Raw genomic sequence first — 144,179 nt, forward strand, 5'->3', positions numbered from 1 at the left:
TAACATAACCTACCTAACCTAACCTAACCTAACCTAACCTACCTAACCTAACCTAACCTAACCTAACCTAACCTAACCTAACCTAACCTAACTAACCTAACCTAACCTAACATAACCTAACCTAACCTAACCTAACCTAACCTAACCTAACATAACCTAACCTAACCTAACCTAACCTAACATAACCTAACATAACCTAACCTAACCTAACATTAACCTAACATAACCTAACCTAACCTAACATAACCTAACCTAACATACCTAACATAACCTAACATAACCTAACATAACCTAACATAACCTAACATAACCTAACCTAACCTAACATAACCTAACCTAACCTAACATAACCTAACCTACCTAACCTAACATAACCTAACATAACCTAACCTAACCTAACATAACCTAACATAACCTAACATAACCTAACATAACCTAACATAACCTAACATAACCTAACATAACCTAACATAACCTAACATAACCTAACATAACCTAACATAACCTAACATAACCTAACATAACCTAACGGTTAGCAGTTGTTCGGTAAGTTTACAAAGTTATAAATGCTGTCTTGTTCCATACAGTTTGTAGGCGTTAGCCTCCTTGCTGACTACACTGTATATTGGTCGTTCATATCTCAGCAGGTATTTGCTCCAGGTCTGTCTTGACTGTTTTACTATCACTGTTGTTCTATGTACTAATACACTTTTACTTTTGGAATTTTTTGATTCAAGGATTTAGAGGATAAAGGAGCTTGGACTCTCAGTGGTGATGTAGATTCACTTTATACATTTATAGAGGCAGTTTCATTATACTGCCTCTTGTGGCTAGATATTTTTCAATCAACAGAGACATTTAAAATTCTGGATCCTCCTCCTCAATTCTGATGCTGCAGGGTTACTGCCCGCCTAAGTTATCAAGATTCAGGAAGTGTTCATAGTGAATTAATGTTGTAGGTACCGAGCAACGACTTTGTGCTTGGACTAAGTCCCAACTCCTCAATCCTGATGCTGCAAGGTACTGAACCCCTAAGCCGTGTGGATTTGGAAACTTTTGCTACTAAATTGATATTTTTTTACTACCTAAAAACACAAAAGTAAAAGTAAGAGCCACCGTATGTTCTGTTGTCTGTACAGATGCGAGATTGTTGACACTCGGTACGATGAAACGTGAAGTGAATGTTACGATGAAACGTGAAGTGAATGTTACGATGAAACGTGAAGTGAATGTTACGATGAAACGTGAAGAGAATGTAAATAAAACAGCTGAAGTATACACAGAGTTGTATTCGCTTCATTCGCAACTTCAATGTCTTCTCAAACTTACAACAATAGCTCAATAAATAGTAATCAACTCATTAATTGCTCAAACCGCCGCGCTCCGGCGCTGTGCGGTCAGTCAGTCAGTCGCTGCGTCGTGCGGTCAGTCAGTCGGTCGCCGCAGTCGCTACTGTACACATACAAAAATAGATTCCTTAACGACGACATGTAACCTACGGAGACAGGTGTGTAAATGCATACTTTAAAGTCATGATATGAAACTATAGTCGGAGCACCATGTTTTAATTTATACGGAGCGATGCGACCGACGACGCGACAGTCGCGTCGTGCCGCATCGCGCCGCGCCGGCCGCCGCTCGAGCGTCCCTAGCTACGTTATATACAATACAATAGGTACATATTTACAGAGTTCATTTCGCTCGGCGGCGGCGCGGCGCGACACTAACTATCTACGCGAATGTACAATTTACACGACAGCGCACTTCACAGAGAGTCGCGTCCGGCGTCACAGTCAGGGACGCGCTAGGGGCGCTAGGGGCCGCGCGCGCGGCGGCGGGGCGGCGCGGCGGCCGCGCGCCGGCGTCACACGGCGGAGTGGCGCGGCGGCGGCGCGGGCGCGTCCTCCGCCTCCGAGTCCTCGATCTCGCACAGGTTGGCTGACGCGTCGCTGCCGGAGCCGTCGTCCAGCAGCGAGTGCCGCTCCTCTGCAACAGACCGCCGACATGTCGACTCTTATTCCTATACACTCGATCGCATCGACTGATCGTAATTTTTAAAGTAAAACTTACCTGTTTTCTCTTGATTTAGTCTTATTTAGTAAATTAGTAAGTAGCTAGTGATTGGCGGTTCTGACGCAGTAGAATGAGACAAAGCATACAAAACGTCTATGGGTACGAGGGAGATAGCGCTCTACAAGAGTGCTCGAAAAAAATCTCTAAGACCGGTATAAGAAGACCTCTGTAATGCAGGGCTTGATGTGGAGAATGTAAGTTCTAAAAATAAGTTCAAGTACATATTTAATATGACAAGTACATATTAAACACAAAGTAAGCAAATGTAATTTAAATGCCGGAGGCGGGCGCCAGAGGCGGGCAGCCCTACCGCATGTTTACGTGCCGCGCTGCTGTACAGTGTACGGCCGAGTTACAATACTGTATAGATAACATTACAGAGGTCTTCCTATTATATAATTTTTTTCGAGCACTTTTTTAGAGTGCGATCTCCCTTGTACTCGAGGACGTTTTGTATCTTTTGTCTCACCCAATTGCGCCAGAACCTCCAATTACTATCTACTTTAGTAGTATCTATTTATTTGTTTAGTAATCTTCATTGTACACACATACTGGAAAACTTCAAGCAACCGAAGAAACTGTACGAAAGGCTCACCGAGCATCGTGATGAGGCTGTGCGCGTCGGCATCGCGCGGCGCGCGCGCCCGCAGCGGCGCGTCGTCGGCGTCCGCCGAGTACTCGGCCGCGTGCAGCAGGTACGACGACACTGCGGGGAAACAGCCGCGCGTTAGTTCACCGCACGACGCCGCCGCACGGCGCACGGCGGGCGACTCACCGTCGGTCGCCGAGTCGGTGTCGAGCGGCGCCGGGGCGCGCGGCGAGCGGTGCGGCGAGCGGCGCGGCGAGCGCGGCGACGGCGGCGAGGAGGAGTCGGGGCGCTCGGAGCCCGCCACCTCGCTGATGCCGGGCAGCGCGCCGCCGCCGCCGCACCAGTCCGAGCAGTCCCAGTGGTAGCCGCCCAGCAGGTGCGGCTCGCCCACGGCGGGCGGGGCCGCGCGCCGAGCCGCGCCGGGCGACGGCCCGCGGGCGCGCGTGTTGCAGCCCTTCAGATCTGCGACGAGATGGATGGATTCATAGATCTAGCCAAAGCTTTTGACACCATTTCACATTAATTACTGCTAACAACATTAGAGAGGTACGGATTCTCTGGAAATGCACTAAACTGGTTCAGTAGTTATCTTAAAAATCGGAAACAATTTGTACGAGTTGAAATAAAGTTAGCGCTGAAAACAATTCAGAAATAATATTTGGTGTCCCTCAGGGGAGCGTATTAGGCCCTATCTTGTTCAATATCTATCTTAATGACGTTTGTTCACTATTGACAGACAATCAGACAGACAAGCACAGGTGTAGACATGCTGACTAAAAAAGTCCGAAGCTTGAGCTATATATACAATAATTTAAGAAACATTATGAGTGTTAACCTACTGTTAAGAGTTTACTGCTCTTTAACTCAGTCGTTAATATTGTATGGCATTATAGCCTGGGGCTCATGTGGATCAACTTTACTAGACAAACTAAATAAGGCTCAAAAACTTAATCTCAAAATTATCTTAAAAAAGAATCGACGATTTCCTACGGAAGAATTATTTAAGCTAAGCAAAGTACTAACCCCAAAAAAATATTCATTTGGCAAATAACAATGTATATGGCAAAATATATAGACAAGTTCACAATCGAGCAAACTCCCAGTCAGCAGGCAAAGGCAACTAAGATGTTCAGTTCCGCGACGAACGTCTGGATTCTCGAGTAGACATTTTACAGCTGCGGCACCAAAACTATTCAATAACCTTCCGCTGGAGGTATCTAATCTGGTTTTATGTGCCCAGCGCCCATCCTTAAAGAAAAAACTTAAATTCTATATAAAGAAATTTCTCCTAGAAACCTCTTTTGAAAATTTTAAACGTCTTTATGACAAGATCTGTTGAAACGAATGCTTTAACTTATTAAAATTTATCCTATCTATTTAAATTATATATCTAAACTCCGTATGCATTAACACTGTTACACCAAATACATATAATATAGTTTAAGTAATGTATGAATATATAATAGTATAGTATAAATATAATATAGTATAATATAATATTATAGTATGAATGAGGTCGATGAACTTTGTCAGCAGTTTGCAGCCCAAATAGACCGTAGTCTGTGCTAGACAGACTACGGTCTATTTGGGCTGCAAACTGCCAACACCAGTCTCGGCTTTATATCTAGTGCTTTGGCCTAAAAGTGTGGTGTAAATTGTTCACTTGTCGTTTTGTCTAAATAAATAAATAAATAAAAAATAAAATGAATGGCACGTCCGACTCCGCTCGAGCGCGCACAGCTGCAACAGCTGCAGAGCCAGCGGCGTCGCTCACCGTTGTAGATCTTGTGGTCGGCGAAGGTGTGCAGGTGCATCTGCTCGGACCACGGCTTGCGGTCGGGCTCCAGGTTGAGGTTGCGCAGGTAGTCGGGCGGCAGGCCCTCCAGCTCGTCGCCGGCCGAGCCGTAGGAGCGCAGCGTGTCGATGTTGTTGAGCGGCGGCGGCTCGGCGCACGAGGCGGGCCGGCCGCGCCGCACGGCCTCCAGGTTCGACAGCTTGGCGGGCGGCAGCTTCTCCAGCGCGCTGTTGAGCGGCGCGGGCGGCGCGCGCGGGCGCCGGGCGCGCCGCAGCGCCGCGGGCAGCAGCGCCAGCAGCAGCAGCAGCAGCAGCGCGCCCGCCGCCGCGCCCAGCGGCCAGCGCGCGCGCAGCGCCCAGGCCCACAGCTCGCGCAGCGCGCGGCCGCCGCCGGGCGCGTCGCCCGCCAGCACGGCGTCGGAGTGCAGCGGGTTGCCGCAGTGCATGCCGGTGCGGCCGGGCGGGCACAGGCAGCGGAAGGAGCCGGGCTCGTTGAGGCACGTGGCGCCGTTGAGGCACGGCTCGCCCGCGCACTCGTCCACGTCGTACTGGCAGCGCGGCCCGTAGTACCCGCGGCAGCGGCACGACGGGCCCCAGTCGCCCTCCTCGCACGCGCCGCCGTGCGCGCACACCCCCGGCGCGCACCAGCGCCCGCGCTCGCAGCGCGCGCCCGCCAGCCCCGCGCCGCACGCGCAGCGGAACGCGCCCGCGCCCGCCGCCGCGCAGAAGCCGCCGTGCAGGCAGGGCTGCGACGCGCACGGGTCGCCGTCCAGCTCGCAGCGCGCGCCGAGGTAGCGCGCGTGGCACGCGCACTCGAAGGCGTCGGCGGCGCGGTCGGGGCGCGCGCGACACGTGCCGCCGTGCTCGCAGGGCTGCGCGGCGCAGGGCCCGGGCGCGGCGAGCGGCGCGCACTCGGCCGCCACGCGCACGCGCACGCGGCGCACGAGCTGCGCGCGGCCGTCGGGCGACGTGCCGCCCTCGTCCAGCGGCAGGCGCGCGCCGCCCAGCGTCACGTCGGCGATGCAGCCGTCGAAGCCGAGCGTCACCTGCGGCGGAGGGAGAGCACACCTCATCACATCGAGCGATCTTTATTTTCCATCGAGAGAAGTTTACGAAAATACGTTTCCATATTTTTTTTGGATTCGACTGCTCCCGATGCTGCCGGGTCCCTGCCCGCCTGACTCCTGAGCCATGTATACTCGGAAAGTGTTGATCGTGACTTAATCTATATATATCAAATTCAAAGTCCTGACTGACTGACTGACTGATATATATGTCAACGCACAGTCTAATTAGTAATTTGGAGGGCATATTCTTTGTAAAGAAAAATATGATAATAGATCCTCATTCACTCTCCTTGCAGCAGTACAAAAAAATGCTGCATCAGTATATTGATGCAGCATTATAAACTCGTATGCTTCTTCGTAATTTTTCTTATTTTTCTTGTTTTATGTAATACTAGCTTATGCTCGCGACTTCGTCCGCGTGGACCACAAAATTTCAAAACCCTATTTCACCCCCTTAGGAGTTGAATTTTCAAAAATCCTTTCTTAGCAGATGCCTACATCATAATAGCTATCTGCATGCCAAATTTCAGCCCGATCCGTCCAGTAGTTTGAGCTGTGCGTTGATAGATCAGTCAGTCAGTCAGTCAGTCACTCAGTCAGTCAGTCAGTCAGTCAGTCACCTTTTCCTTTTATATATATAGATTTAGTATTTAATATTTAGTACTATTGTAAATTGCAGTGTTTTTTATTTTTTATTTTTTCATATTTGTATTTTTAGCTTTAAGTTAACTGGTAATCCCGCACTTGCAAACATTTAAAATGCATGCCGGTTTGCCAGTAATTGGGTGTACACTCTAAATTTTTTCTCTGTGAATTGTAATTGTTATTTTATTATATGTGTACTATCTGTTGGCAAACCAATAAAATAAAAATAAAAAAATAAAATAAATAAAGAGTACGGTAGTTTAAATGTTAAAATAAAGAGTAGGTATCCACTAAGAAATATTTTTTCTAAATTCCACCCCTAAGTGGGTTAAATGGGGGATGGAAGTTTGTATGAAAGTCCGTCATTTTTCAAGTTATGTGCATGAAAATTGGTATTTGGGTTCTCGGTCACAAATGAAGAAATACGTATTTCAGGATTTTTGGAAAATTTGCCCATAAGGGTGGTAAAATAGGGGAGGAAAGTTTGTATGGAGCTGAGTGGTGCGAGGCCGTCAGTAGACGGTGAGTAGATAGATAGCGCGCGTTACCTGCTCCGGCGCGAGCGCGTGCGCGTGGCGCTGCAGCGCGGCGCCCACCAGGAAGCGGTCGGCGCGCGCGTCCAGCACGGCGGCCGGCGGCGGCGCCTGCGTCTGCGCCGCGCGCCGGTCCACGGCCAGCCGCACGGCCGCGCCGCGCCGCTCCAGCCGCACGTCGTGCCACTCGCCGTCCGCCGCCGCGCCGCCCGCGCGCACCCGCGCCTCGCCCGCGCCCAGCTCCAGCCGGAACTGCACGTGGCCGTCCTCCAGCTCCAGCACGGCGTAGTCCACGCGGCCCGCCGCCGCCAGCAGCGTGCCGCGCGGCGCGCGCGTGCGGAACCGCAGCGCCACCAGCAGCTCGTCGTCCAGCAGCCGCGCGCCCTCCACCACGCCGCGCTCCAGCCGGTACGCCAGGTAGCCGTCGCCCGCCAGCTGCGCCACGCGCGGCGCGCAGTCCGCCTCGCAGCGCGCCGCCGCGTCCGGCGCCGCCAGCTCGCAGCGCGCGCCCGACCACCCGGGCGCGCACGCGCACTCGCCGCGCAGCCGGTGCGCCGGCGCCACCAGCGCGAACACCTCGGTGGCCACAGCGCGCGCCGCGTCCGCGCGCAGCTCCACGCGCTCCGAGCACGTGCCGTGCACGCAGCCGCCGCACGCGGCGCGCACCAGCTCCTCCACCACGAGGCGCGTGCGCTCCTCCAGGCGCTCGAGGTGCGCGTGCAGGCGGCGGCGCAGCGCGTCGGCGGCCAGGAAGCCGTCGCCGTCGCGCACCGCAAACGCGACGTCCAGGTCCTGCGCCACCTGACGGCGCGCGCGCGCGTCGCCGTCGCCGTCGCCGGACGGCTGCACGCTGACGAGCACGACGTCGGCCGGGCCGCAGTCGGTGGCCTCGCGCACGGCGCGCACGAAGCCCTTGCGGTGGCTCAGCACGAAGTCGGCGTCGCCGACCTGGCGGAAGCGCACCACGACGGTCTGCGCGAGCATTTCGTCGGAGACGAGCACGACGGCGACGCGCACGACGGTGAAGCCGACGAACTTGCCGTCGCCGACCGTCACGTTGAGGCGGTAGGCGCCGACGTCGAGGCGCGGCGCGGCGCGCAGCGTGCCGTCGGCCGCGTCGATCTCGAACAGGTCGCTGGCGGCGTAGGGCGCGCCGTCGACGGGCGCCAGCGCGTACGCGAGGCGGTCGTACGCGTCGCGGTCGGACGCGTGCACGCGGCCCAGCACGCCGCCCGGGAACTCGTCGCGGTAGGAGTTGACCACCACCTCGAGCGGCGTGGCCACGGGCGGGAACTGCGACTCCTCCACGACGCGCACGTGCACCCAGGCGTCGGAGAACAGCGGCGGCGTGCCGTTGTCGAACACGCGCACCTGCAGCGCGTAGCGCTCCTTGAGGCGGTGGTTGAAGCGCGTCGCGGAGCGCAGGTAGCCGTCCTGCTCCAGCCGGAAGGCGCCCATCTCGTTGCCGGCTTGGAAGTCGAAGGTGTAGGGCGCGGCGTTGGGCGGCGCGTCGGCGTCGTTCACCACGAACTGCAGCACGGGGTGGCCGAGCGGCTTGTCCTCCTGCACCACCGCCGAGTAGTTCGCGCGCTCGAAGCGCGGCGCGTTGTCGTTGGCGTCGAGCACCTGCACGTCGAGCGCGACCGTCGCCTCGAGCGCGGGCACGCCGCGGTCGCGCGCGCGCACCTCCAGCGCGTAGGCGGGCACGGCCTCGCGGTCGAGCGGTGCCGCGAGCGACACGTAGCCGGTGTCGGCGTCGATGGCGAAGCGGCCGTCGGGGTCGCCGCGCGCGATGGAGTAGGCGACGCGGCCGTTGGCGTCGGCGTCCGCGTCGTCGGCGATGAGCTGCACGACGCGCGTGCCGGGCGCGGCGTCCTCACGCACGCGCGCGTCGTAGCGCGGCTGCGCGAAAGCGGGCGCGTTGTCGTTGCTGTCGGTGACGGAGATGTTGACGGCTGCGTGGTCGCTGAGCGGCGGCGAGCCCCCGTCCACGGCCTGCACGGTGAGCAGGTAGGCGCGGCGCCGCTCGTAGTCCAGCGGGCGCGCCACGCGCAGCACGCCGCTGGCGCGGTCCACGGCAAAGTCGTCGCGGTCGTCGCCGCCCACCAGCGCGTAGTACACGTCGGCGTTGACGCCCGCGTCGCGGCTGGTGGCGCGCACGCGCAGCAGCTCGGCGCCGGGCGCGGCCAGCTCGGGCACGCTGGCGCGGTAGCTGCGCAGCTCGAACTCGGGCGGGTTGTCGTTGACGTCGGCCACGGTGAGGCGCACGGTGGCGCTGGCGCTGCGCGGCGGGCGGCCGGCGTCGACGGCGCGCAGCACGAGGCGGTGCTCGGCCTGCGTCTCGCGGTCCAGCGCGGCGCGCAGCGTGACGATGCCGGTGTCGGGCGCCAGCGCGAAGGCGCCGCTCTCCTCTGCGAAGGAGTAGCGCACGGAGCCGTTGTCGCCCAGGTCGGCGTCGGTGGCGTGCACCTTGGCGACGAGCGTGCCCAGCTCGGCGTCCTCGGGCAGCGTGACGCTGTAGAGTGCGGCGGAGAAGCGCGGCGCGTTGTCGTTGACGTCGTCGAGCCGCACGTCCAGCTCGGAGCTGCAGGCCCAGTCGGCGCGCTCGCGGTCCTGCGCGTGCGCCGTGAGCCGGTAGGCGGGCGTGCGCTCGCGGTCCAGCTCCGCCGCCACCGTCAGCACGCCCGTCTCCTGCGGGAGGTGTTGGAGTATAGCGACATGTCACACGCCGTCGACCGGCTTCGTGTCATGCGAGGTACCTTGTCGATGGCGAAGTGGTCGGCGTGGTCGCCCGTGAGGAAGAAGCGCAGGCGCGCGTTGTGCGGCTCGTCCGCGTCGCGCGTCAGCAGCGCCAGCAGGCGCGCGCCGCGCGGCGCGTCCTCGCGCAGCCGCACGCGGTAGCGGTGCCGCACGCAGTACGGCGGGTTGTCTGCGCGAACAGAACGTGGCACTGATGATGCTCACACCTCACAACAAACTCGACAACTAACAACAGGCTGGGAACTCTCAGTCCAGGGCTTATTCCACCTTCCTAAACCCTACGTCCTCAATGGTATAGCTACCGACAAACTCGCCAACTTTGCCGTTCAATGATACTTTGCCCAAAAAGCAATTTATAAGCAAATTCGCTTTGTAATTTGTTTTGATAAATTAACATTTAAACCAAAATTTGTTCAATTATGATGGCGGGCAAAGTACCTAATTCGGACTTTCAGCCAACATTGCCCACATCATGTAGTGTACAGGTGAATATAATTTTGTTTGTAGTGTACAGGACACAGGTGAATATAATTTTGTTTGTAGTGTACAGGACACAGGTGAATATAATTTTGTTTGTAGTGTACAGGACACAGGTGAATATAATTTTGTTTGTAGTGTACAGGACACAGGTGAATATAATTTTGTTTGTAGTGTACAGGACACAGGTGAATATAATTTTGTTTGTAGTGTACAGGACACAGGTGAATATAATTTTGTTTGTAGTGTACAGGACACAGGTGAATATAATTTTGTTTGTAGTGTACAGGACACAGGTGAATATAATTTTGTTTGTAGTGTACAGGACACAGGTGAATATAATTTTGTTTGTAGTGTACAGGACACAGGTGAATATAATTTTGTTTGTAGTGTACAGGACACAGGTGAATATAATTTTGTTTGTAGTGTACAGGACACAGGTGAATATAATTTTGTTTGTAGTGTACAGGACACAGGTGAATATAATTTTGTTTGTAGTGTACAGGACACAGGTGAATATAATTTTGTTTGTAGTGTACAGGACACAGGTGAATATAATTTTGTTTGTAGTGTACAGGACACAGGTGAATATAATTTTGTTTGTAGTGTACAGGACACAAGTGAATATAATTTAGATTGTAGTGTCGGGTAGTAGTCGGTGGTACCGTTGACGTCCTGCACGGTGACGTGCACGGCGGTGTAGGCCGTGAACTTGCCGTCCGTGGCCGCCACCGACAGCGAGTAGGCGGGCTCGGCCTCGCGGTCCAGCGCGCGCGCCACGTGCAGCTCGCCCGACGCGCGCACGGCGAAGCGCGCGCGCGGGTCGCCCGCCGCCACGAAGAACGACAGCGGCGCGCCCGCCGCGTCCGCGTCCGCCACGCCCAGCCGCACCAGCACCGTGCCCGCCGCCGCGTCCTCGCGCACGGCCGCCGCGTACGTGTCCTGCGCGAAGCGCGGCGGGCAGTCGTTGTAGTCCACGAGCCGCACCACGAGCGAGCCGCGCGCCGAGCGGCTCTGCGCGCCCGCGTCGCGCGCCTGCAGCGCCAGGCGGAACTCGGCGCGCGCCTCGCGGTCCAGCGCCGCCGTCGTGGTCACCCAGCCGCTGTGCGCGTCCACCGCGAACGGCGCCGCCTCCGCGCCCGCCAGCGAGAAGCGCACCTCGCCGTTGGAGCCCGCGTCGGGGTCGTCCGCCATCACTGCAACACGAGCACGGTCAGTGGCGTCACGCGCACGCCGCGACGGACGCGAGGGGGGAGGGGGGGACACTCACGTTGCACGACGCTGGAGTGCGGCGGCGTATTCTCGGCGAGCTGCACGACGTAGGGCTGCGAGTGAAAGGCGGGCGCGTGCTCGTTGACGTCCAGCACGTGCAGCCGCGTCACCACCATGGTGGCCAGCGCCGGCGCGGCGGCGTCCTCCGCGATGATGCCGATGACGTGGAGGGGCGCGGTCTCGCGGTCGAGCGGCGCGGCCAGCAGCAGGCGGCCGGCGGCGTCCAGTGCGAACAGGTCGCGCGGCTCGGCAGCGGGCGCCAGGCGCAGCGCGGGCAGGCGCGGCGCGTCGGGCGCGGGCCGCAGCTCGGCGATGAGCGTGCCGGGCGCCGCGTCCTCGGGCAGGAACAGGTCGGGCGGCGGCGGCGCGACGCGCGGCGCGCGCTCGCCGGGCGCCAGCACGCGCACGGCCACGCCCGCCTCGCCCGCCAGCCCGCCGCCGTCCGTGGCGCGCACCCACACCTGCACGGTGCGCCCCGCTGCACGCACGCGCACCACAATGTTATATAGCTACTAAATTACTAAGAAATAGATGTGAAATTATTATAAACATGGACTATAAATTGGCAATGCCTCTATTAGTTGTCCCCTCGCAGAGTACGATTTTGTAGAAGCCAGGAAAAGGTGTCACGTTTCAATAGATCCGCAGGGCATTTAGGCCCTATTTTGTTTCTAGTCTTTGTAAACGATTTGTGTGACCATGTAAAGTCATCCAATTATTCACTATTTGCAGACGACTTAAAGATTTTTAAAGCTATTGAATCTACATCAGACTCTCTAGCTCTTCAAAATGACCTAAATTCTATCTCAGATTGGTCTGCTAAAAACAAACTGCCACTTAATATTAAGAAATGTCTACATAAAATTTACCAAAAAACGTATGCCACTTCAGACTTCATATACACTTAATGGCCTTTTGCTGGATGAAGTTAATGAGATCAGAGACCTAGGCATTATTATTGATAAAAAACTATCCTTCAACACGCACATAGACGGAATAGTCAGTAAATGCTATAAACTATTAGGTTTTATCTGGCGCAACTGCAAATCTTTTACATCGTGTTTGGCCCTTAAAGTGTTCAAAAACGATTCCTTTTTCTGTTAACGGTACATCAGAATAAAAAAGCAGAATTAACATCTTACAGGCAAAAACTGAGTTATTTTAAAATAATGTCACTTGAAAACCGACGCTGGGTATCCGATCAGGTACTTCTGTTCAAAATTTTAAATTATGAAATTGACTGCCCAAACATTTAAAATGCATGCCGGTTTGCCAGTAATTGGGTGTACACTCTAAATTTTTTCTCTGTGAATTGTAATTGTTATTTTATAATATGTGTACTATCTGTTGGCAAACCAATAAAATAAAAAATAAAAAATAATTACTGATATAATTATAACAGATCACTATCTGAGAGTGAATTTCCAAGGATGTGGAAAAAGGCTAAGGTGGTCCCGGTTTTTAAAAGCGGGGACAGAAAGGACATAACTAAATATCGACCTATATGTATTTTATCGGTGTTTTCAAAAGTATTTGAATCATTAATCTGTCCGGTACATGGTATATGAAATCAACAATAATAGAGAACCAACATGGGTTCATTAAGAAAAGATCAACTACGTCTAATTTAGCACTTTTCGTTGATGATGTAACAATCATCGACTCCCATACTAATGATCTCCCATACTAATAAAGCAATAGGAAAATTTGTTGAAAGGAGTACTAAAATATTAGTTTAAAGTTTATAAAATCAGTTTAGTAGATTATAATAATGCTGTACTAACACATAAAAACATAAAATAACTATTTTAGAAGATTAAATTTACAAAACGTTATAAACACTCGTATAACGAGGAAAACTGCAGTTGGGAAGGTAGCACATGGGAACGACCCAGCGGTCGATGCCTAAATGCCAAATGAATTGTCGCGGGTGTTGACGGACCACCGGCACGGCGGTGCTTGCATACATTTAGTACTAAGTGCAAGGAAACGTGCACAGAGGGAAAACGTTCTTATCTGTAGGGCTACGCATGTGTCTGAAACTAGAATTGAATTGACTAGAGACACAGATAGGTCTGTTGATCTCTATGTAAAACTAATATTGCTTGGAGTTCTGCACTCTTCTGATGGCTTTTATAAATACAAATACATAAACCAACTTTAGCGTTTGAAGACACTCATGCGAGAGAGGGTCGGAGCGGTCTGGTGTTTGTACATCCTGCCTAAAGGAAATCCTAGCGCCTCAGTGCTCTGAGAATCTTTGCTAAAGTGATTTCGAACGTGAAATATTTTATCGCTTACATGTATAATACAAATACATCTACAAACTAAAATTGTGTTGGGATAGTTATATATCCTTCTGAATGGCAATAATATATTAATACAAATGCATACACGACAAACTCGAAGGATTGGGGTCTGGCCTGCGAATATAGCTCGTTTCGGCGATACCGTAGTGCTGCCGCTCATCCTTGCGATCTTCTAAAGATCAACTGTGGGAATGCACCACGATAAAAATGCAACTCATGTTCATATTCATGATCATTATCATTATCGTAATCGTTTATTCTCGATCGAACATAAGCGGGACGCACCGCTTTAAATAGTATGCTTGCATACGTTGCGCTATACAAAAAATGATGACGTGTTGTGGGGGGGGAACTACTGTTCGTTGGTATTTCATGAGATAAATTGCTCTCTCAATAACTTGAGAAACCAAGAACAAACGATGGGATACTAAGGGAAGGTAGAAGTTCACCGTTGATGGCGTGGCGGAGCGATCAACCATCATTTATCTTTTAATCTTTTCACCCATAAGGTAAATGATGCCAATACACAAAGCTCTTCTCCTGCTTCACCGGAGAACAGCTTGCACACGTCTAAGAGATTCGGGTTTTAACTAATGTGTTCATCTCGTTGATTACGGCATGATTCTATCTTGTTGTTCATACAAACTAAAGGAAGAATTATTTATTTAGATTCATGCTTAATAAGACTCAATACGTGAACCAACGAATTATTGATTAGACAAATCCAATACACGAACGCACGTTTCAAAATAATATGTTAGTTTTCAATGTGCGAACACATACTTTCAAAGCCCGAACGCGGTAGACAGTTGAATTTCAATACGCGAACAACCGGATGATTGATTAGACAAATCCAATACACGAACGCACGTTTCAAAATAATGTGTTAGTTTTCAATATGTGAACACCCACTTCTTTTGCTCAAACCCCGTAAAGTCATTTGTCTGATGAACTCATTACTTCTGATACTCTAAAAGTTCTTGGTTTATTATGGGCACAACACTGCCAAAAGATCCTACTGCTAGATGATGCACGTGCCACTTTAAAAATAAATTAGGAGTAACATTTATAGGTAGTTCTGTATGTGAGGTAGGGCAGGGATTTCTTAGGTAGGACCGCAGGTTAGTTACAATGACTTATCAAAAGCCCTCGACCAATCTAAACAAATAGATTGTGTTTATACTGATTTAGCCAAAGCATTTGATGTAGTCGATCAAATGCTTTGGCTAAATCAGTGTGCCGCCGTGCTCGCCCGCGTCGCGGTCGCGCGCCGCCAGCGTCACGTAACGGTGTGTACTCACCGAAGGCGGAGGCGTTCCTGGCGAAGGACAGCGCGCCGGTGAGCGCGTCCACGGCGAGCAGGCCGGCCGCGTCCGTGCGCAGCTCGCCCTCGTACACGCTGTAGCGCAGGCGCGCGTGCTCGCCCGCGTCGCGGTCGCGCGCCGCCAGCGTCAGGAAGGGCAGGTGCGGCGCTCGGTCGGCGCGCGCGGCCGCGCGGTACTCGCGCAGCGGGAACACGGGCGCGTGGTCGTTGACGTCACCCACGCGCACGCGCACCGTGGCGTGTGCCAGGCGCCCGCCGCCGTCACTCGCCGTCACCGGCACGGCCCACTCGGCGCGCCGCTCGCGGTCCAGCGCCACGCGCGCGCTCACCGCGCCGCTGAGCGCGTCCACGGCGAACAGCTCGCGCAGGCGCGCCGACGGGATCGAGTAGCTGACGGCGCCGTACTCGCCCGCGTCCGGGTCGACGGCCTTCACGGTGGTGAGCGGCAGCGGCGGCGGCTGGTTCTCCAGCGCGCGCGCCTCGTACACGAGGTGCGCGAAGCGCGGCGCGTGGCGGTTGGCGGGCGCCAGCGACAGCTTGACGCGCGCGAAGGCGGCGTGCGCGCCGTCCGACACGGACACGTTGAGCGAGCGCGGCGCGGCGCCGGCCAGCCAGCGCGCGTCCAGCAGCGTCAGCACGCCGGTGTGCGCGTGCACGGCCAGCGCGCGGCGCTCGCCCGCCGCGCCCTGCAGCGCGTAGCGCAGGCGCGGCGCGTCGCGCTCGTCGGCGTCCCACGCCGCCACGCGCGCCAGCGCCACGCCGCGCGCCGCCTCCTCCGACACCAGCGCCGCCACCACGGCGCGCTCCATGCGCGGCGCGCAGTCGTTGACGTCCTCCACTGCAACAAGGCGCGCGTCAGTACATGCGGGGCGGGGGCGGGGGCGGCGGAGGCGCCACTCACCGGTGACGAAGAGGTGCGCGGTGGTGAGCAGGCGCGGGCGGCCTGCGTCGCTGGCGGTGAGCAGCAGGTGGTGCGCGGCGCGCGCCTCGCGGTCCAGCGGCGCCGCCACGCGCACGGCGCCCGAGCGCGCGTCCACGGCGAAGGCCGCCGCCGCCTGCGCGTCGCCCCACGCCGACAGCGAGTAGCTCACTTCGCCGTTAGCACCTGGTGACAAGTGAACGAACACTTCTGAGTGTGTAGTGTTCTATGCAGCTCATCTTATGCAGCTCACTCTGGAGTGCCCCAGGGATCTATTCTCGGTTCGGTTCTTTTTAACATATTTATCAATGACATAATAAACTTCGCATTCAAAAGCGCTTCCTGTTCCATGCGAGTTCTGGCGATAACTTATGCAATAGGAGTCCTGGCTACTTTGCCAGATTGCGACACTACAAGTTACTTACTCTATCGGATCGTACAAAACTATTGGACCTATGTTTTTTACATAGACTTCTGAATGAGGCCCTAGACGCATCTGATTTACTTTATAAAATTTCTGTTACAATACCTAAACCATATAGTTGTGTAAAAAATTATATGCCTTTTAACTTGTTGACCTTGTATAACAGTATAGTGTTGACCTTGTATAACAGTATAGTGTTGACCTTGTTGCTGGAACGAGCTGCAGGTCAAATCCACGCTCTTTTATCATTTAGATAATCTTCAATTGTGTAATATGCTTTTTTCAGGAGCATATTTTTAATAGATTTTTTAAACTTGTGCAAAGGTAAGTCCAAAATAGTTTGCGGGATTTTATTATAAAAGGTAATACCAATACCCACAAATGACTTTTGGACTTTCCTGAGGCGGAAGGCAGGAGCTGCAAGTTTGTCTCTGTTTCTAATTAGCCTATTGTGTAGATCACCAATTTTCTTGTAACTAAGAATATTTTGTCTTACAAAAATTATGTTATTATAAATATATTGAGAGGCTACAGTAAGGATATCTATTTCCTTAAATTTCTCTCGAAGGGAATCGCGTGGTCTCAAGTTATAAAATGCGCGTATTGCCCTTTTTTGTAATACAAAAATTCTCCCAATATCTGCCGCTTTACCCCATATTAAGATTCCATAAGACATAATACTATGGAAGTAAGCAAAATGTACTATCTTTGCGGTTTCCACGTCAGTTAACTGCCGAATCTTTCTAACAGCGTAAGCGGCAGAGCTTAATTTGCTAGCAAGAGTTGATATATTGGTGCCCCATTGAAGCTTCGCATCTAAGGTTATCCCCAAAAATGTTGTAGTCTCTTCTATTTTCAATGTATCGTTATTTATCATTAAATTAATGTTACTTGTGTTCTTGGTATTGGGCAGTGCGAATTCAACACACTTAGTTTTTTTTGCATTTAAAAGTAAATTTATTATTTACGGTAAACCAGTGAGTTACCTGAGATATGGCACTACTTACAAAATTGTCTTTATTTCTATCAACTTTAAAAATCAAAGACGTATCATCAGCAAATAGTACAATATCGCAAGTATTTTGGACAAAATATGGTAAATCGTTTATGTATACCAAGAACATGAAAGGACCTAGAATAGAGCCTTGAGGAACACCCATTAGTGAGGCTGATCCGGATGACTTTACATCGTTAACACACACTGTTTGAATACGATTACCAAGATAAGACGCAATGAGACCAAGCGCAGTGTCTTTGATTCCGTAGTGGCTCAATTTAACCAAGAGAGTCTCGTGCTCAACGCAATCAAATGCCTTGGATAAGTCACAAAAAATACCAATGGCATTCTGTGAGCCTTCCCATGCACTGAATATATGCTTTAACAGCATTGCGGCCGCGTCGGTTGTTGATCGACCTTTAGTGAAACCATACTGCTCAGAATGGAGTAGCTTATTTAGATTAAAATGCCGAAGCAGTTGGTTGAGCATGATTTTCTCAAATATCTTGCTCAGTGTTGGCAAAATTGAAATTGGCCTGCAATTATTTGGGTCACTTCTGCAACCAGATTTAAAAAGAGGTATCAATTTACTACTACTACTACTACATTTCATGAGGTCTGGAAAGGATCCTGAATCCACAGATTCATTAAAAATTATGGCTAGATATGGCGCAATAATATCGATAATATTGCTGATTATTTTTACTGATAACCCCCATAGATCTCCTGTTTTTTTGCTTTGTAAAGATTTGAACACTTTAATGTCATGTGGAGTAACGTATTCAAACCTAAACAAGACACCGCACTCAGCAACATTGGCCCTGAGTAGACCATAGGCTTTTGTTGGCGAGGAACTAAGGGAACTAGTAGTGGTGACTGGAATATTCCGGAAAAAATTCTCAAATGTATTTGAGAATATAGTTTTTCTCCTTCTATCTAGTTTCTCATCGCAAGCTGTGGCGATCACTAAGTGGGTTTACGTAACAGCATATATTATGTATCTATTTCTTGTTGTGTAGGTAGTTGTAAGTTTTCTTTGTGTAACCTGTTGATTGTCCTTTCAAATAAAAAAAATTAAAATTAAAATGATTTAAGATGCCAGCATGTTACACGTGCGCTGCTCCCCGCTGCGGGGTCACGAGTGGCACCAGACCTCACGTGCGAGGAACCCTCGTGAGTGACGTACCGCTGTCGGCGTCGACGGCGTGCACGCTCAGCACGAGGTCGCCCACGGCGGCCGCCTCGGACACGACGGCGCGGTACTCGTCGCTGGCGAACTCGGGCGCGCAGTCGTTGGCGTCCAGCACGCGCAGCGTCACGGCCAGGTCGGCGAAGGCGCCCGTCACGCCGTCCGTGGCGCGCACCGTCAGCGCGTGCTCGCGCGCCGCCTCGTAGTCCAGCGCCGCGCGCGCCACCAGCGTGCCTGCGGGAGACTCGGGTGAGGTGAAGATGCGCACCGAGATGTACAAACAGCACCCCTTGTTATTGCACGAGGTGAAGTGATGTGCACTGCAATGTACGATGACGATGTGCGCGGCGTCACAGTAAGTACAACGACTAAATATGGCATGCATTTACATGATTGAAGCTGGATGTTCTGCGAGGTGTGGGAGGGAGAGGGTCACGGAGGGAGGAGGTGATACTCACACGGTCCGCTCCCTCTGTCGGGCGCTGCGGGACAAACACAACACGTTAGTGAGCGGAGCAGGCGACCTCTCCGGCACGGTACTAGGCGGTAGGTGCGCCCGGACTTTATGGCACCACTATCAATTTTAAGTTTTACTGAATAAGACGTATGGCCATAAGCCTTGTTTTTTGAATAAAAATCAGTTAGTTTCAAAGTCGGTATTAGTTACTACGCCAGACCACCGACCGGGAACAATATTCAGTCTCAGGCAATTTTCGCTTATCCACAGATATTAGTATGTTGATATTACGCCGAGAGGGCAATCGCACAGATACATACCCACATACACTACTACAGCGTTACGCTGAGGTAGTGTACCCACATACACTACTACAGCATTACGCTGAGGTAGTGTACCCACATACACTACTACAGCATTACGCTGAGGTAGTGTACCCACATACACTACTACAGCATTACGCTGAGGTAGTGTACCCACATACACTACTACAGCATTACGCTGAGGTAGTGTACCCACATACACTACTACAGCATTACGCTGAGGTAGTGTACCCACATACACTACTACAGCATTACGCTGAGGTAGTGTACCCACATACACTACTACAGCATTACGCTGAGGTAGTGTACCCACATACACTACTACAGCATTACGCTGAGGTAGTGTACCCACATACACTACTACAGCATTGCGCTGAGGTAGTGTACCCACATACACTACTACAGCATTACGCTGAGGTAGTGTACCCACATACACTACTACAGCATTACGCTGAGGTAGTGTACCCACATACACTACTACAGCATTACGCTGAGGTAGTGTACCCACATACACTACTACAGCATTACGCTGAGGTAATTCCCTTTTTTGGGACAGTTATGCGCCACAGACACGCATTCGGGTTTATGTCAGACATTTATTTTATTTTATTTTAGATTAATTTTACTGTAACTCCATGCAATTCGGCTGCGAAACTTGCCGCCTCTATACACGTACGATAGATAGTGTACGTCATACACCATCTAAGGAGCTAAGTAAGGGCGGTGGTTTTCTCGGTTGAGATGCATGGAAAGCCGTACGTACCTATTAGTTAAGTATTTGTAATCTTTTTTTTTGTCTTCATGCTTTGTTTTTTGCGCTATGGTCCCAAATAAAAGGTTATTTATTTATTTATGGTAGTTAATATCGAGTTGGACGAAGTGACGCTCGGCGACTCACCGGTGTCGAAGTGTATCTCGAAGAGGTCGGCGGCGCCCTCGTGCAGCGTGTAGATGAGCTGGCGCGCGAGCGGCGAGCGCGCCTGCAGCGGCGCGCCCAGCGGCTCGCCGGGCGCCGCGTCCTCGCGCGCGCGCAGCTCCACGTGCGCCGCGGGCCAGGCGGGCGCCGCGCCGCCGCCCCACACGCGCACCGCCACCTCGGCCGTGGCGCCGCACGCCGGCGTGCCGCCGTCGAAGGCGGCCACCACCAGCGTGTACAGCGCGGTGTGCGCGTCCAGCGTCCGCTTCAGCGTCACCTGCCCCGAGCGCCGGTCCACGCGGAACAGCTCGCCGTGGCCGCGCTTCATCTCGTAGCGCACCTCGCCGTTGTCGTGCGCGTCCAGGTCGACGGCGCGCACGCGCAGCACGGCGGTGCCGGGCGCCGCGCCCGCCGCCACGGCCGCCGCGTAGGGCCGCTCCACGAACACGGGGCAGTTGTCGTTGACGTCCGTGACCGCCACGTGCAGGCGCGCGTGCGCCACGCGCTCGGCCGCGCGCGCCTGCAGCAGCAGCGTGTACGCGTCGCGCTGCTCGCGGTCCAGCGCGCGCCCCGTGCTGCGCACCGCGCCCGACGTCGCGCCCACCTGCGCGCACGCCCCACGACACAATACAAACACTAGCTAACTTTACATATCTACATACTAATTGTGAAATGACAACTCTCGTAACTGCTGTTTATTTAAAGCTGCTTAAATAACTTAAGCGGCTCTATAATTCCAACGTTTACTTACTTTTTTGCACCGGTCTTTATTTTGTGCTTTATATCTAAATATATTTAAAAAAAATGACTGACTGACTGACTATAATAAGCGTAATGGCCTTTTGTATCTTCCTTCTGTCTGTGTTTTTTATTCTTTAATGTAATCCTTCTTGTGGTTGTGCAAATAAAGTGTATTTATTATTATTATTATTATAATAGGATAGTCGTTAGTATTAACATTGTAAATTGAAAAATTTAAAAGAGCAACCGCCGAGTTTCTTGCTGGTTCTTCTCGGTAGGAACGGCATTCCGAACCAGTGGTAAATGAAAACTACCTGACTATTCATAAGTACTTGTAAAAAGTTTACATGAATAAAAAAACATTCTATTCTATTCTATTCTACTCGTTAATTTGTTATGTTCGTGGCCCCGCCGGTCCAGTTAGTTGATTGCCTCAGCTTGCTGGATCTCATTTTTAGGGTTCCATACCTCAAAAGGAAAAACGGAACCCTTACAGCAGGGTTTCTTAAACTTTTGGCAGCCACGGACCACTGTCAGAATTTTAAAATTTCATGGACCCCTGTCAAACCTGTTTCAGGAAAAAAAACCGTGAATTTTAAAAATCAGTTATATTGGTAGTTTCCTCTATTTACTATAACAGACGCATTCGCGCCGCAGATGATAACTCGCCTTGGCTTAGTGAGAAGGCTGCTGGTGTTTGGCCTCACTGAGCACGCCTGCGATGTGCAATCGATTGCGATTTTTTGTTGTTATAGAAACTAGACCCGAAAACCCTGCTTCAGAAAGACATGTGGTGGCAAATGGTATGAGAACAGACATAGTCCGCTTTACAAGAAGAGGGTCCACTTAACGAACACCAGAATTCGAAAAGACATTTTACTTGAAATTCTGCGCTGCACTGTTCCGAGAAGCGTCGCAACGTGGTCGCTCAGTGCGCAGTGCGCAGTGCGCAGTGCGCAGTGCGCAGTGCTGCGAGCTGCGAGGCAGCGCACTTTACCACACAAGCTGCTGCGGACCCCGAGTACACGTGATACGGACCCCTAAGGGGTCCATGGACCACACTTTAAGAAACCCTGCCTTATAGGATCACTTTGTTGTCTGTCTGTCTGTCAAGAAACCTACAGGGTAGTTACTTCCCGTTGACCTAGAATCATGAAATTTGGCAGGTATGTGAGACTTTTAGCTGGCTTTAGGGGAAAAATCTAAAAACCGTGAATTTGTGGTTACATCACACAAAAAAAATCGTGGTCATAAACAAAGCCTTTCCGAGCTAGTGTAGTAGTGATACCTCAAAACCTTCGACGGGATTCAGGATGCGGAACTCGACGTGCTCGTTGAGCGCGGCGCCCAGCACGGCCAGCACGGCCACCACGGCCGGCTTGGTGGAGTTCTCCACCACGGAGCCGTAGTAGTCCGCCTTCTGGAACGCGAGCCCCGCGTTGTCGGGCTCGCGCACGCGCACCTCCACGCGCGCCGTGCTCGCGAACGCGCCGTCCGACACGCGCACGCGCAGGCGGTGCGCGCCCGCCGCCGGCGCGGGGTCGGCCACGCGCAGCTCGCCCGCCGCCGACAGCGCGAAGGCGCCGCGCGCGTCGCCGTCGATGATGTCGAACTGGAGCGGCTGGCGGCCGGCGGGGTCGTCGGCGTCGGCGGCGCTCAGCGCCAGCACGAGCACGCCGGGCGCCGTGGGCAGCAGCACGGTGGCGCGGTACGCGGGCTGCGAGAAGGCGGGCGCGCAGTCGTTGACGTTGGCGACGTCCACGGCGACGCGCGCGGAGCTGACGGCGGCCAGGCGCGGCTCGCCCGCGTCCGCCACCGTGACGGTGAACTCGTGGCGCGGCTGCAGCTCGTGGTCGAGCGGCGCGGCGAGCCGCAGCGCGCCGGTGGTGGGGTCGAGGCGGAACAGCGCGCGCGCGGCGGGCTCCACGATGTCGAAGGCGCGCTGCCGGTTGGCGGGCGAGTCGCCGTCCGCCGTGGCCAGCACCAGCGGCTCGCCCGGCGCGCCCGCCGCGTCGCGCACCAGCGCGCCCGCGCCGGCGGCCTGCGCACCACACTGCACTTACATACCTACTCGTGTACGACAATGACAACAGCAGCGACGTTCACTTGCTCTTGTTCGGTTGTTTTTATTTATTTATTTATTTTTATTTAGACAAAACGAAAAGTGAACAATTTACACCACACTTTTAGACCAAAGCACTAATTAAAAAGCTGAGACTGGTGTTGGCAGTTTGCAGCCCAAATAGACCGTAGTCTGTGATATATAATTTAAATAGATAGAATAAATTTTAACAAGTTAAAGCATTCGTTTCAACAGATCTTGTCATAAAGACGTTTAAAATTTTCAAAAGAGGTTTCTAGGAGAAATTTCTTTATATAGAATTTATGTTTTTTCTTTAAGGATGGGCGCTGGGCACATAAAACCAGATTAGATACCTCCAGCGGAAGGTTATTGAATAGTTTTGGTGCCGCAGCTGTAAAATGTCTACTCGAGAATCCAGACGTTCGTCGCGGAACTGAACATCTTAGTTGCCTTTGCCTGGTGACTGGGAGTTTGCTCGATTGTGAACTTGTCTATATATTTTGCCATATACATTGTTATTTGCCAAATGAATATTTTTCTTGGGGTTAGTACCTACTTTACTTAGCTTAAATAATTATTCCGTAGGAAATCGTCGATTCTTTTTTAAGATAATTTTGAGATTAAGTTTTTGAGCCTGATTTAGTTTGTCTCGTAAAGTTGATCCACATGAGCCCCATGCTGTAATGCCATATAATATTAACGACTGAGTTAAAGAGCAGCATTTGCATGAGCAAATAAATAAATAAATAAACACAACCGTTTAGAGGATCCAGAAGCCCCCACTCGACGGTGCCCCTGTCGTCATCAGTCAGTCAGGACCTATTGCCATTTGGAGGCCCGGGGCCCGGGGGCCAGGGCCCGGGGCCCGGGTCCAGGTTCTGGGGTGACATAGCAGGGCAAAACAATTTTATTTAACCTGTTGTGGTTAAATAAAACTCGTGGTAACGATTGATCAGAAGGTAAGAATTGGAATGGATTTATTGGAAATAGCTTAGCCTAATATATACAAAAGTGGATCTTAAGATTACCTACGCTAACGAGTACTTATTGCTATTACTTATATCTAAACCAATGCAGGCGTCGCCGTGTGTAATGGATATGCGCGCATGCGCATTACGTCATTACATTATTTCTTGGGCCGCCCCCGCCGCGCGGCGCCGCAGCTCTCGCGCCGGCTTCAGTCACTCCTAGCCGCTGTGGCGTGCGGACGTCGTCGCGTGCTCAGAGCCGGCCGAACACGTCACCGACGATCATGCGGAGCGATTTCGTTTGCAGCAGCCTGTGCTTCTGGAGTCTTCGTGCTAGCGTGCTTTGGATGTCATATTGTATCCATCAACAGTGTTCGTGATCATCACTGTGCATGTAACCATCAACGCTTCTAGTCATCACTATTATCTCCGAAATACGCTAGCCATCTCGTCCGGTTGGAGGTAAGAAATCGTTGCTTATTTTCATAAAGTGTTCATGCCTTCCATGTTGTTTCATTTCTTCCACCGCTCTTGTCCATTAAATAAAGTATTTTCCTTATCCATGTGTTGTTTGTTGATTTTCTTGTTCCCCGGTAAACCCGAGGTAAAATTGCGGGTAAGGTAAGGTTGTTGGTGGTATTCGACGTGTGCGTAATCCCAGCAAAATAATGTTGAATTTCAGGATTTGAGTTGGATAGATTTTTAGTGCGTAACGTCGTGTAATTGTGCGTGAAAGTTTTAAATTTGTGCGTCCAACCAATAAGTAGATATTCGAAAAAAACGCGTTTTGCTAGGAATACGTCATCCCAGCTACACATTTTTTTCCCAATGGACGTACGAGAAAAAAAATAGGTCCATGAATTAGTGCGTTTTAAGGGGTAAATGTGCGTGCTAAAATTAAATTTGTGCGTCATAACACTTCGAAGATATTCAGTTTTTTGCTGGGATGACGTTTAACCATTTCTTATATCTCTTAAACGGTTAAACGTATAGACGTGATTTTTTTTACACATATTGCTATGAATTTGTGCGTAATGTTTGTAAAAACAGAATTTAAAAAAAAATTACCGTTCAGTTTTTATAATTAAAAAATAAAATAACGTTATTAGGTCCTAGTACTTTAAATATGACCTCTAACGATAAACTTATACCGTTGATTTGTCCCTTATAACGGCTCACAGTATCTTATCAAGTTTCATTGGAGTATTTTAAGTATTTATTGAATTATGAAGAAAATTACTACGACAGGACTACGATATTTTTCGACATTTAATTGGTCGAGTATTTTATGAGTTGGCTAATTAAAATTTCTACCAATAATTAGTGCGTCAGCTCATTTATCCATCTGCAAAAATATAGCCCAATACACAGATAAATTATAGAGATATAATCAAAAAACCTATAAGATGCGCAATACAATGATAAACGGACAAAGTTTGAATAGCCACAAAAAAGCGACCGTGTCATATATCGTGCTAACCTTCCAAAATTGATAGTATTGTGCCATTTCTTTTCTGGTACATGTGCGCACAAAATTATTAAGCTTTTTATTAATCATACTAAAATTATAAATGCGAGCATTATTATAAAATATGTTTGTTTGTTGGTTTGTCCTTCCATCACACCGCAACAGAGTTACAGATTGACGTGATTTTTGCATAAGTGACCCGTTACATTTATTCCGAAATATTAGAGTTCCCACGGGATTTTAACAAACAAAAGCAAACAGTCCTATTGTCTGGTCACAAGCCATAATTAAACAATATAGTTTTCTGGAAACTGTTAAACTAAGCCACCCGTTCGTCTTCAAAACACGGCAATAAAACTGAATTTTAAAACTAATAGGTACCAAAGGTTCCGACCACAGCCATCTTTACTTACAAGCCATGCTATTAAGTTTGGCAACGTCGCAATTAGGATCCGCCGTGAATCTGTGGCATAAACCGATAGAGCTACAAGTGTACTAGTGGACAGCTTTCTATAGGCTGTATCTAGTTATATTTAAAACACTATGCACCTACTTACATTACAAATACATAAAATCATTAGTTTTTGAAATTACGTATTGACCACATACAGCCCACTTACTTAATGTAAGGCAGTACCTAGTAGGTATGTCTTTCGTAAGAATGTAGGAACTTAAAACTTGTTTGAAACTTTGAAGATCTACCTACTATTTCACTAAAATAAAACATAAATGAGGGTTAATAGATATTTTATTTCCTGTCCTTTGTGATAGTCCTTTTCTTGGGCTTGCTCATGTAGTTCTTGACGACGCTCGCTGTTTATACAGCTGTTCCCTTTTAGAGGGATCCATCCTAGATGTTTTTTCGCACGTAACTTAGGTAACGCAAATTCTTAGGTAGGTTAGGGAAAATATGGGGCACTGCACCAGCTACTAGTTGATTCAACGTGATTTATCTCTATTTCTAGATTTTTTTACTATTTTGTTACTGTTGATTATTTTTATTGTTATGTTAATATGACAAATTATGTTAATACAATAATTTTAGATTACCTACTTAATTTACAATCGGTATTCAGTCAGAATATTGATCAACTAAAACTTAGAAAATAAAAAATATATTGAACTGTTCTGTTGTTTTAATTTTCACTAACTATTATGTACGTACATGTACTTAAGTGCTAAAAAAGTAATGGTACAATACTATCAATTTTGGAAGGTTAGCACGATATATGACACGGTCGCTTTTTTGTGGCTATTCAAACTTTGTCGGTTTATCATTGTATTACGCATCTTATAGGTTTTTGATTATATCTCTATAATTTATCTGTGTATTGGGCTATATTTTTGCAGATGGATAAATGAGCTGACGCACTAATTATTGGTAGAAATTTTTATTAGCCAACTCATAAAAAACTCGACCAATTAAATGTCTAAAAATATCGTGTCCTGTCGTAGTAATTTTCTTCATAATTCAATAAATACTTAAAATACTCCAATGAAACTTGATAAGATACTGTGGGCCGTTATAAGGGACAAATCAACGGTATAAGTTTATCTTTAGAGGTCATATTTAAAGTACTAGGACCTAATAACGTGATTTTATTTTTTAATTATAAAAACTGAACGGTAATTTTTTTTTAAATTCTGTTTTTACAAACATTACGCACAAATTCATAGCAACATGTGTAAAAAAAATCACATCTATACGTTTAACCGTTTAAGAGATATAAGAAATGGTTAAACGTCATCCCAGCAAAAAACTGAATATCTTCGAAGTGTTATGACGCACAAATTTGATTTTAGCACGCACATTTACCTCTTAAAACGCACTAATTCATGGACCTATTTTTTTTCTCGTACGTCCATTGGGAAAAAAATGTGTAGCTGGGATGACGTATTCCTGGCAGAACGCGTTTTTTTTCGAATATCTACTTATTGGTTGGACGCACAAATTTAAAACTTTCACGCACAATTACACGACGTTACGCACTAAAAATCTATCCAACTCAAATCCAGAAATTCGACATTATTTTGCTGGGATTACGCACACGTATTCGACGGCAACGGGATATTGCAGGAACGGCGAGCGTAGGTATTCCGTAAGTATGTAATATAATATGGTAGGTACTCCCATAGTACCCCCTTTCAAGCGAAGCGTACTACTCGTTTCACGACTCGACCGCTTCGTGTGACGTAGGGGCTAGGTGCAGGCGCTGGCGCTGGTACCGGCGAGTTTGTTTCCATTGCAGACTCCGGTTGCAAACTCGTCGATACTGATGTTTTCTTTTCCGCACTTGCAGTGCTTGCGCCTGTGTCTTCCTCGTTGAGCATGTAAGCGGGCTTGAGTCTGTCCAATGATACCACGGTTGTTCGAAGTGGTAGCTGGATCTGGTAGTACTTGTCGTGGCGCTTCAAAACTTGATAGGGTCCGTCGTATGGCGGTGTTAATGGCGGTCGTACGGTGTCGTTTCGTACGAAAACGTGCGTGCACGTAGCTAGGTCTTTGTAGATGAATGTTGATCGGGTCGCTGGCGAGCGTTCTGTCGGTGTTAGCGATGCCATTGTTTCTGTGAGACGTCGCACGTAGTCTGCGTCTTCTTGACTAGCCATTGGTATCCAGTAGTATGCCATTTTGAGGTCGAGTTTTGAAAATATCCTCTTCTCATGCAGTGGGTACGTGAAGTCTTGAATGCGTGGGATTGGGTAACGATCTGGCTGAGTTACTGCATTCAAGCGTCTGTAGTCGCCGCACACGCGTAGTCCGCCGTCTTTCTTCTTGACTACGTGCAAGGGACTCGCCCATGGGCTCTTCGAAAGTCTGCATATGCCCAACTCCACCATGCGTTCAAATTCAGCTTTTGCAGCGTTGTATTTGTCGGGCGGCAGAGGGCGGGCGCGAGCAAAAAGTGGAGGCCCCGTCGTCTCAATGTGGTGAACTACGTCGTGCTTGGCTGGCTGCTTCAGTGACATTGGGCGTAGGACGTCTGGATATTGCTTCAAGATCTCGTGGTAGTCTTGGTCGGTGCTCACGATGCGGATGGATTCGGCGGATGTTGAAACTTCGATTGCGTCGACAGCGAGCTTCGTTACGTCATCGATCAACTTTTTCTTATGCAGGTCCACGAGAAGTTTGAAATGTCGAAGAAAGTCTGCGCCCAGGATGGATGTCTTCACGTCAGCGATGATAAATGTCCACGTGAAGGTTCGTCGTAATCCCAGGTTGAGCGTGATGGTCTTTTCGGATTTCCTCGTACATTGGTGACACCGACGTGATCAAGAATGGTCGCACACCTCAACAACCGACGAAATCAAGAATGGTCGCACACTACAACAGCCGACGTCATCGAAGATAAACCGCACACCGCCGCACTCCGCACTGGCGCATACGTGATCAAGGGTGATCGCATACATCGCAACACCTTTGGATCACACACCGCAAGCCCGACGTCTCCTCCAAACTCCAAGTCTACAAGCAGCAACAGCAAGCACATCGAGGCCTGTAAGACGGATGTAGCCACAGCTTCGGGGCACAATGGCCCTGCACTCCATCACCAGCTACAAGCGTCCTGGTCTACCGCTTCTCTGGTTGGTTAGCAGCCATTGCCCTTCCTTCACACGCCTTCACGCTACAACGCCACCTCTCTTCACTGCTTCACACTACGCGTTCGTCTCGGAGGGGAGTGATGTGGCGGTTACCACAATAGAAACTAGATGGCGCTGTTCAATCGATGACGTAGTCCCGAACAAATGTACCGCCGATAGCAATCGCACTAACGGAGTTTTCTGCAATCTGGACTATATATAGAAGTTTCAAGACATAACCGTCGGCCCAGCTGGCGCTACCGAGCACAACCAACCGCTCGGTGGGAGATCTCCCCTTTGGTACGGTCGAGCCTGCACACCGCTCCCGTACAAACCTAACCGCCATCTGTCATCGATCAGACATTAGCCATGTGCGGCTGCTGGAATCTGGCTGCGATCTCTCAGTTTAGGGTGTGTCCGTTAAGCGAAAAACTCGTTTAAAACATTATTAAATGGTTTAAAAGATATCTCCAACTCGACGAAAAGCTTTCGAAATACTAAAGCGTACTAAATATTAATATTACATAAAACAAGGAAAATAAGAAAAATTACGAAGAAGCATACGAGTTTATAATGCTGCATCAGTATATTGAATTGATGCAGCAAATAACTAACCTCCGATATGCGGCCGCGATACTCTCGTTGCAGCAGAACGGGCGGGAACTCGTTGCGGTCCAGCACGTGCACCGCCACGCGCGCGCTGGCGCTGCCGCCGCCCTGCACAGAGGTGGAGCTCGTGTGAGGCCGCGTCAACAGCTCCCATTAGCGACTACCTCTCTATTTATGTACAAACGTTACCATGTCGAAGGCGGTGACGGTGAGGTTGTACAGCTCCTTGGTCTCGTAGTCGACGGGCGCGGCCAGGCTCAGCACGCCGGCCGCGGGGCTGAGGCGGAAGGCGCCCTCCGCGCCGCGCAGCGAGTACCACACCGACGTCGCGCTGCGCGCCTCCAGCGTGGCCAGCACGGTGCCCGGCGCCGCGTCCTCCGCCACCTCGCACGTCACGTCCGCGTCCACGAAGCGCGGCGGCGCGTCGTCGGGCTCCACCACCAGCACGTGCAGCGGCAGCGTGGCGCCGCGCTCGGCGGGCGGCGGCCCGGCGGCGCGCACGTGCAGCGCGTAGTCGCGCGGGCCGGCGACGGGCAGCGCGCGCATCAGGCGCACGTCGCCCAGCTCGTCCACGGCGAACAGCCCCGCCGCGTCGCCGCCCGCCAGCGAGTACAGCACGCGCGCCGCGTCGCCCACGTCGCGGTCGAAGGCGCGCAGCGGCGCCACCAGCGTGCCCGGCGCCGCGCCGCGTGCCAGCCGCGCCTCCCACAGCCGCCGCGGCCACTCCGGCGCGTGCTCGTCCACGTCGTGCACGCGCACCGTCACGCGCGCGAACGCCACTGACGCGCGCGGCGCCTGGTCGCGCGCCCACACCGTCAGCTCGTGCACGGCAGCCGCCTCCCTGTCGAGCGGGCGCGCCAGCTCCAGCACGCCGGTGAGCTCGTCGAGACGGAACAGCTGCAGGTCGCGCGGCGCGCGCGCGGCGTGCAGGCCGAACAGCAGGCGCGCGCCCGCGCCCGCCGTCGCCTCCAGCGTGACGAGCGCGGCGCCCGCGCGCGCGCTCTCCGACACCTCCACGACGTACTCGGCGCGCGAGAACAGCACGCCGTCCTCGTGCGCGTCGTTGACGACGGTGACGTCCACCAGCGCGTGCGTGGCGCTGCGCCCGTCGCTCACCGACACGTTGAGCGCGTAGTGCGCGCGCCGCTCCCACAGCAGGCGCCGCGCCAGCACCACGCTGCCGTCCTCGCGCCCCACCGAGAACTGGTGCTCCGGGTCGCCGTCTGCCCATTCGTATCGTTAATCGGTGACATTGAAAACAACCAGTACAGTAGTACAATAGAAAACCTTTCAGCTTTATAAAACGGCGCGCTCACCGACGATGTCGTAGTACAGCGCGTCGCCCTCGGGGTCGCTGGCCTGCAGCAGCGCCAGCAGGAAGCCCGGCGCGTCCAGCTCGGCGGCCTGCAGCGGCGCCACGGCGCGCACCGCGGGCGCCGCGCCGCCGCCGCTCGCCACCACGCGCACGCGCACGCGCGCCACGCTGCAGCGCGCCGGCCGGCCGCCGTCGCACGCGCGCACCGTGAGGTCGTAGGTGCGCGCCGGCGCGAGCGGCAGGCGCGGCGCGGCGTACACGCGGCCGGAGCGCGCGTGCACGCGCAGCACGCCGCGCGCGACGCCTCGCGCCCGCCCGCTGTACTCGACGGTGCCGTTCTCTCCCGCGTCACTGTCCAGCGCCGCCACCGTGGCGATGTAGGTGCCCGCGGGCGCGGCGTCGTCCCACACGTCCCAGGCGGCGCGGCCCGAGCCCTCGTCCTCGTCCTCCGCCTCCGTCTCCGCCTCCGCCTCCGCCTCCGCCTCCGCCTCCGCCTCCGAGCTACTCTCCTGGCCCTCGACAGAAGCCGCCTCGTCATCCTATCGTACAAATATTTTATTAGATATTTATTTTTATTTAAATAAGAATAAGTTTGGAATAGAATAGGATTTCAATGGAGTGCGTGGATTTTTGTGAACGGAGTTCAATCATGTAGTCGTGGTTTGGTGCAATAGTAAATGGTACAATATTAATTCACCATCAACAGTTCCTAAAAACCCATAGATTAGGAGTGCAGCACCCTGCAGCATCAGTATTGAAGAGTTGGAACTTGAAGTTCAATAATGGTATATATGTTTGGCATCTACAATATTATTTCACAATCAACAGTGGCTTAGGAATGCAACACCCTGCATCATCAGGGTTGAAGAGTTGGGATCTGGAGTTGAATCATGAAGTCGTTGCTTGGTAGGTACGTAAGCCAGAGATAGTTTATTCTAAGCGTAACTTTTATACCAATTCAACATCGACTATTCTTTGAAAAGAGCAACCGCCGAGTTTCTTGCTGGTTCTCCTTGGTAGGAAAGGCATTCCGAACCAGTGGTAGCTGTATCGGACTATTCGGAAGTACTTGTAAAAGTTTATTCGAATAAAAAAGATTTTTATTTTATTTTATTTTTATTACCCTCGCATCTACAAGCCTCATAACCCAATTGCCATCTCGACCTGTCGCGTACTATATCTAGTTGTTGCTTGATAGTGTACCTACCTATTAATTCTAATTTTGACTACCTCCCTGGCACAGTGGTAAGCGTTGTAGCACGGTAATGTTGTAGTCTTATCAATGGGAGGTCCAGGTTCGATTCCCGGCAGTGTCAGTTACGAATTTTATAATTTCTAAATTTACTCTGGTCTGGTCTGGTCTGGCTTCGGCCGTGGCTAATTACCACCCCACTGGCGAAGTCGTACCGCTATGCGATTTAGCGTTCTGGTACGATGCCGTGATCATAGACCGTATTCATCTATGCCTAGATAAGTTCGATAAATCGCACACGCCAGCTTAAGCTGAGCTGTACGTTCAAAGATTCCTGTACATTCCGGGTTTCAAGTTAAATGTACCTAATATTGAGGATTGTAATGTCTGTAATTCCTAAACTACAAAAATAAAAATATATAATGTTATTTTATTCTTGAGTGGATTCGGGGAATGAAACCAAGACTTAATTGCGTTTCTATACAACTACAGAAACAACATTTAAAGCCTTTATTTACGGTTTTATTTTATTTTTATTTTATTTTATTGGTTTGCCAACAGATAGTACACATATTATAAAATAACAATTACAGTTCACAGAGAAAAAATTTAGAGTGTACACCCAATTACTGGCAAACCGGCATGCATTTTAAAAGTTTGCAAGTGCGGGATTACCAGTTAACTTAAGCTAAAAATACAATATGAAAAATAAAAAATAAAAACACTGCATTTTACAATAGTACTAAATATTAAATACTAAATATTACGTAAAACAAGAAAAATAAGAAAAATTACGAAGAAGCATACGAGTTTATAATGCTGCATCAATATACTGATGCAGCATTTTTTTGTACTGCTGCAAGGAGAGTGAATGAGGATCTATTATCATATTTTTCGCAGTTTTAAAAAGATTATTATGTTCGCGACATATTCTAATCAATACATTGTTTTCTCCTAAGTTTGTTCTGCATCCCCTTATAATATAAGGCTTGTACGTAGAAAATCGCGAATTTTTACGAGGCACAGAAAAAATTATTTTGCGTAAAATGTTTGGGCAGTCAATTTCATAGTTTAAAATTTTGAACAGAAGTACCTGATCGGATTTTAACAATTAATCTTTCTAATTATAAACACAAAATATCCGTTTACTTCAAAACACCGACAAAACTTCAGATTCAATTGACATAACTGTCAGTAGTGACATTTGACAAGCTAAGTCCACAAACTTCAGGATATGTCTTTTATGCACCAAAGACAAAGTAATAAATTAAAGAAAAGCACTGAATAGGTGTCCATGGGTAAAGTGGTTTTCTTTACATCTCCACCCCCGTCAGAGTAACAATTGCATGTGATAACGTATGTAATTGTTCAGTTATTACCAAACACTGGAGACAGTTTTGTAATGTGGTAAAGATTTGATTCAGCTTTCTTGCGTCCGGTATCAACTTCATAGATTGAATTTGAAATTTTCTTCAGAATAGTGTATGGCCCAATCCTCAATTCATCCATTTTCTTCCTATTTAGCCGATTTCCGTTTTCCACATAAACTCTGTCTCCCACATCCAATTCATATTCTTCTCTATGACGGTCGAATATTTTTTTATTATAATTGTGAGATTTTATTGTGTTCTCCAAAGCTAGTTGTCTATCTCTTTTCAGATCTTCTTTTGTACATCTTGATTTTAATTCAAGTGGTAGAATGTTTACATTTTCGCCTTCTAAGAGGTATTTTGGAGCAAATTTTGTAACTGTATGTTCTGTTTCGTTATATTTTTCTACACATTTTTGTGCAATAGTAGTCCATGCTATTTTTTTGTCACTTTCATTTATTTTGCATCTTAATCTGAAGTTTTGTCGGTGTTTTGAAGTAAACGGATATTTTGTGTTTATAATTAGAAAGATTAATTGTTAAAACCGTAAATAAAGGCTTTAAATGTTGTTTTATAATGTTATTTTATTCTTGAGTGGATTCGGGGAATGAAACCAAGACTTAATTGCGTTTCTATACAACTACAGAAACAACATTAAAAGCCTTTATTTACGGTTTTAACAATTAATCTTTCTAATTATAAACACAAAATATCCGTTTACTTCAAAACACCGACAAAACTTCAGATTCAATTGACATAACTGTCAGTAGTGACATTTGACAAGCTAAGTCCACAGACTTCAGGATATGTCTTTTATGCACCAAAGACAAAGTAATAAATTAAAGAAAAGCACTGAATAGGTGTCCATGGGTAAAGTGGTTTTCTTTACAAATATAAAAAAACCGACTTCCAAAAAAACTACAAAGTAAAAAATAACTTTTGTTTTTACACGTGCATATAATATGTCGAAGACGGGCGAGCTTCACGCTTTGATTTCTAGTTTATTTTATTATGCTCGCCCGACTTCATACATTCATACACGTGTAGACTGTAGAAACATTTATTTTTATATTGTATTTTTATTTTATTTTAAGCTTGTTAGTGTGAGTAGTTATTGCTTGGTACCTAAAATATCAATTCACCAGCAGCATCAGGATTGAAGAGTTGAGACTTGGAATTCAATAACATAGTCTATGCTTGGCATTTACAATATTATTTCACCAGGAACACGGTAAAAGTGATTCGAGTTTCAATACGTGAATACATTCCTTCAAAGCCCGAACACGGTAAAAGTGATTCGAGTTTCAATACGTGAATACATTCCTTCAAAGCCCGAACACGGTAAAAGTGATTCGAGTTTCAATACGTGAATACATTCCTTCAAAGCCCGAACACGGTAAAAGTGATTTGAGTTTCAATACGTGAATACATTCCTTCAAAGCCCGAACACGGTAAAAGTGATTCGAGTTTCAATACGTGAATACCCACTTCCTTTGCGCAAACCCCGTAAAGTCATTTTGCCTGATGAACTCATTACTTCTGATACTCTAAAAGTAAGAGCTTCATTATGGACACCACATTGCCAAGGGATACTTCTGCTAGATGATGCACGCGCCACTTTAAGAAATAAATTAGGAAGCGTATTTTAGGTAGTTCGTTAAGTGAGGTAGGGCAGGGCTTTCTTAGGTAGGACCTCAGGTTAGTTACAACCTGCACGTCAGCGGCGGGCACGCGCACGTCGTAGAAGCGCTGCGTGAAGGCGGGCGCGTGGTCGTTGAGATCGAGCAGCGCGACGCGCACGCGCGCCACGCCGGTCAGCGCGCCGTCGGACACCGCCACCTCCAGCGCGTGCGCGGCCGCTGCCTCGCGGTCCAGCGCGCGCCCGGTCGTGCGCACCTCACCTGCGGACAGCGCGCTCACGTCAGAACAACACCACGTCATATGTACCATGGTTAAATCAAAAACTCTTTATATTATGCAGTTTCGATTTCAATTTGAACATTATTTTGCAAGGATGGCACTGCTGTAAACTAAATGTTGTATTGTAGCTTAGCTCGAAATCTCTCGATGTAGTAGGTACTTATTTATTTATTTTGTTTATTTGAAAGTAATCAACAGCGTAATTACATAATTATTATTTAAATCTATATCTAGTTTTAACAGAAGGCCACTGTTTAGTGCAACTGCACTCAACCAGCCGGCGGCGGCGGGAGGCGCGGGGTGCCCGCGCGACATCTGTCTTCGCGTCGGAACAAGAAGCCATTCACGGTGCAACGGGCGAACACGTCATACAGTTTATAATAAAGCTAATTACAAATATACCAGTGCCTCTAATACAGTCTTTTTCATAAACACACTACAAAATACAAAACACAAGTACAAAATTTAGTACCTGTGTCCTCGTCGATGGAGAAGAGTCCGTCCGGGTTGCCGGCCACGATGGAGTAGCGCAGGCGCGCGGGCGCGGGCGCGGCGTCCGCGTCCACGGCGCGCACGCGGGCCACGAGCGTGCCGGCCGCGCAGTGCTCGGGCACGGCCGCCGCGTACTCGGCGTGCTCCGGCCACGGCGCCATGTCGTTCACGTCCTCCACCTCGATGTACACCTGCGCAAGCACACGGCGATCAGCCGCCATTCATAAATATGTCGTTTGCAATATTTCAGTGCCCATTTATGCACAAGAAACTGTCCGAAAGTAAAAATGTACGATGCATTTGATTTACTACTGAGAGATACTCATTCAGTGGACAGCAGAAGGAAGGGCGCAGTACCTGGACGCAGGCGTGGCGCGGCACCAGGCCGTGGTCCTGCGCGCACAGCGTGAGCCAGTAGTGCGGTGCGGCCTCGCGGTCCAGCGGCGCGGCGGTGCGCACGACGCCCGCGTCGTCCACGGAGAAGTGCGCCAGGCCGGAGCCGCCCAGCGCGTAGTAGGCGAGGCGCGAATCGCGGCCGGGCGGGTCGTCGTCCGTGGCGCGCGCCGTCAGCACGCTGGTGCCGGGCGGCGCGTCCTCGGGCACGCTGGCCGCCAGCGCCACGCGCTCGGCGAACGCGGGCGAGTGCGCGTTCTCGTCCACGTCCGCCACCTCCACGACGAGCGTGGCCTCGGCCCACAGCGCCGGCCGCCCGCCGTCCGCGGCGCGCACCGTCACGCCGTACACCTGCGAGCCGAGCCCCGATATATTCCACATTGCTTTACGTGTCACTCTCCACACAAAGTAAGGTATAACTGAAAGTGACCTGTCTCTCCTCGTAGTCGAGCCGCCTGGCGGTGCGCAGCGTGCCCGACGTGGCGTCGACGGTGAACGCCGCGTCCTCCGCCGGCTGGTCGGGCAGCGAGTAGGTCACGACGCCGCCCGCGCCCAGGTCGGGGTCGAAGGCCTCGAGCACCGCCACCAGCGTGCCCGCGGGCACGTCTTCGCGCACGCGCGCGCTGTAAGCGGGCAGCGCGAAGCGCGGCGCGTTGTCGTTGACGTCGTCCACGGCCACGCGCACCAGCGCCTCGGCGCGCAGGCCGCCGCCGTCCGTGGCGCGCACCGTCAGCTCGTACAGCGCGCGCCGCTCGCGGTCCAGCGGCGCGCACACGGCCACGACGCCGCTGTCGCGCTCGACACAGAACTCGCCGGCGCCGGCGCCGCTGAGGCTGTACGCGACGCGGCCGAACTCGCCGCCGTCGCGGTCCGTGGCGTTCGCGTAGAAGATCGCCGTGCCGTTGAGCGCGTTCTCCGTCACGCGGAGGCTGGCGAGCGTGGTGGCGAACCGCGGCGCGTTGTCGTTGACGTCGAGCACGGTGACGGGCAGCAGGCGCGCCGCCGAGCGCTGCGGCCGCCCCAGGTCGTACACCGTCACGTTGAGGTAGTACTCGGCCTCGCGCTCGCGGTCCAGGTAGCCGATCACCTGGAGCTCGCCCGTGTCGGGGTCGATGCGGAAGGCGGAGTCGGCGTCGCCGCCCGCGATGGCGTACACCAGCAGGCCGTTGTAGCCGAGGTCGCGGTCGCGCGCGCGCAGCCGCACCAGCGACGTGCCCAGCGCCACGGACTCGTTCACCTTCACCTCGACCGGGAAGTCGACGAACTCGGGGCAGTGCAGGTTCTCGCCGTAGCGGGAGGGCGCGGGCGGGAAGTCCTCGGCGAAGTCGACGGGCGCGTTGCTGCGCTCAGCCGCCGCCAGCAGCTCCGTGAGGCGGCGCGCCACGCCGGTGTCGCGGCACTCCAGCGAGGCGGCGTCGCCCGCGCCGGTCACCAGGTGCAGAGTCAGAGTGGCCGCGTCCGCGAAATGCGTGCCGTCGGTCGCGGTGACGTTCAGCACGCGATTGTCGGCTCGCACGTCGGCCAGGTCGCACGCCAGCACGAGCACGCCGGTGCTGGCGTCGAGCGCGAAGCAGTTGTCCTCGTTGCCGCCGGCGACGCGGTACGACACCACGTCGCCCGAGTCGAAGTCGATGGCCGAGAGGGTCACGATCTCGGCGCCGACGGCGAGCCGGCGCGGCAGGTAGCCGACGCAGTCGACGCGCTCGAACTGCGGCCGGTTGTCGTTGACGTCCTCCAGCCGCACGGTGAGCCGCATCTCGGCCTGGCGGCGGTACGGCAGGCCCCAGTCGCTGGCGCGGACCTGCAGCACGTACTCGCGGCGCATGCTCTCGTAGTCCAGCAGGCGCGTGGTGCGCACGGCGCCGGAGAAGTGGTCCACGTCGAAGGGCACGGGCTGCAGGTTGGCGATGCTGTAGGAGAGGTACGCGTTCTCGCCCGAGTCGGCGTCGCGCGCCGCCACGCGCGCCACCACGGCGCCCGGCGCGCCGTTCTCCGCCAGCGTCACCTCGACCTGCTCGCGCTCGAACGCGGGGTCGTTGTCGTTGGCGTCCACGACCTCTATCTTCACTTTGGCGGACGACTGCTGGCGCACGCCGGCGGCGCCCTGGTCGATGGCGGACACGGTGAGCGTGTAGAGCGCCTTGCGCTCGGCGTCCAGCGCCACCGCCGTGTACAGCACGCCCGTGTCGGCGTTGACGCGGAACTCGCCGCCCTCGTTGCCGCCCACGATCTCGATGTAGACGCGCGCGGTGCGGCCCTCGTCGCGGTCGCTCACCTTCAGCCGCAGCACGGGCGTGTCTGGCGGCGCCGTCTCGCACACGCGGGCCTCGTACACCTGGCGACTGAACACCGGCGCGGCGTCGTCGGCGGCCGTCAGCGCCACCGGCAGCGCGAGGTAAGCGGCGCGCGGCGGCGTGCCGGCGTCGGTGGCGCGCAGCGTGAGGTTGTAGCCGCGCGGCGCGCTCGCGCGGTCAAGCAGCGCGTGCGCGACCACGTCGTACTCGCCGGCCTGCGCAGACTTGCGCACGCGGAAGTGGCCGTGGGGGTCGCCGTCGACGATCTCGAGGCTGGCGATGCGGCCGTGCTCGCCCGCGTCGCGGTCTGTCACCTCGACGATCGCGAACACTGCGGCCGTGGAGTTCTCCAGCAGCTCGGGCAGGTGGCGCACTCGCAGTTCCGGGGCGTGCAAGTTGACCGGCACGACGCGCACGAGCAGCGTGGCACGCGCCGCCGGCGCGTCGTCGCCGCGCGCCAACAGCGACGCGCGGTCGCGCGCCAGCACCGCGAGCGAGTGCGCGGCGGCGTCGGCGGCGCGCAGCTCGCGCGTGAGCGTCACCACGCCGCTGGTGGGGTGCACGGCGAAGCGGTCGGTGCGCTCGGCGAGGCTGTAGTAGATCTCGCCGTTGAGGCCCAGGTCGGCGTCGTCGGCGGACACGCGCGCCACGCTGGAGTGCAGCGGCGCATCCTCGGGCACCGCCGCCTCGTACTCGGTGGGGTAGAACAGCGGGCTGAGGTCGTTCTCGTCGGTGACCTCCACCAGCACCACGGTGTCGGCCTCCAGCTGGCGGCCGTCGGCGAGCTGCGCCGCGGCGCGCACGTCGAGGCGGAAGCGGTCGCGGCGCTCGCGGTTGAGCACGTCGGCGTGGCCGGCGCGCGTGCGCAGCGCGAGGAAGCAGAAGTCGCCCACGGCGCGCTCCTCCGCCTTGAAGAACTTGTCCTTGTCGCCGTGGCGGACGCGGAACCGCACGCGCACGCCGGGCGCGGGCAGGCGCACGCCGAGCGGCGCGGCGCCGGGCGGCTGCGCGGCGAACGTGCGCGGTGCGCTGTTCTCGGGCACGCTCACGTTGTAGAGCGCGTGCTCGAAGCGCAGCGCGGGGGGCCCGGGGCCGGCGCCGCGCGCGCCGCACAGCGCCGCCAGCAGCAGCAGCAGCGCGCGCGCGCCCCGCATGTCGCCGCTCGTGTTCTGCAACAGCAGCGCGCAGGTATCAGCATCGCACTGGCAGTCTCGAAACTCAGTTTTATTACGAGTAAGTTGAACGTGCGGAATCTACCTTTTATAAAATAATAAAAAATAAAGTTTTTAGAAACTTTAGATTTTGTATACAGGGTTACAGGAAAATAGGACACGATTCCGGTACGGGGTTTTAGTAAAAGACATTAGCTATCAAACGACCCCTAAAGTGCTTATGCAAAAATGTATCGTTTTCGAGTTATTCATTTTTTTTTTTTTTAATTATATAAAAAAAAAGGACAATGTATTTCATCAGATTTTTTTTATTTCTTGCTAGTTGTCAGCAACACTGACTAAATTACTAGTTATTTTTAGCTAATTTTAAAGAATTGGTTTGAATTCAAAGCAATGATCAAGATTATCAATTTATTTATTGAAGTTAGTTTAATGAATTGGACATTGTTTGGCTCATCCGATGTCACGCGATTTGTGGCGGGGCAGCCATTTTGAATCAATTTGTATAAATACGGGTGTTTGGCCCTTTTAAAACTCTATCTTCTCTTCCGCCCCAGATGGCGATCCAATCCTCCCGACGAATGGCGGCGAAGTTCGTCAAATTATCAAAGAATTTCACGCCAAAAAAGCCCCAGGCCCCGACTCTATTAATAACAAAACACTAAAGTTACTCCCCGATGTATTAATCAACCTCCTGGTTGTCATTTTCAACACCCTCATGGCGGGATGCTCCTTCCCCGACAGGTGGAAAGAAGCTACCGTTATAGGCATCCCCAAGCCAGGGAAACCTAGAAACCTCCCTACTAGCTACCGCCCCATTAGTTTGCTCAACACCCTTGGCAAGGTGTATGAGAAAGTCATCCTTAACCGACTTAGGTCCGTCGTAGAGGAGAAAAACCTCCTCAACGACGAGCAATTTGGCTTTCGAACCAGACACTCATGTGTTCATCAAGTGCACCGCCTCACGGAGCACATCCTTCTCGGTTTCAACCGATTCAAAACGAGAGGCATCCCAACGGGAGCCCTCTTCTTCGATGTAGCCAAAGCCTTCGACAAGGTGTGGCACGCCGGCTTGATCTACAAGCTTTACCATCTTGGCGTGCCCGAAAGACTCGTACGTTTACTACGAGAATTTCTCACCAATCGAACTTTTCGCTACCGCCTGGATGGGACCCTATCCTCCCCAAGACCTCTCCGAGCAGGAGTCCCTCAGGGCTCCCTGCTCTCGCCACTTTTGTACGCGCTGTACACCAGCGACATTCCCAGATCCCCTCATGTTCATATAGCCCAGTTCGCGGATGACACCGCTCTATACAGCTCCGACTTAAACTACCGGAACGTTAAAGCTCGACTCCAAAAGGCAGTCAGTAGCCTAGGCCACTGGTTCCGCCTTTGGAGGATAGAGGTTAACCCGGAAAAAAGCGCAGCAGTGCTCTTTCAAAAGTCCAAAAGGAAATCACAATACAAACTTCGACAGACTGAAATAAGTAGTGTATAATTGGGCATTCTAGATCACTAAAGCATGTTTCGTTTCACTTCGTTTCACTTCGTTCCACTTCGTTCACAAAACATGCTTTAGTGATCTAGCAATGCCCAATTATAGCTTTTGCATTTCGTTCATTCGAAACATGATTTAGTGATTTTCAGTTCGGTTGCTATCTGGTTTTGTCTTGAGTCGATTTCGATCTGTTTCAGAAAGTGAATAAACATATTCATAAACAATATTTGTATGTTCACGTTACGATCGAAGCGACTCGCGTACGCCAGCAAGCAGTTTGAGCGCTAGGCGACGCGGCGCTCGTGAATCCATTAATCGAATCCACGATACGTGAATACATTATCATTGGCAGAAAGCGAGCTCTCCATCAACAAATAAAGTGTTATGTTATGCACGCTTTTATCACAACTTACGATGAGGAAAACATCGTGAGGAAACCCGCATGCTTGGATGATTATTATCTGACATGTGTTTACCCACCAACCACACTGAGCCAGCGCGGTGGATTCAGGCTTAAGTAGGGATTTGAAATATTGGTTTTATTATAGTCATGTACTTTTGACCTTTGTTACTTTTAATTGGTTTTGATGGATCATAGTCTCGACGATGTACATTCGTTGTCAAAAGGATTGCTTTATAGTTTGTTATATCTTCTTTATCGATCAAAGATAGGTTAGGGTTTCTACTAAGTAACAATTCATTAAGACCAGGAGTCTTTTTATATTCTTTTTCAGCAATTACAAAAGAATTACTATTAATTTTAATCGGAGTAAGACCTATGAAAGGTTTTCCATTTACAGATCGTACACCGAATGGAATATCCCCGAAATTTTCTGACGATAGGGACCAACTAGATGTTTCACTCGATTTAAATGACGCATCACTATTTTCATCATCTGACTCTTGAGGATTACTAGAATCGCTTGGATCCAATAACGTGGTATCCTGTTTCAGATCTAACTGGCTCCATTCACGGCTTTCAGGTTCTTTAGAAACATCAAAATTTTCAAAATCAATATTTTTATTATTTTTATCGGCGATACGATCAAGTGAAGTAGTAATAGGTTTAAATACTGATTGAAGAACCATATCATTATCAGTTTTTGAATCTTTCAATAATTTTAATTTCCTTTTTACAGCTTCGGATGCTTCAATAATCTGCTGCTTTATATGACGGTCCATTATAAAAATAATAGGAGTGTTATATATGTATACGTTTAAATCAATGACGTGGTTTGAAGGAAACGTCTATATTTAAATAAATTAACATGATTAATCGAACACAATGAATGTATCAAATGATTTTCTATAACCTCCTTCATTCTTAGTACAATCTTTGTTAATTACTAGATAATTATATGGATTATTCCATACTTTTGAACACATTTCTCGAAATAATGACCAGGACATATCAGTGTTGACATGTTCGTCATAAACATGTTTCAAATTAATGTCATCCTATTTGAATAAAACTATGAGATTAGCGTTGTCTCTCACAAGCTGTTTAGGAATTTTTGTATATGTTTGATTTAAATAAAAACAGTCAACAAACTTGTGTCTACCCATAGCAAAGTAATCTCTGATGTTGTTTTGTTTTTCAGATGCTACGTCATCAAAAATTATGACTGAATTAGGTTTAGCGCTTTGAGGACTAAGGACATCATTATTGGCGTGGTATTTAAAGTAAGACACTCCCGGTACTCTTTTCAAAATATTTTCTAAAAGCGTATATTTAGGTTGATACAAGGTTTTTGAATAAACATAAACGTTTCTAAATCGTAATCCATTTTCGTGTAGGAGAAGACCGATGACTAAATTGGTTTTACCACAGTTCGATGGACCACATATAAGACACCGTATTGTATTGGGAAGTAGTTTACCATGACGGAATGTAGTATTTTCGCTAACAGTACAAATGTTATTAAAATTAAGTGATTGAGGCTGCTTTTCAAATCTCATTTTTGTGTGATAGCTTTAACAAACTCGAATAAAGTAACAGTTTCTCAACGTCACCATAGTTTATATTGAAAATTGCAAACCATCTTAGTTAATGATTTACCTTTATGAAATCTTAGTTGCGCAATCACTAAATCATGTTTCGAATGAACGAAATGCAAAAGCTATAATTGGGCATTGCTAGATCACTAAAGCATGTTTCGTGAACGAAGTGGAACGAAGTGAAACGAAGTGAAACGAAACATGCTTTAGTGATCTAGAATGCCCAATTATACACTACTGAAATAACTCTTTACGACCGCCCCATTCCCTGGCAAACTAATACCAAGTACTTGGGTGTAACCTTTGATGACAAGATGAGCTTCGCCGCGCACATTCGTAGAGTCCGCAAGAACGCAGCGTATGTGCTCTCCCGTCTTTACCCCATGATTTGCGCAAAGAGCAAAATGTCACTTCGACACAAAGTCACGCTATACAAAACGTGCATCCGCCCAATAATGTCTTATGCCTGTGTTGCATTTGCACACCTGCCGCCCTCCTCTCTCAAACCTCTCCAAGTCCTACAGAATAAGTTTATGCGTACGGCCACTGGCTCCCCGTGGTACATGCGCAACGTGGACCTCCACAGAGACCTCCAACTCCCGACAATAGCTCATTACTTTAAACAGCTTTCCAAAAATTATTTTGAGAAAGCCATTAGACACCCCAACCCCCTAATAGTTGAGGCAGCGACTTACACCCCTGACCGAAACGACCCCCCAGATAAAAGACGCCCTAAGCACGTCCTTAACGACCCCGACGATCAAATCATGACCGACAATGCACCCTATCTCGTAGGGCTACACAATTCAACCTCATCACAGCGTCTTCGCCGGCGAAGACGAGGTCCCCGATTTCTAACGTCACCCGGACGTGGGCTCACGCCACGGCCTCGGGGGCGTACGGACTAACCAACAAAACCGACAACTCCACCCATCCCAACGTCATCCTAAGCCGTGGTCCGAGCCTCACAGGAGGCGCCCTTAGGAGGACGTTGCCCCCCGACCTCTCGAATTATTTCTTCGAGCCCTAGGGCTCACCCCCAGGCGGAGCTTCGCGCTCGCCAACCCCCCCGGTGACGCTGTAGCGGCCAGTAGGGCCTACGCAGCATAGTCAATCCGAAACAACAAAAAAAAACCTTTTAAAAGCCAGTCTCGCTCTGACTCGAGACTCGACGACTATTAAATACTTTTTGTGTTTAGGTCGTTATTTCAATCAAGTGGTTGAAATAGCATTTATTTCCCGATCAAGTTAATATTTCAGTTAGGTTAGCTTAAAGACTAAAACTCTCGATAAGCCTCTACGCGTTGTGATCCATATCCACGCGCAAGTTTAATATGAGGACATTTTAACCAAACTCATCTAATAATACCGAATAATTCGCCTGCTTTTCTGACTGACTCTTTCATAGTACATATTCTTGTTAATAATAAACAGTTATAAAACAAGAAAAATCTTCAAGCATTTTAAAATTACAGCCCAAAAACTGTAAAAGTTTTCGATTTTTAAATTTAATTCTTTAAATAAATTGCATATTTTCTGTAAAAATTACTATGACACTTATTCTGCGGATTATTTTAAAAACATCTACGTTTTGTTAGCTATCCATTGGTACAAAAAAATTACAGAAAAAATCATAAAATCAAGAAAAAATTACACAACAAAGAGACCAGGTAGAAAATTCTAACAAATGCTATTGCCAAAGAATTAAATCAGAATCAATGTAAAAACGAGTTTAATGCAAAATCGTTGAAGATTCTTTTTCAATGACGTCAAAAGGTACTTTAAAATCAGTCAGTGCGAGTCGGCCTCGTACACGAAAGGTTCCGTACCATCGTACAAGAAATAACACTTTTGTAATTTTTTGTATTTGTTGTCATAGCGGCAATGAAAATACACATTCCTCATTCCATACCTCAAAAGGAAAAACGGAGCCCTTGTCTTATCTTAACCCTTATATATAGGATCACTTTGTTGTCTGTCTATCTGTCTGTCTGTCTGCCCGTCTGTCTGTCAAGAAAGTCTGTCTGTCTAGAATCATGAAATTTGGAAGGAAGATCTTATAGCTGACATTTGGGGAAAAATCTGAAAACCGTGAATTTAGGGTTAGATCACACAAAAAAATTAAATTGTGGTCATGAACTAATAATTAGTATTTTCAACTTTCGAAGTGAGATAACTATATCATGTGGGGTATCATATGAAAGATCTTCACCTGTACATACTCAAACAGATTTTTATTTATTTTTATGCATCATAGTTTTTGATTTATCGTGCAAAATGTCTGCGAGCCTGACTCGCACTTGGCCGGTTTTTTATGACAAATTAACCTCTATTATTATTATTATTATTTATTTATTTATTATTTATTTAGGACGGCCATAAAGCCCAATTACACTAATTAAACTATGAGTACTAACTAACATAAAAATATACTTACAAAAAATTGTTAATATTATAAATTTTAAAAATCCGGGTCCCTTGAATTGTCACTCATCCAGTTTCGAGTGTATATGTATAATATGTTAGAACGGTGTGTAGGGCGGTGCGGTGCGCTCACCTCATGTGTGGGGCGGCGCTCACCTCATGCGTGGGGCGGCGTTCACCTCATGTGTGGGGTGCGCTCACCTCATGTGTGGGGTGCGCTCACCTCATGTGTGCGGCGTGCTCACCTCATGTGTGGGGCGGCGCTCGACTGGCTGCTCTCCGCTCTGCAACAAGGACACGTCGTCACATCGACTGCTACTTACTCAGTGCCGCAATACTACTTCACACAACGTTCCTTACGTATTGTGGTAAGTACTCAGGTACCTTCAGACAGATATTACATATCACCCAACGTTGACAGAATACGAGATCAAAATACGATGACGTCACACTAAAATTAACCTAAACATCCTTGATTTAAAGTCAAAAATTCAGTTAGTACCTACTAACACTGATTTTAAAATTGAATATGGCAACGTTTCCGCTGGGAGCTCCAGCCGTAGACGTTTCTACGAACTTGAGCTTTAAAGCCCAGCGATTAAGTCACATTTTAATTTAACACTGCAATGTTTCCACACTCGAATTCAGTAACGTTTTATCGATCTAAAATCTCATACTAAGCCCACTGATCAAATCATTGAAATGAAACAAAATATGATTGAGGACATCTTTTTAAATTTTCTCAAAAGTAGCGAAAATGGTTAGAAGCTTCACTACTCGCTGTGCCTTCAGCTTTCTAGTCTAGTCTTTGTAAACTGTTCGCGATGGCGATTACAAACAGTGTATCAAACGGCAATAGACACAGATTCCGGCGGCTCCGCTGCGGGCCTGGCGACTGGCGACTGGCGACTGGCGACTGGCGACTGGCGACTGGCGACTGGCGACTGCCGACTGCCGACTGGCGACTGCCGACTGCCGACTGGCGACACTGCAATATTGGGATCCACTCGCAGGTAGATTGTAGAATCAACTGCAGCCAACTCGAAAGTGTTTGAGAAGAGCGCAAACGGACACGATTCACGTCGGGGTCACGTGACGTGCACGTTGTTGCTCGGTCACACGTCACACGTGTCACGTGACGTGCACGTTGTTGTTGTCAATGATATACAAGTGCAGTTTGCGAGCTCGGTCACACGTCACACGTGTCACGTGACGTGCACGTTGTTGTTGTCAATGATATACAAGTGCAGTTTGCGAGCTCGGTCACACGTCACACGTGTCACGTGACGTGCACGTTGTTGTTGTCAATGATATACAAGTGCAGTTTGCGAGCTCGGTCACACGTCACACGTGTCACGTGACGTGCACGTTGTTGTTGTCAATGATATACAAGTGCAGTTTGCGAGCTCGGTCACACGTCACACGTGTCACGTGACGTGCACGTTGTTGTTGTCAATGATATACAAGTGCAGTTTGCGAGCTCGGTCACACGTCACACGTGTCACGTGACGTGCACGTTGTTGTTGTCAATGATATACAAGTGCAGTTTGCGAGCTCGGTCACACGTCACACGTGTCACGTGACGTGCACGTTGTTGTTGTCAATGATATACAAGTGCAGTTTGCGAGCTCGGTCACACGTCACACGTGTCACGTGACGTGCACGTTGTTGTTGTCAATGATATACAAGTGCAGTTTGCGAGCTCGGTCACACGTCACACGTGTCACGTGACGTGCACGTTGTTGTTGTCAATGATATACAAGTGCAGTTTGCGAGCTCGGTCACACGTCACACGTGTCACGTGACGTGCACGTTGTTGTTGTCAATGATATACAAGTGCAGTTTGCGAGCTCGGTCACACGTCACACGTGTCACGTGACGTGCACGTTGTTGTTGTCAATGATATACAAGTGCAGTTTGCGAGCTCGGTCACACGTCACACGTGTCACGTGACGTGCACGTTGTTGTTGTCAATGATATACAAGTGCAGTTTGCGAGCTCGGTCACACGTCACACGTGTCACGTGACGTGCACGTTGTTGTTGTCAATGATATACAAGTGCAGTTTGCGAGCTCGGTCACACGTCACACGTGTCACGTGACGTGCACGTTGTTGTTGTCAATGATATACAAGTGCAGTTTGCGAGCTCGGTCACACGTCACACGTGTCACGTAGTATGTACGTAACGTGCGTAGGGATTGCAATCCAGCATGCTTTTTCTCACTAAAACCGTGAATTTGTGGTAATTAGTATTTTCAATTTTCGAAATAAGATAACTATATCAAGTGGGGTACCATATGAAAGGGCTTCACTTGTGCATTCTAAAACAGATTTTTATTTATTTTTATACATATTAGTTTTTGAGTTATCGTGCAATATGTCGAAAAAATACGACTGTAGGACGGAACCCTCGTTGCGCGAGCCTGACTCGCACTTGGCCGGTTTTTATGTTAATATTGCCTATTTTGTTATAAGCAAATGTGCATTTTATGATATTTTTAAAGATCGAAAACCTAAAGTATTTTGTGATTGCTTGGTGTTTAGATATACCCTTCTTCTATAAACAAATAAAAAAATATCAGTAAGTACCTACCTACCGACCCACCATATTATGATGAGGTGCAGCGGTGAGCTATTACGACTGGTGAAACATGAAGCAACATTAGTGCACATCAGCAGTTGTCAGAGCTTCCGAGTCGCGCACCTCGCTCGCAGGTCGCCCCCCGCAGCTCATGTCGCGGGTGCGCTCTGTTCCTACATTATAGTCGCGAGATCACACACGCCACAACAGTGTAACGCCACATGGCAGTGTACCGAGTTGAGTGAGTCGCGCACCTCGCTCGCAGGTCGCCCCCCGCAGCTCATGTCGCGGGTGCGCTCTGTTCCTACATTGTAGTCGCGAGATCACACACGCCACAACAGTGTAACGCCACATGGCAGTGTACCGAGTTGAGTGAGTCGCGCACCTCGCTCGCAGGTCGCCCCCCGCAGCTCATGTCGCGGGTGCGCTCTGTTCCTACATTGTAGTCGCGAGATCACACACGCCACAACAGTGTAACGCCACATGGCAGTGTACCGAGTTGAGTGAGTCGCGCACCTCGCTCGCAGGTCGCCCCCCGCAGCTCATGTCGCGGGTGCGCTCTGTTCCTACATTGTAGTCGCGAGATCACACACGCCACAACAGTGTAACGCCACATCGCAGTGTACCGAGTTGAGTGAGTCGCGCACCTCGCTCGCAGGTCGCCCCCCGCAGCTCATGTCGCGGGTGCGCTCTGTTCCTACATTGTAGTCGCGAGATCACACACGCCACAACAGTGTAACGCCACATCGCAGTGTACCGAGTTGAGTGAGTCGCGCACCTCGCTCGCAGGTCGCCCCCCGCAGCTCATGTCGCGGGCGCGCTCTGTTCCTACATTGTAGTCGCGAGATCACACACGCCACAACAGTGTAACGCCACATGGCAGTGTACCGAGTTGAGTGAGTCGCGCACCTCGCTCGCAGGTCGCCCCCCGCAGCTCATGTCGCGGGCGCGCTCTGTTCCTACATTGTAGTCGCGAGATCACACACGCCACAACAGTGTAACGCCACATCGCAGTGTACCGAGTTGAGTGAGTCGCGCACCTCGCTCGCAGGTCGCCCCCCGCAGCTCATGTCGCGGGCGCGCTCTGTTCCTACATTGTAGTCGCGAGATCACACACGCCACAACAGTGTAACGCCACATCGCAGTGTACCGAGTTGAGTGAGTCGCGCACCTCGCTCGCAGGTCGCCCCCCGCAGCTCATGTCGCGGGCGCGCTCTGTTCCTACATTGTAGTCGCGAGATCACACACGCCACAACAGTGTAACGCCACATGGCAGTGTACCGAGTTGAGTGAGTCGCGCACCTCGCTCGCAGGTCGCCCCCCGCAGCTCATGTCGCGGGTGCGCTCTGTTCCTACATTGTAGTCGCGAGATCACACACGCCACAACAGTGTAACGCCACATGGCAGTGTACCGAGTTGAGTGAGTCGCGCACCTCGCTCGCAGGTCGCCCCCCGCAGCTCATGTCGCGGGCGCGCTCTGTTCCTACATTGTAGTCGCGAGATCACACATGCCACAAACGCCACATGGCAGCGTGCTGGGTAGAGTGAGGGGCGCACGGTAAGTACCTACTGAGGAGAGGCGTGTTAGTTATTTATGGATCAACTAGCTAATACCCGCGGCTTCGCCCGCATGGATTTAGGTTTTTAAAATTCCGTGGGAACTTTTGATTCCCAGGACAAAAAGTAGCCTATCCGTAGCAGCCCGTCCGCGGGATGCAAGGTATCTCAGTACCAAGTTTCGTGAGAATATTTAAACGCATGATTCTTTACAAACCCCCAGGGATCCTCACGATTTAGGAATGCAATTCCTTACAGAATCAGGGTTGAGAAGTTGGGTTTTAGAGTTCAAAAATTCTTTACTCGGTAGGTACCTCCAATGTCAATTTATAACCGACAGTTTCTAAACCAATTTTGGTGGTCTTGTCCTGTACAGTATCAGGATTGAGGAGTTGGAATCCAAATTTTTTAAGGGACGATGTCATGTCGCAAAGTTTTTTTATCGATTAAAAAAATATATGCATATCGGTTCAGAAATCTCGGCGATTTCGGTGTAGGTATATTAAGTAGAAAAACACAACTCCTCCATTTTTCAAAGACGGTTAAAAAGTAGACTATGTTACTCCTTGGTTAATCTTCTACTTGTCTGTGAAAGTCCCGTCAAAATAGGTTCAGGCGTTCCAAAGAATAGCCCGTTCAGACAGACAAAAATTTAAAAACGTGTGATTATGTTATGGTACAGTTCAAATAACAATATAGAGGTTAACTTTAATATGAGTTAGTTGTTTCGAAATTACAGACACACTTAAATTTTGTTTATATTAGTATTAGTATAGATACAGTTACTATATATATTATATACAGATGGTCGGCGCGGCAGTCGGCAGGGGGGCAGGGGGGCAGGGGGCCAGGGGCACTGCTACGGCTGCCCCTGGGGTCACTACACGAGGGGCGTCCGTTAGGATTGTAGAGTGCCTACTTGAACATATAATGTAACTCATTACAATCTACTGACAAAGTTATTCAACTACTTGCTTGTGATCAAATAAGGGTTATCGCGGCGTTAGATCGTAGGGTTAGTTATGGTGTTGAGAGTTGAGACAGTGCAGGTTTAGTTATGAAACCCGAACTGCTGAGCGAATGTTCCTATTGTGCTGTTTGCTCTGTACATAGCTGCAGAGGTACGTCAGTTGTTCCTCGCAATCAGAATGACTGCGAAGGCTCTGGCTCTGAGTCACGTTCGCGCACCGAACTCGTCACTGCAGCACTCTCTTTGAACATCATTTGTATCGTGGTAATTTGTCAGTGAATCTGTCATTTTTAACTAACGGGAAACGTTACGAAGTAGTATTTGGAAATTCTTTGGTGTGTATGTATAGGGATGTTTGACATCACCTTTAATTTTAACAGATTTACATACTGTCAACGTTAACTTGAAGTTCTTCTATTGACTTTAATTCCGAGGGTTGAGATTTGTATTGTATTCCATCTTACAATGGGACGATAGAGAAAGACATTGAAAATAATGATAAACAAAACTTGGGTCCGATTTAAATAAATTCCTACCTAGGTCCTAGGATGTAATGTAACAGAACCTGGATCCCAGTAACGCTTGTATTGCAATTGACACTTGTAAATAAAACGACCTCTTCTAATAGCTTACGGCGACGCGACGGATGACGACATCTCCACGGTGCTTTGCTTGATTACTATACCATAGACATAGAGCATAGAGCATAGTTAGTTACACTCGAGCGTATGCAGTACGCAGTAAATGGGCAGATGTATACCTTTATAGTATACTGCATTACCACCCAAGCAGCATGGGACACAATATTATCTATGAATGTTCTATACGAGATCTCCACTACCGGTCTGACCACTTTCCACTACGTGTTGCAGAGGGTCTTGTCACTAACGACGTCCGGGCGGGTAACACGGGTGTTCGCTGGGGCGTTAGGGATAATGTACAAATTGATAAATATTACGCTTATTGTAAAAATAATCTAGTCAATATTAGTGATAACTTTAAATGTAAGAAATGTGAAAGTTATAATTCCTGTGATAATTTAAGTAAACATTTAATTTTTATAGATAACTTATACAGTCAAATTGTTAAAACCATGCAATTAGCCTCTAAAAAACTCATTAGGTTTTCATATTAAAGGTAATCAGAACGAGAAACAATCAGTGACTGGTTGGAATCTGCACGTGCAGAAAAGTCACCAAATATATAGAATTAATTTTGATGGATAATGAATGGCAGGTAAACCTTCCAATGGCACTTTATGTAACGAAATGGTGAGAACCCGTAAGGATTTTAAAAACAGACTTCGCTGGTGCCGAAGGAACGAAGAAACTATAAAACTAGATATTTTGGCTATGTGCAGAAAGGAAGGTAACTTTCCAAAGTTTTGGAAGGAAACCAAAAAGTTTAATTACAAGCAAAGTTTACCCTTAAAGGTGAATGGGTAACGTGAACATGCACAGATAGCCAATATGTTTGCAAACAAGTTTACTGTTTAACATACACCCCGAGTAATAAACGACGGTCTGGGATCCAAACACAGTCATCCTTCAGCCATATCCGATAATCCAGTGGTGCAATTTACTCCGGACCAGGTAACTAAAATAGTACGACAAATGAAGCGTGGTAAATCACCAGGCCACGATGAACTCGGTTTAGAACATGTTCCTTATGGAAGCGAACTCTTGCATACTAAACTATGTCGCTTGTACAACTTGTGCATTAGATACTCTTATCCTCCAAAGGATCTAATGAAGACCGTAGTGGTACTGTAGAGGCATGCGGCCTCTTCTAAGACTGGCAGCTGTAAAGAAGACATTTCACATACTACTAACCAGGACTTCCCTCGTTTGGGCTCGAACAGAAAACCAGCGTTGTGGTTACATCGTGTAACCACAACATTCAGCTGAGTTCGGGCCTTTTCGTTGGCACGACACATTTTAGATAATAGGTACCTATTAGATTTTTAGGAATGTTTTTTTTGTAAATATTTGTGTTTGTGTTTATCATGTGTCGGATCAACTAATAAACTTCTATTCTATTCTATTCTATTCTATTCACATCACAGCTGCCACTTAGAACGGAAATTTGAATACGGAACGATTAGAAAATCCTGCGGCCCTGGGCGGAATCTAGGGGCCACATTCGCTCCTCAGATACCAAGACCGAGACACCACTGTCGAGCACCAAGCTCCAGCTTTTGTTTCCACCACCACGAATCTCTTGATTTCGTCTGGTCGGAGACAACCAGTTTGTGTTTTAATTATATAGAATCATCGATGTATATAATCAATTTGCATTGTACATAGCTTTTGGAGTTTTCCGTTAGGAGTGAATTCCTTTCAGCACTACCATCGATGTAAATTCAGCACATGTAAACTATCCTGAATTATATCCTGTAAATATGTGAGCAGCAGTGTTATTCATACACCGTGCTACCACAGTACCAATTATTAAAAATAAAACCGGTGATCTGGGTTCAGCAAAAAAACTATCGTCCAGTTTCACTAGGTACCATCACCGGTAAAATTCTGGAACGTTTGATACAGCCCGAACTGCTGAAGAATATTGTGATCGATGATGCGCAATTTGGTTTCCGTCCCGTCTCTCAACAGACACAGCAATTCTTAGTTTGAAGCATGCTGTGGGCTACTACACGAGTCGGGAAACTTCAGTGTACGCATGCTTTTTAGACCTGAGCCAAGCAGCTTTCGACCTCGTGAATTATGATATTCTCTGGGCGAAATTGTATCAATCTAATGTTACAGGTGAGGTAATGGACTTTTTGAGATACTGATACGGAAACCAAACCAATAGTGTTAAATGGGGCGACACGACATCTAATTCCTATAAATTAGATTGCGGAGTACGTCAGGGAGGTATAACCTCTCCGGATCTATTTAATGTTTATGTAAACGACTTGATAGAGGAGCTGAGAACCACAAAAATCGGATGTCATATCGGTAACACCTGTGTCAACAGTTTAAGTTACGCCGACGACATGGTCATTCTCAGCCCGTCTATCAAGGGACTTAGGAAGCATTTTGCCAATACTCACGGGCTGAAATATAATGTAAGTCTGAAATGTTAGTGTTTTGAGCAGGCAAGGGTCCGGAGAGGGTACCTGAGGTAATAGTAGATGGTTCGGCAGTTCGGGTTGTGACAGAGTTCAAATAATTGGGACATGTTCTTACTGAGCACCTGAAGGATGACTGTGATATTGAGAGAGAAAGGAGGGCACTCTCGATACGCTGTAACATATTAGCTCGAAGATTTGGCAAATGCAGCAAATCCGTCAAGATTGTACTGTTTAAAGCGTATTGCCAGTGCTTCTACACTTGCCAACTTTGGACAAATTTTCTCCGAAAGTCCTACACGGCATTGCGCGTGCAGTATAATGATGCTTTTCGCATATTGATGGGTTTGCCTAGATACTGTAGTGCCTCGGGTTTGTTTGGCGAATCGAGAGTACCTGATTTTTATGCGGTAATGAGGAAAAGAGTGGCTGCCTTCTGGGAGAGACTCCGGGCATCTCAGAACAGTATTCTACAGATGGTTTGTGACGGAATGCCTAGCAATATTTTTACATATTGGCTATCTGTGCATCATAATAGTAATAAGAAATAGAAATAGATTTGTTGACAAGGACGCCTGTGAAGAGTTTTTTAACATTCACAGTTAGTTTATAAGTTTGTATGTACATGTAGTTCATTTTACTTTATGTTATTTTAATTTATATAATGGTATATTTTATTTTATGAATAATATGTATACTGGATTCTTTGCCATTAATAAAAAACTTTATTATTTTCATCCACTTCAACAACGGATTCCCTCAGAATGTATACGTTTATTTTTCCTTGAACATAAGTAATGTATATTACCATCTTACTCCACTCAATAGAACTCTTTATTTCCGTCAAATCTAAGCTTTCTCATATTTCATTGATTCATTTCCAAAGAAACTGGAAGTATTTACTGGTGCCTCAGTCCTCCGAGCCTCCTCCATGTTTACTTCATATTCGAGCACGGAGGATGACGCCGTTATTGTTAGCAATCACTGCAACTCTTTCCATCCTATGTATCGACCTACTTAGTAGAAGTAACCAACACAATAGTATTACTTACATTAAAGCTATCAAGTTAAATCAAGTCAAGTTGTTTAAAAACCATATCATTTTGTGTTTTTGTTGAAGTAGGTATATCTACGTGACTATTATCAGACTTAATAAATATAAGATTAATAATAAGATAAGACGTTGTTTTATTGCTTGGAAATCAGGTCATTGAGTTCGATATACTTACTGACTTATCTAATATGACAAGAATATGACGCATCAATATTTAATTTCACAACACATGACTTTTTGATTTGTTTGTTTTCTTAATTCAATTGCAGACATAATTTGTTATTAATGAGTTCACAAAGCTATCTGCTGGCTGCTGGCTGTCTCTACTCTCTACTCTCTACTCTCTACAGATCCAAATTCCTCTGTAGGAAAGATAAGTAAGTAGGTATCTAAATTATTATCAATCAATATCCCATCGCTATTAGAATGCCCTCGTAATAAACTGGTGAAAATCTTAAGTAATTTTAAGTAAGTTATTAAAATATAATTTCAAAAACCGGCCAAGTGCGAGTCAGGCTTGCGCAATGAGGATTCCGTACTCCAGTCGTATTTTTTCGAAATTTTGCACGATAATTCAAAAACTATGATGCATAAAAATAAATAAAAATCTGTTTTAGAATGTACAGGTGAAGACCTTTGAAAATACTAATTATTAGTTCATGACCACAATTTTTTTTTTGTGTGATCTAACCCTAAATTCGCGGTTTTCAGATTTTTCAACAAATGTCAGATATAAGATCTACCTACTTGCCAAATTTCATGATTCTAGGTCAACGGGAAGTATTTTCTTGACAGACAGACAACAAAGTGATCCAGGGTTCCGTTTTTTCTTTTGAGGTACGGAACCCTAAAAAAACGTAAGCAGTAGGTATATTTACATTCACGGAAGTGCGGATCAGCTTATTTAGGTATGTTGTGTTTGTGGCTTCGCTTAGGTAGAAAGGAATCACCCAACAAGTACCTAAGTAGATTTAAGTGATAAAGATTTCAATCGAAAATATTTAATTAGAATTAGCCTATAAGTTTGATAAGTAAGTAGGTAGGTACTATTTATCTACAGAATCTACTTCTCGTGAGAGTATGTGCAGATCTTAAGCTAATTTCACACTACGGGATATAAATTGTACTATAGTCCGATCATTATTAGCGTTCCCAACATTCATACCAATTTTTACTCTATTCAGTTTTGGAAGTAGGTACCGTTATAATATTACATATACCTATTGTGGTGAAAAACTAAAACTTGAAACCAAACCTTGCTGAATGCTCGCTACTTTCAGAGAACACACCAATAGCACAGAATATAATATACCTACTCTGAGCTATTGTCGATGTTTTCCCTGGCAGGTTCCTATGCCGTGTGCGTAATCCCAGCAAAATAATGTTGAATTTCAGGATTTGAGTTGGATAGATTTTTAGTGCGTAACGTCGTGTAATTGTGCGTGAAAGTTTTAAATTTGTGCGTCCAACCAATAAGTAGATATTCGAAAAAAACGTGTTTTGCCAGGAATACGTCATCCCAGCTACACATTTTTTTCCCAATGGACGTACGAGAAAAAAAATAGGTCCATGAATTAGTGCGTTTTAAGAGGTAAATGTGCGTGCTAAAATTAAATTTGTGCGTCATAACACTTCGAAGATATTCAGTTTTTTGCTGGGATGACGTTTAACCATTTCTTATATCTCTTAAACGGTTAAACGTATAGACGTGATTTTTTTACACATATTACTATGAATTTGTGCGTAATATTTGTAAAAACAGAATTTAAAAAAAAATTACCGTTCTGTTTTTATAATTAAAAAATAAAATAACGTTATTAGGTCCTAGTACTTTAAATATGACCTCTAAAGATAAACTTATACCGTTGATTTGTCCCTTATAACGGCTCACAGTATCTTATCAAGTTTCATTGGAGTATTTTAAGTATTTATTGATTAATGAAGAAAATTACTACGACAGGACTACGATATTTTTCGACATTTAATTGGTCGAGTATTTTATGAGTTGGCTAATTAAAATTTCTACCAATAATTAGTGCGTCAGCTCATTTATCCATCTGCAAAAATATAGCCCAATACACAGATAAATTATAGAAATATAATCAAAAAACCTATAAGATGCGCAATACAATGATAAACCGACAAAGTTTGAATAGCCACAAAAAAGCGACCGTGTCATATATCGTGCTAACCTTCCAAAATTGATAGTATTGTGCCATTTCTTTTCTGGTACATGTGCGCACAAAATTATTAAGCTTTTTATTAATCATACTATAATATTATAAATGCGTGCATTATTATAAAGTATGTTTGTTTGTTGGTTTGTCCTTCCATCACACCGCAACAGAGTTACAGATTGACGTGATTTTTGCATAAGTGACCCGTTACATTTATTCCGAAATATTAGAGTTTCCACGGGATTTTAACAAACAAAAGCAAACAGTCCTATTGTCTGGTCACAAGCCATAATTAAACAATATAGTTTTCTGGAAACTGTTAAACTAAGCCACCCGTTCGTCTTCAAAACACGGCAATAAAACTGAATTTTAAAACTAATAGGTACCTACCAAAGGTTCCGACCACAGCCATCTTTACTTACAAGCCATGCTATTAAGTTTGGCAACGTCGCAATTAGGATCCGCCGTGAATCTGTGGCATAAACCGATAGAGCTACAAGTGTACTAGTGGACAGCTTTCTATAGGCTGTATCTAGTTATATTTACAAACACTATGCACCTACTTACATTACAAATACATAAAATCATTAGTTTTTGAAATTACGTATTGACCACATACAGCCCATTTACTTAATGTAAGGCAGTACCTAGTAGGTATGTCTTTCGTAAGAATGTAGGAACTTAAAACTTGTTTGAAACTTTGAAGATCTACCTACTATTTCACTAAAATAAAACATAAATGAGGGTTAATAGATATTTTATTTCCTATTATAATTAGACTTAACAGTTATTTTATTTCCTGTCCTTTGTGATTGTCCTTTTCTTGGGCTTGCTGATGTAGTTCTTGACGACGCTCGCTGTTTATACAGCTGTTCCCTTTTAGAGGGATCCATCCTAGATGTTTTTTCGCACATAACTTAGGTAACGCAAATTCTTAGGTAGGTTAGGGAAAATATGGGGCACTGCACCAGCTACTAGTTGATTCAACGTGATTTATCTCCATTTCTAGATTTTTTTACTATTTTGTTACTGTTGATTATTTTTATTGTTATGTTAATATGACAAATTATGTTAATACAATAATTTTAGATTACCTACTTAATTTACAATCGGTATTCAGTCAGAATATTGATCAACTAAAACTTAGAAAATAAAAAATATATTGAACTGTTCTGTTGTTTTAATTTTCACTAACTATTATGTACGTACCTGTACTTAAGTGCGAAAAAAGTAATGGTACAATACTATCAATTTTGGAAGGTTAGCACGATATATGACACGGTCGCTTTTTTGTGGCTATTCAAACTTTGTCGGTTTATCATTGTATTGCGCATCTTATAGGTTTTTGATTATATCTCTATAATTTATCTGTGTATTGGGCTATATTTTTGCAGATGGATAAATGAGCTGACGCACTAATTATTGGTAAAAATTTTAATTAGCCAACTCATAAAAAACTCGACCAATTAAATGTCTAAAAATATCGTGTCCTGTCGTAGTAATTTTCTTCATAATTCAATAAATACTTAAAATACTCCAATGAAACTTGATAAGATACTGTGGGCCGTTATAAGGGACAAATCAACGGTATAAGTTTATCTTTAGAGGTCATATTTAAAGTACTAGGACCTAATAACGTTATTTTATTTTTTAATTATAAAAACTGAACGGTAATTTTTTTTTAAATTCTGTTTTTACAAACATTACGCACAAATTCATAGCAACATGTGTAAAAAAAAATCACATCTATACGTTTAACCGTGTAAGAGATATAAGAAATGGTTTAAAACGTCATCCCAGCAAAAAACTGAATATCTTCGAAGTGTTATAACGCACAAATTTAATTTTAGCACGCACATTTACCTCTTAAAACGCACTAATTCATGGACCTATTTTTTTTCTCGTACGTCCATTGGGAAAAAAATGTGTAGCTGGGATGACGTATTCCTGGCAGAACGCGTTTTTTTCGAATATCTACTTATTGGTTGGACGCACAAATTTAAAACTTTCACGCACAATTACACGACGTTACGCACTAAAAATCTATCCAACTCAAATCCAGAAATTCGACATTATTTTGCTGGGATTACGCACAGCTGGTAACGTTTCCTCGGCCTTATCATTCAGGATTTCATGGAATTGAGAAAGAGCTTTACATTTCACCAAATTTTAATGTATTAAGTACATCTAAAGACCTTCATTCGCAATAAAGAATTTTGAATTTTAAATTTTGAAGTTCATAGGATTCTGGTTATGAGCAGTAACTTATAGTTGAACTATGTACCTACTTAAAAAGATGTAAAGAAAGAATCGAACATAGTAACGATTGGATTTGAAACGTCTGCTTCAGGTGATACGGCTTCGTAAAACGGAACGGAACGTTTGCAACGCTAATTTCTCGATCCACACATTGTTGGGCGAACAGTGTTGGGGCCAACGAGCTGAGCCTAGCACGTCGCCACTCGGCATGTCAGTGGTGCCACCTGGGTGCCACCTGGGTGCCACACGCCACCGGCCACATGTCCGCAGCGGTGCATCTTGTTCATGTGTCATGTGTTGTGGATAACGAGCGAGCTCTCGTGCGCAATATACGCGTACGCTTTAGACGCCCAATTGTTGATGTTTTGTACGGCGACGTGCGAACGGTCTACTTTACATCAGCAAGCTCCAAAACATCATTATTTGTCAGTTTACAATGGTCTTTCAACAAGCAGTGCGATGGAGTGTTCTCTCCGAGCTCCGATGTAGATTGGTCGGGTAGGTAGTAGGTACTAATTACAATGAATGATAGAATTTTCATGTACACATGTTTCAAGTTTTTATTTCAGTAATATTCAATGATTCACGTCGTTGATGATAATCAATCATTCATTTTTAAAACAGCAAGCTTTCTCAAGCAATAATAAGCTTTCGACTAGTTTCCGTAAATTGCAAAGTAAAGAACCAAAATACGAGTAGGTATTTAATCTGCACGTTCATTATCACTTATGAAGGTAGCAATTTATATTGGGCTGTGTTCTAATGATTGTATCGATTGGACTGAAGCAAAGCCACTAACTACGAATGCTTCTTTCGGTATATCAATTACTTCTTCTTCTTGCCGTTTAGCGTCGGAAGTAGGAATGTGACAAGTTTTTGAAAAGCAGTCAACTTTGTAGTGTGGTATCGTGTTCGAACTGAACGAATCAGTCGTATACTGTAGCCTCACCTGCAAGAAGTCAGACTAAAGTTCAATTCGAGTATCCGTCGACGAAACGGAGCACGGCCGCAGCCGTCGCTCGCAGGATCGTTTAGAAAGCACAGCGCGCGGCGCCGGCGGGCCCGCTGGGCGCCGACCACGGAACCGGCTCGAGTGCCCGTCGAACCACTTCCAAACAATGCACTCCAAACACATACACCACATTCACACAACACTCGATTGAATATTATATCCAATTATAAAGTTTCACAAGTATCGGACGCTCGAGTCACTCGCGTCGAAGATCGCGTGTCCACGAAACGGTGCGAGAGGAAGATGATACGTGGCCCTCGTGCGACGGGCGCCGGCTGACTGGAGTGCACCGCGCGGCCTCGGCGCGGCGGGGGTGCGGCGCGGGGGGCCGGGGCAGACGTGCCCGCAGCTCGCCCTATAACTTGCTTTTTGCCCGCTCTCGTATCGTGAGTAGGCTGCTTCTCGTTTCTCGGCCACTTTTGTGAAAGGCAAATTACATCGACGCGACTATTTTCGATACCTACGTACTTTGACGCGAACAAAGCTTTCCAAGCAAACTTATCGGACTGAAATATAGAAGTATCAACAGCGAAGTCTAGCCTGCGTGCGGCTCGCGAGGAAGTTTCCCGCCTCCCGGCGCGTCTGTGAGGACGAGCCGTGTCGACTGTCGTGGGCGAGAGCTGAATGGGCGCGAGTAGGCAGCACAGAATACGCATTGGGCACATGGAGCGGGTGGACGCATTCATTGTCCGCGCCGGCCGCCGTGTGGGCAGAGGCGAGAGAGGAGGAAATGACGAAACCGTCGAGCGAGTGGGCTAGAAGCACAACTTGAAGTTGGCACTTGAGTATTGAGTACACGTAATGGCACAGCATGGCTATTCGGCGCGGCTTTGCCTGTACAGTACAGTGCAGCTGTAGAGCTGTAGTGCACCGCTCCTGACAACAGGGACAACTGTTGGACAATGACGACATTGTGATATGTTTACGGAGTATCGGTTACCTGATACCTCACAATAAGTGTGTAGGTACTTACCTACTTATAATGTGACACAGTTCCATCGAATGTTCGTCAATTGCCATGTCATGGCAGTGGCCAGTGGCCAGTGGCAAGTGTGCCATTCTACAGTTTGTTGTCCAGTGTCCAGTGTTGGCGCTATTCCTTTAGAAATGGCCTGTTATTTGCAAACGATTACCTGAACTGAATCCATAGCGATAGCACAGAGTAGGTGCGATATGAGTGACCTGTAGGGCGATTGTCTAAAACCTGCATCAATCATTATTACAATCTCAATTATTCTGATTGGCTGAATTTGTGCGATTCTTGTTGCAACAATGCATTGTAGCCAATAGTGAGCGAGCATTAACCAATCAGAGATGATTGCGATCGTGACATTGTAGCTGTCAAACAACCGCGGTAGGGCCACTGTCTTCTGACTGGAAGAGAAATCTGGAATAGAATAAGAAATGAAAGGTCAACAGTACACAAGGTCGGTGGTAACAGGAACATGGGACATCCAACTGTCCCTAAAACGAGTTTCTTGTAAAAAAACAAAATTGGCAGGTTATGGTCACAGTTATGCTATTTGCGTTAGAACAAAGAACTTTTATCTTTTATGTGCCTTCATTAATCACACTGAGATCTATAGAGAGTAGGTAGTAGGTGCAAAAAACGGAACCCTTATAGATTCATCATGTCTATCTGTCTGTCTGTCCGTCCGTATGTTACAACCACTTTGCTCCGAAACTATAAGAGCTATACTGTTGAAACTTGGTATGTAGATGTATTCTGTGAACCGCATTAAGATTAGAATAGAAAAAAAACAATAAATTTTGGGGTTCCTATACTTAGAACTGAAACTCAATTTTTTTTTTCATCAAACCCATATGTGTATCTGTCGATAGGTCTTCAAAAATGATTTTGAGGTTTCTAATATCATTTTTTTCTAAACTGACAAGTTTGCGCGAGAGACACTTCCAAAGTGGTAAAATGTGTGTGTGTGTGTGTGTGTGTGTCCCCTGTAACTTCTAAAATAAGAGAATGACAAAACTAAAAAAACTATGTGATGTACATTACCATGCTTGCATTGCAAACTTCCACCGAAAATTGGTTTGAACGAGATCAGGTAAATAGTTTTTGATTTATCGTGCAAAATGTCGATAAAATACGACTGTACTACGGAACCCTCAGTGCGCGAGTCTGATTCGCACTTGGCCGGTTTTTTTATTTTTTATGTAGGATGTACGGGTACCTACATCGATTTTTTCGAAGTTTCTGGACCGATTTGCAAAATTTTTTTTAGTCGACAGAAGAAGTTGCCGTGGTGGTCCTATCAAAATTTCTGGGTCCAACTCTTCAAACCTGATGATGCAGGGTACAGTACTCCTAAACCATAGAAATTCAGAAACTGTTCCTGGTGAAATAATAAGTATTGTGAATGCCAAGCGTAGACTTGGTGCTTTGTTATTGAATTTCAAGTCCCAACTCTTCAATCCTGATGCTGCAAGGTACTGAACTCTTAAGCCAATAAATCAAAATATCCATAATTAATTTGGAAAGTTTTGCTGGTGAACTGATATTTTAGGTACCTACCAAGCTATGACTACTTACACTAAAAAGCTTAAAATAAAATAAAATATTAAAAAACCGACTTCCAGCATATTAATAACAGTACCCGTAGTACAAGATTTTACGTCTCACCAAACCAAACCAAATTCGAGAGTCGAAATACTTCCGCGTTACAGTAAACTGGATCTTAAATGCCTTGTTTTAATGCCTTGTGCCTATGCCACGTCGTGTAGAAACAAAAGTTAGTTTTTACTTTGTAGTGGTTTTGGAAGTCGGTTTTTTTAATAATTTTTGTCATACAGTAGGTAGGTACCTTCCTTTTGCGAATGTATGAAACATACTTCTATAAGTACCTCAGTTTAAATGATTCGCCCGCTAGTTGGGTCGTCACTTAGATATTAAATTATGACAATATCGTCAGGTGACATCGTATCCATTTGCGTGACTCCAGCATTCACAGTTTTTCTTCAACCTTTATCACGAGTCGGGCGGAGGGCGGAGGGCGGAGGGCGGAGGGCGGGAGGGACGATAGCCTGTTAATTTATAGCTCTCAGCAACCCTTCCTCGCCGTCGAAAGTATTAAGATATTCAAAATTTTCCCCTTTTATTGCCGAGGAGGAATTCACGTCGCTCGGCTCTCGACACTTCAGAACTGCGTCACGAATGATTACAATGATAGATAGCCAATACCTCTACGCTCTTGTTTGTTTCGCTTCAAACGTTTCAGAACAGAACAGAACGCCTCGGAGATTGTAAGTTTGTAGCACATTGGCGCGACTCGCGAGGCAGATGCTCGACGACATGGAGCGTTTGTGCACAATTTTAGTTTTCAAATAAGTAATACAATGAACAACACATTGTGCTGGAAATGAGGAAAGCGGGAAACTTACAAAAAGAGAATTTAGAACGCACTCGTCCGATCCGAGTCCGTGAAAATACAGATATAAACACGGACCGAACTCGGATATTGGTTACGCACTAATCCAATCTCTGATCCAATTAATCCAAACTATTCAGTGGACATCTCTGACATATCTACGTCATATAATGTCCGACTTGAATCTGAAACACATCCGAGATATTCCACCGGACGACGCAAGTGCAGCGCGTAACTGATGATCGGAATATGATGTTGGCGAAGTTGCAGGCGGAAGGAGGTCGAACTGAAAATGATGTAAAGGACAATGCTTTATGAACAACTCCAGGGTTCAGACCGTGACCGAGCGCAGTGAACTGCAATGTTACAGTGGTCCATCATCACATCATAGGGACTTCCACACACCACGCTCATGCGCCGCCTGAGTCCAATGGCTCCCTGCGACTCGTCGGATGTCGTCTGTCCATTAGTGGGGTTTCTTCCCCCGTTTGTTGTTCCGACGCTGCGCAGTCCGGTGCGAGGTCACCATTCTTGCACCTCTAAATAATTATCCGTCGATTGCCAACCTCCATACAAGACACGCTGAATATAATAACATACCTACAACATTTTTTAATTGATGTAAACTTTTGCCAATCACAAGTATTTTTAACCGACTTCAAAAAAAGGAGGAGGTTCTCAATTCGTCGGAATCTTTTTTTTTTTATTTTTTTTTTTATTTTTTTTTTTTTATGTATGTTCCCCGATTACTCAAAGACGCCTGGACCGATTTTGAAAATTCTTTTTTGTTTGAAAGGGTATAGTTCAAAGTTGGTCCCATTTAAATTTGGTGAAGATCTGATGAACATCTTCGAAGATAGATACTGGAACTCCTCAACGGATAAGAGTAAATTGGTCGCGATCAGTGTAATAGCTTAGTAAACAGTAGATTTTTAACCAGTCATAGCATAATTCCATGGGGCCACTAAAAATTGTGAAATAAAAATTTTTTACAAAAAAAATAAAAACCGACTTCGATACACAAACACTAAAAATTGAAAAATAATTTAATTTATTACCGAATATATTATGTATACAAGAGTTAATATAGTTCCATAATAATATTTTTGGGGTCGGTGCCAATGAGGTGCCATTGTAAAGTCTCATAAAAATATGAAGTCTAGACGATTCGCGCAGCTAAAGCTAATTGGCACCGGCACTAAAAATATTATTATGGAACTATATTAACTCTTGTATACATAATATATTCGGTAATAAATTAAATTATTTTTCAATTTTTAGTGTTTGTGTATCGAAGTCGGTTTTTATTTTTTTTGTAAAAATTTTGGTGATTGATAAAGTGAATGAAGAATGTCGGATCACGTCGTCGGTGGGTTGCTGGTCGGTTGTCACGTCTGTAGAGTGTAGAGCCGATCAGTGGGTACATGTCGGGCAGCTGGCAGGCGAGTGGGAGGACTACCTGGCTCACGGCGCGTTCCCACGGCGCGGCTCAGATGTTACCTGCAGCATCCGCAGCATCCGCAGCGGCTGCCAGGCCCGCCGCCCGCCGCCCGCCGCCCGACCTATATATGCATACATATATCTTTTGCTTATAAATTTGTAATGTTGTTTTAATTCAATAAACTTTTAAAATATTAACGTAAGTACTTTTATTATATAAGCGCTATCATTATCATTCAATTCTATATAAAGAAATTTCTCCTAGAAACCTCTTTTGAAAATTTTAAACGTCTTTATGACAAGATCTGTTGAAACGAATGCTTTAACTTATTACAACTTATCCTATCTATTTAAATTATATATCTAAACTCCGTATGCATTAACACTGTTGCACCAAATAAAATATAGTTTTAGTAATGTATGAATATATATATAGTATAGTATAAATATAGTATAGTATTTAATATAACATAATATAGTATGAATGAGGTCGATGAACTTTGTCAGCCCTAGCACAGACTACGGTCTATTTGGGCTGCAAAATGCCAACACCAGTCGCGGCTTTTTGTCTAGTGCTTTGGTCTGGAAGTGTGGTGTGAATTATTCGCTTTTTTTTGTCTAAATAAAAAAATAAATAAAATAAAAATAAAAAATAAAATAAATTTAACTAGCACGCTAATCTAACCGCAGGATGCTGCAGAAAATAGTGTACATCGACCTTCAGAAAGAGATCAGAGATGTTGTGTCACATGAGTCAGTGGCGACCGCGGACACGACGCGGCGGCGAGTCGGCGCGATGTTGTGTCACATGAGTCAGTGGCGGCCGCGGACACGACGCGGCGGCGAGTCGGCGCGATGTTGTGTCACATGAGTCAGTGGAGGCCGCGGACACAACGCGGCGGCGAGTCGGCGCGATGTTGTGTCACATGAGTCAGTGGCGGCCGCGGACACGACGCGGCGGCGAGTCGGCGCGATGTTGTGTCACATGAGTCAGTGGCGGCCGCGGACACGACGCGGCGGCGAGTCGGCGCGATGTTGTGTCACATGAGTCAGTGGCGGCCGCGAACACGACGCGGCGGCGAGTCGGCGCGATGTTGTGTCACATGAGTCAGTGGCGGCCGCGAACACGACGCGGCGGCGAGTCGGCGCGATGTTGTGTCACATGAGTCAGTGGCGGCCGCGAACACGACGCGGCGGCGAGTCGGCGCGATGTTGTGTCACATGAGTCAGTGGCGGCCGCGAACACGACGCGGCGGCGAGTCGGCGCGATGTTGTGTCACATGAGTCAGTGGCGGCCGCGAACACGACGCGGCGGCGAGTCGGCGCGATGTTGTGTCACATGAGTCAGTGGCGGCCGCGAACACGACGCGGCGGCGAGTCAGCGCGATGTTGTGTCACATGAGTCAGTGGCGGCCGCGAACACGACGCGGCGGCGAGTCGGCGCGATGTTGTGTCACATGAGTCAGTGGCGGCCGCGAACACGACGCGGCGGCGAGTCGGCGCGATGTTGTGTCACATGAGTCAGTGGCGGCCGCGAACACGACGCGGCGGCGAGTCGGCGCGATGATGTGTCACATGAGTCAGTGGCGGCCGCGAACACGACGTGGCGGCGAGTCGGCGCGATGTTGTGTCACATGAGTCAGTTGCGGCCGCGAACACGACGCGGCGGCGAGTCGGCGCGATGTTGTGTCACATGAATCAGTGGCGGCCGCGAACACGACGCGGCGGCGAGTCGGCGCGATGTTGTGTCACATGAGTCAGTGGCGGCCACGAATGAGGTGCCATTGTGGAGTCTCATAAAAACATGAAGTCTAGACGATTCGCGCAGCTAAAGCTAATTGGCACCGGCACCAAAAAGTATTATTATGGAACTATATTAACTCTTGTATACATAATATATTCGGTAATAAATTAAATTATTTTTCAATTTTTAGTGTTTGTGTATCGAAGTCGGTTTTTATTTTTTTTGTAAATTTTTTTAATGAAAACTAGGTGCGGGAGATTGGACACTACAAAATAAATAAAATAGATTTTGTAAATATGATACATTAAGGTGACGCAGGACACTCGACCGAAATTGGCAGCGCACGTAGGTAACATGTTTGCTTTTCACTTGACATTGTATGAGAAAGTTGAGAGGCACGATGATTTTCACCGAAATCAAGCGCGCGAAAAGGGTCTAGGAAAAGTATTTTTGAGAAAAAACTGCTGAATTTATGTTTGCAAAGTAAAGCTATTTCAGCTAATGAATAAATAAACAACGTCTAATGATAAATTGTTTTAAAATTTTCATATCCCTAATCTTATTTATTTACGCCCAAAGTTGTCATTAATTTAGTGTTAAAATAGAAATATTTTGAGCCTCGTAACTTTTAAATCAATATTTTTTTCAATGTTTTATGCATCAATAAACCTAGATAATGACGAGATAAATCGATATAATTCTTAGTTTTGTGCGTACAATTATCGAATATTGTTGTAATTTCCCTCCTACGTTTGTATGAAGAAAGCACTGAACTGAGTCCCCTTAAAAGTCAATACGAAAGATCGATTTATTTTAAACACGTATTCAATTATATGAAAGTTTGTCCTATGATGGTAAATTTGGAGCTTGAAATCTTAGAAAAGTGAGAGAGGGCCCTTAAGTGTGTGCGACAATAAGTGGGGCCCACTGTAACAAAGGCAGGCCCAATATGATGTTAGTTTGTTTGTCACCTGTGACCGCCAGTGGCCACGACACATGATAGACATCGTGTCGGTAGATAGTTTGTAATCCGTGACGTTTACGATTTATTTATTTATTTATGATATAATATGTATAAAGAGCTTTTAAAATATTTCCTATACATTAATCTGATATTTTATTAACATAATAATATAGGCTGATGTTTGAAGCTCCGCGGAGCCTCAAATATTTGTAGTACGCATTGAATGTTTGCGAAGCGAGGAGTGCTGCAACTACCGAGTTTACCTTCGTATCTGTTCCGTATCGATTGTAATCACAAATATTTTATAGTATTTGTACAATAATGGGAGCATCAGTGTAGTGATATAGTCGGAGGGAGTTGAGGGCGGAGCGGAGCGGAGCGGCGTGCTGTGCCGCGCCGCACTAGGCGCGCCGCGCGGCTTGCGCTGCGAGACTCGACCCGCTATAAGATGTTTGATACAATACCTACTAGCTAGCTGCTCTCAGCGTTTGCTTGTAACTCATGTGGTAGAGTTGCGAGTGCGACGCATACGGATGCTTATTGCTTAGCGATGATCAATAGATCCGCCAGTGGTAGGTGGTAGGCTGCCGGCTGGTTGGTAATCACTACCCATCCAACATTATCCTTAACTCACATAGCGATGGGGCAACGTTCCTCCAATCCTCGCTTCGCATAACACCTGAGAGTGATATATGGGCTATTTATTTATATCCTGGAAAATCAAAGAGTTCTCTATAATAAGAGCCAAAAGTTGTCCTGTTGGAATTTAATCATTTAGAATTTTCTCGTACCATTCAATTGATTGTTGCCGTTTGTACGCAAATTAAAGCAACGGACAAACACCTTGTAACACTGTCGATATTAGATCGGAATCGGAAACGCCAGCGCTAGCAAAGTTATTACCTACCTTACCATAAGATAGCGCGTTTTCTTCATTACAATCAAAGATAAAATACCTATGTGTGTAGAGATATGAGCACCGCGCCGCGCCGGTGCAGTGTCGCCAGTGCGCCGGCCGCGATTACCGAGCCTAAAGTAAATAGCACACAACGTACCTATCGGTGTTTAATATGCTCAATAATCTACGTTAATATATTTTGTAATGGCACCACCGATATCCATTGATGGTACCGACAGGGGAACATTTGTCTACATTAATATTTGTAATGGCACCACCGATATCCATGGATGGTACCGACAGGGGAACATTTATCTACATTAATATTTGTAATGGCACCACCGATATCCGTGGATGGTACCGACAGGGGAACATTTATCTACATTAATATTTGTAATGGCACCACCGATATCCATGGATGGTACCGACAGGGGAACATTTATCTACATTAATATTTGTAATGGCACCACCGATATCCATGGATGGTACCGACAGGGGAACATTTATCTACATTAATATTTGTAATGGCACCACCGATATCCATGGATGGTACCGACTGGGGAACATTTGTCTACATTAATATTTGTAATGGCACCACCGATATCCATTGATGGTACCGACAGGGGAACATTTATCTACATTAATATTTGTAATGGCACCACCGATATCCGTGGATGGTACCGACAGGGGAACATTTATCTACATTAATATTTGTAATGGCACCACCGATATCCGTGGATGGTACCGACAGAGGAACATTTATCTACATTAATATTTGTAATGGCACCACCGATATCCATGGATGGTACCGACAGGGGAACATTTGTCTACATTAATATTTGTAATGGCACCACCGATATCCATGGATGGTACCGACAGGGGAACATTTGTCTACATTAATATTTGTAATGGCACCACCGATATCCATTGATGGTACCGACAGGGGAACATTTGTCTACATTAATATTTGTAATGGCACCACCGATATCCATTGATGGTACCGACAGGGGAACATTTGTCTACATTAATATTTGTAATGGCACCACCGATATCCATGGATGGTACCGACAGGGGAACATTTGTCTACATTAATATTTGTAATGGCACCACCGATATCCATTGATGGTACCGACAGGGGAACATTTGTCTACATTAATATTTGTAATGGCACCACCGATATCCATGGATGGTACCGACAGAGGAACATTTGTCTGGGTAGGTATATTCTTCAGAGGAAAACCCCTACGTAGGTGTAAGTTTTATATTTCAAGTGTTCTACAGTTAAATTGTCTTTACCTACAGAACTTGATTTTCCGAACTTCTTAAACACAATATTATACATAGTAATATGTAACATGTAGGTAGAGACCGTCTCCACACACGATAAATATGTAATATGTGTGTTCTACAGTAGGGCGATTGTCTAAAACCTGCATCAATCATTATTACAATCTCAATTGTTCTGATGGGCTGAATTTGTGCGATTCTTGTTGCAACAATGCATTGTAGCCAATAGTGAGCGAACGTTAACCAATCAGAGATGATTGCGATCGTGACATTGTAGCTGTCATTCTCCCGCAATCGTGCAGCTGGTACCGCTCACACCGCACACGAGCTTACAGCTGGGAAGCGACACTACCGCCCGCCGCCGCCCGGTCACGCTGCTCGGCCGTCCAGTGTCCAGTGTCCACCCCTAGTGCGGGCTATTGAACCGCTCACACGAGCTTACAGTTGGGAAGCGACACTACCGCCCGCCGCCGCCCGGTCACGCTGCTCGGCCGTCCAGTGTCCAGTGTCCACCCCTAGTGCGGGCTATTGAACCGCTCACACGAGCTTACAGTTGGGAAGCGACACTACCGCCCGCCGCCGCCCGGTCACGCTGCTCGGCCGTCCAGTGTCCAGTGTCCACCCCTAGTGCGGGCTATTGAACCGCTCACACGAGCTTACAGTTGGGAAGCGACACTACCGCCCGCCGCCGCCCGGTCACGCTGCTCGGCCGTCCAGTGTCCAGTGTCCACCCCTAGTGCGGGCTATTGAACCGCTCACACGAGCTTACAGTTGGGAAGCGACACTACCGCCCGCCGCCGCCCGGTCACGCTGCTCGGCCGTCCAGTGTCCAGTGTCCACCCCTAGTGCGGGCTATTGAACCGCTCACACGAGCTTACAGTTGGGAAGCGACACTACCGCCCGCCGCCGCCCGGTCACGCTGCTCGGCCGTCCAGTGTCCAGTGTCCACCCCTAGTGCGGGCTATTGAACCGCTCACACGAGCTTACAGTTGGGAAGCGACACTACCGCCCGCCGCCGCCCGGTCACGCTGCTCGGCCGTCCAGTGTCCAGTGTCCACCCCTAGTGCGGGCTATTGAACCGCTCACACGAGCTTACAGTTGGGAAGCGACACTACCGCCCGCCGCCGCCCGGTCACGCTGCTCGGCCGTCCAGTGTCCAGTGTCCACCCCTAGTGCGGGCTATTGAACCGCTCACACGAGCTTACAGTTGGGAAGCGACACTACCGCCCGCCGCCGCCCGGTCACGCTGCTCGGCCGTCCAGTGTCCAGTGTCCACCCCTAGTGCGGGCTATTGAACCGCTCACACGAGCTTACAGTTGGGAAGCGACACTACCGCCCGCCGCCGCCCGGTCACGCTGCTCGGCCGTCCAGTGTCCAGTGTCCACCCCTAGTGCGGGCTATTGAACCGCTCACACGAGCTTACAGTTGGGAAGCGACACTACCGCCCGCCGCCGCCCGGTCACGCTGCTCGGCCGTCCAGTGTCCAGTGTCCACCCCTAGTGCGGGCTATTGAACCGCTCACACGAGCTTACAGTTGGGAAGCGACACTACCGCCCGCCGCCGCCCGGTCACGCTGCTCGGCCGTCCAGTGTCCAGTGTCCACCCCTAGTGCGGGCTATTGAACCGCTCACACGAGCTTACAGTTGGGAAGCGACACTACCGCCCGCCGCCGCCCGGTCACGCTGCTCGGCCGTCCAGTGTCCAGTGTCCACCCCTAGTGCGGGCTATTGAACCGCTCACACGAGCTTACAGTTGGGAAGCGACACTACCGCCCGCCGCCGCCCGGTCACGCTGCTCGGCCGTCCAGTGTCCAGTGTCCACCCCTAGTGCGGGCTATTGAACCGCTCACACGAGCTTACAGTTGGGAAGCGACACTACCGCCCGCCGCCGCCCGGTCACGCTGCTCGGCCGTCCAGTGTCCAGTACCCGTAGTATAAGATTTTACGTCTCACCAAACGTTGCTAGAATTCGAGAGTCAAAACACAATAACATCAAAGTAAAATGGACCTAAAGAGCCTTGAGTTGAAATGAAAAATTCAATGCCACTGATTTTAATTTCGCAATGTTTCCGCTTGGAGCGCTGGCTGTTGATGTGTAGACAAACTTGAGCTTTAAAACAAGGTCTTTAAGATCCAGTTTACTATAACGCGGAAGTATTTCGACTCTCGAATTCTAGCAACGTTTGGTGAGAAGCCTCGCGAAGGTGTTACGCTATTTAAGCATTAGGTAGTTGGCCGCCATTTTGTTTGTCATATTTTGGTTCGATTAATTGGTTAATTCAACAATAAAAATCTAGCGTAATTGCGCGCGTCCGCTCCACTTGCACAAAAAACTACACCAGTGTTATTGTTTACCGACGACTACGACTTCCGTGACGCATCGCCCTCTGCGGCGTACTCCTCACTGCTGAGGGTCGTGATTCCATTAATCATAATATAATGGTAGAGATAAGGGTATACGATACGAATATACTGCTGCCGCCGCGCCGTGAGATGATAGACAAATGAATAAGTAAGTACTTAGGACATAAACCAAGAAACATTCAGAGCGCGTTGCCAGCAGCTTTGGAGGAATATGCGCCAGAATAGCCCCATGCAGACTTAATGGCCCCATGTTGTATTTAGTGTTGTGTCGTATTGTTGCACTGAAGGAACACAGAGGGCTTGTGCAGCGTGTGCAATAGTTAACTTGAACAAAAGTACGTATATATGTATTTGTATTTGATGAGCTCGCTGTTCGCAGCTCGTCTGTACCCGTAATATATGATTTTACGTCTCACCAAACGTTACTAGAATTCGAGAGTCGAAACACTTCCGCGTTATAGTAAACTGGATCTTAACAGGCTTATTTTAAAGCTCAACTTTGTCTACATATCTACAGCCAGCGCTCCAAGCGGAAACGTTGCGAAATAAAAATCAGTTGCATTGAATTTTTGACTTCAATTCAAGGCTCTTTAGGTCCATTTTACTTTGATGTTATTTTGTTTCGATTCCCGTATTCTAGCAACGTTTGGTGAGACGTAAAATCTTATACTACGGGTACAGTACTCTGCACGGTGCACCGTATAGATTGCCTGTAATGGCGGCAATGAAGCCGACGACGGCGACGAGCGCGAACGATGCTCGGGCATGCTAGTTGGATGACTTGACTCACGCACACTTGTATAGCGTTCTTCTCTTTCTGTTTCGCCGTATTCGTATTGGGATCGTGACCTTCTCCATTGATGGTGCAGTGGTGGGGGGATTCTCGGAACAATGTGTCGGTATAGGTGACCGATCAATTGACAAAAAACAAATGACAAAGTTTCATTTCCCAAACAAATTTTGGCAAAATTATGAATCGTTTTATGATCGTTATAAAACTTATGTTTCTACAAATAATTCACTTGATAAAACAAATTACCAGACAAATTGTTATTTCATAAAATATCATTTGACAAACAATTGATTTCTTTAATCGTGTTAATTAGTAAAACAACATATCGCACTTTTTTTTTTGATAAATTGAATTGTTTGATAAAATGAACTGTTTGATAAATACTTTAAGAATTCACCAAATCTTTTATAGGTATGTCGACCGGGCCGACGGAAGAGACCGCTTACTATAATGGGGGGTCTCTTTCCACCCAGAAAAAATATAAATTAGTCCTTAGTCCTTACATCCACCCGAGTTAAACAGAGCCGTACGACTTCGACCTTCTATTGGATGGGTCCGGGATGCGGCGACCGACCCCGGGTACTAACCACACACCGCTAACTTTTTAACCGACTTCAAAAAAAGGAGGAGGTTCTCAATTCGTCGGAATCTTTTTTTATTTTTATTTTTATATTTATTTTATGTACGTTCCCCGATAACTCGAAGACGCCTGGACCGATTTTAAAAATTCTTATTTTGTTTGAAAGGGTATACTTCAAAGTTGGTCCCATTTAAATTTGGTGAAGATCTGATGAACATCTTCGAAGATAGATACTGGACCTCCTCAACGGATAAGAGTAAATTGCTCGCGATCAGTGTAATAGCTTAGTAAACAGTAGATTTTTAACCAGGCATAGCATATTTTAATTCCATGGGGCCACTAAAAATTGTGAAATAATTTTTTTTTACAAAAAAAATAAAAACCGACTTCGATACACAAACACTAAAAATTGAAAAATAATTTAATTTATTACCGAATATATTATGTATACAAGAGTTAATATAGTTCCATAATAATATTTTTTGGGGTCGGAAGATTGGTAGGTTGAAAATAGTAGTAGGTGGTCATAAAAACATGAAGTCTAGACGATTCGCGCAGCTAAAGCCAATTGGCACCGGCACCAAAAAATATTATTATGGAACTATATCAACTCTTGTATACATAATATATTCGGTAATAAATTAAATTATTTTTAAATTTTTAGTGTTTGTGTATCGAAGTCGGTTTTTATTTTTTTTGTAAAATTTTTTGGGAGAATAACAACATAATTTCTTATGTTCTCAAAGATGTGTAGTCTGCTAATACATCTTAACCAATGTGGTGGACTGGGATCTAAAACCATCTGATTCTGTAATGTTCTCAAAAATTTGTGAAGTCTGCCAATCTGAGTTAACCAACGTGGTGGACTGTGGCCTAAATCCATCTTATTGGGAGAGGAGCCCCGTGTTCAGTAGTGGGGCGGCGATGTATTGAGGTGATGATGAAATTGAGATTATGAATATCACCAAGTCTGTCGTGTCAGAGTCGTTCACACAATACCGCAATACCTACCTACACCGCGACCGGCGCGGCAGTGGGCCGTCTGGAGGAGTCATTGACCCTCTAAATACAACGCAAATATTAGGTAGTAGGGTAACATTGTTGATAAGATGATTATACTGTTCCGAGTTCTCGACGAGACACTGGTTTGTCGACCACAAGCCCATTGCCTGATGGACGGGGGGAGTGACGTCATCTGTCACCACACTCCGCGGGGCGCGGGGTGCGGGGTGCGGCCTCGTTGAACAAGTGACGAGCCCGAGTGCTCGGACGTGGAGTTACCTAAGTACACAGGAGGCGTGGAGGCGGACGACAGCGTCCTCTGAGTCCTTGTTCGTTAGACGAGGGGATCTTTGTTGTGCTAACACGAACACTGCACACCACAATTTACTTCAACTGAATCCTAGAAATAAGAAAGCTCAGAGTCACCCAGCGGGCGTGGAGCGCGCTACGCTTGCAATTTGTTTACCTGATCAATCAGAAATGAGATCCGTAGGAGAACTAGAAGCGATTGCGAAGCGCAATTGGGCGCCGAGCTTCTCAAGTCGCGCGATACCGTGTCGCTTCCAACAGCGTTATGACATTACGACAAAATATAGGTGGTTTCCAGCTCGCGTTTCAGTTTCGTTACGTTAACGTTTGAAGCAGATTACAGCTCTCTACTGGAAGGTGATTGTAGGCCCTACATACATACGTGGGGTTTTGTCACCTGACTCGTTGCATTTTTGCCGATTACGCATTGACTAAGTCAATGTCAAGTCAAGTCGTGCGGCGCGCGGCGGCCGAGGCGAAGCGCACCGCTAGCACAGAGTAGACCGCTAGTATTGACACACCAAACATCTCATAGCTCACGCGCGAGGTCACAACACTCTGACTCACTTCCCTCCGCCCTCCGCCCTCCGCCCTCCGCCCTCCGCTCGCGAGGGCCGGCGCAGGAATGCGTGCGCGCACAACTACACCTACTACCTACAGATAAAATAAGAGGAGATTACAATCCTGCCTACTAAAGTAGGTACTTACCAAAACTACTAAAGTAAATCCAAACTTCACACCTAATTCTTTTGGAAATTGAAACCTTTTCTATATCGATCGTCATCATCGCTGGTCCACTAATGAGCACGAGTTTAGAGTTCAGTTATGAGAAGGGTTTGGGCCGAAATCCAGCACGCTAGTCAAGTGCAATCGGCAGGCTTCACACCCCTTCGAGAATAATTGAACTATTCTCAGCAATGTAGGTTTCCTTGCGATTAGTGGCGCATGCCCGGGATCGAACCCTGGACCCTCCGAATAGGAAACTGAAGTGTTTAAGTATCAGGTTACTACTGCGCCTTCCGTACTATACAGAGAACGCCTCTTTGTACTGTGACTTGTAACCAAACTAAATTAAAAAAAACCGGCCAAGTGCGAGTCAGGCTCGCGCAATGAGGGTTCCGTACTACAGTCGTATTTTTTCGACATTTTTCACGATAATTCAAAAACTATGATGCATAAAAATAAATAAAAATCTGTTTTAGAATGTACAGATGAAGACCTTTCATATGATACCCCACATGATATAGTCACTCACTTCGAAAGTTGAAAATACTAATTATTAGTTCATGACCACAATTTAATTTTTTTTGTGTGATCTACCCTAAATGTAGTTTTTGTTTCGCAATAGTTTTAACGATTTCTAAATCCTCTTTCACGTAAATGTTAACAGCTGTAGGTGTTGCAGCTACAGTCGGCATTGTTTTGTTCAAATCATGTAATTCTACTTAGTGTGATGTTTTTACCAAGGTAATATTTTTTTATTCAAAATTCTTGAGAATTATCGGATTCTAATAACTTATTTCAATCTCGCTTAATTCAATATTAATTGTCTTTTTCTGAATTACCCAATTATTGGATCATGTTAAAATAACTTTTAATATATAGTGGATAACTCTACCTGTGCCTCTGCCCCTCACCAGTGAACTCGTCACATTTACCTTTACGTGGATAACTCTACCTGTGCCTCTGCTCCTCACCAGTGAACTCGTCACATTTACCTTTACGTGGATAACTCTACCTGTGCCTCTGCCCCTCACCAGTGAACTCGTCACATTTACCTTTACGTGGATAACTCTACCTGTGCCTCTGCCCGTCACCAGTGAACTCGTCACATTTACCTTTACGTGGATAACTCTACCTGTGCCTCTGCCCCTCACCAGTGAACTCGTCACATTTACCTTTACGTGGATAACTCTACCTGTGCCTCTGCCCCTAACCAGTGAACTCGTCACATTTACCTTTACGTGGATAACTCTACCTGTGCCTCTGCCCCTCACCAGTGAACTCGTCACATTTACCTTTACGTGGATAACTCTACCTGTGCCTCTGCCCCTCACCAGTGAACTCGTCACATTTACCTTTACGTGGATAACTCTACCTGTGCCTCTGCCCCTCACCAGTGAACTCGTCACATTTAGCTCTCTCCACATTCTTCGACTTCAGCATGACATCCTTGTCTTTCATCACCGCGCCGCATCTCGAATCTCGCTACCCTTCAAAGTTTTACAAGGTTACCTAATTTAAAAAATACCTTCCCCGAGAACTGTACTTTGTCTGTTCCGCTCTCCGCGCGCCGACGTCTGCGGTCTGACACCAACACCTAGTTGCAACAAGCACTTCTTCTCTCAGGAAACTAAATTAATGATACCGTCATCGACAACATTTCGAGTGCTACATCTAGCGATATTTATCTTAATCTCTTCTGTGGATTATTTCAACAAAATCTAAGAAAATGATTCGTTTTTATAACAATGTTATACAATAAGTATAGATAATTATTCGTATAAGTAATATATTTAGAGAGAAATAATAGCTGATTTATTAAATTTTAAGAAATGGAAGATCCAGTGATACACGTCCCAAGACGAAGTGAGTATTGTTTGTAATTTCGTCCAACCAGTGTTTCGATATGTAAATCGAGAATTACCGTGTTGAAGGGTTAAAATTACGGTGTTTCTGGATTAAATTACGGTGGATTAGCTAAAAGAATACCGTGTAAATTACCGTGTCATTTTTAGAAGAAAAAACGTCACGAATTTGCTTTTTAATCAATTATTAATATTATTCTGAATCTGACTCTCCTAGGATAGCAATATCTTTTTCATATACGGATTTATTCATATTAATATTTTGTTAAATCTCATTAGTTTTACATTTCACTCCTTCCTTATTGCTTGAATAAGGACGAAAATAGATTGCTGAGATTTGATGCTTAAACCGAGAGCAAGAGAAATGTTGCCATTACGAAATATGCTAAGGTGACTTAGATTCGTACTCGTATTACTCAGTATATTATTATGAATTTTTAACGTGATTTTTGTATTTCGGTGACACGGTCACGGTAATGGCATATTACCTTGACCGTAGATTAGGGCTGAATTACGGTACATCTACGGTAATTACCGTGTACATGGAAACACTGCGTCCAACGCATGTCACCAGTTTTTCACTAGCTTGTCACCAGCTTGTCACCAGCTTTTCATTAGCTTGTCACCAGCTTGTCACCAGCTTTTCACTAGCTTGTCACCAGCTTTTCACTAGCATGTCACCAGCTTGACACCAGCTTGTCACCAGCTTTTCACTAGCTTGTCACCAGCTTGTCACCAAACTCTTCACTAGCTTGTCACCAGCTTGTCACCAGCTTTTCACTAGCTTGTCACCAGCTTGCCACCAGCTTGTCACCAAACTCTTCACTAGCTTGTCACCAGCTTGTCACCAGCTTTTCACTAGCTTGTCACCAGCTTGCCACCAGCTTTTCACTAGCTTGTCACCAGCTTGTCACCAGCTTTTCACTAGCTTGTCACCAGCTTGTCACCAGCTTTTCACTAGCTTGTCACCAGCTTGTCACCAGGTCGCGTCGGCAGTTTTCTTATTTTCTTCTTTACTCATAAGTATAACTGTGTATTGCTTAAAATGAATTACTACAAGAGTTAAGTAAGTGTAGTAAAGTGAAATACACCATTATTGGACTTTTAAGATATTGATGATGAATTGATAAATGTATTAGTAACATTTTTTGGTTATGTTTGTTTCCGTGATAATCAACTGGCACGTTTATGGGAAACTTAGTAGGTAGAGCTTATTTTGACTTTACTGATTTTAATTTGATACGAATCAAGGTTCTTTTTCGACAAATGCAAGGGAACCGTAATGTTCAGTATATTCCGTGCAGGTCCAGGGAAGGCGACAAGGGAACCACACAACTGTAGTGCAGTTGCTTTATTAATAGGGTTCAAAGTGGGCTGTAATTTGCGGGCCGTTGTCCGCACTCCGCATGCCGCAGCGGCTTAGCGTCCGCACTCTCTGGGTGATGGCCGCCTGCCACGCCGCACTTACATACCTAGCCTCGGCGCCCTCAGCATATCACACATAATCCACTTTCCATACAAAATGGCATATAATAATACCAGTCTAGAAGGTTATGTGAAGAAATCAATCAACGGCAATTATCCGCCGTTAGATCAAACTAAAAAGGCTTCATATCTTTTACATAAACACATCTCGTATTTATCCTCCTAGCCTAGATCTATTTCTACAAACTTAGTATAATTGACTATCACAATAAAATTATTACTTGGTCTAGAAACTTAGATTATGTTTTACTTCTAGTACGCGACAGGTTGAGACGACAATCGGGGTATGAGGCGAGGGGACGCCCCGCACATCCGCTCGCCATAAAGCAGGAACACGTCCGACGTATTTTTCAAGTCATGTGTAACATTTTTACCAATAATTCTGTTCTTGTTACTTGTCTGAGCGTTCTATACCTCTCCACCTCCTCTCGTGGATGTTGGACCACGTCTCTCTTGTACCACTTGCTACACCTCTCCACCTCCTCTCGTGGATCTTGGGCCACGTCTCCTGTTCCACTTGCTATACCTCTCTAACTCCTCTCGTGGATCTTGGGCCGCGTCTCCTGTTCCACTTGCTATACCTCTCTACCTCCTCTCGTGGATCTTGGGCCGCGTCTCCTGTTCCACTTGCTATACCTCTCTAACTCCTCTCGTGGATCTTGGGCCACGTCTCCTGTTCCACTTGCTATACCTCTCTACCTCCTCTCGTGGATCTTGGGCCACGTCTCCTGTTCCACTTGCTATACCTCTCTACCTCCTCTCGTGGATCTTGGGCCGCGTCTCCTGTTCCACTTGCTATACCTCTCTACCTCCTCTCGTGGATCTTGGGCCACGTCTCCTGTTCCACTTGCTATACCTCTCTACCTCCTCTCGTGGATCTTGGGCCGCGTCTCCTGTTCCACTTGCTATACCTCTCTACCTCCTCTCGTGGATCTTGGGCCGCGTCTCCTGTTCCACTTGCTATACCTCTCTACCTCCTCTCGTGGATCTTGGGCCACGTCTCCTGTTCCACTTGCTATACCTCTCTACCTCCTCTCGTGGATCTTGGGCCGCGTCTCCTGTTCCACTTGCTATACCTCTCTACCTCCTCTCGTGGATCTTGGGCCGCGTCTCCTGTTCCACTTGCTATACCTCTCTACCTCCTCTCGTGGATCTTGGGCCACGTCTCCTGTTCCACTTGCTATACCTCTCTACCTCCTCTCGTGGATCTTGGGCCGCGTCTCCTGTTCCACTTGCTATACCTCTCTACCTCCTCTCGTGGATCTTGGGCCACGTCTCCTGTTCCACTTGCTATACCTCTCTACCTCCTCTCGTGGATCTTGGGCCGCGTCTCCTGTTCCACTTGCTATACCTCTCTACCTCCTCTCGTGGATCTTGGGCCGCGTCTCCTGTTCCACTTGCTATACCTCTCTACCTCCTCTCGTGGATCTTGGGCCGCGTCTCCTGTTCCACTTGCTATACCTCTCTACCTCCTCTCGTGGATCTTGGGCCACGTCTCCTGTTCCACTTGCTATACCTCTCTACCTCCTCTCGTGGATCTTGGGCCACGTCTCCTGTTCCACTTGCTATACCTCTCTACCTCCTCTCGTGGATCTTGGGCCACGTCTCCTGTTCCACTTGCTATACCTCTCTACCTCCTCTCGTGGATCTTGGGCCACGTCTCCTGTTCCACTTGCTATACCTCTCTACCTCCTCTCGTGGATCTTGGGCCACGTCTCCTGTTCCACTTGCCTTTTATCTTTCATCGTTTTGTATTTTATGTCTTTTTTCTTGTACCTTTATTTGTATTTAAATTTATTATTAATCATCTAATAATAGTGTAAGTGGCACTGCCGTTCTAATTAGATATAAAATTAATAAAATAAATAAATAAAATAAAAAATAAAATAAATGGAATGTCTAGAGCGGTATTATCATAAAGTGAGTATTATTGCGTCGGGATAGATTAGGCAACTGGTCGCTGGTCGCTGCAGCCTATCGGGCGATAAGGCGGCGCCGAGATAACAGCTTATTTATACAAACACGTAAGTAACGACTAATCTCTAATATCGATAAGTGAAGGGGAAATAATACTAATGTTCTATAACTCGTGTCTAGTAGTTGTAGGTATACTTTTTAGTAATTATAGCAACTTTACTTTTATCCTCGGCTTTGTCTGAATGAAATGCAGATCATTATGATGCTTTTGACGAAAATGTTAGATCGTGGGATTTTACCTCCCTTGCTTGACAACTGACAAGTTATCAAGTGGTTCTATCGCCGCGCCGTGGTGTGTCGCAGAACAGGCAGGAGTGACGCTTGTGGGGCAGATGGTAGGCACCTTGCTGCTCCCTGCTGGCCGACAGGGGGAATGCCCGCAGCAGACTTAATTAGTTGGTCGCTCCATCGCAGGGGCGACCTTCCTCGCCCTCTGGTCCCTCCCATTTCATTGTGCAATTTTGCAATAATAATAATATGATTGAATTTGGGCCTCCAATTATTTAGCTTATTAATTTATAATCATTAACCCTACTAACCTAAATAGGATTTTCTATAGCTTGCTGCAATATTGTTCAATTTAATAATATAAAAATATATGTAGTATTTTAGTTGTACATATTATATTTTCGGTAAAATGTTATAGAATCGAAGCCTGAAGCGGCCGGAGCCGCTGCCAACAAAGTTTCCGTTCTCAATAAGGTTAAGCGATGCTTCGCGCGCGTTATAGTTCCGGACTCGTGACTCGCTGTTGTACCTACCACCTACCACCTACCACCTACCACCTACCACCTACTGTACTGTTACCGACATTGTGTTAGGCGGTGAAAGCTTCGTAGTTACGCCATGGCATGCATCTTTAACTATTTAAAGTTATGGGTCTTTTTAAGCAATAAAGTTCCTATCACTTGTTTTAACGGTGAAGGAAAACATCGCAAGGAAACCTACACGACATTTCTCCATAATGATTTCAAAGGTATGTGAAAAAGCATACGGCCAGCGTGGTAGACTATGACGATGATATGACATTCTCACTCTGAGAGGACATCCGTGCTCAGTAGTGAGCCGGCGATGGGTTGATATGATGACACTTCAGCCGTCGTTTACCTTCTCGGTTGTGAGTCGCTTTGCTCCTTCTGTTTGTGCCGACTGCCGGCTGCTCTTTCTTTTGCTTTTCTTATCTACGTTATGTGATAACATGTCCAAGGCGCAAGGTGCTGCTATTTTCAGCTGTCACAACTAACTGAAAACGAACTAGGTTCAAAAGTTAAGTTTACACAGTGTGTAGCTAGATCTGCGAGGCTTCTGACGCGCGTCGAGCGTCGCATCTCTAATGTGCGCCGCTCCCTCATGTACACAACGAGCTCCTCCCGCTCCCGACAGCGCGCGCGCACGTGTCACGCGCGCACGTGTCACGCGCGCACGTGTCACGCGGTCACGTGGGTGCGTACTGCGTGGGTGAGGTTCCCCTGTTCACTCTATCCGCTTCCAAATGTATACCTAATATTTGAATGAACGCATAGGTATTCTATATTCCGGCGGCTCGCGGCTCGCGGCTCGCGGCTCGCGGCTCGCGGCTCGCGGCTCGCGGCTCGCGGCTGTTCGGCGCAGATCGTGCCCTTTACTGAATTATTAAAGATTTGAATCGAAGCGTCGCTGTAATATTCATTTTGGCATTCTCATTTCAACACAATCGCTATCTTCCCCCCGCCTCCCCTCCACCTCCCCTCCACCGCATCACCCTACCCTTCTAACTTTAATCAGTGTAGGTGGTACCTACCTACTAGGTACTCATTGATGGAGGATACATTTTACAAAAATAGTTAAAAAATTCAGTGTGCTCAGAAATGCAAAGGGTTTGGCATTTTGTTTGTTGGTTTGTGAATCAATCACGCCGCAACGGAGCAATAGATGACGTAATTTTTTATGATAAAATTTACCGTTTTACTGAAAAAGGTACAAAACCTATATTTGTGAACTTCCTTTGAATATATTTTCTTTTCAAATGTCGGACTTTTCACATTTCATTTATAATGGTGTTCCGAGCATTCAGCTCTAAGGAATTTTCAGCTGTATGCGAATTATTGTGACCTTGAATGTTTAATTTGACTGGGCTTTGGGCTATTCGTATAGAAATGCATAATTTATTGTGCGAAAACAGAAGCGGTTTATGAAACATTAGTGGCACGTCCCGCCGCGTCGCCGACACGCCATAACGGGCCATAACGTGTCATAACGTGCCATAATGACATGACGCGGGCGGCGCGTGCCGCCTCGCGTCACTCCCGCCTCTGCCGAGCCTTCTCAGCATTCTTGGAAGATAGATCTATTTCATATTAGGTATGTTCAGTGTGTTTGACTTTGAAACAAGTGTGTCCTGTGAAATGGAATTCCGTCAGTGTTCAAATGTTTTGCCGAACATTTTTGCAAGAGATCGTAATATAAGTAAGATACAGTTTTGTGGATATAGTATAGTATATAGGTAGACCATGACGTCTGCATTGTAATTATAGTTGTCCACAGAGTAAACTCGTTCACTCACGGAACCAAGTGATAGACGCAAGGTTATTGTTCTGAATCTAAAACTAGGCAGGTTATAGGTAGGTAGGTACTCTACGAAGTTTCTTAGTTTTTCGAATGAAAGTTAGAGTATAGGGGACTTAAAAAGGTAGAGCATAAAATACATCGCCAAAAAATGTTTTACAAATTTCATAACGAAATAATCAAGCATATACCAAGTACCAACATAGAACTGAAACCCCAAAGTAATAAAATTATAATGATGTAGCTTAGAACAAGCACAAAATTGTACCCAAAAGTCAATTTTGTACTTCAGTGCAAGTAGCTCGGAATTCTTGTAGCATCACACAATCATTAGTCACAGCGAATTTGTAGAATTTAGTCACACGAGGTCGCGGGATGACGGGACAGGACGCGACAGGGTGGACAGGGCGGGACAGGCGGGATACTGCGGGACACTGCGGGACACGGCGGGACGGACGACCGCAGCTGGCGGCCTAATCCGCCGGACGTGCCCTTTCCCCGCCATTGACTTCGGCCGCATCGCTCAGATAACGCAAAAGTACACGCTTTGCCCTTCCAGCCAGAACTTTGCGATCTAACCGGCGGAGTCAGTCGAGCGGTAAGTCTTGTATGACGTGAGCCCTTGACACACGAGTAGATATCCCTACCTATGATGTAACGACGATTAAGTTGGCTGTTTGTAAGTTGCAGCTTGCAGACTATCGAATGCGATGTGCTCGACAGTTGGTAAACTTCCGACGTCATTGACGTGAGCTCGTGTGAGCGGCGGCTGTATAGTGTATAAGGCGGAGACCTCGCAAGTTATATATTCCCGGCGCGGTGCAGTTCGCAGTTTGTAATTCCGGGGACGGTGTCACGGGCTGGGACCTGGCTCGCAGTGCTTGCCTGGGGCCTGCTTGTACTGAAGTAGGCTCGGTCTAACCATGTGATACGGTTCCGGCTACGTACCGGTCACATTCCCTCATATCCAGGGCTATTCAAGAGCAATTTTTCTTCAAAAGCAGCATCGCATTGTCCCCTCATTTCAATTACTTCACAGTCAAGTGATGCACCTGTTCTTCTCGCTTTTAATACAAAAAAGTTATGCTTGCATGTGACCGGGACTGCTTCAAGACTCCGGCCCAGGGCTTTCGCTGCCTCACAATACGTGTGATAATGGGTTCCGTTCACTCGTGTACCGCACTGCACCGCACTGTACCGCACTGTACCGCACTCTACCGCACTGTACCGCACTGCACCGCACTGTACCTACTCGACAAGTATTAACGATTATGAAACTCGCTATCTCCGGCTCATGAATATGCGAACGTTACAAAGATACCGTCGCGGGTTTGCGCAGTGCGCGCAGTGTGCGGGCATTCGCTTCGCTCTCTCAACTGCTATACAATTACAATTTTCTGAGGACCACGAGACGAATCCTGAATGTTAGTCTTTGGTGATCTTTTACATTTAAATGCTCGTTAGGTAAAGGCATAGAACAATATAATAGTACCAAGGTACTTGATAACGGCTACGTAATTGCAAACTTATGTTTTACGTAATTTAAAACGGCCCTCTTGCGTCAAACTTTTTTGTTCAGTTATCACCTTGACATGTTCCACCAGAGCCCCACTTGTATAATATCTACCTGAGCAGACGCCCACTTGTATAATATCTACCTGAGCAGACGCCCACTGGTGGACCAGCTCGGTGAGCGCTAACTCAGTGTCTGACACTACATGATAGCCACCGAGGTTGGTTGGTTCTACATTGCTGCTTCACTTGAATATTTTTTAGAAAACCTTCAATGGATAAAAAAATGAGCTCGGTGGCTATCATTCAATGTTAGAAATGGAATAGCGAATCACCCCGCAGAGGGCTGTTTTTTTTTTTTTTTTTATTGGTTTGCCAACAGATAGTACACATATTATAAAATAACAATTACAATTCACAGAGAAAAAATTTAGAGTGTACACCCAATTACTGGCAAACCGGCATGCATTTTAAAAGCTTGCAAGTGCGGGATTACCAGTTAACTTAAAGCTAAAAATACAAATATGAAAAAATAAAAAATAAAAACACTGCAATTTACAATAGTACTAAATATTAAATACTAAATATTACATAAAACAAGAAAAATAAGAAAAATTACGAAGAAGCAGCATACTGTTTCGCTAACTCACTGTCTAACTTTGAATGATAGCTACCGAGCTCATTTGACTTTGGTTGGTTCTACATTACTGTTTCAATGAGTGATATTAAAATTATTTTTCGTAGAAAGCCTTCAGTGGATTATTTTTAGTCCACTGAAGGCTTTGTCAAGTGAGTTCGGTGGCTATCATTCAGGTTTAGACTCTGAGTTAGTGAATCGGTAGGAAGGTTTCTGTCACCAACAGGTTGCCGTTAAAACGGTACTTGTTCAGTGTTTTCCAAAATAGTACTTACTAAGATTGACATAGTTTGCTAAAATATGTGAGTCTGCTTCTTCGTGTTATCACGTCCACAGGCCACAGTGGAGGTAAGTAAGTATATTCAAACGAGGCCTACTTACACTTCTAGCCATGCCAATTATTGGAAGGATACAAATGTATTCAAGTTCCAAAGTACGAGGCTCAAAGTGGCTCAAAGCTCAACCACAAATCAATCACAATCACAGTCCCGATCGCGGCGAGTTCCAACTGTATATAGAAATCATTAAGCTTTAACCTGTGTTTAACTTTTATACCTACTATGAGTTTTTGACTGTGTGTAATTAAGTAATTTTTTTTTTTTTTTTTTAATTTTTTTTTTTAATTTGACTAAACAACAACATTTACACATACACAAGTATTTACATACAAAAAGATTTATAACTAAAGGACACATAGAATAAACGTTAACAACTGGCTAGTACAAAAGATTTAGGTACAATGATGTAATGACTTTAAAAGGCAGTAAAGTAAAGCAAAATGTAATAAGGAATTAGCACGTTAATTGAATGTTCATTTACATTAAATTAATTAATAGTTAATTCGGCAACTATTTGACAATTTGCGATTGAAAAACTAGTAAATCAAAAATAATTGGTTCGTAGGTTAGGTTCCTAGGTTAGGTTCCTATCAAACGGCAATACAAAGTGTGTGTCACATAGTTTGCTCGGCACCGAGGCCCGAGGCCCGAGGCCCAGGATGCTGCATTTAGTTAACATTTGAAGGTCAATTCAGGAGATATGAGCTGCTGCGGAACCTCGGGCCCTCACGAGTGACGTAATGTGACTGGAAATAATGGCTGTTGTTAAAAGTTCATATCGTAATTAGGTACCCTTTGTTTCTATAATAATACATTTGTTTCAAAAGCATAACGATTATTTTAGTTCATGCTTCGATAGTAATGTGTTCTTTTGTTCGGCGTGTGGTAAGTGGTAACTACCTATTATGGTAGGAGTGGTCTATAGTCTATAGTCTATGCGGCGATAAGGCTTATGTGGCAAGCGTGGCGCGTGGCGCGTGGGGACGCGGACGGTGATGGTGCACGCAATGCGAGCCTGTGATGCAATACACAATCATCAGCATGCCATCCCCACTCCCCAGCTCACTACAGAGCACGGGTCTCCTCTCAAAGTGAGAAGGGGTTCGGTCATAGTCTACTACGCTGGCCAGGACGTTGCATTGAACGCGAATCAATGATTGAATACATAGGTACTTAATATTATAAATGCGAAAGTGTATCTGTCTGTCTGTCTGTCTGGTAGCTTCGTGGCCCATGTATTTAACCGATTTTGATGAAATTAGGTGCATACTTAGGTAAGGTTATATTTCGGAGATGGAAAAAGGCTTTATCTCGGAAAAAATCATAAAAATAAATCTGAATAAATAGATTTTGAAGAAATCTAGTACGGAATTTATAGTCTTTATAGTCGTCTTCTTCTCGCGTCAGTTTCTCAGTTTTGAGGATGGTGGCTCCATCGGTAGCGCCGTGACGCTCTGTTGCAGCTTGCAGGCTGCAGCTGCGGAAGGCACACAAACGTCTCAGGCTACGTAGTACGCACGTCTTTCAGCAATTCGATAGCGGCGGAACCTAAACAGAACAGAAGCGACAGAGTGTGAGAGGAGAAGGAGAGCTCGTAGCTGCACATCGGAATATTGCACGAAATCAATAGAATGCAAAATGAATGCCGGAACTTCTGCGATAGCATTTTAAACAACGTTTTGGACCAAATTTTACGTTCGAGCAATTTTGTGTTATACTGATTTCGGAACATAATTTCTTCCATTTTATTTCCTTTTTGTTATGTGACCGAAATATTTCTTTTCCTTTTTCAAATAGCAATAGCAGTTATAACCAATGCATTGTGATGTTGCCGTTGGAGGTTCCGTAGAGTGGACAGATGTGTAAATCAAACACGTGCGAGTTGTTCCATGTCCCGTTTATTACTGCTACTCAATACTAACACATAACCCCACTACAGCATCCCTTCCGGGAAGATCCACTGAAGCGGATGCTGATGTCATAAGAAATCCTCCGATGCGCTTGATGCGGCTGAATCTTAGTGCTGAAATGAACGCGCACACACCGATGCATGTCAGTGGAGTGTAGCAGAGCCGAGACCTTTATGACTTTGGCACATTATAGTAATCGGTATACCTACTGTAGGGGTGTGCTTGCGGATATGTCAGATATGCCCAGCAGCTCCGTCGATCTGCTGCAAGTTGTATGAACTGCGCACTAAATACAACCTCACTGACTTGAGTATGAAGCTAAAACGCCGCAGTTTGCGATAAGTTGCCTTGTATTCATCACGATCAACCCATCAGTCATCGCTGGCAAACTACTGTGAACGGATCTGCTCTCAAAACGAGGAGGGTTTAGCCATAGTCTACCTTACCTGGTAGACCCTACCACGCTGGCTAAGTGCGGATTGGCAGACCAAACACCTTTGGAAATGGAAAACTTTCAGGCATGCAGGTTTCATAATGACGTTTTCCTTCACCGCTAAACCAAAGTCATCATCATCATTATCCAGCGACAGCGTCCAAAGCTGGACATAATCTATCTCGATTGAGACGCACATGTTAGCTACGCATTTCTGTAATCGACAGTTAGAACGTTTACAATTTAGACAAATATGGTGCTAATTTGGTTATACACCCAAGGATCACGACGGGTCTAATTATCTTTTTCACAATGTTTCTTACGACAAAAGAAAATTGCGAAAAGATCGCTCTCGTGAAGAAAGATGGGACCCACGGTTTTGTGAAAATTTACTTTTATTTTTGATTGCTCTAAAAACCTATAAACAAAACTGCTACTTAGTACTTAATGTATCTAATTATTGTAGCTAAGGTTCGTTGGTCTGAAACAATACTAAAGGTTTTCTCTCTTGAGGCGTCACGGCGACCATTCCTACGTCCAAAATTGTCCGCACAGAGGGACTCGGAAACGTGAACAGGCACATTAGGAGCGCTAATACTGCTGAAGCGTCCAACGTTCTGCCACCAGACACTTTACCCGCTTACCCTCTCACCCCTTTCAATTTCAACCTTACACTACTAACGATAAAGTTTATATTAAGAAACATCGTGTAACTTGTAAGTGGCAACTCGATCTCGTGCCAAATGAGGGGTTAAGTATAACAGCCGTCCTCACTATCGAGTACTAAAACTTTATACCAATTTTAATGTCGTTGTTCGAACAAAAGCCTCTCAAGGAACCGCTTCTTAGTGTTCCGTCGCTGGACCAGACTCGGGTTATTGGCGAGGGATTACGCAGTTTTGTAACAACAAATGTACTCGAAACGTAGGTAGGCTTATGGCAATAACATGCTGGGATAGGGCTGCGTGTTCAGAGCGTCTTCGACGGACGCTGGAAACTAATCATCTCAAAGTCCCGCTGAGCAGAGTTCGCCCCTTAGGACGCCGCTACCGTTGACTTTGTGAAGCCCTGGGGCTTTATCTATCCTGGTCGTCTCATCAGTAATGGCCCATCTTGTAATACCCCATTTTAAAACTCGGACAGAACGAGTCAAGGACTCCGCTTAGACCACACAGTGGTCTGATTTTATACGAAGTCATATAAAAAAAGTTCTTTATAAAAAATAATAATAATAATAATTAGTCAAGAATAATATAGGAGGAAGAAGGATTCAATTTCTAATGTATGAATAACGTTTACTTTGTTTATTGTTTGTTCGTCTGTACAGTGTACATGTCGGCTCGACGACAGACGCGATGGTTATTGAACATGGACGAGTGGACGTGTTGACGTTGTTACCGCCGGCACGTCAACAGACCCGTCCCATCTCTCGCTAACAGTCACAACAGACGTTACGCGCGACGGATAATTACGCCGCGTCTAATGACTCCTTTTATAGACGGGGATAAAACTGGAGAGATAGCGTTATACGATCCTTACGTACTAAGGAATGATGCTCAAGTACTTTTAACGTCTGAATCACATTTAAAACGGAAGAGAAATTGTATTTAAAAAAAGTAGTGTTCTATGTTCTATGTTCTATGTTCTATGTTCTATGCTGAACGTTTCATATCGGTGTCCACGTCTTATTACAATGTACATACAACCCACATTCTGTGTTAGTAAGAAACAATCACTTAACCTGTGTACTTATCTACTACTGAGGTCAGAAGTTCGATCCCGGGCACGCAACTCTAATAACTTTTTGAAGTTACTATCGCTTGCTTTAACGGTGAAGGAAAACTTACATCCATTATGTTCTCAAAGGCGTGTGAAGTCAGCCAATCCGAGCTTGGCTAGCGTGGAGGAATCTGACCAAAACGTTCTCATTCTCAAGAGAGACCTGTGCTCAGTAGTGAGCCGGTAGTAGGTTGATGATGAAATACATTTATGGCCGAAACGATGTTCGCTCGTGACACTAACATATAGAAACTATCGGAATATTTCACACTAGTGTTCTGTATGTGAAGCTACACGTCTTGTTATTTCTATTTGTAAATGTAAATTATTTCCCTGCAAACAAAAAACAACACAAAGCCATGTTATTGCACCTAGGTTCGTCCTAGGTTCACACAGTAGGTTCACACAGTAGGTTCACACAGTAGGTTCACACAGTAGGTTCACAACAATGCGAAAAAACAACTTTAGAAATGTGATTTTTGGAGAGGATGTCATTAATTTTTCGTAGTTTGGTCGCGACGATGTGTCGTGTCGGCGAGCGCGAGCGGTGAGATGGGATTGTGGTTCCGTAGCATCAGGATCGTGTTAGTCTGCGGGATGCAGGCGGAACACGGAACGCTACTGATCTGATCGTACCTACTGATGAGACTGTTCGTAGGATCCTCGAACAAACAACAATTACGCTTTGGGTTTAATCATTTATGTTGTACCTATGTATAATAATATCTTACGGCTGCACCCAGACGATTAGTCGGACTATGCCCGACTATAATTAATTAATTATAACTATACTTATATATACCCCGACTATAATTAATTAATTATAGTATCGAGCCCATCACGGTGCCAGCGATGAAGATCTGCAGGACCCCCCCTCACATCGTGCTGTGCATGTCGTGAAGCCAGTCTTTGTGACAAGCAATTTTCTTTACGCCGCGTCGCAACATTTTGTGAAAAAGCCGTAATAACCTAGTGGCTAGGACGTCCGCCTCCTATTCGGGAGGTCGTGGGTTCGATTCCGAGCACATACCTCTAAATTTTTGGAGTTCTGAGCGTTTTAAGAAATTAAATATCACTCGCTTTAGCGGTGAAAGAAAAACATCGTGAAGAAACCTGCATACCTGTGAATTGACCATAATGTTCTCAAAGATATTGTGTGAAGTCTGCCAATGCACTAGACACAACGTGGTGGAGTGTAGTCCTATGTCACTCTCCAGGTCTTTAAATATACCCATGCAGAAATCACGTTGATCTGTTGCTCCGTTGCGACGTGATTGAATGACAAACCAATAAACCAACAAACAAACACACTTTGATATTTATAATATGAATAGTGATAGGTACGTACGGTAGATAGGTACGCGCGCGGCACGAACTTACTAAACATAATGTCCTAAAACGAAAGTGTTCCGTAGTGTTGTGAACATGAGCCCTTACACGTGTAAGTAGTTTGATGTTGTGAACATGAGCCCTTACACGTGTAAGTAGTTTGATGTTGTGAACATGAGCCCTTACACGTGTAAGTAGTTTGATGTTGTGAACATGAGCCCTTACACGTGTAAGTAGTTTGATGTTGTGAACATGAGCCCTTACACGTGTAAGTAGTTTGATGTTGTGAACATGAGCCCTTACACGTGTAAGTAGTTTGATGTTGTGAACATGAGCCCTTACACGTGTAAGTAGTTTGATGTTGTGAACATGAGCCCTTACACGTGTAAGTAGTTTGATGTTGTGAACATGAGCCCTTACACGTGTAAGTAGCTTGATGTTGTGAACATGAGCCCTTACACGTGTAAGTAGTTTGATGTTGTGAACATGAGCCCTTACACGTGTAAGTAGTTTGATGTTGTGAACATGAGCCCTTACACGTGTAAGTAGTTTGATGTTGTGAACATGAGCCCTTACACGTGTAAGTAGTTTGATGTTGTGAACATGAGCCCTTACACGTGTAAGTAGTTTGATGTTGTGAACATGAGCCCTTACACGTGTAAGTAGTTTGATGTTGTGAACATGAGCCCTTACACGTGTAAGTAGTTTGATGTTGTGAACATGAGCCCTTACACGTGTAAGTAGTTTGATGTTGTGAACATGAGCCCTTACACGTGTAAGTAGTTTGATATTCCTTTTTATCGAAGCGAATAAAGCGTCTATATTTAGTTAAATGAATATGCAAGAGCGTGTTTACGCGAGCTCGGCTTTACGAGCGACGCGCGACGTCGCAGGGCAGGAGCACACACGATACGTTGGCGATCAGATACTGCATTGCTGGATGTTCTATTCTTATAGAAAGCGGGCTGCTAAGGGTAGTTTTTGAGGTATCACCAAAAAACGCGAGAATTTTCTAATAGTGATGTTTCTGGAAAATAATGTTACGTTGGAGCAAGGTTTTTACGTAGTTAGTTTTTAGTTTGGTTCGACGTTACAAACAATTTTTTTATTTCAGTTTTTCTAAATTCCCATTAGCGACAACTCTCAAACTATTTATTGCAGATAGCCGCTTTTCAGAAAAAAAACCAGCAGATTGAAGCTGCGCCGTGTTTTCCTACGTTACGGTGATGGTTGACCCTCTAGAAAAGCAGTTTAAGCTGCGTGAGGATTTATTATTTTTAGCAAAATTAAAATAATATTATAACATCAATCACGGAGGCATGAATATCACGAAGCCGCATTTGCTTTTTACTGACGGGAAAAATTTACCGTAACGTACAGTACAGTTTTAGAATGACATTTCGGCTTTGTAGAGCGTTGTCTCTTCACAATGTAATATTGATAATGTGCCTACAAAGATAAGGGTAGTTATAATCGCAGCTTCAAACCTCTGAGGAGCGACCAAATCGCTGGTCGCCGATGCTATAAGTAGCGCGTGTGTTGTGGCCCTTATAGTTTCAGTTTACGAGCGAACATCTCACAGCATCCCGATGGCGGTGGCGGCTGCAGATGCCCGAAAATAAATTAATAATAAATTACCTTTTATAATATGTAGTGAAGATTTTCCTGCGGTCCCCTGATGTAGTGCAGGCACTGATGCTCCTACATGACAGAACTTGTCGAACGCTGTATGTTTGCGAATGCTACTACAAACCCATCCATCCATCCATCCATCCATCCATCCATCCATCCATCCATCCATCCATCATCCATCATTCCCATTCTAATAATAAATTGCACACTTTCAAGTTGAATGCAGGAAATAGGAATGGGAATGGAAAAGGTTATACGATGAAAGAGGGAGTCAGACTTACAACATACTTTGTAGGTGAATTCTAGAATCTAGATTTACTTTCTCACGAGTAACATCACATCAAGGTAAGGCAGCCAGTGACGTAATGAGCTCGTCCCCAGCCCCTGGTCTCCAGGGAGTACTTTACATAATGTTACACGATCGACAATCTTATCGCCATCGACATAATTCCCGCCCGCCCTCGGCGCGTAAATATTTTTCAACAATGGGAAGCCGGAGCGGGAGTCTTAAGAGATGAAGGCGGGGAGAGGAGTTGCTCTTAAATTATGCACATTACACGAAGGTGTTCACACATTAGTACAGGCTGAGCCCCGCCGCACTCACCGCACGAAGTCTTTGTGCAAGGTACTAGTCGACAACACATCGTGTCCACGAGCACCTACCTCGCGAGTTTAATAGGTATTCGTAAATCATGATGTACCTATAGTTCGCCAGACTCTCGACATGAGATAGAGACCATAGAGAGTCCTTCATTGCGTCCTGTAGGTCGATTTCGTAAAACCTGCAATCAATCATTATTCCAATCTCAATTGTTGTGATTGGCTGAATTTGTGCGATTCTTGTTACAACAATGCATTGTAGCGAATTGCGAACGAGCATCAACCAATCAGAGTTAATTGTGATAGTGACGTTGTAGCTGTCATCGTACGGCAATCGAACAGCAGGTTACTCGCGAGCTTCAGAGTTCAGAGTAAGTTGACGTGTCAAGGGAAACGGAGCGCGGTGAATGCTCGCGCGTGGCCGCACCACAGGCGGAGACGAATCGCCCCGGACAAGGTAAGAGACGGTCTACAATCTGAAAAGGCGTAAAGCGTGGCCACCAAGCCCGAGGCGTATTGTCGTGCGACGCGCTCCTTACAGCTAATATGCAATCGTCTTACAGCTCCGGTAGCCGGGCTACCACGTGCTACCACGTGCTACCACGTGCTACCACGTCACCGCGACGTGCCGCGTGCCACAAACAACGCGCTAACGGACATTCTTCCCGCACTATTTGCTATAAAGACTTCTTCATTCGGTGCTGAGATATTTATATTATCTTGAATTAAATGGCGTAATAAAGACGGAAAGAAGCCGGTTCGTAAGTGACATAGCTCAATCAATGTGTGAAAATACCTATCGAAGTTTATGATGAAGCAAAGCCATAATAATGTGCATGTACAATAGAGGATCGAATTAACTAAACTAAATTATAAAACCTTTGTAACGGCTAGTTACGACTTTACCAACAACATAATAGTGTGTGCGCAGTCAAGAGATCTTGCGTTTCGACGTTTGATGAAATATATAAGGGCTAATATATTATAAGGTTACGCACTCATCCGATCCGTCATCCGAGTCCGTGAAAATACGTTTCGAAGTAGTCGTACAACTATTTGTATGGTAGCGTATGACATAATATTATATAGAATAGAATAATATTATATGTCGTAGATATTTTTTAAATCCGTATTTTCAAGGATTAGGAAGGATGCGAGGGGTGGGGGGGGGGGGGTGCTAGGGTCCGGGGCAACAGGTCGGGGCGCAAACAGCGAGGGGAACATTAAACGTGACTACACACAAATACACGTTCAGCTGACGAGCACACTGTACAGGGGGGTACTATAACGTAGTAAGCGGAATTGTAGGCGCTACACTACAGTTCCTACCACCTACCATCTGCCACCTACCACCTACCACCTGCCACCCGCCGCATAGGCTTATTGACATTTTAAACTTCAGGCAGTGATACATATTATAATAATGTAGAAATAAGTAATTTATATTACACACGTATCTAAAGTGGAGAGTGTACATGTTTTCGACTCTCGTCATTTTACACGACTGCCCAAACAGCAGTGGAGGTAATGTTTTTTGCAGGGTTTGTCTATTATTGTATGGGTGTATGAGAGCTTTTTTGTTTCATTATAACTTTTATATACATATACATATACATATACATATACATATACATATACATATACATATACATATACATATACATATACATATACATATAGCTGAACAGATTTGGACGTATGGCCGCAGCAGTCCGAGCACAATCACTCTCGACCAGAAAAAACGGCGGGAAAGGGTTGTCGTACTGACACATATGATCCTGCCACTCCGCTCTTGGCCAGCGTGGTGGACTGTAGACCTGAGACCCGTGCTCAGTAGTAAGCTTGCGATGGGTTAATCATGGCGAGATGATGATTGCGAGTAAAAATCATTTTAGATTTTTACTGTGCCAATTATCTCAAGTTTTACACGGTTCCCATTTAAAAGCTATGTTGTAAAAAGTAATACTGTACTTTATTTGGTCTCGCGAATCGCTTCCTCGTCGCTGCGTGTACGAGCGTCACGTTAGATGGTGCGGGAACATTGCGGGAACATTGCGGGAACGACCAATAAAACAACACCGGTACTTGGACAGTGCTACTTGCTGCTTTACGACGAATCTTTCAATACCTACGGAGATTATTATTTGATGTCTAATAAAAGAGCTATTCTTGTGGCGGTTGCCACAGATGCAACTAGGTGGCGCTGTCCAGTCGATAACATTTCATGACGTAGTCCCGAACATGTTTGTACCACACAACCACTTGCTAAAGTAACGTCGATGCCGTTTTATATTCAATGTACTCTGTGCGTTTTATTTTCCGTCGCGCCAAATTGATGTTCATGTTCGCAAAATGACAAAACAGCGCTCTATAAAGGAAATTAGGCAGCAAAGCTGGAAACTTCGCAATTTTCCCCGACTGGCTACCGGGCTCGCTAAATTTTCCAATATTATTATTTTAAGCGGTATTTGATTTTTTGCGGTGATGACCTACTGGTTTAAGACGTCAGGCTTCGAGGTCTGGGGTTCGATTTCGGGTACGGGGTTGTTCCCGTTGAATCACATTCCCGTGAGTAACACTGTGACTCAACGGGAAAAATCCTCTTAAGTCACACTGGGGCTCAATAGGAATTTTATTTTCCCGTTGAGTCACACCCCATATTATTGCGTGTGTAACATGTGTGACTGAACGTGAATTATCCTTGAGCCACACTGTGACAGCGCCACTTTATTTTTAACCGACTTCCAAAAAGGAGGTGGTTCTCAATTCGGCCCATATTTATTTTTAATGTAGGTATGTATAGTATGCGACAGTTCGAGATGGCCATCGGGGTGGGAACGCCCCGCACTCCTGCGCAGCCCCCAGGCTAACCCGGTGTGGGATATCGAGGATGACGTGCGGGAGTGCGGGGCATCCCCCCGAAAAAGAAACCCTAAAAAGCTACGGAATAGCGGCTTCAATTTGGGCGCCGCGTCGCGTCGTGTGTGCGCACGTGCGCGACGAGTGAGCAGTGAGCACGGGGCACGTCGCGTCGTGTGTGCGCGACGAGTGAGCAGTGAGCACGGGGCACGTCGCGTCGTGTGTGCGCGACGAGTGAGCAGTGAGCACGGGGCACGTCGCGTCGTGTGTGCGCGACGAGTGAGCAGTGAGCACGGGGCACGTCGCGTCGTGTGTGCGCGACGAGTGAGCAGTGAGCACGGGGCACGTCGCGTCGTGTGTGCGCGACGAGTGAGCAGTGAGCACGGGGCACGTCGCGTCGTGTGTGCGCGACGAGTGAGCAGTGAGCACGGGGCACGTCGCGTCGTGTGTGCGCGACGAGTGAGCAGTGAGCACGGGGCACGTCGCTCGTTAAGGAACAAGGCTGGGTGGTCAGGCGACCTATTAGTTTGAAGCTCTATCTAAGTCTGTCTATATAGGAACTTTGTACTTTCTACTGGTTCAACGTAGAAATTCTAGAAAGACGTTGATAAGAGGAGACCTAAGTTTTCCACCCTAAAACAATTGTAATTTAGGCCTACATTCAATTATAATAAGATTAGGTTAATCGAGTTTATTGGTAAAGCCGTGCTACTGTGTTGTGTGGAGTGTGTTGTGTGGAGTGTGGAGTGTGGAGTGTGGAGTGTGGAGTGTGGAGTGTGGAGTGTGGAGTGTGGAGTGTGGAGTGTGGAGTGTGGAGTGTGGAGTGTGGAGTGTGGAGTGTGGAGTGTGGAGTGTGGAGTGTGGAGTGTGGAGTGTGGAGTGTGTTGTGTGGAGTGTGGAGTGTTTAGCACGACACGACAAATACAGTCGCTATCAATACAGTCCGATCACAATCTGCGTATAATTACAACTTGTATAGCTGTTCAGCTTCGAGTTCCCCAAACTTGTTTAATTACGAATGGATTAATTAGGGCTGACTGTAATTTGTGCGGTCGCGATAACATTAACTCTATGTAATTATAGTTCACTATGATTCCTACCACCCAAGTACAACCACGACGACAAAGCTTTCCGCGACTTTTCATCGACAAAGCGTTGCAAACGCCGCGAGAGATGTGTCACATTGATTGTGCTTGACTGCTGTTGCGTGGTTTACGATCTAGCTTCGTGTTTACCGTGACGCAGACGCAGACGGGGAGGTGCTGTCGGACGAGCCCTTTAGGCTCTTTAAAACTGGAATAAACTACATATTTCATTTTAATCATAACCGAAGCTGTTTTATTTTATTTTATGAGCAGTTGTGAAGCAAAAAAAACTACTTATTATGGCTAAAGGAATCATGACGTCGATTTAAAAAATCAACGAAATTGCAGTTAAATATTTTTCTTCTTTGTTATCCCAATACCTACTGATTTCTGAATAAGTGCTAGACTCTTGACATACAAGTTATCAAATCGGCATGAAATACTTACCTCATGGATAAGTACCTCGCTAAGTACTACTTACCTGTCGTCTGTGAGCTGCAGATGCCGTCGATGGTCGCGCTCGAAGCTTTTAGATATTTCTTCCAATTTTATTAATGAACGGAATAAACAAAAAGACAAGACATACAAACCGCGTCAAGGGCTCGGCTGGCGAGCGGCAGAGTCCGCGCGGCATCGTACGCGCGGCATCGTACGTGCGGCAGAGTACGTGCGGCAGAGTCCGCGCGGCAGAGTCCGCGCGGCATCGTACGCGCGGCATCGTACGTGCGGCAGAGTACGTGCGGCAGAGTACGTGCGGCAGAGTCCGCGCGGCATCGTACGCGCGGCATCGTACGTGCGGCAGAGTCCGCGTGGCATCGTACGCGCGGCATCGTAGTGCGGCAGAGTACGTGCGGCAGAGTCCGCGCGGCATCGTACGTGCGGCAGAGTACGTGCGGCAGAGTCCGCGCGGCATCGTACGTGCGGCAGAGTCCGCGCGGCATCGTACGTGCGGCAGAGTACGTGCGGCAGAGTCCGCGCGGCATCGTACGTGCGGCAGAGTCCGCGCGGCATCGTACGTGCGGCAGAGTACGTGCGGCAGAGTCTGCGTGGCATCGTACGCGCGGCATCGTAGTGCGGCAGAGTACGTGCGGCAGAGTCCGCGCGGCATCGTACGTGCGGCAGAGTACGTGCGGCAGAGTCCGCGCGGCATCGTACGTGCGGCAGAGTACGTGCGGCAGAGTCCGCGCGGCATCGTACGTGCGGCAGAGTCCGCGCGGCAGAGTCCGCGCGGCATCGTACGTGCGGCAGAGTACGTGCGGCAGAGTCCGCGCGGCATCGTACGTGCGGCAGAGTCCGCGCGGCAGAGTCCGCGCGGCATCGTACGTGCGGCAGAGTCCGCGCGGCATCGTACGTGCGGCAGAGTCCGCGCGGCAGAGTACGTGCGGTCGCATCGTATTGATCAGCTTTACCGCACACTTCAGCAAATCAAATATTTAAATTGGAAACGAAGCCTTTTTGTCCGCATAAAAGTTGTATAAAATATTCGCGAAATCATTCGTTACAAGAATTATATTGTTGAAATATTTCATAACACCTGCCTACCTACGAGCGACTGTAAATGCTGTAACAATGTAAAAACAACTCAACAAAAATAAATTAGCGGGTCATGTGTGCCGTGTGAGGGTAGGTGAGGACATGACCGATAGTTGTTGTCAAAGTGATGATGCTGATGCTCGTGTGTGATTGACACCTCCTAACATGGCGCAGCCATTAAATTATTTGGATAGGCTAGATTGTAATGGTAGTAAAGTCAGTACTTTACGACAAAAAATAAATAAAATTATTGATATGCCAGAATTGCCAGATGACTTATGGGCAAAATCTGCTTCTTTCTGGACTCCCCATCAACGCCAGCGTGGCAGGCCTAGGCGACGGCGACGCGTGGCGTGATGAGTTAGTTCATGCTGCGCAGATCTGTATCGACGCTTGTGCTCTAACTCGGCTAGTTAGCCAAACAGGCGTTATTCCAAACAGGATAACAAGGTTAAAGTGTGCCCATTAGTGGCCTTATTATCCGCTCAGCTGCCAGCCGCCCGCCCCGCCCGCCCCGCCCGCCCCGCCCGCCCCGCCCGCCCTCGGCCGACGCGCCAAACCGCCCGGCGAGTGAGGAGCTGCCAACTGGGCCTCTAGCGCCACTATAGTGCCAATGGAATTATGTAGCTCACTGTGGGCTGACAATATTCATACCTCAATTATAATGTTCTCTACTTACTTTGCCTTCGAAAAACCTGAACTATTTTACTTGTTTCACTTATTCAAATACATAACGCACTTCTAATTTTATTTCTTGTAGGATATTCTACTCAATCCTCGGTTTGGAAAATAAATTCTACTGAGAAGAGCCAACAAGAAACACAGTAGTTGCTCTTTTAAATTAAAATGTTTCGTTTTGTTTGTGTTTAACTTGATTTTGCTTGTTCTATTATAAGCTGAGAATTACTACTAGGTATGTATATTCCGTAACAGAAGTAGGTACCTAAGGTTTAATAATAATTAAATTATTTAAATTTTGAATGTGAACATTATTAGCGGAGTTTAGGTTGTGTAGCTACTTAGTTAGTATTTTTTTTTGTTTATTTTTTTTGTTTATTTGAAAGTAATCAACAGCGTAAATACATAATTATTATTTAAATTTAAATCTAGGTATAACAGAAGGCCAAAAGAGATTACTTAAAATTATAATTAAACTATTTTAACAGAATAGAGTTAGAATAAATGTAGGTATATACAATAATAAAATAAAATTACAACAGTGTGTGTATGATTGTATGTGTGTGTGTATGCGTGTGAGAGTGTGTGCTTATGAGTATGTGTGAGCGTGTGTGCATGTGTGTGTGTGTGTAAATGGGAGTGTATGATTGCATGCATATTTAGATGTTAGCTACTTTTTTTTGTTTTACGATGATAGTTTCTTAATTCCTTTTTAAATTTATTGTTTGATAGGTAAAATAAGTCAAACTCAGCGAACTGATTGTTATAAGTACGTACCAAGCGTGGAATTATAGTATGTACTTAGTGAGTATGACGGAAAGTTACTGCACATTATTTGGAGCACTAGATGTAATCAAGTGTAGTCCCTCCCCCCATCCGTTCACTACAACAACTTCAGACTGACATACGAGTAGGAACGCTGTTGTAACTAGGTCAAACTATGCTCATAAATCTTTTGTTATCCATAAAAGTTTAGTATCAAAGGTTTTAAAGTTTAAAACGGAGCTTTTTACGTAAAAAAAGTTATAAAACGCTCAGTGTAACTGTAAGCTAGTGTTGAGGAGCTGATTTCTAGTATTTGTTCACGGCTTTGTTGTTAGCCGACAATAGCTGGTGTCCTGTTCGATCGCTGCAGGCAAGCTGTAGCAACTAGCAACAATAGCTCGGCACATTGTAACTACTTGTTAGCTCGACTACTTTAACGGAAACCAATGCATTTTACAGTTCACTGCAGCCTAGTTGCAGCAGTTGTAATGAAGTATCGCACTGCTTGTGAGCAGCCCCGGGCCCGCAGTCACTTGTATTGTATCGCACTGCTTGTGAGCAGCCCCGGGCCCGCAGTCACTTGTATTGTATCGCACTGCTTGTGAGCAGCCCCGGGCCCGCAGTCACTTGTATTGTATCGCACTGCTTGTGAGCAGCCCCGGGCCCGCAGTCACTTGTATTGTATCGCACTGCTTGTGAGCAGCCCCGGGCCCGCAGTCACTTGTATTGTATCGCACTGCTTGTGAGCAGCCCCGGGCCCGCAGTCACTTGTATTGTATCGCACTGCTTGTGAGCAGCCCCGGGCCCGCAGTCACTTGTATTGTATCGCACTGCTTGTGAGCAGCCCCGGGCCCGCAGTCACTTGTATTGTATCGCACTGCTTGTGAGCAGCCCCGGGCCCGCAGTCACTTGTATTGTATCGCACTGCTTGTGAGCAGCCCCGGGCCCGCAGTCACTTGTATTGTATCGCACTGCTTGTGAGCAGCCCCGGGCCCGCAGTCACTTGTATTGTATCGCACTGCTTGTGAGCAGCCCCGGGCCCGCAGTCACTTGTATTGTATCGCACTGCTTGTGAGCAGCCCCGGGCCCGCAGTCACTTGTATTGTATCGCACTGCTTGTGAGCAGCCCCGGGCCCGCAGTCACTTGTATTGTATCGCACTGCTTGTGAGCAGCCCCGGGCCCGCAGTCACTTGTATTGTATCGCACTGCTTGTGAGCAGCCCCGGGCCCGCAGTCACTTGTATTGTATCGCACTGCTTGTGAGCAGCCCCGGGCCCGCAGTCACTTGTATTGTATCGCACTGCTTGTGAGCAGCCCCGGGCCCGCAGTCACTTGTATTGTATCGCACTGCTTGTGAGCAGCCCCGGGCCCGCAGTCACTTGTATTGTATCGCACTGCTTGTGAGCAGCCCCGGGCCCGCAGTCACTTGTATTGTATCGCACTGCTTGTGAGCAGCCCCGGGCCCGCAGTCACTTGTATTGTATCGCACTGCTTGTGAGCAGCCCCGGGCCCGCAGTCACTTGTATTGTATCGCACTGCTTGTGAGCAGCCCCGGGCCCGCAGTCACTTGTATTGTATCGCACTGCTTGTGAGCAGCCCCGGGCCCGCAGTCACTTGTATTGTATCGCACTGCTTGTGAGCAGCCCCGGGCCCGCAGTCACTTGTATTGTATCGCACTGCTTGTGAGCAGCCCCGGGCCCGCAGTCACTTGTATTGTATCGCACTGCTTGTGAGCAGCCCCGGGCCCGCAGTCACTTGTATTGTATCGCACTGCTTGTGAGCAGCCCCGGGCCCGCAGTCACTTGTATTGTATCGCACTGCTTGTGAGCAGCCCCGGGCCCGCAGTCACTTGTATTGTATCGCACTGCTTGTGAGCAGCCCCGGGCCCGCAGTCACTTGTATTGTATCGCACTGCTTGTGAGCAGCCCCGGGCCCGCAGTCACTTGTATTGTATCGCACTGCTTGTGAGCAGCCCCGGGCCCGCAGTCACTTGTATTGTATCGCACTGCTTGTGAGCAGCCCCGGGCCCGCAGTCACTTGTATTGTATCGCACTGCTTGTGAGCAGCCCCGGGCCCGCAGTCACTTGTATTGTATCGCACTGCTTGTGAGCAGCCCCGGGCCCGCAGTCACTTGTATTGTATCGCACTGCTTGTGAGCAGCCCCGGGCCCGCAGTCACTTGTATTGTATCGCACTGCTTGTGAGCAGCCCCGGGCCCGCAGTCACTTGTATTGTATCGCACTGCTTGTGAGCAGCCCCGGGCCCGCAGTCACTTGTATTGTATCGCACTGCTTGTGAGCAGCCCCGGGCCCGCAGTCACTTGTATTGTATCGCACTGCTTGTGAGCAGCCCCGGGCCCGCAGTCACTTGTATTGTATCGCACTGCTTGTGAGCAGCCCCGGGCCCGCAGTCACTTGTATTGTATCGCACTGCTTGTGAGCAGCCCCGGGCCCGCAGTCACTTGTATTGATTACAAGTGGTGCAGCTATTCTACATTCTTTGCATTTATTACCTTTTGTTTGTGTGGTGGAGATTTTATGTTAATTAAGTATTTTCTTTTCGTTTGTGTCGTAGAAGTTGTACCGATCATTGTATCATTGTATCATTGTTCTAAATTCTAATTTAGACAGACATTTTTGTACTCAGCAACCATAGAGATAGTATACATTCATCTAAGTCAGCAACTGATAGCTGCGGTTAGTGCTAATAACAATGCAGGATCTTTTAAAGGGCGCACAATAGGTAAAGAAATCGCTTCATCATCATCCGATAGACGTCCACTGCTGGACATATGTCTCTTGTAAGGACTTCCACACGTGATCAGCAGTGCGTCAGGAAAGTACAACATTTAACTCCTCACACGCGCCATTTTAACTTTTTGTGTCCTTCATGTCAAAAGTACGATTTTAGTCCTTATTTTAAAGGTGAACCGTACTTTTGAAATGACAGTTGACCCATAGAGTTGAAATAACGCGTGAGGAGTCATTTTGTACGGACTACAATCAATATTTGGATCGGAAGATTGGAAACAATCAACCTTTCTGTCAATCACTAACTAACGTCGTGTACGCTGCAAGGCAACCGTGCAATCACCCCCTGTAGGCTGCAGTGCAGTAAACACGATACGAGTGGCAAGTAGAGTGGGGACTCCGGACTTGGGACGACCGGAACACGGGTAATGTCTTGATGACATCGGGAATTTCACTAATGGAACTACCGCGGAGATTCTCCCGGAATCTTTTGTCGGTCGGTAACATGGCGGCTTTGTTTGTGTCAATGTTTGTAGCAATATGTTGTTAACGACATGTTTATGTTACGTTAATGGCTTCCTTTGTTAGCTTCTTTATTATGTAATATATACGAGTAACATGTGCGGGGGAGTATTTGTTCGGTAAATTAGGAACCGTATCGATTACAAGCTCACTATGTCCCACATTTTCGGGGGATATCTCTATTCGCAAAATACAGAAGTTTTCTACGAATAATTTTTTTACGAAAAGCTGCAGCAGATTTGTATTGTACCAACGATATCAGATGATGTATTACAAATTATAATTGTGTGTGAATTATTTATTATCCGTCACAGTTAATATTTATTGAGGTCATATTGGAGTGTTCCTAACGTTATTAGTCAAGCTACATTGGGTATCTCATTTACTGATTATATCCAACGAGATGTTGTAAGTTAAGGGGAATTTAATTGTTGAAACTCCCTCCATAATATAGTCTAAATATATAAAAGGAACAGCTGACTGACTGACTAACTGACTGATCTATCAACACACGGCTCAAACTAGAAAGAAAGAAAAGACGTTTATTTACAAAACTGTGGCACACATGACATCTTATAACTAAGAGCTGGTTATTCCGGCGCCTCTTCCAGCTGAGCACAAGCCCAACGCCCAACGCCCAACGCCCAACGCCCAACGCCCAACGCCCAACGCCCAACGCCCGACGCGCTTCAAGCTAAAGAAGCGCCGGAGCTACTGGACGGATCGGGCTGAAAGGCATGCAGATAGCTATTATAACGTAGACATTCACTATAAAGAGAGGAAAATTTGAAATTTGTGTAGTCCAGGCGGACGAAATTGCGAGCATAAGTAAGTCAGGTACTCAGGTATAAATTAGTGAGGAGGTAAACAAGAGGGTTGATTTCTCCAGTGTAATTATGTGGTTGCACATTTAGTATAATAAGGCAGAATGGGGAAATCTGGAAATGATTTGGCTCATGAAAGCACTCGTCGTCAGTGTGCAGAGTGCGGTTAAGTTGAATGGCTCCGAGGGGCTCGACCTACTTGCCGCTAAATATAATATCGGAGTTAATGACTCGGGAACATTTCACTTTTATATTAACTCTTGTGCTTGCAAGTATGCTTGTGCCGTGCGGTTTGTGACGGAAAATAATGTATGGCTAATGAAATGGTTATGAAAGAGCCCTAACTTAAAGCTAATACGTGTCAGTTGGTACTTGTCGCTGTATCTTACAAGCGCATGTTACCTGTCACAAGTCAGCTGCGTTCTGCGGTCGTCTGTTCAACTTTCGTAAAACAATACCATACACAAGTACAGTACACCTACAAGTCGTGCGGATATTAGAAAAGTTGTGGCGGCGCGGCACATACAAACATTTGTATGGGCGAGTTGTCGCGACTTGGCACCGGCACGCGGAATTGTCAACTTTTTTCATTTCCTTAAGTAACAAGGGTCCGCTGAAGTTCAGATATGAATACTGAGAGGCGAAACCTGCACGCAGCCCTCTCGTGTGGAACACACCGGAAGGTTCTGTTATCCGTTTCGCGCGGGGAATTAAATTGGACAGCTCCTTACAGACGATAACGATATGTCTCGTTGTACAATAACCTCGTATTTTGTCGCTAAATTGACTAAACTCATATCTAAAAGTCCAAAGTATTCACAAATTGACCTTTGTTCTGGGACAAAACTTTCGTAAAGTAAATTGATGAGTTTGTCAACGACAAATGGCATTATGGCAAGAAACGGCTCACTTAGTAGGTAGGTGCTTATGTTTCAAAAGTTTAAGAAGTATCCAAGTATAGTAATATTCAAAACAAATAAGGCAATGAGTGCACGTAAAGTTGTCTCTTTGGACTAAACTGATCGACCTACTAAACTGACCCTTCTACATAGATAACATTTTGTTGTGCATATCGTATCGTATCGTATCATATCGGTTTTTCTAGATGGCCGTGGCATGGCGTAACTTCCAAATTTAAAATGTTTTCGGTTTTTATCCACCTCAACATTGAACAAACTCTACGCCTAAAAAACTAGCCAAGTGCGAGTCGAATCGCACATCAAGGGTTCCGTACTTTTACATAATATCATCTATAGGCGTTCACCTTGACATACAGATAAATAAACAGACAAAGACATTGACAGATAGACAGACAGACGCAAAACGAGCGATCTTATAAATAAGATCTTATAATACGGAACCATCGGTGCGTAGATAAAAGGAAGTCGAAAACTAAAAATGCCACTTTATGTGTATGGAAATGTAACAATATGACAAATTGTAACGTTCTATAAATTAATTAAGATCCCGTTGGAGATAAAAGCGGACTAGTTGTTCAGGTTCAGGTCACTTCGGAGGTCACGACATTTTGAAGTCGGCCATTATTTATTAACGCACAACGACCTGCGCCGTGCGTCCACCCGCCACCCGCCACCGGGCACCGTGCGCGGTGCGCGGTGCGCGTGCGTCACACTGACGCGTGGACTCGCAAGTCGCACACCAGCCACGTGGTATTTGTTTTGCCAAACATTATGCTCCGTTAGCTTTCATTTTCAAATGTAATGTGGAGTAAAAATCTCAATAGGCATGGTGCCTACCAAGTGTAAAATCAAACTTCGAAACGCTTGATAAAAAGCTCGCTCAATGGGAGCTTTAGTAGATGCGATGTCATCAACATTTCACCTAGTTTTTGTACTCTTTTAGATAATCCATAATTCTTTAAAATGGTTAGCAAACTTAAAGTTAATAGCGTACGTGGATTTTACGAGTTTTAGATTTTTAGAAATTTATAAATAATGACTAAGAAATAATTATTTTTGACATACGTAGGCACTATCTCAATTAGAAGGAGGTTCTGCCGAGAAGGAGTTGCGACAGACCTAGTTGGTCCACTATCGAGCACGGGTCTCTTCTCAGAGTGACAAGGATTTAGGTCGTAATCCGCTACGCTGATGGCCCAGGGCATATTGGCAGACTTCACACACCTTCAAGAACAATAAAAGAAAAAACATTTAATATTCTATTTTTTCAGTGATTTATATTTACGACAAAAATAAAATATCGTGTTTGGTAATTTGTCACCTTACACATGACTTGCCCTATTCTGCTTATTGCCATCATCACGGATTGGTTCCGCAATTCTAATATGCAATAAATTGTCCATTCTCTCAGCGATGTAAATAAAGAGGGTACCGTTGAAATGTTCACGGGTCCGTCCCTCCGGCACATAGCTGTGTATTGTAATCAATTATTATTTCGTTTCCAAATGTGTTTTTCATTCCAGACCCTCTGGGTCATACCTTCTCTTATAATTTCCAATAATGCTGAGCGCGCATTATTTATATCGAGTGGCAACGCTTTATTTCCGGGTCTTCTCAGTAGAATCTATTTTCCGAATCCGTAGAAAACTGGTGTTTACCATGTTTTTAAATATGAAAACAGTTTTAAACAAAAAATGTTTTATTTGTTTACAAAAACTATTTTTTTTACTGGTTGTTACTTAGAAGACTAGGTAGCACAAACTCTACCTTATTTACGATTAGTTTTGATAGGGAGGAATAGAGTGCTAATAAAGTTTTAAAAATAATAAAAAACCGGTCGAGTGCGGGTCAGACTGGCGCAACGAGGGTTCCGTACTTACTACGAGTATGTGTAGCCAACTAATGTCTACTTTGAATAAAATTATGAAAAAAATAAGCAGAACTGAAGCGAATGTAAGCGTATATACTCGTAAGTCTGGCGTTATTATATTTCAAGTACTTAGGTATAGTAGTGATATTTTTGATAGCAAAATTAAGAATTAAACGCATGCACAATTATTTTTTTACCGTTTTATGTTTTGAATACCCAAAAATGAATTAAGTGCGGATCGTGCTGTAATGTGCGTACAGCTTAACAGCTCCACTCCCTATAATTTCCGATTAACGAACACACAACCCTCTGAATGCCTGTCGTAGCTGGGTAATACGTTCAGGAGATTAACTCCCGAGATATTAGCCCACATGCGAATTCCAGCCCGCAGTGGAAATTAATACACATCTCTCGTTTGATACGCGTTTCTGTTTTTATTTACCGTGAAATCAATTAAAAAGACTGATTCTCTATCACTTTCATTATTATATTTCATAATCAACCCATCGTCGGCTCACTACAGAACATGGGTCTCCACTTAGAGTGAGAAGGGCTTAGCCTACAGTCCACCACACTGGCCAAGTATGAATTGGCAGACTTCACACAACTTTGAGAGCATTGTAAGTAGAGCCCGTATGAAAAGCTGCTTGTCACGATGCTTTCCTTCACCGCTAAAGCAAATGATTTCTAAAGCGCACCAAAACTGCATACAAACTAATTACACATTATATTTTAAATTCTTTGCTGAAAATATGTTACCCTTTTCAAATGCTTTGAAGCTTTTTCTAGTTACCATTATGATTATGGAGAGCTAAATGAATGTAAATGCCGTGCAGAGATTAAATGAACAAGCAATTCCCAGTTTAGAGCGGCTTGCATAATGCATCAACTATACAAATGGAACGCGGGTTTGTATGAACTATGAATATATAAACAGGAGATCTAACCCTTCTGCTTCATTTTCACGAGCAATTTGAAGTTCACATTACGCAATTTTCCGGGATAAAAAGTAGCCTATGTCACTCTCCAGGTCTTTATCTATACCCATGCAAAAAATCACGTCAATCCGTTGCACCGTTGCGACGTGATTGAAGGACAAACCAACAAACCAATAAACCAACAAACAAACACACTTTCGCATTTATAATAAGGGTACAGATTAATCTAGTTCCTTCCTCGGATCGCTCGGCAGCTATACTCGTACGTCTCGTACTCGTAAGTCTGCATTCGCTTCCTCGTTTCTACTACGCGCTTGTACAATATGGAACTTGCGGCTTCCATTTCCCCCATGATTCCGCCGCCGCCGCCGCCGCCGCCGCCACCGCCGCCGCCGCCTCCGCCGCCGCCTCCGCCACCGCCACATAAGTAGATGTGCTCACGCCATCAACACAAATCTAATGGAGTATCCTCATCGTATCAAAATCGGTTCAGCCGTTGAGTAGTTCCAAGCGGACATAGAAAAAAACATATACATACATTATTAACCCTCCTTTTGGACTTTGCCGCAGTCGGGGAAAAAGTGCGAAAGAATATTGTAGGATTTGGAAAATTCCCACAACGAAGAATAAAAATATAACAATCGTAAAAAACCATTTCATTATAATTAAGTCCATCTGCGACGCCACGACACGGCGGCGCTCGTTATATCTTTTCATTGCGGAATGTTTTCACTCGGTAGGTCTTGTGGCGGCTGTGCACTGTGCGCTGTGCACTGTGCACTGTGCACTGTGCGCTGTGCACTGTGCACTGTGCGACCGTCGCGGTTGGTATGAGAGCGCACTTATTTTTAACTCGATGCATTTATTTCCAACACCCACTTGCATTTAAACAAAGTTTTTAAATTAATTCCAGGCTGGCGGTTTTTAGGGTTTCGTGGTAAAATAAGGAATATTATAAATGTGAAAGTGTATCTGTCTGACTACCTACTAACTTGTCGAGCGATGTTCGATGTGGCAGCTGCGAAGAAGTTTGTTTCTTAAATCGTTAGCTCTTAGCAGCCAGCCAACTGTCAGAACGAGTAGAGATGGTATAGGTCTCTACAACGGCCTCGTGTTGAACCGATTTTGACGTTTGATACAGATACAGATATAGCTTGGCTCCCAGAGATAGGATGTGCTACTTTTAATCCTAGGGAATCAAAGTATTTTCATGGGATTTTCATAAACTAAAGCAATGGCAGCTATGCAACTTGGCTAGTTACCCGACAAGCGAGATAGCGAGGTTGCTGGCAGCCAGCAGCTGGTCTCCGAGACGGCGCTCAGTCAACGTCGGGTGACGGGCGACGAAGTTCCCGGGATGTGCCAGTTTCCGCGTATTGCGCACCAATTGGACTTGATATTGCGCACCAATTGGACTTGATATTGCGCACCAATTGGACTTGAGCTTTAGATGTTTGCTTTTACCCGCGGTTTTGTCGACACGCCTACATTAAATAAATGCACTTATTTGAATTTGGAATTTTGGAATATTGAGTGGTGTGTTCTAGTCGCTCCAACCTCATCAAACTGTGATTCGCAAACAAAATATTGACATTAGGTGTGTGGCGCCGAGCCGCGATATTAAATTGCCTACACCCCCTCCCCCCCCCCGTACCCACCCCGGCCCACTCTCGTCTATTTGTTACAAATTGAGTTTTCCGCACGAGGGCTGAGCTGTAGGAACATTACTAACGGGTTCTATCTAATCGCAAGTTTACTAAGTAAGGACTGGCACCTCGCAAGTCGCAACACCTGCTGTTGCTTGTAAAGTCTGACCTCCGCGGCGGCGGCGGCGTGGTGGTGAGCACTGCAGTCTTATGAGTGGGAGGTGCCGGGTTCGATTGTACAGTGTGTTTGTCTGTTGGTTTATCCTTCAATCACGCCGCAACGGAGCAACGAATCGATGTGATTTTTTGCAAGGATACCTATAGTTAAAGATCTGGAACGTACCATAGGCTACTATTTATCCTGGAAAATCAAAGAGTTTCCACGGGATTGTAAAATATAAGTATAAATATAAATAATAATAATATGTATGCAAGTATATTATATATATTTTGGCTGTTATATATATTTATCTTGTACACGGGCGTGAGAGTAGATTTATCCAGATAATAATAATATAGTAAAACATGAAATCTAGAGCGTAAAGAGAAAAGGATTTAGAGTAAAGAGAACCCTTCCATCAGAGTTCGCATGGCAATCGGGGTATGAGACGGGGGACGCCCCGCACACCCGCACCGGGTGAGCGCGGGGGCTGTGCGGGTGTGCGGGGCGTTCCCTCCCCGATTGCCATTCCAAACTGTCGCGTACTATACATTCGCTAAAAGCGCTTAACTTTGCCTTCCGTAGTGAACAGGAAGCTCTATCGGAAGAACTTGTGTGCCTCAACAGTCACAGTCACACAGTCACACAGTCACACAGTTGACAGTCACAGTCAAGTGAAGCGTACAAATGATAGTTTGATAAACTAAGTTAGCGTTATCACAGTGTTGCCGATAACGTGTGAGTGATTGGGACGCGAGACGGCGCGCCGGGAGACAATGGCAGAGAGATTTATCTTCACTTAGAGAGGTCATTTGGAAAAAATGTTTGGTGTCACATTCGTCTGTCTGTCAGTCTTCTATCGGATGTGTAAGGACTGTGCTGAGGAACTCGCCAATTTGTTCACTCCTTCGCCGTTTTACTACTATGTGGTCGACATCCAATCGTTAGCCCAACGCTGGCCCCAACACTGTTCGCCCAACGTGTGGATCGGGAAATTAGCATTGGCCCCAACGTTGGCAAAGATAATTTCCCGATCCACACGTTGGGTGAAGTGTTGGAGCCAGCGTTGAAGCCAGCGTTGGAGCCAACGTGTGGAGCCGGCAGCGTCAGGGTTGGAGTCAGCTCCGGTGTCCGTGTTCCCGCCGCTTAAGTACTGTCAAGGCAAGAGTGAATTGGAATCTTGTAGGTGAGCGCTCTCCAACCTACACCTCATAGTGGCTTTCCTTAACACATGATTTGAGTCGAGCGCCATCCTACCTTGCAATACAAAACTAGAAGTCATATCTATTAGGTGGGTGCGCTCCACCGAAGGCCGCATCATGGCTCACAATGCAGTGCGAATGGAGTCAAACAAAGTCCGAATAGAAAGGATAAAAGTCCTGTCTCACTGCAGCAAAGTGTGAGATGTCTTCGCCGAGGGAGTGCAAAGCTGCGTGACGTCACGTCGCAATCAACAGGTTTTCACATTTCCGGCGCCATCGCGCAGACATTAGCGCACGACGGACGGTGACGTCACAGAGTACCGCCTGCAAGGAAAAACAACACGCTATTATTGAGCGGTTTCAGACTAGCGTTTTATGTTCGTTTTGGCACGCGCTTGACACAAGCACGCGCATCAATAACCGTGTCGCCCGTGTCTCTGTTCTTTGGCCGCCACGTTGGCCAAGTACACTTAGGTCTTAGGCACATTTCACACACCTTTGACAACATTGTGGAGAACTCTCAGACGAGGTTTCCTCACGATATTGTACGAGAACTACGTGTCATAGACTCGAGTATACCAGTAGGAAGGTTTTCCACAGAGCGGTGCTGTGCTCGGGGCCCAGCCGGGCGACGGCCGACCTTGCGATCACGATGTTCTCCTTCACCGTTAAAGCAAATGATATTAATTAATTACTTAAAACGCACCGTATAGCTGAGAAAAGTCAGAGGTTAGTGTCCGAGATCGAACCTCCCACCTCTATAGACTCTAGAGACGGATGTCTTAAATTCCTATCAAATTGTTCTGTATATTTGTCTAATGCGAATAATATTTCATAATGTAAATGACAAATCGACAAGACTGGGTGTTAAGAACCTATGTAAATATCTCTATTTTTTATGGAAATAAAATATAAATATAAATCATGGTTTTTCGGTTAAACTGTCCTTACGGGCTATTAACTAGCTTGACAAAATAATGTGAGTAAGGGGTACGAACCACGGTGGATTCAAGGCAGGTCAGTTAATTGTCAATATTGCGGCCACTTACATAGCCCGTGCTCCCGACGGGACTGCGGGACTGCGGGACTGCGGGGCTGCGGGGCTGCGAGGCGTGAAGCTGGAGCTGTCTCGGGCAGGACCTGTCTAGTGTCTACCTATCTACCTACCTTCTTATTCTTTTTGCAGCCATTTCGAGAGCTGTCCGGCAAAAGACTCCACTCGCCGAGGTCGGTGTTCCAGTGCTCTACGACATGCTAGTTTGCATAATTCTATCATATAGCGTTCTAAGCATTTTTTTATTTCGAATATATATATGGGTAAACAGTGCAGATGCTACAAAAACAAAAAGCTATACCAAAATTCTGCTTCTTACGTAGCATGCAATATTTTATGATATACCTAACACGTCACACGTATACCTAGTCACATTAAATAGCTACATAGTCAAGAAAAAATAATTAAAATAATAGTAGTAATAATGTCAAAATTAAAATGAAATTAAAACTTTTCTAAGAAGTAATAATTAATCGAGTAATATATGTCTTTTCAAACAGCAGTTTTTATAATTTTCTCTTAAACAAAGGAAGTTCAAGAACGTCTCACTCCAGTGCCTTCTGCCTTCTGCCTTCTGCCTTCTGCCTACTGCTTCTGGCTAGTGAATCTACTAAAGTGACTCAGTGGAGATTTTGTTTCTGAATAAATGAGCAGTTCTACTAGGGCGATGTCGCAGTTCAAGCACATGTCTTTTACTTTTGAGCAATTACCTACTCAAAACAGTATAATTTGAAATGTTCCACGAGTGTTTTGGGCGGACGGCAATGCGGGGCGGGCGGCACGCCATGGCGCGGGCGGAATGTCTTGCTGCGTCATCAATTTATCATAATATGCCTCGCTGCGGTGCCGAAGGAATTTCATTTAGTCTTTGCGCACTGCACTGCAGACTGCAGTGTTTACTCGCCACGCCTGTAGGTACTAGCTGCCATAGCCGCAATATGCGATACTATGTCCTTAATTAATATTCATAAAAATATACACAAGTACCATTATAAAGAGGAAAGATTTGTATTTTGTATGTTGATATCGAATAAAGTCAAAATCACTTGATCGATTTAAAAATTATTTCGTCATTAGAAAGCTACATTATTCCCGAGTGACAGGCTATTTTTTACAAATTAGAGATCCATACGAATATTGTATCTTCCCGTGAGAAGCCAGGGCGGATCGCTAGTGCGAAATAAAAGCAATGATGAGGTTTAGATTAGAGCGTAGGTGCGCGACAGATTGAGATGGCAATTGGGGTATGAGACGGGAGGATGCCCCGCACACCAGCACATCACCCGCACTCGCCCGCACTCGCCCGCACTGGGGTGCTGGGGGTGTGTATAATACTTGCCATATAACTTATCTATCTCCGTCAAGTAACCAAGTCCACCACTAGTGGGCGGCTGCTGGCCGGCGGCCTGCCTCACACCATGAGACCATGTTCGTAAATGAACAATTACTTGCCAATATATCACATTGTGCCATTCGGTGAACTTGATAAGCTGAAGCATCTGTGGCTGAAACATTAATCTGATTTTTCAAGTTTTCACAATAGATGAATTAATATCTACTCGAAAAGATTTTTTTATTGGATAACAAGTTACGCACTTAAAACTATCTTTCCTGATAGTAAAAATGATGAGCAATTAATCCCATTCCCCTATTAGATTTCCACGCGGCATCGTCCTGGAGACGGTCAGTAGGGTGGACATGGTGAGCCACAGCCGAAGCTTCTCACTGGACCAGACCAGAGACAAGTTGAAATAGGCCCCACACAACAAACCACTGCGCCACGGAGGTCTCTGGGCCCATTTGAAATCAGAACGTGTCAGCAAATCATTGATTACACCATGGTTTGTTTACTGAAGATCTCAGGCAACTTGAAAAACATAAGATAAAAGGAAATTTTGAATGATATGTGGTGTTAACATTAATAATTGAAATAAAGCCGAGCACAATAACGAGTAGCTTAGAGTTGCGCGAGTCCCTCAAGTAATTATTAATGAGCGGCAGAAGTTCATGGAAACTAACGCGGCATCCAATTTGTCGTGTTTAGATGCCAGTGACCCGGCGCGACCCTGCTTGTGAATATTTTAATATCGGTGTCCCTCCCGACTCCCGACTCCCGGCCCCAGCACGACCGTCGCGACAGAATTTCATTTGGTCGCTTTCCACGCTGCTGAAGCTCAAAAGCTGGACGATTTGACGAGGACACTCACCTACATAATAATTGGTGCCCGCCGCCGCCGCTACAAGTTTACAAGTTTACCTCGCGGAGGAAAGAGTTTCTTAAATATTTCTTGAATATATTACTTTCTTAATAAGCTCCTTTATAAGGATACGGCGCTGCATAATCCTTCGTCTGAAGTTTTAATAACGTCGTTTCTTTATTATCTTTTTCACCAGCCACGAGAACTTTCTGCTCCGTGTATCGAGGCAAGAGTCAAGACAATTTCTAGACCAGCGCGCTCCATTCTAGACCTCATCATGGTTTTTCATTAAGTATGATTGCCGGCAAGCGTAAGCCTCATCATCATCAAGATCAACGTATCGACCACCCACTACTGAGCACTCTTCATGGTTGAACTATAGTCCGCCACGCTGGCCAAGAGCGAATTAGCAGATTTCACATACCCTTGAGAACATTATGGGAACTCTCAGACATGCAGATCTCACGATGTTTTCCTTCACCGTTAAAGTGAGTGGTAGTTAATTGTTTCAAACGCAAATAGCTCCGAAAAGTTAGAAGTGCGTGCCCGGAATCGGACTCCCGACCTCCTGAAGGTTGACGTCTTAACCACGAGGCTATCAGCGTATCAAAGCCTTCGTAAATTATACTAAGTACATTAATTCTTAATAAAAACTATCGTTACAACTCACAAAAATAACTTAATTAATCCTTCCTAAATAATAAATTGTTGAAAGCATCAACTTAATTCATCGTAACTTAAGTTTAACGAGGAACAAAATATTAATGTTTTTCAAGTTTGCGTAATGGGCTCGGCGTAAGGCGAGTGATCCTTCAGTAACAACCAAACTCTACAATATTTACAGCGAAGTTCTGAAAGTTATAACGCTACAGGTTTGAGGTAGCGCTAATATTTGTTTTGTTCTATAGTAATCGGAAGGAAGGAGGATAATACGAGTGGAAGCTAACTTGGCAATAACAACAGCGAACATAGCAACAAGTGTCAATGTTGGCTGTCACTTCGTATTTACAATCTATGTTTATTCTCATATTATTAGTACGTTATAATAAATATATTGCACCATATATACTGTAGTTTAAACCAGATGAATGTATAAGGGGATAAGTTTACTATTTGTTTGACGTTTCTTGTCATTTAGTATCAGGAGCAGTTCAAGCACGATCAGCAGTATCAGGAACAGTTCAAGCACGATCAGCAGTATCAGGAGCAGTTCAAGCACGATCAGCGGTATCAGGAGCAGTTCAAGCACGATCAGCGCGACAACGTTTTATCGCAGCTTTTGCAACATTTCGGTAATTGAAAATCCAAGAGCCAGATGTTTTTGACGACCTCCGTGGCGCAGTGGTGAACACTGTCATCTTTTGAGTGGGAAGCCCCAGGTTCAATTCTTGACAGTAATTTCTAAATCATCTCTGATCTGGTCTGGTGGTAGGCTACTTTAACCCGCTTTAATCTTAAACTGCATCAATGCATCATTGCATCAATGCATCTGCAGTCAAGGGCTAACTTGTATCTAAATAATGAAAATAAAAAAAACGTTATAGCAGACTTGACTTACTCAACCTCGCACATGTTGGTTAGAGAAACATCCCGAGTGGTGTAGAAGGAGACTGTCGGTTAATTGAGTACCTCTCCGGCCGAAGCACATTATTAGCCGTACGTGTGAAATTGTAGCGGTTTCGGGCGCGGGATTTGTTCTCAAGTATGCGACCGCAAGCTCGATGCTTGTGCGCCGTACTCCCTACTCGGTACTCGGTATCGTACGACGTACGAGTATTTACTTACCAGGTTTTATAAACGATTGACTTATTGAGATTTTTCCATAAAGTTAACGCTCCTAAGAAAAACTTTGTGAAAATGTATAGTCTATTTTTCTTAACTGACTTAAAAGATAAAGAATGAGGTAACTTGACAAAAAAAACTTGAAAAATTGATATTTTGCATGTAGATCCTTTCCGTTGTTCGCCATTAAGAAATGATTTTGAAAAACTCTGACGGGAGGTTAAAAAATCTAAATGCACTCAATGAATCTGCTGGGATAAGCTGTGATGCTACAGTATCACGCAAACCCATGTTTTCGATTTATATGAACTTTTGCTAGGGGTAGAGTCGGTACCTAATATACGAGTAGGACTAGCCTTAGTACAACCACCGTGTGTGTGCTCGGAACTGCGACGTTCTCCGAGAATATATACGACACTTGAGCGCGGTGTTGGGAGTTATTACTACTAATCCTACGCTGCTAATTAAATTCTACACTTTTTGCTAGAGAAACAACGTGGTGAATAATGCATAAGGAGACATTTTAGGTCTGTTGACTATCTTTTCACCCGAAAATTTGTCGTATTTTCAGTAGTTTTTCCTATATGTGGGGAATTGCTGTTTTTAGGAGCGGGATTTATTCTGAAGTATTCGATCGCAAGCGAGCGCGCTTGCGACTTGTACTTCTCGAAAACATAATCGAGCTTCGAGCGCGAAGCTTTTGGTTGGTTGCGCACTAATTAATATGAAGAATTGCCGTAATAACAATCGGACTACTCATGGCACATGTTAGTCTCTGTCATAGAACTGATATAATATTATATTCGTTAGAATTGTGATATTGCAAACATCATCAATCTTCTAAGGAACATTATTTGCTATTCGCGGTGTCCATCCTCGCTCCTATGTCAAAACACAATATCATTATATCGCGTCTATTTCAAATAAAGTCAGGAACTTTATTGAAAATCTGCTTAGGTACCAGCCAACTGAAAGGCCTGAAACAAAAATCGTGACAAAAATTCATTACCATAACGGTCTGGTAGAAATAAATAACGTAAGGTGTTTAAGGGTTATCGGCAAGCTGCGGCCGAAGCGGCATTCCGGCTGAATCATGATGATTGCCAGATAGTAATCTGTGTGCTGGCCAAACGCCAGGCTTCATACCCCTAGCCGATACCCGGCAGCCGGCAGCCGGCAGCCGGCAGCCGGTGGCGACCGCCGGTCAGGGCCAGCAGCTTATTTATTAAAGTTTAAACGCTCGCTGTCGGGTCAGCGGGACGCGAACGTGGACCTGGGTCGAGTCCGTGCATACAGTTTTGATAATATTCACAAGGTTTTATTTCATTCCGATTGCAGTTGATCGAAACCCATTTAAAACCTCGTTAAATGGCCGTGGGCTTTGTTATGTTTTGTTTTGTTATTGAGGAATGAATGCGTTTTCTTTGCGAATATTTCCTGTATTTCTACATTATTCGATTTGAAAACCCAATGTGCTGATGACATTGGTATTTCATCTTAATTTGTTGAATTAATGAATAATAATAATTTGGCAGTTATGAAAGGTGCAGATGAACGTATTAATTCCCACTTCTGATGTTATTGTAAATGTTATAACATTGTAATGTAACAAAACAAACTCGGTAACAAGAGTGTACGAAGTGAGATATTCCCCTCCATTACAATATTTATGAGAATGCTTCAAACTCGGATCGAATTTGCGTCGAATCAACTGCCACCTAGGGCACCTGCCCGGGGGGGGGGGGGGACCTGGTACCTGAACAATGCTTATACACGAGCAAACCACGCGGTAATCACTATGTTTATCTGCTAATTTATTGGACAATTGCGAAAGTGTGTTTGTTTGTTGGTTTATTGGTTTGTGTGTTTCTGTTTTTGTTGGTTTGTCCTTCAATCACGTCGCAACGGAGCAACGGATCGACGTGATTTTTTGCATGGGTATTGGGTATGGGGGTTGGGTATCTGGAGTGACATATGCTACTTTTTATCCCAGAAAATCAGAGTTCCCACGGGATTTTTAAAAACTATCAATCATCAGGTATAGTTATTCATATTATGAACTAGCTGATGCCCGCCATTTCATTCGCTTGGATTAAAGTTTATAATTGCCGTTGTTCCTTTGTAGCGTGATTGAAGGACAAACCAACACATTTTCGTATTTAAAATATGGGTAATGAAGCATCATCCTATATTTTGATAAAAGGTAAAAAAAAAACAAACAAGAAAAAATCCCGCGGCCTGGCCATGACACGGTTCTTTAAACTCTTTCAAAAAGCGAAATGCATAGCTAAATATTGTTAACGGAACATTGGACGAGTGTTGTAGGGGGTTGTACTGGGGTGTTCAGCTCACAGCTCGCAGGTCCCCGGTCCCGCTTCCCGGGATAGGCTTAGGGCTGACCTCGCGCGGTGACCGGGGAACTATGAACCGCACTGCAGCCTGCGGGTGCCTTCAACACATTCATGAGAGCGAGTTGTACGAGCTTACTTAGTTAAGTGACATTGGTCAAATGGTTGGTTCACTGACAAAAACACACAAACTGGAAAGCGGATGGCTGAATGCCTCCTGGTTCGTACGTATCGTATTGACGTACTTGATAGAGAGGCTTTTATCAAAGTGTTTCTTCTGGTAGTTAGGTGTTTATTAATTTACAAATACGGAATTTGTCTGCTTTTATAGGACATTCTCCGTGACTATAGAATTTAGTGATGTACTAAAATATTACAGTACCTACGCAGCAGGAAATAATGTATATCGACCTTTGGAAGGAGATAGCGGATTTGCAGAGCATTGTCTCTGTCGTTGGGACCGACAAAACGTCGTAACAGAGACAATGCTCAAAAAAACCGAAATGTCATTCTAAAGGCCGATGCACATTGTTTCTGCCGCGTACTGTACAAGTTTAGTTGTACAATTCAGAAAATAGTATTTTCAACAATTTCAGGAAGAGATCTGGAACAACCCTCCACCTCCCATGGCCCCACCAACCTCTCGGTTATATGGGCCGAATCGCGGGAGGGCGCCCGTTCGGTACTTGCTCTTGGCATTTCCCGGGACGCCTTCTTGACTCCCTACAAATTATCTTTTGTCTCTTCCTTGTCCCTTATGCTCACTCTCCCCCCTTGGGGGCTAGACGTCACTAACACAGCTGTGATCTCCGCTGCTGCTCCTCCGTGGTGCCGGCCTGGCACCTGCACGCTCCGAGCTGCTTCGCCTCTTATGCCAATGGTGCGCGAATTCCCGTAGCCGGTTGTAGTTCCCCGCCGATGAGACGAGGTCCGTGTAGAAGAGCGGCCCCGCTTCCCCGCGTACGATCCCATCCAACATCGTCACTCGCAAGTCCTCATAGAGGGGACACTCCCACAGCACATGGTGCCTATCCTCGTCGCCATGGCCGCACTCGCACGCCGGGCTCTCGCACAACGTCATCGTATGCAGGCGCGCCCGGAAACAGCCGTGTCCGATGAGGATCTGTGAGGTCTCGTAGTCCGGCGCGACCCAGGTGGCTGCTGCCACATCGCAGTCACGTCCGACCCGATATCCCGCTTGCGTCTGCTCAACTCCTTCTTGGGCACGGACTGGCGCACCTCTTCGATTCTCCCAATTTCAGGAAGAGATGTTAAAATGCTGGAACGTTTAGAAAGACAAGTTCAATCACAAATTCAGTACCTAGAGGCAGCGCGAGCGTGTGCGAGCACAATATGCCAGCGTTTGTTTACGTGTGTACGTGTGTGCATGCAGATCGCATATGCTGGCGTGAGCTCTCGCATGAATCACGGCAACTTTACGGCTTGCAAGTTGGGAAGCATTTTTAGGTAACGAGTGAATCGGAAGCGAGCTGTTTGCACGGAACGTGGAGCGGACGGAGTTTATGTCTGTTCGCGCTACTTTAGCTACTTTAGCTAGTTTAACTATAAACATACGTTATTTTATGTTTTGAAAGTTAAGGTGACCCAGTTTATTCAATTCACGTGTATACATAGGTATAATATAATGATTAGATAGTACCTATCCATTAAGTTTTTTATTTGAGTTTTATACAGATAAAAGTTAGCCCTTGACTGCAATCTCACCTGGTGGTAAGTGATGATGCAGTGTTAGATGGAAGTGGGCTAACCTGGAAGGCGTATGGCAGTTTTTATTAAACCCATGCCCCTTTTGGTTTCTACAATCTACACGGCATCGTACTGGAACGCAAAACCGCTTGGCGGCACGGCTTTGCCGGTAGGGTGGTAACTAGCCACGGCCGAAGCCTTCCACCAGAAACGTGAAACAAGTAGGTCTTATGTTAACAGGATTTGGATCCAAATACTTAGCGATGGAATTATTATTAGGCTTTTAATTACTGTAGGTTAAGGCGTGGATAACTATGTGTAGCCTACCTACGTAAAATATAGCTACGTAGAACATAGCTACGTAGAATATAGCTACGTAGATTATATCTACGTAGAACATGGCTACGTAGATTATAGCTACGTAGAACATAGCTACGTAGAATATAGCTACGTAGATTATAGCTACGTAGAATATAGCTACGTAGATTGTAGATACGTAGAATATAGCTACGTAGAATATAGCTACGAGTTACAGAACATAATAGCAAAATAATAGTTATTATTACGACGTAGAAGAAAGTAATGTAAGACTACTTATGTTAATGTAGAACTTCGGCTCAAACTCATAACTTCGTGAGAAGAGTTTTACCTTATTGTTGTTGTTGTAAAATAAGTTTCCTCTTTATCAAACCAATTCAAACATTTAATTATTTTTGTCCTGGCGTTTATTTGAACAAACTCCTTAATTGGCCGAAGCGAAGTTAGCTACAAATTGGAGCTGATAACTAAATTACCATCAGATTTGAATAATAATACGGCACGTGGAATATAAATTTAATTGGAAAGTTGGCGCTTCTGTTTGTCGCTAGTTATATTTCGAGGGACAGACAGCTGATGAAAAATTACTAATTGTTCAATTTTTTTGATGAATTAATGTAGTAATAAAATGTACAATATACGCTTACCAAAAGATTTCAAAAGTTATAATGAATGGAGTAGACTGCAACTTGTCACGTTGTGAGTCAACAGGTCCGTTTGGTCGCATCATCACCGGACACCGCGCAACTAAGTTATGACAGTGTACCGGATGTGAGGCGAATACTGCGAATAGCTCGGTAACTTACGACGCAGGTAAATCATTAATTATTGGTGTAATCGAGCCATGAATCAATACCAGGTAATACCTCATTTATTTTTCATTTGTTTTGATTAGCGAGTTGGCATTTTACTTACTTATCAATATCTACTGCTGGAGTAGGAACCGTAATAGCCTAGTGGTTAAGACGTCGTATTCGGCAGGTTGTGGATTCAATCCCGGGCATGCATCTCTAATTTTTGAAGTTATATTATGTTTTTTAAGCAATTATAGTATCGCTTGCTTTAACGGCGAAGAAAACCATCGTCAGGAAACCGGGATACCTGAGAATTCTTTATAATGTTTTCAAAGTTATGTGAATTTTCTCAATTCCCAAAGTGGCCAAAACCCATTGTTAGAGTACACTTGTGCTCTGTAGTAGGCCGGCGATGGGTTTTTTTTTTTAAAGTACATAACTCCGAAAAGTTAGAATAACGTGCCCGGGATCGAAGTTTGAACCTCCGACCTTCCGAAGCATCACCACTCTGATATCACCTAGTTAGATAATAAGGCGGGCTCGTAGCAGCATTCGTAGCCACTAAGTAGGTGCCGGCGTCGACTCTGAGGTTGCATGGTGGAGAACTCGCCTCTGCTACGAGGAAACACCACCTAATTATGCTGAGGGAAGGCGACTATTCAATCTGATAATGTACTACATATTTTTTGTAGTCTAAACATTCAAGGAAACACAGTAAAAGTTTAAAGTACTTAATAAAAAAATAAAAACCGACTTCGTTACATAAACACTAAAAATTGAAAAATAATTTAATTTATTACCGAATATATTATGTATACAAGAGTTAATATAGTTCCATAATAATACTTTTTGGTGCCGGTGCCAATTAGCTTTAGCTGCGCGTATCGTCTGGACTTCATATTTTTATGGGACTCCACTATGGCACCTCATTGGCACCGACCCCAAAAAATATTATTATGGAACTATATTAACTCTTGTATACATAATATATTCGGTAATAAATTAAATTATTTTTCAATTTTTAGTGTTTATGTAACGAAGTCGGTTTTTATTTTTTTTGTAAAAAAATTTTATTTCACAATTTTTAGTGGCCCCATGGAATTATGCTGTGACTGGTTAAAAATCTTCTGTTTACTAAGCTATTACACTGATCGCGAGCAATTTACTCTTATCCGTTGAAGAGTTCCAGTATCTATCTTCGAAGATGTTCAGCGGTGTTTCCCGAAAGGTGGAAAGTGACTAGAGTCGTCCCGGTACCCAAAGGCGGGTCTGCAACTCAGGTAGAAGGGTACAGACCGGTGGCTGTGCTGTCAACTCCAGCAAAGGTGTTGGAATCAGCGTTGCATGAAAGTATTTACACCCAAGTAAGGTCGCAACTCTCTGACAATCAACACGGATTCAGACCAGCGAGAAGCACAACCAGCAACCTTCTCTGCTATATGTCTCAGATCGTTCCAGCAGTTGACAGTGGAAGGCAGGCAGATGCCGCATACTTTGATTTCCGGAAAGCCTTCGATTTGGTGGAAAATGACGTTCTGCTAAGAAAGTTGGCGGCGATTGGTTTCACTCCGCATTTACTTAAATTTTTTGCGAGTTACATGGGTGACAGGATGCAATATGTGGAATATGGGGGTTATAGATCAGAATCGTACTACACAAGGTCTGGGGTGAGTCAGGGCAGTAACCTAGGACCCCTGCAATTTATTTTGATGATTAACGACCTGCCACAAGTCGTCAAGGACGCTAAGTGTTTGTTGTTCGCGGACGATCTCAAGCTATCTCTGGATATACGCGACACGAGTGACTGTGTGAGGCTGCAACAGGATATAGACAGAGTAGTCAAATGGAGCAAGGACAACATTTTGGACTTTAATCACTCAAAATGTGCAGTGATCACCTTTTCTAAGGCGCACTCCCCTGTCCATTACGAGTATAAGGTTGACGGGGTGCCAATGCTTCGAGTATCCGAAGTTAGGGACTTAGGGGTTAATTTGAATAAGGAGCTTACGTTTCGTACGCATATTGTGAAATGCTGCAAGAAAGCTTATAGAAATTTAGGTTTCTTACTTCGTACCGTCGGTGGCTTTACCAACATGAACGCTGTGGTCGCACTGTATAATGCGTTAGTTAGGAGTCAGTTGGAAGGGAAAGCAGTCATTTGGTCTCCGCATGAGACTAAATATAGACTCATGTTGGAGCGGGTGCAAAACAAATTTGCTAGGTTCCTCTACCTGAAGCTGTATGGGGTATACCCGTTCTACCCCTTAATGTATCCTACGTTATTTGTTTTAGGTATGGTCGGGTACAATGAGCTGAGAGTTAGGCGGGAACTAGCACTTGTTACATATATTTTTAAAGTAATAAGAGGGGCGCTGCATAGCCCGGATGTTTTAGGGCAAGTCAGGTTTCTAGTCCCGGATGGATACGTGGGTCGGAGACGCAGGCCGCCGCTGCTGTGGGTACCGGTGGGGCGCACCAGCCTGCTCAGCAAGGCGCCGCTGACGCGCGCGCTTCGCACCCTTAACGTCATAGCGGGGAAAACTGACCTGTTTTGTTGTGCTCTGAGTGAATTCACAAGAGTTGCATTGGGGACTATCTGCTACGATAGTGGGGGTTTAATATAAGTTTTTTTTAATTTTTAGTTTAATATATTAATTAGATTTAGATAATATTTAAGGCTTAATCTAGTGCATTAGGACCATTTCCTGTAATGCTAGATTTAAAGAGTTGAATAAATAAATAAAAAATAAAATAAAATCAGATCTTCACCAAATTTAAATGGGACCAACTTTGAAGTATACCCTTTCAAACAAAAAAAGAATTTCATCGGATCAATCATCATCATCAATCGGATCATAATATGAGACCACTTCTATCCTGACTGTATTTGTTTGTTTTGTTTTAAACTCTTTATTGCTCCTAAGAAATAGATACCTACAGTTACTTAAAAATAAGCATACCTATAGGCAAACTTAATACTTACATGTATTCTCTTCCAGTTATTGGTAATGGGGATAGGCAGAGACTTGTGACATGAGTAGATTTTTAAAAATCATGAGATTTTATAATCGTTTTTTAGATAATATAACATTTTTGAAGTACCTACGCATCTCTGTAATGACAGGTACTTGACTTAGGGAAGTATCAGACAGACCAAAACAAAGTTTCGGTACGAGTGACGCTACGTACAAATCGTTAAGGGTAAGGATTGAATTACACTGCCACACCCCTTCCAAGTAAGCCAACTTCTATCTATGCATCGTCACTTATCATCAAGTGAGATCGCAGTCAAGGCTAACTAGACATTGAATAAAAAAGAGAGAAAAGGCATAGTTTAGGTACTCGCTGGCTATTTACCTTGAGCGTCGGTTCGCCGCTCGCCTGCTATCGAAGGTTTCCGCCCGACTGAACACAATGTATGCAGATAGCTGCTCTCTTTGCATTTCGACCTTGCTTCTGAACTTAAACGCACATTTCTGCTGTCTACTTTATCTCTAATCTTTACTCTTTTAGGACTCCGTACCTCAAAAGGAAAAAAGGAACCCTTATAGGATAATTTCATTGTCGTGCCTGTTAAGAAAACCTATAGGGTACTTCCCGCTGACACATTCTCTCCTAAGCTAAGAGAACCTGAACCTTTTTTACCGGAAACCAACTGTCCGCTCGGTGAGACGGCGCCATGGAGCGGCTCGAGTAGTGAATATTTTAATATCGGCTCACTACCTACGTGCCGGAATTTAATTTTGCTGCCTCCACGCCTCGCGCGATTCCATAACTGCGGATACAACTATACTACGGGAAAATTCTTTATTATGTAGTTATTATGCCTTGAAGTCGCTCATAGACTGGCTATAAATACTACAAGTAATTGACAACAAGAATTGAATGAGACGAACATTTCATAGGAACGGTAATTCGAGATTAATAGGTGTAAATTGTAACACAAACAGCAAACCGTGATACAACATACAACTTTGGAGAGCTGCAACTTGTAACTCGTAAGTTTGGCTACAAACTTTACAAAGCGTGGATTTGGACTAAGGCGAAACACACACCAGTCAATGGAATGGAGTCCAAACGTCGGAAATAAGCTTTATTTACTGAGGAAATTGCGCGCAAAACGTTGATGTTTTGATTTAACTATGGATCTCATAAGAAAGCTCAGAGTCACTCTGTGGGAGATGGAGAGATGACTATGCTTGGAGTTTCTCTACGTGATCAAAGGAGGTGATCCGTAGGAGAAACAGTATAACCGACCTCGCTAAAAGGATTGTGAAGCTGAAGTGACAATGGACAGGCCATAATATAATGTAGTCCGAAAATATATAATTGGTTCCAATGTTCCTAAAAGGCCGGCAACGCATCGGCGGTTTCTCTGGTGCTGCAAATGTTCATGGGTGGCGGTAATCACTTAACATCAGGTGAGCCGCCTGCTCGTTTGCTCGCTATATCTATTAAAAAATATGTGCTAGATTGGTGACCTCGCACCGACAAGCACAGCGTTGGAAGACCCCACACTAAGTGAACAGAAACCATCAAACGTGAGTTGCAGGCAGCCGCTGCTAGTGCTATGGCGGCGCAAGACCGTAGCTTGAGCAAGTCTCTGCAAGAGACCTAGATGTCCAGTTGTGGACGTCTACATCTATAGATAATGATGATGATGATGATGCCAATTTCAACCGTATAAAAGTATATAAAGCTAGGTTTAAGTTGTTATCAAAAAGACTTGACTGGACTCCACTCAGTCTGTACGAGTTGTCCCCCACGCTGGTCAAGTACATTCGTAACAACAACTTAGCTTTGTGGTAGCTGGTGCAAGTTAGTGGCTCTCCAACTTCGTAGCGTTCACTAAACTTAACTGATTCATGAATAAGATTTTCGTCTTCTTCTTTATTTCCAAAAGTTTTTGATCTGGGAAGATATAGGTTATAAGCAGGTTCGAGTATCAACTTGAAAGATTTGGAGTATTGTCCGAAAAATATACATACCTAAATGTTAGAAAAAGGTATGATTTTATGGATTGAGGGTAATCTAATATCATAAACTCTACAAAAGTGTATCTGTCTGTCTGTTATCTTTTGTCGACCCATTCGCTTATGTGATTTGTCAAAATTTGGCAGTTCGCATCCCGGAAACTTACATAAGCTAATTTTTATCCCGGAAAATGAAAGAGTACACACTCGATTTTTAAAAATCTAAATCCACGCGTATGAAGTCGTCATCTAGTGGGAAATAAATATTTACAAAATATTGAAAACTCCTTGATATTCCATCAACTCGAAATATTAAGAAATATTTAAACAATGCTTTCAACGATAATTCCCTTAATTCCAACAAAAAAATATAAAAACATTTAATCAATCCTCAAGTTACCAAATTATTTCTTATCATCAGTTTCACTTGTATATCAATAAAATAATGGAATGAAATCTAAAATATACAGCAAGTTTCCGAGTATAGACGAGAGCTGACCACCTGAAAGTTATTCCTTTGAGAAATCTCAGACTTCTTTGCATTCCGCGAGAGTTACCCGCAAAGTATGCAAAGTTTCCTCTAACTCAAAGAGATCCCACCGCGACGGCCGGATTATTCCAACTCCTGGAATAATGCACCTTCTTACACCGCTACTCAGTAAACTTGGTGTGGAATTCATGGAATTAATTCCTTTTGAAATATTTGTAACTTAGTTTCAGATTGTTCGCGGTCCACACGAAGTCATTATTGGCTTTGCTTTTCTCAGTATTCTGACGTTGTAATATTTAGCTTTTATATTTTCGATTAACTTCAAAAACCGGTCATTGTGATGTTACTACAATTTCACGGTTTTGGAATTTTTTCCTTTACTTGTGCTATAAAACATGTATAACACCTATCTACCTGCCACATGATTCTAGATCAACGGGAAGTAGGTAGGTACTTTTTAGGTTTGCTTGACAGATACGATAGGCTGACGGACAGAAAACAAAGTGATCCTTTAGAGATAATGAAGAACTGCTATTTTTATGTGTTCTAAATTAAAAAAGTATAAGTAATCCATCTTCTGAATTTGATGTCGTATGGTTTCATTTTGTAAATTCTTTGTCTGTGCCATAGATTAATTATTGGTCTCGCTCTGTGTAAATATTTTCAATCGTTCCGGTTTCGGTTACATAAATAAATTCTAGTTATGTCATTGTACATACATGGACATACATAGTATTTTATAATGAAATCCACGTGTCGCAAAGTTTAATGGCAGACAATCTACGAGGCCGAATAATTGCGGGCACTATAAGTACGAAGCCCGAGCGTGTCATTTAGGAGGTGACATAGTTGGCGAGCGATGCCCATTGCCCGGCCCAGCCATAAGCGCCCTCCTAACTACCAATAAACTATGACAAATATTTTAGGCAACGTGGCCATTTTATTGTGTCCCAAAGCGGGACACTCCCTGAAACGCCGAGGAGTTAAATAACCTCTGCCCTGAAACAATTTAGGGTAATGCAAGTGACGTGTTGAATAAGAGTCGGCTACAGTCTGGGTGGCTAAACAACGTCGATTCATTTTCCGGTGCTGAACGTGGATAGGACGAGAAAATGAAAAGCTTTTTTAGTCTTTTGTAGGTCACCGCTCATCTTCTCTCCCCATCCGTAGTGGAAAGCTACACAATTTTTGGTGAGAGTTTTTGTTTTATTTTAATTCGATGTCAAGATAGTGTTTCTCTGTCATCTCACCTGGATGACTGGATGTGCCACTTGGCAGTAAGGCATCATACTGGAATATCCAATCACTTCGCGGTAGCTACATTCTTTACTAGTAAATTATGTTAACTTGCCACCAGTGGCGGACTAAGATCATCGGATCACACACCTAACACACACACAGACAAAGTGATGGAGAACTCGGTGCACAGTTTTCCTCACGATGTTTTCCTTCACTCAACTCACGTAGCTACAAAAAGAAAGGTGCATGCTCATGATCAAAACAGATAATAATAATAAACTATCGAAATATTACCACAAGCGTAGCGAGTCCAATTTTTTTACAACAAAGTGACAAAAGGCAATCATTAGTAAACGGAACGTGCCCTGCTCCAGTTTTCAAGCTGAGCTTGTGGTCCCGGGAATGTGCTGCTGGAAAACGGGACTGTCTCATCCCAAATGAAACGCGTGGTCACGATAATATTGAGCCGAATTAATTTGATCAATATGCTAGTTTAAAATTTGATGAATAGAACTGATTTTAAAATTATTACTTAGGTCCCTAGAACGGCGAAACCTTTAAATATTCCGCTCGCGTCCTTTGAAAGTCTCCTAAGTTTCATTTTATAATATTAAATTGAGTTAAACTTATAATAACATCAATTTGATGTAGTTACATTTTAGAGCGATTCGGTAGTAAATATACATTTAAATTTTCCTGAAATTAAAAGTACTATAATATATTTGTATCGACATTTTTAGAGATCCGTTGCTGAAGAGTACCAACTATTACGAAGCCTCCGCTGTCTGTCCGTCCGTCTGTCTGTCTGCCAGCGGGCTGTACCTATCTCGTGAACCATAACAGGTACAGAGTTTAAATTTTTGCAGAATTTGTATTTCTATTGCCGCTGTAACAACATACAGTAATAAATACAAAATGACCGCAATGAAAAAAAAACAAAATAAAAACAATAAGAAAACAGAAGTGACATCTCTTGTACGGAACCCTCGGTGCGCGATTCTGACTCGCACTTGACCGATATTTTCTGTAATAGCAGAGTTTTGCTTCCAAAACAGTTAGGTACTTACTTAAGTTGCTTTTGCAAAAACACCCTAATCAGTATTTATTCTACTAAGCCTTAGAAAAATCTGTTACGTAGGTTACAAAAATATTCGCTACTTCTCCTCGAATGCAAATAGAAACACTTAAAAATACATTTCAATTTCGGCGATATCCGGCGCACTTGATCTTGGTTTTGGCAGTTTTCCATTCCGGGGATTGATTCCTCGACTTTCTATTTCCGAAATGCAAAGATGGGTTCCAGCTTCCTTTTAACATATTTGAATCTTTTCCATGTTTTATGGTAACAACCGGTATCTCTGTCAAATAAAAACTTGCGTTGAAAATCAACGAACTGTTTCTTTACCTTATAGCTTATAAATTCACTAGCATATGCTCGCGACTTCATCCGCATGGACTACATAAATTTCAACCCCATATTTCACCCCTTTAGGGGATGAATTTTCAAAAATCCTTTTTTAGCGGATGCCTGCGTCATAATAGCTATGTGCATGCCAAATTTCCGCCAGATTTGCCAGAAAAAAAAGATTCTGACGAATTGAGAATCTCCTCCTTTTTGAAGTCAGTTAGAAAAAATAGCGAGCAAACGAGCAGGCGAATCACCTGATGTTAAGTGATTACCGCCGCCCATGAACATTTGCTGTACCAGAGGAACCGCCGATGCGTGGCTGACCTTTCAGGAATTCTTTGGAAAAAGAACAGATTTTAATTAAATAAACTTTTACCGACCTTTTGTATCGTTAAAATATTACCATAATAATTGTAGGTGTGTGTTTTAAGTACCTATACAGGTACATAGTTTTTGCAAAGATGTAATAAGGTAAGGTGAGGTTAGACAACTTCCATCTGACCCAATTTGTCTTGTTTTGAAAACAGCGCGAAACACCGAAATACTACGCGACCCCGGGGGTGCGGGGGGGTGCCCGGGGGAGGCGCGATGAATATTTTAATACCGGCTCAGTGCCCCTACTTTACCCGATTCAGCATTTCAGAGAGTTTTGTTAAGCTTCTGTGTACTGAAAGTCAATAGAACTCTCAATAACAGTGGCCGCTTTTGCAGATCAATATCTAATACTTAGGCATATTAAACTGAGGAGCTTTTTTCGCGATTCTATGCGGGTCTTCGATAAAGAGAGAAACTTCTTGCAAGATCTCAAATATCCAAATCCAATATTTGAACTGTAGGTGCGTTGAGTTAGTCAGTCTATTATTTTTTATCTACATAATAATAAACTGACTAACTCAATATCGGCCCATAGGTAATCAAATTTTAAATTGAATGAATACGACGACATCAAATGAGTCGCAGACCTCCCATTCGGTGGACAGACGAGTGACGACATCAAATGAGTCGCAGACCTCCCATTCGGTGGACAGACGAGTGACGACATCAAATGAGTCGCAGACCTCCCATTCGGTGGACAGACGAGTGACGACATCAAATGAGTCGCAGACCTCCCATTCGGTGGACAGACGAGTGACGACATCAAATGAGTCGCAGACCTCCCATTCGGTGGACAGACGAGTGACGACATCAAATGAGTCGCAGACCTCCCATTCGGTGGACAGACGAGTGACGACATCAAATGAGTCGCAGACCTCCCATTCGGTGGACAGACGAGTGACGACATCAAATGAGTCGCAGACCTCCCATTCGGTGGACAGACGAGTGACGACATCAAATGAGTCGCAGACCTCCCATTCGGTGGACAGACGAGTGACGACATCAAATGAGTCGCAGACCTCCCATTCGGTGGACAGACGAGTGACGACATCAAATGAGTCGCAGACCTCCCATTCGGTGGACAGACGAGTGACGACATCAAATGAGTCGCAGACCTCCCATTCGGTGGACAGACGAGTGACGACATCAAATGAGTCGCAGACCTCCCATTCGGTGGACAGACGAGTGACGACATCAAATGAGTCGCAGACCTCCCATTCGGTGGACAGACGAGTGACGACATCAAATGAGTCGCAGACCTCCCATTCGGTGGACAGACGAGTGACGACATCAAATGAGTCGCAGACCTCCCATTCGGTGGACAGACGAGTGACGACATCAAATGAGTCGCAGACCTCCCATTCGGTGGACAGACGAGTGACGACATCAAATGAGTCGCAGACCTCCCATTCGGTGGACAGACGAGTGACGACATCAAATGAGTCGCAGACCTCCCATTCGGTGGACAGACGAGTGACGACATCAAATGAGTCGCAGACCTCCCATTCGGTGGACAGACGAGTGACGACATCAAATGAGTCGCAGACCTCCCATTCGGTGGACAGACGAGTGACGACATCAAATGAGTCGCAGACCTCCCATTCGGTGGACAGACGAGTGACGACATCAAATGAGTCGCAGACCTCCCATTCGGTGGACAGACGAGTGACGACATCAAATGAGTCGCAGACCTCCCATTCGGTGGACAGACGAGTGACGACATCAAATGAGTCGCAGACCTCCCATTCGGTGGACAGACGAGTGACGACATCAAATGAGTCGCAGACCTCCCATTCGGTGGACAGACGAGTGACGACATCAAATGAGTCGCAGACCTCCCATTCGGTGGACAGACGAGTGACGACATCAAATGAGTCGCAGACCTCCCATTCGGTGGACAGACGAGTGACGACATCAAATGAGTCGCAGACCTCCCATTCGGTGGACAGACGAGTGACGACATCAAATGAGTCGCAGACCTCCCATTCGGTGGACAGACGAGTGACGACATCAAATGAGTCGCAGACCTCCCATTCGGTGGACAGACGAGTGACGACATCAAATGAGTCGCAGACCTCCCATTCGGTGGACAGACGAGTGACGACATCAAATGAGTCGCAGACCTCCCATTCGGTGGACAGACGAGTGACGACATCAAATGAGTCGCAGACCTCCCATTCGGTGGACAGACGAGTGACGACATCAAATGAGTCGCAGACCTCCCATTCGGTGGACAGACGAGTGACGACATCAAATGAGTCGCAGGGAGTCGCTGGGTTCAGAGTTCAGGCGAGACGCAAGATCGTGGCGTGTGGAAGTCCCTACGTGAGACCGATGTCCAGCTGTGGACGTCTATTGGATGATTGTGATTTCAAGAGTGAATAGGCAACTTCTAGGTGAACGCGTCCCACCTTAGGCCACATATCACTTTCCATCAGGTGTGAGTATGGTCAAGCGTTTGTCTATAATGAATACAAAAAAACTAACATAATTGCTAAAGAGCTGATCAATTAGTTTGTAATTTGCGAGCACCCAAAATAATTTGACTTTAATATTTAGATGGTTCAGTTCAGGGCAGACTGAGTTCTGAAAGTCGGATTGTTTATCTTTCGGATTTAATTTCCTTCAAAATTCAAATGGGAATATAAATCATTATTTTCGTGGACACCTACTCTAGCAAAAGTTTTTTGTTTACATAATATTATAAGGGAAAGGGAATTATTTATTAATGTTTATTACCTTTTGAACTTACATATTTTAATCGCTTGGTACAATTGTCCGCACTATCTCATCTTACAGATGCAACAACTGACTTTCAACAAGTGTAATTTACTACTTACCTATTTTGAATTCAAGATAAAATAAATCAATGAATGATTTTCAAGAGAGAGAATCTTTTTACAATTAGCTTAATTGAGTAAAGGTAGTTAGGGAGAGTAATTAAGATTTGTCTTTGAGATAAAATTTAATGTTTTCAGGCATAAGAAAACTTAAGAGTTTAATCCAATAGAAGTTAAAATAAAGAAAGAACCTAGAAGTTCTCATGGTAAGCTTAAGGATTTCTGTGCTAAATCTTTTTGAATCACTCAAATACGCGACAGGTCGAGATGGCAATCGGAGGGAATGCCCGGAACCCGGAGCGGGCGAGCGCAGGTGTCACATGGTCTCCGCGTGAGGCAGGTCGCGGCGGCGATGGCCGTCGGATGGTGTTCAGCTGGCGCCGCGCCAACACGCCGCGCGCCGGCCAGCAGCCGCGTCGCCGACATCTGCCCACTGGGCGGCTTGGTTACTGAGGGAGATAGACAAGGGGGAGTTTTGAGGCAAAGGAACAAGATTATCCATCTTCTGGGCAAGTATTGTACGCTGCAGGTCGAGATGGCGATCGGGGAGGGAATGCCCCGCACACCCGCACAGCCCCCGCCTAACCTGGTGCGGGCGAGCGCGGGTGACATGCGGGTGTGTGAGGCGTCCTGTCGCGGACTATAGATAGGTAGGTACTAGGTAGTGTATGCGTGATATGCATTTAAAGAAAACAGATAAACTACATACCCATTACAGTTTTGTGCCAGTTGTTTCCACTCGGCACTATACTTTTTGAACTTTGGTCAGTTAGAGAGTTAGAGTCACATCTCGTAAGAGCTATTTTTAGGATTTTAAATTTCTTACATTAGAAAGGTAAGATAAAAATAAATACAAATACAACAACAAATTCCTAAAAGGCCGGCAACGCATCGGCGGTTCCTCTGGTGCTGCAAATGTTCATGGGCGGCGGTAATCACTTAACATCAGGTGACCCGCCTACTCGTTTGCTCGCTATATCTATTAAAAAAAAAAGCGACCATGACCTAGCATAAAATTTAAAAAACTTTTCTCAATAAATCAGCACGAAAAGCGCCGAAAAACTCATACAAAAGGGGTTTCCAGTAGTCCGAGCGTAGAGGCAGTTTCAAACGGAATATAATAAAAACTTATTATTTAGTGTTGTTAGTTATGAAGGCCGGCGAGCGCGCCCCCTCGCGGCGAGGCGACTAAATTACAATGAGCCTTCACAAAAACTCCGCGCGAACTGCAAACTGCGCTAGTTAGCGGAATTGGATTTGAATTCGGTCGCGAAACTTCTGCGCTCAGCAAAAAATCTTGAGATATTATTGTTTTCGGGGCGTTCATTTAAATTTGTTTTGTCTTTCTCAGTCATTTGCTTAGGACTGTCGCAGACTTGCAATTTTAGTAGTACACCCATTTCACCATCATGAAATTCATGATCGCCGGCTCACCATAGAGCACGTGTCTCCTCTCAGAGGGTGAAGGTTTTGGCTACAGTCTGCCACGCTGGCCAAGTGCGAATTGGCAGACTTCACACACATATAGGGTTTTTTTTTCGCATTTTTATGTAGTATCATATCAGTAATTATCAATACTATCACCTGTCTTCGTTTTTGCTAGTTACACCCTGTATGTGTAGCTCGTGTACTCTGTATGGTGTATCTAAGTGTTTTGTTTGTTGCCTCAAGTTTGTTAAGTAACTCGGAGTGCGGAGTGCGGAGTGCGGAGTGCGGAGTGCGGAGTGCGGAGTGCGGAGTGCGGAGTGCGGAGTGCGGAGTGCGGAGTGGGGAGGCCGGAAAGTGGAAACTAATTTAAACTTACTAAACTGAATTTGTCATTCGGTTTTGACACTTCAGGCTAAATGCAATTTTAACGATCTGCTGCTTCTCAAACGAGATGTTTACTTCTTTAAGTGGTTGAAAACGATTGTGATGGTAAATGGTGTTGACCGCCGTTATAATGTTCATGCGAGCGATTACTAATTAGGAAATTGCATATTATACACACTACGTATCAAAATCATGCACCGCCAAGTTTCCTCTACTTTGCATCACTTGTAATTGCTCCTCCATGAAGAGTAATTTCTCCATCTTGAAAACAAGATAAATATTAATTAGTGCAGTTAGCGCTGCACCGACTGAGCATACAATAGAGAGAGAGAGAGCCAGCGCGTGCCAGGCCTTCGTTATTTTATAAAAGCGGAAAGTTTCTCTGCGTATTGTCCCCAACACTGGGAGGAACGATCAGCGACTATGTAGTTTTGGACCAAGGTGGATTTGGGAGATAACAGGTAATAAATGTGAAAAAACCTTGCGTCAAAGTATGAAGTCAATTTTTTATACTTTCTTCGAAATAGTATTAGAAATCACGTCATGCCTTGCCAGACACTTACAGTACGCCGCAGAAAATAATGTACATCGGCCTTTAGGTATGACACTTCGGCTTTGCAGAGCGTTATTGTCTCTGTCACTCATAACTACGTTTTGTCGATTTCAACAACAGAGACAATGCTCTACAAATCCGCTACCTTCTTCTAAAGGTCGATGTACATTATTTTCTACAGCGTACTGTAGTATCGTGGCAACCCCCTGCCAGACGCTTTTAAAGTTTCAGCTTTTATAAAATAACGAAGGTCTGGCACGCGCTGGCTCTTAGTCCAGAGATAACAGAGATATTCAAATGTTCTGCATAGACAACACCGAAACGTTCTCAACGAGTTATAATTTCCTCCGGGAAACATTTAGGGACGGCGAATGAACTTAACATATTTATTTTGGTTTCACAGGAAGGAACAGCTGGATCCTGAGGATATTAATTGTAATATTCTATGTCTACATATTTAAGTGTAGACTTCAAACACTAATCCGCACTCGGCTAGCGTGGTAGACTATGACCAAAAAGCCTTCTCACTCTGAGAGGAGAGCCGTACGCTGTAGTGGTAAGCCGGCGATGGGTTGATCATTATGATGATGTATTTAGAGTTAGACACAATTTATATGCTTTGGTCTGTTATTCAACATCAACATCATCATGATTAACCCATCACCGGCACACTATCGAGCACAGGTTTGCTCTCTACATCATGGGGCTTAGTCCGCCACGCTGGCCAAGTGCGGTTTAGTAGATTTCATACACCTTTGAGTAGGGGTATTACGGATATTCGCGTCCACATCCGCAAATGCAGAACATCCGCATGAATTCAGACATCCGCATCCAAGGATGTGAACTTCTAAATATGTAATCCGCATCCGCATAATATGTCAAAATATTGGCATCCGCAACAACCCTGCCTTTGAGAACATTATGGAGAACTCTCAAAATAGGCGACTACATACCAACATACGATATACGAGTCTCGGTGCTCATGCTGAAGTGGGAAAGGCTATGTCCAACTGTGGACGATTTACTTATTCACCCGACTGTAGAGCTAGCTCAAGTAGACCCTCGTCAGTTTTCTCATTTGTAACTAATTATAAGGTTTCGTACGAAAATTTATTCATTAAAGTTTCTGTGTAAAATATGAAATTACGTGTAATTTCAGTACACACTAACTGAGTTAACACGCGAGCTTCGCAAACAGGGCTTGCTTGAAGATGTTTGAACACACAGTACTGCTTTGCTAATACAATATGCGAAGGAAAGCGACTAACTACAAGCATGCATATGCACAATATGCGCATAACGCTGGTCGTTGTACTTAATTATCTAGAATATTAAGATAAGTCTAAGTACCTACCTAAATATTCGAGGAACCACAAGCTTATACCGCTGTAATCCACCAAAACAGACAAATGTTTATGGGTCAACCTGCAGCACGCGATATGCATTGTATTTGCAACTCAGCCTCCTTCCTAAGATAACCTTCTCCTTTCTAAGATAACCTTCTCCTTTCTAAGATAACCTCCTCCTTTCTTGTATATCATGAGCTTCGCAAATAACACCTGCTTTTGTCCAAAATCTACATAAATGAAGGCATCTTACAGAAAACTGTATGCAGCGACCATTGCATTTATCGTGTGAAATGTCGAATAAAAACGATTGTATTACGGAACCCTCGGTACGCGACTCTGACTCGCACTTGGCCGGTTTTTTGTTTAATTCACCTAAATAATCTAGCATAGGTATCTTGAAGTTTGGACCTTATCGAATGATTTTTTATTGCTGATTATTAATTAAATTGATCATTATAAGTACGATGTTTAAATAACTTCTTAGATCACTTTCTACCTACTTTAGTGGTTTGTACTTTCTGTGCGCCCTCCAGCGTCCAGCGTCCAGACGTCGCACGATATAATGAGGCGCGCCACTCGCGTTCAAACTGAAAAGGTTTTGTCCTCCACAGAGTAGTACCTACCCTCAGCTTCGCCTCGTGTTTGCTACCAAGGAGGTTTGTTGTCACAACATCTTGTACACCAATAATGATATCGTTTTCTACGTACATAATAATAATATACCTGTAGGATCAAGGGTAAGAAAGGGAAGGCAGTGGTTGTTGAGACGGCACGCGTCGAGAGGAGGGCCCTCACTCCGCAGCCCTGACCACTGGCAGCTTGGCTCCTAACTTCTACCCCGCTGCTAGTGGCACCTATTTTATCATATTTTTAATTAATTTTTTTTTTGTTGCTGTTACTTAAATTTTTGTTGTTTCTGTTATTTCCGTTAAGTTATTTTTGTAGACACTTGTTAAAAATATGATAGTAATGAGATATGTAAATAAATGAGAAAGAGTTACAAAGAATAGGGCGGCGCGAGTACTTATAGATATACGGAGAAAAGTCATGAAATTTAATTCGCGCAACACTGAATTGCACCATCCAAATTTCCAAATTTCACTATCTCAAAAGTGAACGCGCTTAGACCCTAGACTTCAATAGTAAAATCGAGTTCAAAAAGTTTCCAAAACTGAATTTGGGACATCGATTCATCACTTGCCTCGTCGGCGTTGCTGCTTGTTATTGCAAGTTGTACTTGTACATAAGTGTATTTACGAGTCTCAGCGCCTGCAAGTTGTTACATAGACACTGAAGGCCTTTGACATGGTAATCGGGCGTCGCGCGTCGCGCGTCGCATCGTACGTGCTCGGATGTCGTTAGGACGCGCGACACATAGGTAGGACTCACTTATCCCTGCTGCAGCCCTAACGCAATCAGCAGGCCGATTGCGGAAAAACTGCATCAATCATGATTACAATCTCGATTGTTGTGACTGGCTGAATTTATGGCATACTTGTTGCATTGTAACCAATAGTGAGTGATCGTCAACCAATCAGACGCGATTGCGATCGTGACATTGTAGCTGTCATTCTACCGCAATCGAGCCACAGGGCGACATATTGCATAGAGATTATTGTTTTGTCAATGGTGTTGAAAGCATCCTTGGGTAATATAGCTCGGGATGATGTAAGAATTTTAACGATACCCCATATTATATTCAAATATGTTCAGGTATATTTTAGAAGTTGTGGTGAAATAAAGAAACTGACATACACACAATGTATGTTACATTAACCGCCGTCTCCACTAACCTGGAGATTGCAGTCGGGGTTTCAATATTTGATATAATAGACAGCGGTTTGACAGACGTTGGGGTCCCAAGGTGCTGGGTCGCCCTTTGCATCGCAAAGCGTAGTGTCGTTGGAAGGACCCCCAATAGGTGGACGGACAACATCAGGCGAATCGCAGGGAGCCGCAGACCTGGACCTGTCTATCACCGCTTCTTTAGCATAGTACCTATTTCATTACTAGATAATATGAATGAATGCATATACTTTTATTGTATATTTTTATTATATTAGCTCAACTGGTAAAGGAGTGGACTGAAACCGAAAGGTCGACGGTTCAAACCCCGCCCGTTGCACTATTGTCGTACCTACTCCTAGCACAAGCTTGACGCTTAGTTGGAGAGGAAAGGGGAATATTAGTCATTTAACATGGCTAATATTCTTTAAAAAAAAAAAAAAAAAAATTGTGCACCACAAAACTACTACAGTAGGTATACTTCAGCTGCTTGTGAACATATTTTCTTTCTTTAAATGAACCCCCGAGCTCTCAGTTGGAGGCTCCGAAACAAACAACGTGTTAGCAGCACTGTTCCAACAGCCGCGCCGTATTAAAACGCCGTAACGCAACCCAATTTCCATTAAATATCCCTTTTATGAAAATTACTTCCCTCTTTAATGCGAGATCGCGAGTTTTTGATGAAAAATCCCCGTTTTTTGTGGTTCCCGTCTAACTAGAAAACTTTACCAATTACATTAAGAGCTCGCCTCCGATCGCGTCCGAGAAACTAATAACTAAATTCATGAATAGCACTGTGCTGCATCTTCGTCTCTGAGAAAACTTTCATTTTGAAAAGACTCCGTACCTAAATGAAAATTATTACTCGATGAGTACATTTCTCATTACTCAGGTTTCTTGTAACTCTGTAGATATGACCTTCTGGATTCAATATAAAACCTTTAAATAAGGCCTGAAGAGTTTTTAATCTCTTAATGAAAACATCGCGGTCAAGTCAGCACGCGCTCACAGCAATGACTTCAATGTATACTTACTACATACAAGTCATTGCGGTCAAGTCAGCACGCGCTCACAGCAATGACTTCAATGTATACTTACTACATACAAGTCATTGCGGTCAAGTCAGCACGCGCTCACAGCAATGACTTCAATGTATACTTACTACATACAAGTCATTGCGGTCAAGTCAGCACGCGCTCACAGCAATGACTTCAATGTATACTTACTACATACAAGTCATTGCGGTCAAGTCAGCACGCGCTCACAGCAATGACTTCAATGTATACTTACTACATACAAGTCATTGCGGTCAAGTCAGCACGCGCTCACAGCAATGACTTCAATGTATACTTACTACATCGTGGCTTACTAAGTCATTGGCTCAACGCATAATTTACCTGATAAAGAAAGGGAACTCAGCATTGGCAACGTAATCTAACCACTAACTTTTGGGTGAAAAAATGCCAGAAAAGCAACTGTAAACTATGCGCCAGCAGCATTGGTATGAAGATACTGCAGGAAATATGAATTCGGTAGATGAAAAAAATACAGGCTTTAGTAAAAGACAGACTCTTGCAGCCAAAAGTAAAGAAATAGCCATCAAGGTTTGATCAGTGACATTGGGGTTATCTAAAAGGGATTAGTTTATTTGGATTTCCATTGAAATACCGATGTACAATACAGCGTGTCTGATAAAGTGATAAATCATATATCATAGCAAATGAGCAAATAATTTGTGTCATAGATTCTCCGTTCTAAGATTCTTCCGTTGTATCTGTAAAGTACGTTTGTCAAGTTCAAACGATCCTTCTTACGTTTACGTTTACGTTACGAAGTTTTTTACGTTTGTTTTCGCGATTAACTGTTTGTAGGGTTGTCAAATTGTCAAAGGGGTGGAGTTTTAAATACCTCTCACGGGTATTACTTAATTGCGCTACGAGACTCAATATTTTTTATACATCTGTACATCAGTCCTAACTTCTGCTTGCCGGGATATGACGGACATTATTTATTAACTCGTATATTATACTGCTTACTTCCCAGTATGATATCATTGATTTGATATCAAGTAAAAACATCGTTTAATCGTAGCCCCCTTAGCGGCCGCTAGCACGTGCCCCGCGAGGCGATCGAGTGGAACAAACACCATTAGCGCCGCCTGCGCCCTCCGCCCGCCCGCCCGCCCGCCCGCCCGCCCGCCCGCCCGCCCGCCAGCTCCACCATCGCAAAAACACTCCAACAAAACATTCAAGTCATGCTCTGTAAAGTGAGTAAGCGACTAACGAGACCCACACCACACTGCCATCCGAATATTGATTCACCTATACCTACGAGTATGTCCTTTGATATATTATTTCGACAGATAGATAGATAGATGTCAACCACACCTTGACAATTACATCAGAAATGACCACTGTTGAATGTTATGAATTGCCTTTGTTGGCAGCATTGGCAGCCTGCAGTAGACGTCATCATGGCCGCTAACTATGGGCTTCATTAAGAAACCTCAGAGCACATACCACCAGCTATACACGCCTAATAGCCGGTCACCCCGATCGCTAAGCTTAGGCAGTTGCTTAGCATAAAAGTTGCTCCACGCCCGTTCCCTACCCTCATTCCGCACATTGTCTTGATGACGGGACTTTTGAGTCCACCAATCACAACAAAGCATTCATTTAAAAAAAATCTGGTCATCTGCATCTGAATAATCCATATCCATACCAATCCATGCTAATCCATCCTAATCCATACTTCCATACTAATACTATAAATGCGAAAGTGTGTCTGTCTATCTGCTAGCTTTTCACGGCTCAACAAGTTAACCGATTTTGAAGAAATTTGGTACAGAGTTAGCTTACATCCCGGGGATGGACATAGAATACTTTTTGTCCCGGAAAATCAAAGAGTTCCCATGTGATTTTTAAAAAACCTAAATCCACGCGGATGCAGGCATCACCTAGTGTGACAATAACATTGTGGTAGTTAGTAATTCAGAGCATAGCCGCGTGTGTCCGACTGCAGCTTGGGAGTGAGTTACGCGGTGCAATCTGTCCGGGAGGAAACGAGCCTGATTCACGCCGGACACCCGCCGGAACGTCCGGCCGCAGTGCAGTCTGTCCGGGAAGAAACGAGCCTGACTCACGCCGGACTCCCGCCGGAACGTCCGGCCGGCAAGCTATGTCACTGTGCCATTTCATAAGAGCTCTATTTATCTGGTCCTAGTTGAGGAAACTGAAAACTGAATGTAGAAAACTGCCTTTTGTTATCACTACATAGTGAAAAGGTCTGTCTAAAAACGCTTAAACGCTTAGTTTCAACTTTCAATAGCAGGTCTAGCATAGTATCTTAATATCATCTTCATTGTTATTCCCGTCGGGATCCCAAGGCGCTAGAATGGCGACCTCGCACCGGAAAGCGCATGCTAGAAGAACCTCCTGGAGCCGCTCGATGGCGGCAGCACAAGACCGTAACGTGTGGAAGTCTCTATTGGAGACCTACAAGCCATGGATCTGTCTGTCGGTTGATGACGACAACCACGAATTACTTAGGTCTCACCACGTTCATTTTCTAAACATAAGGAGTATGTAGGTCTCATTACCATCATATCAACATGCTGTTGAGCATGCAATCAACATGCTGTAGAGCATGCAATCAACATGCTGTTGAGCATGCAATCAACATGCTGTTGAGCATGCAGGGTTTCCTCTCAGATTGAAAAGGATTAAGGCATAATTCACTGTCGCGTCGACCAGGTGCTGTTTGGTACGTAGGTACTTAAAAATGATTTGTCTTGTTAATTTTATAATAAAAACCATCTGTTGAATTGAAGGTACAAGCGTACGAATGGAATGATATTTCAGTATTTTCTAGCAAAAGTTCCTCTCAGGGTTTAGATGCTGATACACTCCAGTGAAGTGAAGTGAAGTGAAGCTTCAGCGGAAAGTTGTTCGATACGGAGCTCGGTAATGCGGCTTTAAGTTCCTCGAAGCGATCTTAACATCCGTACATGAATAAAACTCTTTTCCAGATGAGTATCATGAAATTCAATCAGGATGTTCGAATAATACATTCCGCTACTTATGGAATTGAATTTTTATCGCCGACCGACTTCTGTTATGCAACGGAGCAATAAGCTTACTTACTTTTAAGTTAAGGTGACGCAGGACGCTCGACCAAAATTGGCAGCGCACGTGGGTAACATGTTTGCTTTTCACTTGACATTGTATGAGAAAGTTGAGAGGCACGACGATTTACACTGAAATCAAGCGCGCGAAAAGGGTTTAGGAAAAGTATTTTTGAGAAAAAACTGCTGAATTTATGTTTGCAAAGTAAAGTTATTTCAACTAATGAATAAATAAACTACGTCTAATGATAAATTGTTTTAGAATTTTCATATCCCTAATCTTATTTATGTACACCCAAAGTTGTCATTAATTTAGTGTTAAAATAGGAATCTTTTGAGCCTCGTAACTTTTAAATCTATATTTTTTTCAATGTTTTATATATCAATAAACCTAGATAATGAAAGATAAATCGATATAATTCTTAGTTTTGTGCGTACAATATCGAATATTGTTGTAATTTCCCTCCTACGTTTGTATGAAGAAAGCACTGAACTGAGTCCCCTTAAAAGGTCGGTTTCAGGATTAATTAATTTAATCTAATAATTAGTCTCTTAATTTTTTTTGTAGAAGAGGATTTTTTTCATACAGATACAAGTTAGCCCTTGATTGCAATCTCACCTGGTGGTAAGTGATGATGCAATCTAAGATGGAAGCGGGCTAACCTGGAACTTGGGCAGCGTGGTGGACAATGGTTTAAGCCCTGCGGATTGTGAAAGATTTCACTTTCGCAGATTTCGCAGGCTGGCGGTGGTGATGGTTTTTTTTAAATTTATAAACTAGCGCTTGGCTGCGTAGTCAGGGCTGCTGACTAGTGATGATGCAGCCTCATATGACGCGCGACTTGCCGTGAATACGCCTATTCATGACCTATTCACTCTTAGGAACCCTTTTTAAAACTGATGCCAGGAGGGCGTTTCATATCCTAATGTAGTAATTGCTGATGATGATGACGATGATAAGATTCTGCATTTACGCACGAAGGGGTAAAAGAGCTATACCGTTTCTTGAACAACGACGGTTCATCCTATCATATGAACCTTAGACCTAAGAAGGATTCCAACCCTGCCACTGCTCTGGCAGGGGTAACAAAACAGGCTCGCAAGCAATTAGTAGAGAGGGTTAGATAGAATCGCGCGGCAGCGAGGGGCCCGCAAACAGCAAAGGGGCGTTCGACGGAATTTATCGCCACGCGCCACGCGCGACGTGACGGAGAGTGACCAAACAGCCGTCGAGATTACTAAGGTGGCTTTACCTGCGTCAACTTCAGTTCAAGCTGAATCAAAGTCAAAATATTCATCATGATCAACCCATCGCCGGCTCACTACAGAGCACGGGTCTCCTCTCAAACTGAGAAGGGTTTTGGCCATAGTCTACCACGCTGGCCATGTGCGGATTGATAGACTTCACACACCTTTGAGAACATTATGGAGAACTCTCAGGAATGCAGGTTTCCTCGCGATGTTTTCCTTCACCGGTAAAGCA

At 45.6% G+C, this 144,179-nt stretch overlaps 3 protein-coding genes across 8 annotated transcripts; 1 reads left to right on the plus strand and 2 right to left on the minus strand.

Moving 5' to 3' along the window:
* Nucleotides 1-1,274: 1,274 nt before the first annotated feature.
* Nucleotides 1,275-60,561, minus strand: kug (FAT atypical cadherin kugelei). Of its 6 annotated transcripts, XM_069499215.1 has the most exons (23): nt 60,208-60,561; nt 45,833-45,871; nt 36,632-39,664; nt 36,166-36,552; nt 35,789-35,999; nt 35,107-35,297; nt 30,836-31,373; nt 29,709-30,742; nt 29,526-29,627; nt 22,098-22,850; nt 20,051-20,672; nt 18,831-18,854; nt 18,370-18,606; nt 15,745-15,948; nt 14,821-15,681; nt 11,209-11,688; nt 10,604-11,134; nt 9,461-9,630; nt 6,717-9,392; nt 4,437-5,502; nt 2,849-3,124; nt 2,669-2,779; nt 1,275-1,986 (listed from the first exon to the last, which is right to left on the minus strand). In XM_069499215.1, exons 3-23 carry the CDS (start codon nt 39,647-39,649, stop codon nt 1,865-1,867), a joined length of 13,614 nt encoding a protein of 4,537 aa, XP_069355316.1. In that variant the 5' UTR covers nt 39,650-39,664; nt 45,833-45,871; nt 60,208-60,561; the 3' UTR covers nt 1,275-1,864. The 6 variants fall into 6 exon arrangements, with proteins under 6 accessions (XP_069355316.1, XP_069355317.1, XP_069355312.1 ...); XM_069499216.1 differs by lacking the exon at nt 2,669-2,779; XM_069499211.1 differs by having other exon boundaries at nt 2,669-3,124.
* Nucleotides 60,562-96,737: 36,176 nt separating this feature from the next.
* Nucleotides 96,738-98,193, minus strand: LOC138402474 (mucin-4-like). The gene is made up of 3 exons (XM_069499168.1): nt 98,189-98,193; nt 97,873-97,949; nt 96,738-97,141 (listed from the first exon to the last, which is right to left on the minus strand). The coding sequence occupies exons 1-3, from the start codon at nt 98,191-98,193 to the stop codon at nt 96,738-96,740; spliced, it is 486 nt and encodes a 161-aa protein (XP_069355269.1).
* Nucleotides 98,194-130,789: 32,596 nt separating this feature from the next.
* LOC138402475 (uncharacterized) lies at nt 130,790-132,619 on the plus strand. Its single transcript, XM_069499170.1, has one exon. The coding sequence runs from the start codon at nt 130,790-130,792 to the stop codon at nt 132,617-132,619; it is 1,830 nt and encodes a 609-aa protein (XP_069355271.1).
* Nucleotides 132,620-144,179: the final 11,560 nt, after the last annotated feature.

Source organism: Maniola hyperantus, chromosome 6 (genome assembly GCF_902806685.2).
Source record: "Maniola hyperantus chromosome 6, iAphHyp1.2, whole genome shotgun sequence".
Taxonomy (NCBI): Eukaryota; Metazoa; Arthropoda; class Insecta; order Lepidoptera; family Nymphalidae; genus Maniola; species Maniola hyperantus.

Bases quoted from the DNA above. Each gene is read 5' to 3' on its own strand.
- kug (XM_069499211.1), bottom strand. From the start codon at position 39,649: ATGCGGGGCGCGCGCGCGCTGCTGCTGCTGCTGGCGGCGCTGTGCGGC. The intron at 22,851-29,525 runs GTTAGTTATTTG...TGTGGTGCGCAG, and splicing joins ATCGCGGCCGCATATCGGAG to GCCGCCGGCGCGGGCGCGCT. The intron at 9,393-9,460 runs GTACCTCGCATG...CACCTCCCGCAG, and splicing joins ACCACTTCGCCATCGACAAG to GAGACGGGCGTGCTGACGGT.
- LOC138402474 (XM_069499168.1), bottom strand. The intron at 97,142-97,872 runs GTAAACCACGCA...TTCCTTAACGAG, and splicing joins GGTAAACACGAAGCTAGATC to CGACGTGCCCCGTGCTCACT.
- LOC138402475 (XM_069499170.1), top strand. From the start codon at position 130,790: ATGAATACGACGACATCAAATGAGTCGCAGACCTCCCATTCGGTGGAC.